This window comes from Aotus nancymaae, unplaced genomic scaffold (assembly GCF_030222135.1).
Source record: "Aotus nancymaae isolate 86718 unplaced genomic scaffold, 86718_ANA_hifiasm-v0.15.2.pri h1tg000058l, whole genome shotgun sequence".
Lineage (NCBI taxonomy): Eukaryota > Metazoa > Chordata > Mammalia > Primates > Aotidae > Aotus > Aotus nancymaae.
The window spans coordinates 5,761,752-5,877,055 of record NW_026988472.1 but is presented as its reverse complement, the minus strand read 5'-3'; the positions used below and the strand labels follow the sequence as shown (position 1 = coordinate 5,877,055).

Genomic DNA, 115,304 nt, shown 5'->3' with positions numbered 1-115,304 from the left:
TTTTCACGTTGTACTGGGCCTCACCAATTATGTAGCAGGGTCCCCCTGCTTGGTGGTAATTGTGAAGTGAACTGGGATTGCAGACACTCAAACAGTCTCACTACTCAAACCAAAATCCTCTCCACTGGGAGCTGGGGCAGGGGTAGTAGAAGCAGGATAGTAACACAGAAATATGGAGGTTGGTGTGGGTATTTATTTTCACCTGAATAGGATCATACTGTTCAATCATATTAGGTGACCACCTGCTTTCTTCAGTTGACAGTATGTGGCTGGGCACGGTGGCTCACGCCTGTAATCCCAGCACTTTGGGAGGCCAAGGTGGGCTGATCACCTGAGGTCGGGAGTTCAAGACCAGCCTGGCCAACATGGTGAAACCCCGTCTCTACCAAACAAACAACAAAAAAAGGCAGTGGCCGGGCGCGGTGGCTCACGCCTGTAATCCCAGCACTTTGGGAGGCCGAGGCGGGTGGATCACGAGGTCAAGAGATTGAGACCATCCTGGTCAACATGGTGAAACCCCGTCTCTACTAAAAATACAAAAAATTAGCTGGGCATGGTGGCGCTGCCTGTAGTCCCAGCTACTCAGGAGGCTGAGGCAGGAGAATTGCCTGAACCCAGGATGCGGAGGTTGCGGTGAGCCGAGATCGCGCCATTGCACTCCAGCCTGGGTAACAAGAGCGAAACTCCGTCTCAAAAAAAAAAAAAGACAGTGTGTCTTGAAGATCTTTCTACCAAAAAAAAAAAAAAAAGTCAACTTTTTTTTTTTTTTTTGAGACAGAGTCTTGCTCCAGCCAGGCTGGAGTACATTGAAGTGATCTCGACTCACTGCAACCTCTGCCTCCCAGGTTCAAGCAATTCTCTTGCCTCAGCCTCCCGAGTAGCTGGGACTACAGGTGCACGCACCACTATGCCCAGCTAATTTTTGTATTTTTAGTAGAGACGGGGGTGTCACTGTGTTGGCCAGGATGGTCTCGATCTCTTGACCTCATGATCCACCCACCTCGGCCTCCCAAAGTCCTGGGATTACAGGCGTGAGCCACCTCACCTGGCCAACTTTCTTCTTTTAACTACTGCAGGGAATTCCATCACTGGGGAAGGAAGCATTCTTAATCAAGTCTCCTCTCCTTGATGGATATTTAAAGTGATCTTAATTTTTCACTATTACAGGGGTGCAGTGAACATCGCCATAGGGACCTCCTTGTACTCAGGCAGGTTTCTCTAGATAGATGCTCAAAAAAAGATTACCGAGTCATTTAGTATGGACATTTTCAATTTTAATACATACTGCCAAATTGCCCTTCGAAAGCACTATGCCCATTTTTCAATCCCATCAGCAGTGCATCTTCACATTTCCTAGGACCCTGGCATTTAGTTTGTTTTTGTTTGTTTGTTCTTTTTGAGAATGAGTTTTACTCTTTTCCCCCGTACTGGAGTGCAATAGCTCAATCTTGGCTCACTGCAACCTCCACCTCCCGGGTTCAAGCGATTCTCCTGCCTCAGCCTCCAGAGTAGCTGGAATTATGGGTGTGTGACACCACGCCCAGCTAATTTTTGTATTTTTAGTAGAGACGGGGTTTCAGCATGTTGGCCAGGCTGGTCTTGAACTGCTGACCTGATGCACCCGCCTCAGCCTCCCTAAGTGCTGGGATTACAGGCATGAGCCATCGTGCCCAGCCATTGTTTCTTTGTTTTGAATTTGCATTCCCCCATCACCAGTGAAGTCGAACATCTTTGCCTATGATGTTTATTACTGGCCCATCCTCTATGAACTATTTGTAACTTTTGCCTATTTTTTCTCACAGCATTATTTGTCTTTTCCATCTTGAGTTGTAGGAGTCATTTATATTTCTAGATTTAATCCTTCGTCTAAAATGTATGTTGCTAATATTTTCCCATAGTATGTAACTTGTTTATGGTTCGTGTTATCTTCCAGAAGTTTTCAGTATTTACATAGTTTATACTTACATCTGTCTTTTCTGGTACGGTTTTGCTGCTTTGTTTATTGTTTTAGAAGACCTTCCTTATCCAAGGTAACAACCATATTATCTTTTGTCTTATTCTGTTATGATATTTTCTATTTAGATATTTAATCTACCTTAAACTCATTTCCTCCTGAGAACCTTTGCACTTCTGCTATCTGGAACTTTCTTCCCCTACATCTTCCTATGGCTGACACCTTCAGACATCAACTCAAATATTGCTTCTTCAAAGAGGCCTTCCATGACCACTCAACCTAAATTAGCCACTCCCCTCTCCGCCAAGATATGCCCTATTTCATTATCTTGTTTATTTTCTTTAAAGGTCATCTCCCTCTGAAGTTATCTAATTTGTTTCTTTGTTCATGGTTATTCTCCTCTTAGACTGTAAGCTCCATGAGAATAACGACTGTCTTGTTCCCAGATTCTAGAATACTTTTAGAGTTAGTTAATTTGATATGATGGAGGGATATAACTTAATTTTTTCCAAAAGGATAGATAATTGTCTCAACACGAGAATTCCCTTTTTTAAAGGAGAATTTTTATTTCAGTTTCCTGTTTTTCTATCCTATTAAATACTGAGGCTGGGCGTGGTGGCTCACGCCTGTAATCCTAGCACTTTGGGATCCCGACTGAGGAGGGCTGATCACTTGAGGTCAGGAGCTCGAAACCAGCTGGCCAACATGGTGAAACCCAGTCTCTACTAAAAATACAACAAATTAGCTGGGTGTGGTGGCGGGCGCCTGTAATCCCAGCTACTTGGGAGGCTGAGGCAGAATTGCTTGAACCTGGGAGGTGGAGGTTGCAGTGAGCTGAGATGGCGCCACTACACTGCAGCCTGGGAGACAGAGCAAGAAAATAAATAAATAAATAAATAAATATTGAATGAGTCCAGGATGGTTACAATTATTACTCAGCCCAGTGTTTCTCAATACTGGTTGTATATCATAATCACACTTGGAGATTTTTTAAAAATTTAGATATAGCATATGTATTAGTTAATTAGGGCTGCCATAACAGAGTACCACAAACTGGGTGGCTTAGAGAAACAGAAATTTATTGTCTTACAGTTCTGGAGGCTGGAAGCCCAAAATCAAAATGTAGGCAAAGGCCAGGCACGGTGGCTCACGCCTGTAATCCCAGCGTTTTAGGAGGCTGACATGGGCGGATCACCTGAGGTCAAGAGTTTGACACCAGCCTGGCCAATGTGGTGAAACCCCTGTCTCTACTAAAAATACAAAAATTAGCTGGGCATGGTGGCTTGCGCCTGTAATTCCAGCTACTCAAGAGTCGGAGGCAGAAGAATCACTTGAACCTGGGAGGTGGAGGTTGCAGTGAGCCAAGATGGCACCATTGCACTCCAGCCTGGGCAACAAGAGTGAAACTCCATCTCAAATTTAAAAAAAAAGGAATTAGATCAATGGAACAAATAGATTCCATAGGTAGACTCAAGTACATTAAGAAAATAATTTATGATGAAGGCTGCAATTGAAATCAGTGGAAAAAATGGTGCTCAGATAACTGGCTATTTGGTAATGAGGGGGTGGGGGGAATTATCCTTATCTCACTCCTTATACCAAAATATAATTCCAGGTGTATCAGGAGTGAAAGTAAAAAAAAAAGCAAAAACATAATCATTTTGGAAGAAAATATTAATGTACTGATTTGTACTCTAGAAATGGGGAAGGCCTTTTTTTTCTTTGAGACAGAGTCTCACTCTGTTGCCCAGGCTGGAGTGCAGTGGCGTGATCTCGGCTCACTGCAACCTCCGCCTTTTGGGTTTAAGCGATTCTCCTGCTTCAGCCTCCCAAGGAGCTGGGATTACAGGCGTGTACCACCACGCACAGTTAATTTTTGTATTTTTAGTAGAGACAGAGTTTCATGATGTTGGCCAGGCTGGTCTCGAACTCCTGACCTCAAGTGATCCGCCCGCCTTGGCCTCTCAAAGTGCTAGGATTACAGGCCTGAGCAGCTACGCCCAGCCTAGGGCTAGTTTCTTAATTTATGAGGAGTTGAGAAAAATCTGTTAAGGCTGGCCATGGTGGTTCACACCTGTAACCCCAGCACTTTAGGAGGCCGAGGTAGGCGGATCCCTTGAGATCAGGAGTTCAAGACCAGCCTGGCCAACACAGTGAAACTTTGTCTCTACTAAAAATACAAAAAGTAGTCGGTCGTGGTGGTGGCTATTTGGGAGGCTGAGGCAGGAGAATCACTTGAGCCCAGGAAGCAGAGGTTGCTGTGAGCTAAGATCACACTACTGCACTCCAGCCTCAGTGACAGAGCCAAACTGTGTCTCAAAAAAAAAGAAAAATCTGTTTAAAAAGGCAAAACCCAACAGTAAATGAGCTAAAAAATAGGCAAGTAGTTACAGAGAAAGACCTACACACATCAACAGTGATTTGAAAAGATATTCACCCTCATCTATGATTAAAGAAATAGAAATCAAAACAATAAAATACCATCTTTTCTTTTTTTTTTTTTTTTTTTTTTTTTTTTTTTGAGACGGAGTTTCGCTCTTGATACCCAGGCTGGAGCGCAATGGCGCGATCTCGGCTCACCGCAATCTCCGCCTCCTGGGTTCAGGCAATTCTCCTGCCTCAGCCTCCTGAGTAGCTGGGATTACAGGCACGCGCCACTGTGCCCAGCTAATTTTTTGTATTAGTAGAGACGGGGTTTCACCATGTTGACCAGGATGGTCTCGATCTCTTGACCTCGTGATCCACCCGCCTCGGCCTCCCAAAGTGCTGGGATTACAGGCTTGAGCCACCGCGCCCGGCCAATACCATCTTTTCTTACTACATTGGGAAAATTTTTAAAGTCTGATTACATACACGGCTAGTGAGGGTATGAAGAAACAGATACTGTCATATGCTGCTACTGGGACTGTAAGCAAGTACAACCTTTTGAGGGTATAATTTGGAGGTATATATATATATGTTTATGTATATGTATATCACACTCATACTCCTTAACTAAATATTGTAGGCTTTGCTAGTACCTTCTCAGCAATCCTTCCCCACGTTTTACTTCCTAACAACTCCCAAATTGTTACTGTGTATCCATTCTTTCCACTTGTAGCCCATGTATTTTGGAGGAAATTGATCCTACTCCCACTTCTGGTCACAGACATTATTAGTTCCGGGGAAGACTTGTAACATAAACAAGCCAATTAGGGCAAGTCTTGGGAGTCCTGCTTGGAATGTTGGGTCAGAAGTTCTCTCTTTCCTGCTAGACTTAAAGGATGAAACTCACAGCCTCCATTGCCACTGGCAGCCATCTTAGGGTCACCTTGGCCAAAGCAAAGATTTTCAGCCTTAAGCATGCATCAGAATCACTTAGTTTGTTCAAACACAAATTGCTGGTCGCTACCCTCAACCCCTGCAAGTTTCAGATTCTGTAGGTTTGAGGTAGTGACTGATAATTTGCATTTTTTTAATTTAATTTTTTTTTGAGACGGAGTCTCACTCTATTGTCCAGGTTGGAATGCAGTGGTGCTATCTCAGCTCACTGCAACTTCTGCCTCCTGGGTTTAAGTGGTTCTCCTGCCTCAGCCTTCCCAGTAGCTGAGATTACAGGCACGTGCCAACATGTCCAGCTAACTGTTTTGTATTTTTAATGGAGACGGAGCTTCACCATTTTTAACAGAGACGGCAGATCACTTCAGGTCATTAGTTCACGATCAGCCTGGCCAACATGGTCTCGAACCCCTGACCTTAGGTGATCCGCCTGCCTTGGCCTCCGAAAGTGCTGGGATTACAGACATGAACCACCACACCCATGTGATAATTTGCATTTCTATGAAGTTCCCAGATGATAGTGATGCTGCTGGTCCAGGGATGAAGGGAGAGTGATGGGTCTATACATAGAAAACTACCTAGAAAAAGTATGGACTGCAAAGTGGAAAGACTGAAAGAAACTGGGTAGCTCTAGCTCACCCTACTGCTGTCTGGAATTGTGTTTTGTTACTCACAACCAAAAGCATCCTAGCCGATACACCCAGCAATCTTGCCATTATGAATTTACCCTATGGATATCCTTGCAGAAGTTCACCAAGATGTGTGTACAGGGATGATCACTGCAGCATTGTTTGTAATAGCTAAAACTGGAAACAAAACACTTATCAACAGGGAATTAGTTCATCTAACGGAATAGTATGTAGTGTTAAAAATTATTAAATATGGCCAGGCACAGTGGCTCACGCCTGTAATCCCAGCACTTTGGGAGGCCGAGGCGGGCAGATCATGAGGTCAAGAGAGCGAGACCATCCTGGCCAACATGGTGAAACTTCGTCTCTACTAAAACTAAAAAAATTAGCTGGGCGTGGTGGTGTGTGCCTGTAGTCCCAGCTACTCGGGAGGCTGAGGCAGAAGAATTGCTTGAACCCAGGAGGCGGAGGTTGCAGTAAGCGGAGATCTTGCCACTGCACTCCAGCCTGGCGCCTGGCAAGAGTGAGACTCTGTCTCAAAAAATACATATATATGGGCTGGGCGCGGTGTCTGACGACTGTAATCCCAGCACTTTGGGAGGCCGAGGCGGGTGGATCACGAGGTCAAGAGATCGAGACCATCCCGGTCAACATGGAGAAACCTCATCTCTACTAAAAGTACAAAAAATTAGCTGGGCATGGTGGCACGTGCCTGTGATCCCAGCTACTGAGGAGGCTGAGGCAGGAGAATTGCCTGAACCTAGGAGGCGGAGGTTGCGGTGAGCTGAGATTGCACCATTGCACTCCAGCCTGGGTAACAAGAGCGAAACTCCGTCTCAAAAAAAAAAATACATATATATATATATATTTTTTTGCTTGGGTGATGGGTGCACCGAATTCTCACAAATTACCACTAAATAACTTATGTAACCAAACACTGCCTGCTCCTCAATAACCTATGGAAATAAAAAAAATTTAAAAAAGAATGGTTTTGAGGAAAAAAAAAACTATTAAATATGGGTAGGGTGCGGTGGCTTATGCCTGTAATCCCAGAACTTTGGAAAACTGAGGTAGGAGGATCACTTGAGCCCAGGAGTTTGAGACCAGCCTGGTCAACATGGTGAGCCCTATCTCTAACAACAACAACAACAAAATTAAATAGTTTGCATATGCTGCTAGAGAAATATACCTAAGATATATTAATTTAAAATAATCATGATGCCTAAATTTTATGTTTTTAAATAAAAAGTAAATAAATATATGCAAGTTTTTGTTTTTTTTTAAAGATGGGATTTCACCACGTTGGCCAGGCTGGTCTTGAACTCCTGACATCAAGTGATCCACCCATCTCAGCCTCCCAAAGTGCTAGGATTACAGGTGTGAGCCATCTAGCCCGGCCGTGTTTTTTTTTTTTTTTTTTTTTTTTTTTGAGATAGAGTCTTGCTCTGTTGCCCAGGCTGGAGGGCAGTGGTGTGATCTCAGCTCACTGCAACCTCTACCTCCTGGGTTCAAACAATTCTTGTGCCTCAGCCTCCTGAGTAGCTGGGATTACAGGCACACACCACTATGCCCGGCAAACTTTTATTTATTTATTTTTTGAGATGAAGTTTCATTTTTGTTGCCCAGGCTGGAGTGCAGTGGTGCCATCTCAGCTCACTGCAACCTCCACCTCCTGGGTTTAAGTGATTCTCCTGCCTCAGCCTCCCAAGTAGCTGGGATTACAGGCATGCACCGTGACCACACTCAGCTAATTTTTGTATTTGGAGTAGAGATGGGGTTTCACCATGTGGACCAGGCTGATCTTGAACTCTTGACGGCAGGCGATCTGCCTACCTTGGCCTCCCAAAGTGCTGGGATGAACCACCACGCCGCCTCTTCTTTGTATTTCTATATTGAAAAACAACTAGTGCCGGGCACGGTGGCGCGTGCCTTTAGTCCCAGCTACTCGGGAGGCTGAGGTGGGAGGATCGCTTGAGCCCAGGAGTTCTGGGCTGTAGTGCGCTATGCCGATCGGGTGTCCGCACTAAGTTTGGCATCAATATGGTGACCTTCCGGGAGCGGGTGACCACCAGGTTGCCTAAAAGGGGTGAACCGGCCCAGGTTGGAAACGGAAGCAGGTGAAAACTCCCGTGCTGATCAGTAGTGTGAATAGCCACTGCACTCCAGCCTGGGCAACATAGCGAGTCCCGTCTCTAAAATAAATAAATAAATAAAAACAACTAGTGAATGTTATAACTCATTAAAAGATAAATGAATAAATTAGAGATTTCTGAGGTATTCTGATATGCAGCCAGGTTTGAGTGGCACTGACATGGGGCATAGTTATAAACTGGTGGACTTACAGCTATCCAGACTGAGACTCAACTAGGGTACTGCTGATTTTACTGTATTTGTTTATTTCAGAGACACAGTCTTGCTCAGTCACCCAGGCTGGAGTGCAATGGAGCTATCATGGCTCACTGCAGCCTTGACCTCCTGGGCTCAAGTGATCCTCCCACCTCAGCCTCTGGAGTAGAACTACAGGTGTGCACCACCACACCCAGCTTTTTTTTTTTTTTTTTTTTTTTTTTGGTAGAGGATGAGGTCTCACTATGTTGCCTGGGCAAGTCTTGAACTCCTGGCCTCAAGCAAGCCTCCTGCCTCAGCCTCCCAAAGTGCTGGGATTATAGGCATGAGCAACCATGACAGCCTGTTATACTTAAATGTGCATATGAATTATACGGGAATCTTGTTAAAATGCAGATTCTGACTGAGTAGATCTGAGGTGGGGCCCAACAGTCTGCATTTTTTTTTTTTTGAAATAGAATTTCACTCTGTTGCCCAGGCTAGAGTGCAGTGGCACGATCTCGGCTCAGTACAACCTCCCACTCCTGGGTTCATGTGTCACCCTCCTGAATAGCTGGGATTACAGGGGTGTGCCACCATGCCTTGCCAATTTTTTTGTATTTTTAGTAGAGACCGGGTTTTACCATGTTGGCCAGGTTGGTCTCAAACACTTGACCTCAAGTGATATGCCCTCTTTGGCCGCCCGAAGTGCTGGGATTACAGGTGTGAGCCACCGCTCCCGGCCAATAGTCTGCATTTCTATTAGGTTTCCAGGTGATGCTAATGTTGCTGAACCACTTATCATACTTGAATGGCAGGAAAAAAGAAGGAGGAGAAGAGGAAGAAGTAAGAAGGGGAGGCGCCATGAAAATGAGGGGACAGATATGAGACACTGCAGAAACAGAATGTTTGAGCTTGTGGGATGAGGAAAGAATCTGGGATGACTGAAGTTTGTGGCTTGGGTGACTAAGAGGATAATGGTGACGTTAATCAGAGATAAGGGAATCAATCTGGAGAAGGATGGGGTATAGGAAACAATGGGCTGGGCGTGGTGGCTCATGCCTGTAATCCCAGCATTTTAGGAGGCCAAGGTTGGCAGATCACTTGAGGTCATTAGTTCACGATCACAGCCTGGCCAACATGGTGAAACCTCGTCTCTGCTAAAAATATAAAATTAGCCAGGCATGGTGGCGGGCACCTGTAGTCCCAGCTACACGAGAGGCTGAGGCACGAGAATCACTTGAACCCAGGAGGCAGAGGTTTTAGTGAGCCCAGATCACGCCACTGCCTTACAGCCTGGGCAACAGAACAAGACTCTGTCTTAAAATAAAAATAAAATGAAATCAAGATACTGATTACCTCTGGGGAAGGTAGGGAGATGGGATCATTATTGGGTTGGGTGGTGGGTTTGAGTGTTCATTTTATTATTGAATTTCATAATGTATGTTACATATATCCTTTTTTATTTATCAAATATTACATTTATTTTTAGGTGGTGAAAAAGTTAAGAGAAACAAGAGGGAAGTGTCAGAGAAGTCCGAGTTTCAGTAAATGGGTTGTTTTACAGCATCATATTGGTATGGAAGACCTCAGTAAGATGAGGCCTGTAGAGAAACCCTGAACTTCATGACTGAGAGCACATGGGTCACCTTTGGAAGCAGCCACATTCAGATGGGGAGGGCTGATGCCAGATTATAGAATGGGAAGGAATGTGTTATGGAAGTCAGGACTGGAAGTGTACATAAGTCTTTCATCTACTACCATTTCTTCCCTAACCCACAACAGCTAACATTTATCTAGGCTGTAGTGTATGCCAGGCCCTTTGCATACACATTTAATCCTCACAACCACTTCACAGGGTGGGCTAGAGGGACTAAGCTTAGTGCTTGTATTACCACCAGATTATATTCACCTCCGACCACATGCAGGAAACTCCTACTGAAACACTGAACTGGGAATGAATGTTTCGCTATTACATTCCAAATTTTAGATTCAAGGTCTCAAATGGTTAAGTAATGGGTACAAACCAAAAGTGATGAATTAAGTCTACCCAGAAATGAACCATTTCTCCCTGTGATGCTGTCATTATGACTCACCAAACTTAACCAGTTTTATCCCCATTCAGGCACATAGTACAATTGTACTTTTCCACCTCTATAAAATTAGCTGCAACCACGTGGCTTGCTTTGGGCAACGAAAAGAGAGAAGTGATCTGTGACACTCTAAGCTTTAGGAGCCAAGGTATTATTTTGGTCATATGCCTTCCCCTGACTCAGTGATGGAACTTTTTAAATTTAACATATTGATACTCTACACATTCAGAGAAACTGCTGTAGTAATGAACTATGGAAATGATCCTTCAAAGTAGAGTCTTGGTGTCCAGGCGCGGTGGTTCGCGCCTGTAATCCTAGCACTTTGGGATGCTGAAGCTGGCAGATTACTTGAGGTCCAGGAGTTCCAGACCAGCCTGGTCAACATGGTGAAACCCCTCAGCCAGGCACAGTGGTTCACGCCTGTAATCCCAGCGCCTTGGGAGGCCAAGCCGGGTGGATCACGAGGTCAGGAGATTGAGAGTATCCTGACATGCCAACATGGTGAGACCCTGTCTCTACTAAAATACAAAAAAAAATTAGCTGGGTGTGGTGGCACGCACCTGTGATCCTAGCTACTCGGGAGGCTGAGGCAGAAGAATCACTTGAACCTGAGAGGTGGACTTGCAGTGAGCCAAGATCGTGCCACTGCACTGCAGACTGGTGACAGAGCAAGACTCCATCTCAAAAAAAAAAAAAAAAAAAAAAACACACAGAAACCCCATCTCTATTAAAAAATATAAAATTAGCCAAGCATGGTGGTGCATGCCTGTAATCCCAGCTGCTTGGGAGGCTAAGGCAGGAGAATCACTTGAACCCAGGAGGCAAAGGTTGCAGTGAGCCGAGATCATGCCATTGCATTGCACTGTACTCTGGGCAAAAAAAGAGCAAAACTGTCTCAAAAAAAAAAAAAAAGAAAAAGAAAGAAAGTAGAGTCTTGGTGATTAGTCTACTAGCATTCCCCAGTGACCATGCATGAACTGAGCTCTGCTGTCAGTCCCTGTTGGACATATGAGCAGTCAGTATGCTTTTGTGAAATTACTGAGATTTGGGGTTAGCCTTGCAGCAAAACCTAGCCTATCCTGATACATCCTCCTTTTCTCAAGTTAGAAATTATAAACACATAAGGACTGAATAATGAAATGAAAATGTAAATAAAGTGTCTAGAACTCTCTCCCTGGTACCTTGTAGGCCCTCAATAGATGCCTTTGTGTATCTGCTATTAAATTACAATAGAATTATCATATTTTTCACACATAATAAAGGCTAGTTGTAGAAGATGTAAACAGAAGGTAGTGTTCCAGGCTTACATTATTCCTAATGCTTGTAATCTTAAAAGAGGTTATTTTCATTGGATGGGCACCGGTGGTTCACGCATTATCCCAGCACTTTGGGAGGCCAAGGCAGGCGGATCACCTAAGGTCGAGAGTTCGAGACTAGCCTGAACAACATGAAGAAACCCCATCTCTACTAAAAATACAAAATTAGCCAGGCATGGTGGCACATGCCTGTAATCCCAGCTACTTGGGAGGCCAAGGCAGGAGAATCACTTGAACCTGGGAGGCGTAAGTTGTGGTGAGCCGAGATCGCGCCATTATACTAAAGCCTGGGCAACAACAGCGAAACTCCATCTCAAAAAAAAAAAAAGAGAGATTTTCATTCTTTGTAACTTTCTCCCTAAACTCTATGAAAAAGCACTACAATTGGCCCTTCTTGGGTCACCTACCCTCCATTCCTGTGCTGGGGTAGATGAAGCCATATGACTGATGGTCAACCCGACTTTAACCCAAGATAGATGGGCACTTCCCCCAAAGGAGAAAACTGGGCCTAATTGCCAGAATAAGGAAGGAATGCTGGGCAGGCAGAAATGAGTTATCTACTAAGTCAAAACAGACTTAGATTTAGAACCCTGGGTTTATTACTTATTAGTTGTGTGTGACTTGGGCACCACTCAGTCAGTTTGCTCATATGTAAAATAAGGATCGTACTTTGGAGAGTTAAAGATTAGAAATAATGTACAAGAGTTTAGTACTATGCCTGGTACCTAACAGGTCCGCAATAAACAGTCATTTAAAAAAGCCAGGCCAGGTGCAGTGGCTCACACCTGTAATCCCAGCACTTTGGGAGGCCGAGGCGGGTGGATCACCTGAGGTCAGGAGTTTGAGACCAGTCTGACCAACATGGCGAAACCCCATCTCTACTAAAAATACAAAAATTAGCTGGGCACATGGTGGCAGGTGCCTGTAATCCCACCTACTTGGGAGGCTGAGGCAGGAGAATTGCTTGAACCTGTGAGGCGGAGGTTGCAGTGAGCCGAGATCGCCCCATTGCACTCCAGCCTGGGCAACAAGAGCGCTCTGTCTCAAAAAAATAAAATAAGATAACCAAATAATAAAGATTTACTACTATTAAATTTTCGCAGTCCCAACACTCAAAGATCAAAGGCTAGGAAAAGACATCTGTAGCTATAAGGAACCTATATAAGACAAAAGATGTTATAATTTTTCATTTAAGGATAAAGTGTTTACAAGCTTCAGCTGGCCTCTAATGCTACCTTGAGGCTCAGCTGTTTCTTTTTATAATCTGTACACACAAGGCACAGAGCGGTTAGGGAGGCCAAGTGCAGCTAGAGTCATTCAGCAGAAACTAAGTAAAGAATGCCCTGGAGTCCTGGCTTCAGCCTCTGTTCAAAGCATCCCTCTATTGCTCAAAGGTGACTCAGAGCTCAATTTTAAAACACACTTAAGTGAATGCCATCGAGGGCTGAAACCTCATACTCAATCTTCCTGAGTTTTTGCCACCAAAGTATCCTGTGCCTTGAAAGTCTGAAATCTGCTTTGTACCAAAGGCCATTTTCAAAAGTGTTTTAGCTGTCCTTGACTTATTCATCAAACATTTACTAAGCGCGTGCTGTGCAGCAGGTGCCGAGAACACAGAGATGGTCAAGCACAGTCACTGCTCACAAGCGTAATCTAGAGGCAGAGATGCAGCAAAGCACTACAGAGGCTGGCTGTGATGAGTCTCTACTCATCATCAAGTTGGGGATCAGGAAAAGAATCATGAAGACATGAGCAGAATCTTGGGGGAATAAGTTGAGTCTGCACCAGAAACAAAGAGAGAAAGAAATTTTGGCAATGGCAGAAGCAAGTGAGAAGAAATGGATACTGACAGCTTAATATGTATGGGATGCATTTTATTATGGCTGGAGTCGGGTAGGGGAGGTAGGCAGTGAGCCGAGATGTGGTCAGGGGCCAGATCATGAAGGGATCATGGAGTCAGGAGAGCAGCATGTTAGAGGGACACTTTAGAAGCTGCTAAGCATGGTGGATTAAAGCAATGGTTCTTCACATCCTTTTGTGTCATAGATTCTTTTAAGAACCTGAAAAAAGGTCTGGGCCCTTTCACTGGAAAAAGGTACATACTCTTAGACACAAAATGTTGCTTAAAATTGCCTAGTTAAGGAGTGAGATGGGGAACAACTGCAATAGTCCAGGTAAGACATGATGAGGCCTCCACTAAGCCACAGGAGCCAGGACAGAGAAGAGGAAACAGATGTGAGAAACAGAAAGATGGTTGAGTGTTATCAACAGATGTTTTCATCAGTTGGATTCGAGAAGTGAGGGGCGAGTCTAAGACAGTTCACTCCCAGGTCGGTTTGTGGTTTAGGCAATTGAGTAGCAAGTAGTGTCACTGACAGAGGCGCAGGCTTCAGCACAAAGGATGGGTTCAGTTTCGGAAATGTCAAGACAAAGGTGCCTTTAGAACGTTCAAATAAAGAAGTTAACCAGGAGGCCAAATATGCTCTTCCTTTTGATGATTCTTGTACTTGGTCTCTTGCCCTGATACTATACAAATAGATTCCTAAATCTCTGTGCAACACTTCTGAATTGAGATAAGTGTATCCCCCATTTGCAGAAAGAGATCCAGAGATGGGAAAAGAAATCAAACTTCACACACCCAAAATTATTTCACAACTTTTTTTTACTAAAAGAATAGATTTTTATTAAGCGTTGTAAGTTTCTTTCCATCAGCATTAACAGAACAACAGACCAATTTCCATCACAGAACAACTCCTGAGACATTCTTATTCCTTTCTGAAACTCTTCCATTAACTCCTGCAGTTTCCCCAAAGAAGCATCCATTCAAACTTACAGTAATAAACTATGGAGCTTTTGTGGTGAGGTGGACCAAAAAGGCAGGGAATCTGGAATCTGGGAGTGGGAAAGAGAAATACATCCACTAAACACACTGTCAAGAGCACAGGAGAGAAGATAGTAATACAGGAAAAAAACAAGGAAGTAATTTTTTACTTCTGTCAATAACATCATTTATCAGGGAGCACTAAGTCACTGACTCCTTGCAGTTAAAGTTTCTTTATCTAGTGTGTTATTCTAAAAACAGAATAGAACAGATTAGGAATAGAATAGAATAGAATAGAATAGACTAGAAGGTAGGAGGGGAAGTGCCTTCTGGGAAGTAACTAAAATGAAGTCATCAGATTTGGCAGGGTTATGACAGATTACTGAAGTCTGAAATATTTATTTTGCTTAATTTACATGAAAATTCACTAGTCATTAGTTACTACCAACACGGACAAAAAGAGCATCTATTAAAGTACAGGGGCAACGTCGAAAGCTGAAATGGGCACCCTAGCACAGGGGATTTTGTATTTTGCTTTTAACTTGGAAAAGATGGATTTTGTAAAAAATGACTTTATTTTCTTAGAACATCAAAATAACCTCTGACAATATTGAAGATTAATTAGCGGTAACAGGGGAATAGGTGCACTGAGCTCTCTACCTGCACCAGCAGACTACTGCAATAAGCCAAGGGAAAAGAAAATAGAAAGTCGAATAAGATGCCAAAGTCACAGGATGGAGAAAAATACAAGATGACACGCAATCGAACAGTGAAAACTCAACCCCCCCCCCAAAACCCCAGGCATATTTAGGAAATATGCACCAGGAAGTGAACAAGTATGATTAAACCTTAGTAGAATTATACTAACTACTTTAAACTGTGGTCTACTTGTACTGACATTTTAAAGGTGTTTGGGCAGTAGAGGCTGTAATGGTTAACACTGACATGCCCAAAGGAGCCCTGTAAGGTTCCAAAGGACTGGATCGCCATAACCAAACAGCAACCCCCGCGTTCTTTCTACCCTACATAAGCATTCCTGCCCCCGACCCTCCACCTTAACTGCCCTCCGTAATATGCCTTGTTCGGCTGTTTTTCTCAGTGATCAAAAAAAGTTAACGTGACTTGGCCAACGGTATCAGAAATCAAGATGGAGACAAAAATCAAATGTCACTAGCCAAAACGAGTACCACTTCTTGGGCTTTAAAGTCTACCCAAAGTCCTACTGGCTCAGAATGAAAATGATGCAAGTGAGCATAAGTTTGTCAGGTCTGGTCCAGATCAGACTGAACTGGTCACTGACTGAATAAGGGTAGGAGTTATAAGCTGATCCCAAGACACACCAGCAGAAATATAAACAACTGCACGTCTTTGGGGATCAGTGACTATATACAACCAGGATGTTTTGCTTATGGTCCTACAATGTAAAGGGGTCATTTCTAGGGGTTCCCCTATGACTTTGTTCAAGAGAGGTCACATCACAGCCAGAAATGGAACCTCACGTGAAGGATGACAGTTCCTTCACGTGGTGCAGCAAAGACCAGACCCCATGTTCCACAATTTGTCTTCTAATTAGAAAAAGTTCATCTCTCAGTAATGAACCTTAGTTTTCCTGGCTTTTAAAGTTGTATATTTTGTCAGATAAATAAATCAGTCTAAGAATATGGCCATTTACGGTGCTTTCTTGTAACCTTCTGAACCCAAAATGCTGAATCCAAATAAAAATCAAGGTTGAGATGACCCACTTGTTTCACCCTGGGCTAGGGGAAATAGAGGTGTGTGGAAGGAAGAAAAGCCTTTTGGCAAACTGGAAGCATCCCTGCCAAAGCAGCAATTTTGCCTCTCACAGTGACTGCCTACAAAGTAAGAAATCTTAATGGTGTGAGAGTTAACAATACTGTCATCTGATTGTGTCAGATTCAAGATGCACAGAAACAGCAACTGCAAAAAATACTTGACCAATTTTAAGTCCAAGTGCTTCCTATTAGAAAACGGAGATATAGGTCTCACAGCTCGGTGATACTGGTTGCTTTTAGAACTCCAAAGGATTTATCGCTCTGCGGCTCCAGAAAGAAAATTCCAAGCCATGTAAATTTACTACTATCCCTTCCCTTGCTGGATATAGGAGTCCTACCCTTCAAGATGTTGTGAAAGCTTTGGCAGGTCCAACCGAAGAAGGGGGACCACATTAGGGGAGCTGATTGCAAAGAGGTTTCTGTATACTTTGTTTCTACTTCGGTCTAGCTAGATGCACACTCTCGTCATCTTTCTTTGGTTTATGTAAGAAGTATCTGGGCAGGGGTCAAGGCATTCCAGGGCTCCCTCCCCCTGAAAATCATGGATTCTCTTAATCTGGAACAGACTAGGACTACAGTCTGACGCTGTTTTCAATTTCCTATGATATGATCATTGTAAGCGGGTAGTGAGCAAATAGCCTTCTGGTTGTCTGGGCAAAAATCACCAAGGACCTTCTGTGGGTTAAGGTGCATGAGGCTTTTCAAAAAGAACCCTGCTAGAAGATTAGTCAGTTGTATTTCTGTAGAAACAGTACTTCTTGGGCAAGAATATCACAAAGCCCAAAAGGAGGTATGTGAGGCTGGAAGCCTCAATTCCTGAATAAAGACACAATGCTAATTTTTTGCAAGCCATGTTTCCATCCCTCATACTTAGGCTGCCCAAGGAGGGAAACTGGAAATGCAAGGTTGTCTCAATATTATCTCCAGCAAGGAGGAATAGCCTCTTTATCCTGGGCAGATCCCTCTTTTATAGAGTACATCTCAAGGCCCAGGCCAGAGTCCTCTAAAGTCTTCCTTGCAAAGCAAATGAAAAGATCCAGTAGTCAGGATGTCAATGAACAAATGAAACAATCTAGGCATTGAAAATCAAATAGTCAGTTTCCTCACACTTCCCTACCCTGTCTTTCCAAAGCTAGTCCTCTCTCCTTCAGGGATTCATATCAATCAATTCTAGCCTGAAACCAATTTGACCCTGGAGTTCCAGAAGAGATTTCCTCCAAATTGGCTGAAAGCCCTTTTAAATGGTAGTCACCTCCCATCCCCCCTTTCTCGCCAAACCTTCATAAGGAAATGCCCAACTCTTCCCAATCCCATTCCAACCTCCTGTTTTCACCAGATGGGATGTGAGGGCTCTGTTCAAGATTAAGCTTGTAACAATCCAAGTGTTTGTTGTTCTGAACAGGCAATTTCTGGAAAGCACTTTTTGTCTGATTTAGAGAAGCCCATCCAACTTCTCATAATTGTGATGGGCTATGACTTAGTTAAGAATTTCACATTTAAAGTGTGGTCTTTTGAAACCCTCCACTCCATAGCAGTGGAAGCATTTCTGGGAAATTCAGTAAATCCTCTGGGACATCACCATGTATGTATGTATGTATGTGTATATATATATACACACACATATATACACACATACACACACACACATATATAAAATATGTATAGATAAATAGATCTGTCTCTTTATATAAAGGGTATGTGTATGCATATAGATACACACATCATATATACACCACACACACACACACACACACACACACACACACACACACAATCTTTTCAGTACTCAAGTTCATTACACTGATTCCCACCCTTTCATGGTGTGGGCAGTAGGGAGTGAATGAACTGTGCCACATCTCCTATTTTACAAACAATGCACTGGTTGAGAGGCAGGAAAAATCTGCCCAGTACTTTCCTGATTCACTTGAATCCCCCAGTACAAAGGCCATTGATAGTTCTTTTGAAGTGTATAAAATAAAAAATAAAATAAAACAAAATAACCAATACTACCTTACTTTTCTGAAAACATCTACCTATCTGATTGTCAGGCCAAAGCTAGAGGTGGTGGTATGAAATCCAGGGGTAGGTAAGTTGGAAGAAGAAGTGAGGAAGAGGTGGATACCACTTCGCAGAGAAAATAGTAATAAAAAATAATAACAAACCTGTGAGGTTGTGGGGACGGCTGTCCCCACAACCTCACAGGTTTATCACATAAGTCTGTGATAATGAGTATCATTATAAATATTCAGAAAAAACAAATCTGGAACTTTTCTTTTCTTTTTTTTTTTTTTTGAGATGCAGTCTCGCTCTGTAGCCCAGGCTGGAGTGCAGTGGCACGATCTCAGCTCACTGCAGCCTCCACCTCCCAGGTCCCGGGTCAAGCAATTTTCCTACCCCAGCCTCCCAAGTAGCTGAGATTACAGGCACGAGCCACCATGCCCAGCTAACTTTTGTATTTTTTAGTAGAGATGGGGTTTCACCATGTTGGCCAGTCTGGTCTTGAACTCCTGATCTCGTGATCCGCCCACCTCGGCCTCCCAAAGTGCTGGGATTACAGGCGTGAGCCACCACGCCCAGCCCAAATCTGGAACTTTTCTATAGGACCTTATGTGATAACACCCAATTTCTGACAGGTACTGCCTTACTAGGCTCCCAGAGGAGATGAAGAAAATAATGGTGCTATATATTCAATTTGAGAATAGGAGCTAGTCTTACTGCCATTCATCTTTGACCAGAACTTATCCAGAAACAGACCACTGAATCTGGAGGCCCAGAAAAAGGCAGGGAAGGGAAAAAGACGGACACAATAGAACATCCCACCAAAATCCTGGAGAAATCTAGGGTAAGCATTTATATCCTCCTCTAGCTTGGGCCTCAAATCAGAAAAGTAAAAGTTTTCCCTCTTCCTGGTTTGGTGAAGCCATCTTCAGCTTGTCACTCCTCTTTCCGTTGTGCCACAGTTTCTAGCTTTTGCTCTTGTAAGTGGTTCTTCTCCCCATTCTTCACAGGGAGGTAGCGGTTACCATTACTACACTCGTTGCTGTCTCTGGATAAGGCACACTGTGATGGAGCTAGAAGATGATGATCACTCTTCTCTTCCTTGATCAATGTGCCACTGCTTCCATTTACCTGGGAGCGAGATCGACCCTGATGAAGCTCCAGGGATTTAGAAATTGCATCTGAAGAGCCCTGTTAAAAACAGAGATACTCAGTGGAAATGGGAATCCCAGACTGGCTGACCTTTCTTAAGCATATTCATAAGCTAGCCTGAGGAAATGGTTTCAGTTCTTCAAAAACACCAGAAGACCGCAAGCTGGTTGATATCTAGTATATTCTTTTCTTATTTTTTTGTGAGACAGTCTTGTTCTGTTGCCCAGGCTGGAGTGTAGTCTACAATCTGGGCTCACTGCAACCTCTGCCTCCAAGGTTCAAGCAATCCTCCCACCTCAACCTCCCGAGTAGCTGGGACTATAGGCGTCTGCCACCACACCTGGCTAATTTCTGTATTTTTAGCAGAGACGGGGTTTTCACCATGTTAGCCAGGCTGGTCTCCAGCTCCTGGCCTTAAGTGATCTGCTCGCCTTGGCCTCCCAAAGTGCTGAGATTAAAGGTGTCAGCCACCATGCCCAGCCCGATACCTAGTACATTCTAGTATTATCTTGAGAACTTAGGGTGACAGCATATAGACCCAACTGAAATCCAATGGCAATGATAACACAATAATGACACAGCTTTTTTTTTTTTTTTTTTTTTGATACAGGGTCTTGCTCTGTCACCCAGGGTGGAGTTCAGTGGTGCAATCCTGGCTCACCGTAGCCCCAACTTCCTGGGCTCAAGCCATCTTTCCACCTCAGCGCCCCAAGTAGCTGCGACTACAGGCATGCACCACCACATCCAGTTAATTTTTATCTTTCTTGTAGAGACAGGGTTTCACCATGTTGGCCACACTGGTCTCAAACTCCTGAGCTCAGGTTATCCGCCCGCCTCGGCCTTCCAACATGCTGAGATTATAGGCGTGAGCCACCGCGCCCGGCCCAATGCTGGCTCTTAATGAATGTTGCTGGGAATAATCGCAGCTTCTGATTACTCAGGGGTTGGACATGCCACATACTCTGTTGTTCCTTTTATAGATAAGAAAATTGAAGCTCCTAGGAGGTCAAGGCAGGCAGACTGTTTGAACTCAGGAGTCTGAGACCAGCCTGGGCAACATTGCGAAACCCTATCTCTAAAAAAATTACAAAAATTAGCTGGGCATGGTGGCATGCACCTGTGGTCAAGCTACCCAGGAGGCTGAGGTGGGGAGGATTGCTTGAGCTTGGGAGGTCCATGCTGCAGTGAGTCATGACTGCGCCACTGCATTCCAGCCTGGGTGACAGAATGAGATCCTGTCTCAAAAAAAAAAAAAAAAGAAGAAGAAAAAGGAAAACAGCCTGAAAAAAAGTAAAAAGACTTTAATTTAGTCTTCGTGTAACAACTCTGCAACACAGATACCAATTTCTCCAAGTTTATAGAGGGGAAAACTAGGGCAAAGAGGCTAAGTAACTTGTCTAAGGTCACAGAACTAGTGAGTAGCAGAGCCAGATTCAAAGCTAGATCATTTGGTTCCAAAGTCTGTACAATATGAGGCTTACTATGAAGTACTGTCCAACAACCTGGATAGTAACAGCCATAAAAATGGATGAATTAGCCACCTGAAGGAGTCAATAAAGAAATCACAACATTACAAGTAAGTGACTTAAGAATTTAAGAACAGGCCAGGCGTGGTGGCTCAAACCTGTAATCCCAGCACTTTGAGAGGCTGAGGCAGGCAGAATAACTGAGGTCAGGAGTTCAAGACCAGCCAGGCCAATATGGTAAAATCCCGCCTCCACTAAAAATACAAAAATTCACTGGGTGTGGTGGTGCACTCCTGTAATCCCAGCTACTTGGGAGGCTGAGGCAGGACAATTGCTTGAACCCAGGAGGCAGAGGTTGCAGTGAGCCGAGATCGTGCCACTGCACTCCAGCCTGGGTGATGGAGCAAGACTGTGTCACAAAAAAGGAAAAATACAAAAAAAAAAAAAATTAGGAACATACAAAACTTTTGTGGCCTAGGAATAACTTCAGGAAGACAGGATTATAGGGTAACCAGATGTAATAAGGTGGAACATTTTATTAAATATCTCATATTCTTCTTTTTTCTGTTCCAACTGAAAAATCATCTCAGGAAGACAGGATTAGAGTGTAACCAGATTTAATAAGCTGGAACATTTTATTAATTATCTCATACTCTTTTTTTTTCTGTTCCAACTGAAACAGAAAAAGAAGAGTCAAAAAGGAAGTCAGCAGTAGCTCTGTCCAGAAAAGATGGCTTGCTATAAACAAAGTCTCAATGAGGATTTCCTTGGCTAGGTGACGTCTAGAGTAGATAACAGTGTCCGCAGCCCTCTTAGCTAAGAGAAACTTAAGATCACCTACCATCCCTTGTTTTCTCTCACTTTCCACATCTGTAAAATAGATAGAATAAGTATCTATTTCGTAGGTTCCTATACGGATTCAATGAGACACTACATATAAAGCCCTCAGAACATGCTGTCTTTAGCACAGTGTAAGAACTCAATAAATGCTCACTAAGGCTGGACGCAGTGGCTCACGCCTGTAATCCCAGCACTTTGGGAGGCCGAGGCAGGTGGATCACCTGAGCTCAGGAGTTCGAGATCAGTCTGGCCAACATGGCGAAACCCTGTCTCTACAAAAAATATAAAAATTAGCTAGGCATGGTCGTGTGCACCTGTACTCGCACCTACTTACTTGAAGGTGGGAGGATCACTTGAGCCTAGGGGTTTGAGGCTGCAGTAAATTATGATTGCAACACTGCACTCTAGCCTGGGTGACTCATAAAAAAAAGCTAGCTAATAACATTGTTCTGATTCCATGCCCCCAAGCCAACTTCTGATACCTCGGCCTCTCTTGTAACTTGCCCTTAGAGAAAGAAAGCTCTAGTAGTAATGGTTAAAGGCATGCATAGCTAGAGTCAGCCACACCTGAGTCTGATGCTTGTCTCTAACAACTGGAGCTGTTATACTATATTGGAATTAGCATAGCACAGGGCTTTGGAATCAGTTAGCTCAGGCTGTAATGTCAATTCTGATATATGGACTTGATGGATAATTTGGGGAAAGATATTTCATTCTTCTGAGTCTCAATTTCTTCCTGTTTAAAATGGGGAACAGGCCAGGCATGGTGGCTCAATCCTTTAATCCCAGTACTTTGGGAGGCCGAGCTTGAGGTCAGGAGTTTGATACCAGCCTGGGCAACGTGGCAAAATGCCGTCTCTACAAAAAATACTTTAAAATTAGCTGGGTGTGGTGGCTCACATCTGTAGTCTCAGCTACTCCGTAGGGTGAGGTGGGAGGATTGCTTGAGCCTGGGAGTTGAGGCTGCAGTGCTCTGCATTCTAGCCTGGGTGAAAGAGAGACCCTGTCTCAAAAAAATAGTAATAATAAAATGGAGAATAATAAATACTTCACAGGGCATTTATGTGGTTTCAGTGACCTCACTCACATATTTGTAAGAGTGACTAAAAAAGAGTAAATGTGTAATACACTGTGACAACTATTTCTGATCATAAATCAGTTCTTTATCTCAGCCCCTTCTTCCCCCACCCCTTAGCCATATCCACACAGCTTTCTTTCTTTTTTTTTTTTTTTTGAGACAGAGTCTCGCTGTGTTACCCAGGCTAGAGTGTATTGGCTTGATATCAGCTGACTGCAACCTCCACCTCCCAGGTTCAAGTGATTCTTCTGCCTCAGTCTCCCAAGCAGCTGGGACTACAGGTGCGTGCCACCATGCCTGGCTAATTTTTGTATCTTCAGTAGAGACAGCGTTTCACCATATTGGCCAGGCTGGTTTCGAACTCCTGACCTCGTGATCTGCCCGCCTCGGCCTCCCAAAGTGCTGGGATTACAGGCGTGAGCCACCGCACCTAGCCCCACGCAGCTATTTCTATGATCTTGGTTAGTGTGAGTCAACCAGAGAGATGAATCTATTCTTTTTTTTTGAGATGGAGTTTCGCTCTTGTTACCCAGGCTGGAGTGCAATGGCGCGATCTTGGCTCACTGCAACCTCCGCCTCCTGGGTTCAGGCAATTCTTCCTGCCTCAGCCTCCTGAGTAGCTGGGATTACAGGCATGCGCCACCGTGCCCAGCTAATTTTTCATATTTTTAGTAGAGATGGGGTTTCACCATGTTGACGAGGATGGTCTCGATCTCTTGACCTCGTGATCCACCCACCTCGGCCTCCCAAAGTGCTGGGATTACAGGCGTGAGCCACCGCGCCCGGCCATGAATCTATTCTTATACCAAAAGTATCAGGCTTTTCTGACTGTATGCCTGATGACCAGACCCTGAATCCCGGTGAACTCACTAAGGCTGTACCATCTTATGAGAGCCTATTTGGTGATTAGCTTTCCTTCTAGGTGCATCCTTTTTACCTTACTGAGCAGCTTCAGGAAAAAGCTGAGAAGCTTTGGAAAAATCACCAAAGTCACTGTTCTGTAGCTTTGGAGTGCATTATAAAATGCTTTCCGTGGGAGACCTACTATCTAGTTCCATTTTTGGCTCAAAATCACATTAAAGCAAATTTATCTTCTTTGAGGAAACATTAGATGATGGGGATTAACGTGGACGAAGTGAGGGCTGGCTGTATACAGAACAGATTTAGGATAGAGAACTGATGACAAAATTGTCCCAGATGAAAGACTCCATGTAGAATGTCTAGAGGGGACTTGGTAGAAAGTAGGTATTCAAGAAATGGGAGCTGTGATGCTACAAGAAGCCCAGCAGTTTGAGTCTACTACAATATTTTGGATCACTGCAAGAACTCCTAGTTTGCATCTGGGCGGGGTGGAGGTGGGGTGGGGCATACCTAATGAGGACCAGTGGGAACTGTGATATAATTCAAGGTATGGATTAGAAGGAAGTTTGAAGGCTGGGCACAGTGGCTCAGGCCTGTAATCCCAGCACTTTAAGAGGCTGGAGGATCACTTGAGCCCAGGACTTTGAGATCAGCCTGGGGCAACGAAGTAAGACTCTGTCTACATAAAAAATAGAAAAACATAGCAGGGTGCGGTGGTGCACAACTGTAGTCCCAGCTACTTGAGAGACTGAGCTGAGAGGATTGCATAAGCCAAGGAGGTAGAGGCTGCAGTGAGCCGTGATTGTGCCACTGCACTCCAGCCTGCCTGGGTGACAGTGAGACCCTGTCTCAAAAGAGAGAGAGAGAGAGACAGAGAAAGTTCAAGACATTTCTGAATTATTAAGAATAAGCAGGGCAGGGCGCGGTGGCTCACGCCTGTAATCCCAGCACTTTGGGAGGCCGAGGCGGGTGGATCACGAGATCAAGAGATCGAGACCATCCTGGTCAACATGGTGAAACCCCGTCTCTACTAAAAATACAAAAAACGAGCCGGGCATAGTGGCGCGTATCCCAGCTACTCAGGAGGCTGAGGCAGGAGAATTGCCTGAACCCAGGAGGCGGAGGTTGCGGTGAGCCGAGATCGCGCCATTGCACTCCAGCCTGGGTAACAAGAGCGAAACTCCGTCTCAAAAAAAAAAAAAAAAAAAAAGAATAAGCAGAATGGTAATGCCCCCACCTATATTCAGCAAAGGCAAAAAAAGTCCAGTTTTCTAAGCATACCTGATGGCCTCTCAGAAGCTCAGGCAGGCTATGGGCAGTCTCACTGTTAGCATCACTCTGGCCCCTTTCTCGCTGCACGCAGCACATAGTATACTAGGCGCAGGTCTTTAGGACATAGTACCTGGCTTCTATCTTGTGGTCTCACGTGGAAAAGGGGAAGACTGCAGCCCTGTGAGAACAGCTCGAGGCAGGCTAACCCTCACTATACCACTAGAGAGCAGGGGAATGCCATCGAACGCCCGGAGGAGTTGCGAAGCTCCCCTGAGCAGTTCAGGTTTCCATGCCTGATCTGATCTTTTGTAGTTTAGCTGAAAAGGCAAAAGGCATCAAACAGAAGCTAAATAATCTAAAAAAAAAATTAAAAAAAGTACTTACTTGCTTATTTCCTTTTCTGTGTCCCTTGGATCCTCTACCAGTCTGTTCTTTTCCATGCCTTTAGCAAGTGAGAAAAAGTGATCGTGAGAAACATAAAGCCCACACCCCCCTTTCCCTTGGTTAACTATTCGTCTCCTCTTGGAAGTTTGACCCTCTTAAGTTAGATGCCCCTCCCTTAGTGTTACTCCTATAAACATCTCAGTCATTTCTATATTCTACTAAACTGAATTGTTCTATATCCCATGTCCTCCTCTAGGGTAAAAACTCTTTAATCAAGGCAGGGCAATTTATTTTATATTTGCTGAACTAAACTGAAAACTGACTTTAAAAATGGAAAGTTGGGCTGGGCGCAGTGGTTCATGCCTGTAATCCCAGCACTTTGGGAGGCCAAGGCGGGTGGATCACCTGAGGTCAGGAGTTCGAGAACAGCCTGGCCAACACAGAGAAAGCCCATCTCTACTAAAAATACAAAAACTAGCCAGGCGTGGTAGTCGGCCCTTGTGATTCCAGCTACTTGGGAGGTTGAGGCAGGAGAATCACTTGGACCCAGGAGGTGGAGACTACAGTTAGCGGAGACCATGCCATTGCACTCCAGCCTGGGAAACAAGAGGAAAACTCTGTCTCAAAAAATAAAAATAAAAAAAGGCCGGGCGCAGTGGCTAATGCCTGTAATCCCAGCACTTTGGGGGGCCGAGGTGGGCGGATCATGAGGTCAAGAGATCGAGACCATCCTGGCCAACATGGTGAAACCCTGTCTCTACTAAAAATACAAAAATTTGCCGGGTATGGTGGCATGCACCTGTAGTCCCAGCTACTCGGGAGGCTGAGGCAGGAGAATTGCTTGAACCTGGGAGGCGGAGGTTGTGGTGAACTGAGATCGTGCCACTGCACTCCAGCCAGGCACCTGGTGACAGAGAGAGACTCTGTCCAAAAAAAAAAGAAAATTGGTCAGGCATGGTGGCTCATACTTGTAATCCCAGCACTTTGGAAAGCCAGGACGGGAGGATTGCTTGAGCTCAGGAGTTTGAGACCAGCCTGGGCAACATGGCGAAACCACAGCTCTACCAAAAGTATGCAAAATTAGCTGGGCATGGTGATGCACACCTACCCCAGCTACTCGGGAGGCTGAGGCAAGAGGAGCATTTGAACCCAGAAGGCAGAGGAGGTTGCAGTACAGAGTGGCAGAGATCATGCCACTGCACTCCAGCCTGGGCAACAAAGTGAGACCCTGCCTCAAAAGAAAAAAAAAAGGAAAGTTAGTTAGTACTTCTTGCCTTAATAGAAGGATTTAATACCTACGCATTTTCCCAGGGGGACCTTAACTGACACCAGCTCATACCAGCCTATTTGGATACATACCCCTTTCCTGGCCCACCGACAGAAACCACTTGCATGCCGAAGGATCCTAGGCCCCTGGAGGATCTGCTGCCAGCCCACTGGCCCACAACCATCCCAGCAATCTCCAGTTTTCCTCCTTGGGGTGGTATTGGATGGAGACCTGGCAAGACAGAAAGAATGATGGTAATGGACCAGGCGTGGCGGCTCACGCCTGTAATCCCAAAACTTTGGAAGGCTGAGTCAGGCAGATCACTTGAGGTCAGGAGTTCCAGACCAGCCTGGCCAACGTGGTGAAACTCTGTCTCTACTAAAAATACAAACAATTAGCCAGGCATCATGGTGTTCACCTGTAATCCTAGCCACTGAACCCAGGAGGTGGAGGTTGCAGTGAGCCGAGATTGCACCACTGCACTCTAGTGTGGGCGACAGAGTGAGATTCTGTTGAAAGAAAGAAAAAAAGAAAAGACAAGGAAGGGAAGGAAGGAAGGAAGAGAAAGAGAGAGAGAGAGAGAGAGAAAGAGAGAACAAAAAAATGAACGGAGATAAAGAAAGGAAAGAAAAGAGAAAGAAAGAAAAGAAGAAAGGAAGAAAGAAAGAAAAACGATCGTAAGTACAAGGCAGGAGAAGAGGAGGGACAAAAGATCCTACAACCCACCACCTACTCTTCTTATTTCCATTTCTCTCTGATAAAAAGACTCTGGCAGGGCGTGGTGGCTCACGCCTGTAATCCCAGCACTTTGAGAGGCCAGGGCAGGCGAATCACCTGAGGTCAGGAGTTGGGGACCAGCCTGGCCAACATGGGGAAATCCCGTCTCTACTAAAAATACAAAAATTAGCCGGGTGTGGTGGCATGTGCCTGTAGTCCCAGCTACTTGGGGAGGCTGAGGCAGAAGAATCGTTTGAACCTGGGAGGTGGAGGTTGCAGTGAGCTAGATCATGCCACTGCACTCCAGCCTGGACAACAGAGTGAGACTCCATCTCAAAAAAAAAAAAAAAGAATCTGTGATAACAGCAAAGGTGTCATGATGGAAGCAAATTTAGTGGGGAGGGCTGAAAATCTGTACGCATCCACTTTAGCAAGTAACATGCAGGTGATTTATGTTTTAACCACAGTGCCTAGCATATTTGTTGAGAGAGATATTTGTTGAGAGAATAAATGTCTTATTATCTAGTTATTAGAAAATTACAAACCTAAACTACTTTTTCTTTTTCTTTTTTTTTGAGACAGAGTCTTGCTGTGACACTCAGGCTGAAGCGCAATGGTGTGATCTCGGCTCACTGCAACCTCCACTTCCCAGATTCAAGTGAGTCTCCTGCCTCAGCCTCCTGAGTAGCTGGGACTACAGGCACGTGCCACCATGGCGAGCTAAATTTTGTATTTTTAGTAGAGACAGGATTTTACCATACTGGCCAGACTGGTCTCAAACTCCTAACCTCAAGTGATCCGCCCACCTAGGCTCCCAAACTGCTGGGATTACTGGCATGAGCCACTGTGCCCCGTCCTAAACTACTTTCGATACAAATACATATCATTACACATTGTAGGATTAGCCAAATAACCAAACTAAACTGAAAATAATGAAACTAAACTAATAGTAACTTATAATTAAAAAGCAAGAATAGGCCGGGTGCAGTGGTTCACACCTGTAATCCCAGCACTTTGGGAGGCTGAGGCAAGTGGATCATTTGAAGTTGAGACCAGCCTGACCAACATGGTGAAACCCCATCTCTGCCAAAAATACAAAAAAATTAGCCAGGCATGGTGGCACATGCCTGTAGTCCCAGCTACTCAGGATGCCAAAGCTGGAGAATTGATTGAACCTAGGAGGTGGAGGTTGCAGTGAGTGGAGATTGCATCACTGCACTCCAACCTGGGTGATAGAGTGAGACTCTGTCTCAAAAAAAAAAAAAAAAAAAAAGCAAGAATAGCAACAATTGAAAACCAGAACTAACTCATGACAAGATGGCATAATATCTCCTTAAAACAGAGAAAATTCTAACTCTGTGTGAGCTCACAAGCATACCGAGTTTTGTAATTTAGTACAAAAATAAGCATTCATAGAATATGGAGTTCTACTAGGCCTTCATTTTAGTTTATAAAAAGAAAACAAATGAATCCTTAACTCATTTAGCAGGTTGTTAGTAAAGAGTCCTTCATTTAGGGCACGCATGGTGGCTCACACCTGTAATCCCAATACTTTGGGAGGCCAAGGCAGGGAGGATCGCTTGAGCCCAGGAGTTCAAGACCAGCCAGGACAACATAGCAAGACCTCACGTCTACAAAAAAATACAAAATATTAGCCAGGCATGTTGGTGCGTGCTTGTAGCTCCAGCTATTCGGGGGGCTGAGGTGAGAGAATCACTTGAGCCCAGGAAGTCGAGGCTTCGATGAGCCGTGATTACACCACTGCACTCCAGCCTGGGCAACAGAGTGAGACCCTGTCTCAAAAAAAAAAAAAAGTCCTTCATTTATATAAAACTTGAGAGTTCAAGGAACTAGAGTGCTAGTTTCCTTTTTTTTTTGAGACAGAGTCTCACCATGTCTCCCTGGCTGGAATGCAGTGGTGTGATCTTGGCTCACTGCTATCTCTGTCTCCCGGGTTCAAGCAATTCTTGTGTCTCAGCCTCCGGAGTAGCTAGGATTACAGACAGGTGCCTGCCTGTCTGTAATATTTTTTGTAGAGACAGGGTTTCACCATGTTGACCAGGCTGGTCTGTAACTCCTGACCTCAAGTGATCTGCCCATCTCAGCCTCCCAATGTGCTGGGATTACAGTCATGAGCCACTGTGCCTGGCCTAGAGTGCTAGTTACTTCTAAGAGGGACAAGAAAGACTTGCATTTGAGGCTCCTACTGTGGGGTTTCAGGAGGCAACAGGCTCCTTGTGAACCACCAGTAAGACTAAGCATCACTGGTAGCTAGGGCAGTGGTGATCTTCTGAGAACCTGGCTTTAATTAAGGCTGTCTTTTGAGACTTACAAAATAAAATCAACACACAAAGAACCAGAGAATGGATCTGTAAAGCCATCTGAAAGGGATGGACTGGCTGGCTTCCTGGTTTTTAAAACTTGATCACCATCTGACTGAACAGGGAGTTACCAGAGCAGACTTTCACACTGTTCATCTAAGCCCAGCCTTGAGCTAACCACTCATACTGCATTTTGTCACCCTAGAAAACTAACTTCAACTTCCAGTTTTCTTTCTTTTAAAGGGAGGAGCAATAGATAACAAACACCTTCAACCACAGCAATGACACTCTGACCCAATCACAGAATCTTGCTATTTTATGTTAAAATGTCTCCACTAAAATATCCTGTTTCACTGCCGGGCGCTGTGCCTCACACCTGTAATCCCAGCATTTTAAGAGGCCAAGGTGGGCAGATCACCTGAGGATGGGAGTTCGAGACCAGACTGACAAATATGATGAAACCCCATCTCTACTAAAAATATAAAAATTAGCCAGGCTGTGGACAGAAAAAGATCCTGTCTCAAAAACAAAACATACAAACAAAAAATCTTGTTTCATCAGGGGACAGGTTGTTTGAATGATCAGGATCAGTATCTGAGCAATCTAGGCATGATTGTCTACTCATAGTTAAGTTGTAGCTCAAGTGCCACCATAATTTATGCATATGTTTGTGTGTACATATGAGTGTGCATGTGTGTTTTCCTCACTAAACTGCAATCCTCTGGTGGCATGGATGGTGACATATTTATCTCCATGTTTCTGGAGCTGAAGGAAGGGAAATGTGTCAAGTCTATTCGCAGAGTGGAAATGTTGTCATCAAGCTATTGTTATCTACCAGCACTGGCCATTTACTCCCACTGATCTTCCTGCAAGCTCCTGTGTGCATTGCCTATAGGGAAGGAATGAATGAACAGCAACCATGAAGATCCAGTCCATATGACTTGCAGTTCTCAAAAGTAATAAAGTGGCTTCTGGTTTCCACATTAGTTCATGAGTTTGGTTGGTGAGAGTCAAATCCCTGGGGACCAGCTACCTCTATAGAGTGGTCTTAGAAGTGTAAATGGACATAAACTGCTCTTCAAACTACACAGCACAGAAACTAAGTAAGATGAGGCCGGGCACTGTGGCTCACGCCTGTAATCCCAGCACTTCAGGAGGCCAAGGCGGATGGATCACGTGAGGTCAAGAGTTCGAGACCATCCCGGTCAACGTGGTGAAACACAGTCTCTACTAAAAATACAAAATGAGCCGGGTGTGCTGGCACATGCCTGTAATCCCAGCTACTCAAGAGGCTGAGGCGGGAGAATCACTTGAACCCGGGAGGCGGAGGTTGCAGTGAGCCAAGATCACACCACTGCACTCCAGCCTGGGTGACAAAAGTAAAACTCTGTCTCAAAAAAAAAAAAAAAGTCAGTGAGATGAGATATATGTGAAACTGTTGATTCTGTTACTGACAATAATGACTGGATAGATTATTATTACATAAATTGAGGATGACAAATACCTCATTTTTAGGTACTGACCTGCAAATCCCCGGCTCCTTCCTTGAGGTGGAAGTGGCATGGAGCCCACACCTCGGGAATACAGTGAAACAGGGTAGAGAGAGGGCACCACGGGAGGCACAAAAGTAGGTGACGGAAGTAGAGCAGAAGGCGGTGGATGATTCATGTTGACTCCTTCAAGGATGCTCTGTCTCATCTTTTCCACTTTGGTTGCCAGGTCAGCCTTCAAATGAGGAACAGAGTAATAATAGCAGCTGCCACTTTTCGAACTTGTCCCATGTTTTAGGCCCAGTATGGACCAGTCTAGGTACAGTCTCACAATTCTATTCCCGCTAAGTGAACTGAGGCCTGTCATTAAAGGGCTCAAAGCTACACACTCAGGAAGCCTGTCTGGCACCAAAGTCCCCACTCTTTACATGACATCATGCTACCATCATATTAGTTCTAAATCAGGGCTTGTGATGTACATTGACTAGATCAAGGAAGACAAATTTAACAATAAGGATTACTGATGGTCTATTACATGGCTGGCATTGGGCTGGGTCACTTTCTAAGGAAGATGTAATAGAATTAGATAAAAGAGAAATAAAACACTGACAAATAAAAAGCCTTTTGCTGGGCACAGTGGCTCACGCTTGTAATCCCAGCACTTTGAGAGGCCAAGGTGGGCAGATCACGAGGTCAGGAGATTGAGACCATCCTGGCTAACACAGTGAAACCCTGTCTCTACTAAAAATACAAAAAATTAGCCGGCGTGGTGGCATATGCCTGTAGCCCCGGCTACTCGGTAGGCTGAGGCAGGAGAATTGCTTGAACCTGGGAGGCAGAAGTTGGCAGTGAGCTGAGATCGCGCCACTGCACCCCAACCTGGGTGACAAAGCGAGACACCATCTCAAAAGAAAAAAAATAAGTAAATAAAAAACAAAAAGCCTTTTAAGTTTCTCCCTCATACCCAGAATTGGAAATCCTGATACCTCTAGTCCAGAGGTCTGCAAACTTCATCTGTAAAGGGTCAGATAGTAAATATTTTAAGCTTTGTAGGCCATATTGTCTCTGTCACAATTATTCCACTCTGCTATTACAACATGTAAGCAGTCATAGGCCAGGTATGGTGGCTCACGCCTGTAATCCCAACACTTTGGGAGGCCGAGGCAGGTGGATCACCTGAGGTCAGGAGTTCGAGACCAGCCTGAACAATGTGCTAAAACCCCGTCTCTACTAAAAATATAAAAAAATTAGCCAGGCGTGGTGGCATGCGCCTATAGTCACAGCTACTCAGGAGGCTGAGACGGGAGAATCGCTTGAACCTGGGAGGTGGAGGTTTCAGTGAGCCGACATTGTGCCACTGCATTCCAGCCTGGACAACAGAATGAGACTCTCTCTTGAAAAAAAAAAAAAGAAAAGAAAAGAAAAATGAAAGCCGTCATAGATGGTATGTAGACGAACGAATGTGGCTGTGTCCAATAAAATTTTTTTTTAAAAAACGGGGTGGTCTACATTACAAAAAACAGGTGGTTTGTAGCACTATGGATAGTTCATTGGACTTCCAGTTATGAAAAACAGGAGGTGTGCTGGGTAGTCTGCCAATCCCTGCTCTAGTCCTTCAGCTCTTTCCCCACCGAAATGGATAAAGGAGTTAAGTAAGGTTTCCTTTCCCTTGCCTCCCCTCACCCTTCCCAATGTTTCGTTTTTAAAAATCCTCTGCAGCTACTCAGGAGGCTGAGGCAGGAGAATTGCCTGAACCTAGGAGTCGGAGGTTGCGGTGAGCCGAGATCGCGCCATTGCACTCCAGCCTGGGTAACGAGCGAAACTCCGTCTCAAAAAAAAAATCCTCTGCTTCTACTCTGTCGTCAGCTTTACTACCCTCTTCTGTTTCCAAACACAGTTCCTTCACAAAAAAATCATCACTTGCAAAAGAGACAGACAGTTTTTGTAAATAAGAGAAATGAAATTCTAAGAGTTGGAGGGAAGGTATATAGTATATCTGAATATTCCATGGAAAAGAAATACTCAGAGTAAGAAAAGGGATATGAAAACTTTAAGTTCATTAAAAAATACTTTCCAACACAAAATTTTACAACATGTAAGATGTAAGTATCAGACTACACGCTTTTGGGACCACTGTTGACTAAGTCAGGTTAAAGTGAGACACATTCTCCTGCTTCTGTCCTATTCCTCTCCAATGTCTCTGCTCTTTTCCCCTCCCTGCCCATTCATCCCCACAGGAGATCAGAGCTAGTCCTTAGCAGCCCGACATGCTGATACCTGGCCATCACAGAGCTCTATCAGAGATACTCGGTCTCGGCCTGCTTTAATTAGCTTGCTCTGGAACAGCTTGCCATCGAAGTAAATCCAGGGGCAGCAATGCTCCCAAGGGACTGGCTGGCCACAGGCATCATTAGCAAACAGAGCTGTGTCGACTCCACTCATGAAGAGGGCAGCAAGCTGGATCCCTCGAGCATCCAGTTTCTCAATCTGAAACCACCACAGATGAAATATTACTATTAAGAAACTACTGTTCTTGATAACATTTATTCTTATTCCTGTCATGCTGATTCTTCCGGTTAAATGTGAACACGTTGCCATCTAATGTAGACATCTCAGTGCATAAGCTGCTTCTACCGATGTCTTTCCCTGAGATGATTTGAAAGGTACTCATTACAACATTAAAGATACCAACCTGAGACAGTTTTTTCACCTGTAAAATTAGAAAAATAATTAGAAAGTAAAGGCTAAAAGAACACTTAATGCTGCTCTGCTGCTGCTGCTGATGCAGTGAAATTAAATGGGCACTCACATAAAGCTGGTAAGAAATGTGTATTACATAGTCAGGCACGGTGGCTCATGCCTGTAATCCCAGCACTTCAGGAGGCCGAGGCAGGCACATCACCTGCGGCCAGGAGTTCGAGACCAGCCTGACCAACATGGTGAAACCACATCTCTACTAAAAATACAAAAATTAGCCAGGTGTGGTGGTGGGCGTCTGTAGTTCCAGCTACTCAGGAGGATGAGGTGGGAGCATTGCTTGAACCTGGGAGATGGAGGTTGCAGTGAGCCGAGATTGCGCCACTGAACTCCAGCCTGGGAACAGAGCAAGATTCCACTTAAAAAAAAAAAAAGTATACTACAATTAAGCAGTATGCGTGAAGAACTGTGAAAATGTTCACATTTGTTGACTCAGAAATTCACCTTGCAGATACCAGCACCATGTTTCTTGTATAGCCTGAAGAAGCATGAACCAAAGAAAATTATTTTCTTGGCCAGGTGCAGTGGCTCATGCCTATAATCCCAGTATTTTGGGAGGCTGAGGTTGGCAGATCGCTTGAGACCAGGAGTTTGAGACCAGCCTAGCCAACATGGCAAAAAGCCATTTCTACTAAAAATACAAAATACAAAATTTCTAATAAAAATACAAAAATTAGGTGGGCATGGTGGCACGTAATCCCAGCTACCCAAGAGGCTGAGGCAGGAGAATCGCTTGAACCTGGGAGGTGGAGGTTGCAGTGAGCCGAGACTGTGCCACTGCATTCCCGCCTGGGTGACAGAGTGAGACTCTGTCTCAAAAAACAAAAAACAAAAAACCTCTTTACTTTATCAATTACCCAGCTTCAGATAGTCCTTTATAGCAACTCTAAATGGACTAAGACAACACATAATAGAGGGAAACTGAAAAGAACCTAAGTCACCAATATGAGAACAATTAAATGATACATCCATATAAAATATTATTTATTAACATTTTTAAGACAGAAAATATGCGCTACATGAAATGGAAAGAACTCACAACATACAATACATAAATACTACCTCAACTATGTAAAAAGTGCATGACAGGAGATTGGGAAAAACCTCAATTCCCACAGTGGTTATGTCAAGTCAGTGTGTTAGAAGACAGCTTCAACAGGAAAAGGAAAGTGTTTGCAGGTCCCCTCCTAGGTGTGGTTTAGCAGGAGCAGTTGCTCTAGGACAAGCAATACAACATTTACTGCAAAAAGCAACCACTCACTGGTTGTCTGAGTCTGTCACATCTTAGTTGATCTCACTTAAGATTTTGCAAGTCTTATTGAACTTCATCTTCTAGTTTACCTTGGGGCCTCAAAGTAACAAGGTTACTAAGGTCAAGGAAGGGATGTTCTGCATTAATGGCTACATTTTATTGAGTATTATATACTTAAAATATATGAGACACTGGCCGGGCGTGGTGGCTCATGCCTGTAATCCCAGCACTTGGTGAGGCCAAGGTGGACAGATCACCTGAGGTCGGGAGTTCAAGACCAGCCTGACCAACATGGAGAAACACCATCTCTACTAAAAATACAAAATAAGCCAGGCATGGTGGTACATGCCTGTAATCTCAGCTACTTGGGAGGCTCTGACGCAGGAGAATTGCTTGAACCTTGAAGGTGGAGGTTGCAGCGAGCTGAGATTGCGCCATTGCACTCCAGCCTGGGCAATAAGAGCAAAACTCCATCTCAAAAAACAAACAAACAAACAAACAAACAAACAAACAAACAAGGGAGACATCTCAAGGACCTAGAAATAGAAATTCTATTTGACCCAGCAATCCCATTACTGGGTATATACCCAAAGGATTATAAATCATTCTATTATAAAGACACATGCACACGTATGTTCATAGCAGCACTGTTTACAATAGCAAAGACCTGGAATCAACCCAAATGCCCATCGACGATAGACTGGACAAGGAAAATGTGGCACATATACACCATGGAATACTATGCAGCTATAAGAAACGATGAGTTCGTGTCCTTTGTAAGGACATGGATGAATCTGGAAACCATCATTCTCAGCAAACTGACACAAGAACAGAAAATCAAACACCACATGTTCTCACTCATAGGTGGGTGTTGAACAATGAGAACACATGGACAGGGAGGGGAGCATCACATACTGGGGTCCGTTGGGGGTGGGGCAAGAGAGGGACAGCAGGGGGGGTGGGGAGGTCGGGGAGTGATAACATGGGGAGAGATGCCAGATATAGGTGACAGGGGGATGGAGGCAGCAAACCACACTGCCATGTAGGTACCCATGCAACAATCCTGCATGATCTGCACATGTACCCCAGAACCTAAAGTACAATTTTAAAAAAAGGGAGACACTGTTCTAGGGGTTTTCCATGGATTATTTTACATAGTATCCTCACAAACTGACATAGTTGGCTATGTAACCCCTCCAAATTGCATATTGAAATGTGATCCCCAATGTTGGCAGTGGAACCTAGTGGGAGGTGTCTGGGTCATGGGGGCAGATCCCTCAGGAATGGCTTGGTGCCCTCCCTGTGGTGATGAGTGAGTTCTCACTCTATTAGTTCATCCAAGAACTGATTGTTAGAAAAGAGTCTAGCACCTTGCCCTTCTCTCTTATGTGACCTCTCTCTCCAGGTGACACGCTGGCTCCTCTTGTCTTATTCCCCTCACCTTCTACCATGAGTAAAAGCTTCCTGAGGCCCTGATCAGAAGCTGAGTAGATTCTGGCACCATGTGTTTTGTACTGACTTCAGAACAACGGGCTCAATAAACCGCTTTCCTTTATAAATTATCTAGTCTCAGGTATTCTTTTATAGCAATACAAAATGGACTAATATACAATCTACAAGTAAGGAAACTGCAGCTAGAGAGGTTAAGTAACCTGCCCAAGGTCACACAGCTAGGAGGTAATGAAGCCAGGATTCAAACCCAAGGCAGCCTGCCTTCAGAGCCTCACCTCTATACTCCATGCTCTACTGCCTTCAGCGGGTGGGTTTACTTCCTTCCTTATGGTTTTCTGTACTTCTACTTAACACTCAATACATATCACTAAAAGGAGGGGTGGACACTTACTCAGACGCAAGCAGGGGACGGACATCAGGATAAGTTTCCTATAGTGTATCTTGTAAGAGCCAGAAACCTTGCATGGTCTATGGACCATGATTTATTTTGTTGCATAATATCCATCTTTTCTGTCCATTCTCATTTATCAGTATGAGAGTAGTGTAGCAGGCACCTCTTGGCTTTATTAATAGACACAAATATTTGGCTAAAGTAAATCAAACAGTTACCTGCAGAACTTACTCCTCAGCTCCAAGAAAAAAAAAAAAAAAGACCTAAAGTAGTGCCATAAGCTCATAAAAGGAAGAACTTAAATGAGGGTACAAGAAATCACCTTGAGTTCTTGGAGCTGATCCGGTTCATAAAGCTGGGTAGACACTGCCTGTGCAAGGAAGGTGTCTAGCTCATGGCGATGCAGGACTCGGCCACCAGGCCACTGAACCATGTACCTAGAAGATAAAAGCACTGTTATTAGGCCACAAAAGCTCACTTATTCATGTCACAATAACTTATTAAGCTAAGAACTTATCATGAGCCAGTATTTGGCTAGGTTTTGGCAATGCTAACTGAATGAAGGAAAAAGAATCTTTGCTTTCCTACTTCCAGTCTGGGAGACAGAGGAAAGAGTCATGTACATGGACAATGACAGGACAGTGTGTTAAGTACCAAGATGGAAGAATGCACAGGGTGCTTGCTACGAGAGCACCGAAAACTGTAACGGTGAGAGACAGCATGCTGGGAAAAGTCAGCAAGAGCTCAGTTTCAAAGGGCCTGTAGGATTTAGTGAGACAAAAACGCAGGGAAAGGGTGTTCCAGGCTGAGCAAATAGTATGATGTGTGAAAGCATGAAGGCGTGGTTCAGCACAATGCATCACGTTTCATATTGCTGCAGCTAAGCATGTTTGGAGTGACCAGAGGCGACATTAGTAAGTAGGCCAGACTGACAGCAGCCTGAGGAACACTGAGGGCTTCAGGTGGTGGAAACTGCAATCATGAACCATATCATGGTACCCAAGACGTGGTCCAGGCTAAGTGAAGTTGACATAAAAGGCCAGAGTGTTTTAATGGAAAGAGCATGCATTCTGAAGAGAGAAGATCTGAATTTGAGTGTTGGTCTCCCCAGCTAACAGTTGATGGCTATGGACAAACTATTTAACCTTTCTGAGCCTTGGCTTTCCTCATCTACCAAATAGGGATAATAAAATTTGCCCTGCTCATTTCATAGGGAGGTTGTGAGGATTAAATAAAAGATTGTTCTGGGGCCGAGCACGGTGGCTCACGCCTGTAATCCCAGCACTTTGGGAAGTCGAGGCGGGCAGATCATGAGGTCAAGAGATTGAGACCATCCTGGCCAACATAGTGAAACTGCATCTCTACTAAAAATGCAAAAATTAGCTGGGCGTGGTGGTGGGCGCCTGTAGTCCCTGCTACTTGGGAGGCTGAGTCAGGAGAATTGCTTGAACCAGGGAGTCAGAGATTGCAGTGAGCTCAGATTGTGCCACTGCATTCTAGCCTGGTGACAGAACAAGACTCTGTCTCAAAAAAAATAAAAATAAAAATAAATAAAGGTTGTTATGTTAATAGCATTGATAAAGGAAAAAAAATGAAAAAAGGCTGGGTGCGGTGACTCACGCCTGTAATCCTAGCACTTTGTGAGGCTGAGGCAGGCAGATCACTTGAAGCCAGGAGTTTGAGACCAGCCTGGCCAAAGTGGCAAAACCCTCTCTCTACTAAAAATATAAAAATTAGCTGGGTGTGGTGGCGTGCGCCTGTAATCCCAGCTACTCAGGAGGCTGAGGCAGGAGAACCACTTGAACCTGGGAGGCGGGGGTTGCCGTGAGCCGAGATCACGCCACTGCACTCCACCCTGGGGGACAAAGGGAAAATAGATAGATAGATAGATAGATAGATAGATAGACGGACAGACGGACAGACGGACGGATGGATGTGTGTGTGGGGGAGGGGTGGGGGGAAGAAAGTAGACCAGAGAACAAACAGTCTCAAAAACAGGATTTAGGAATTTGGATCTTCATCCTGAAATTGCAGGAAGACACTGCAGGATTGTCAGAAGGCCTAATTTGATAATGACTAGCTCAGGTTATTAATATTTTTTTTTATTTATAGTTCCTTGATTTACCTTTGCCCATTCTTTCATTTTTAACCTTTCCATCTGATTTCATTGGCAAAATGTAAAGCAAAAATAGAAGAAAATGAATGCAAATGCAATTACAGTGGGAAACTTTAATATACCACTATTAAGCTATAATATGTAAAAATATACCTAAAATTCATTTAAATTCACAGAAGATTTGAATAGTATAATAAATAAGGTTTAAATACTTGACTGATTTAATACAAAGAAAACACATTCTTAAAAGAGAAAATTAACAAATTAAAAAAAAAAAAGAAAACATTCTTTTCTTTTCTTTTCTTTTTTTTTTCAGACGGAGTTTCGCTCTTGTTACCCAGGCTGGAGTGCAATGGTGTGATCTCGGCTCACCGCAACCTCCGCCTCCTGGGTTCAGGCAATTCTCCTGCCTGAGCCTCCTGAGTAGCTGGGATTACAGGCACGCGCCACCACGCCCAGCTAATTTTTTGTATTTTTAGTATAGACAGGGTTTCACCATGTTGACCAGGATGGTCTCGATCTCTTGACCTCGTGATCCACCCGCCTCGGCCTCCCAAAGTGCTGGGATTACAGGCGTGAGCCACCGTGCCCGGCGAAAACATTCAAGTGCCCATGTGAGCACCCATGAGGTCTAGGACCTTGCCTGTTTGCCTTTGCTTGTCTGTTTATTATCCCTTATTTATTATTAACTATCTAGCCGAGTACATGGCATACAATAGGTATTGATAAATATTTATTGGAAGAAAGACTGGATGCATTAATCAGGTCATGCCAAGCCAAAAACAAAACAAGACAAAATTCAACAAAAATCCTTCGGCCGGGCGCGGTGGCTCATGCCTATAATCCCAGCACTTTGGGAGGCTGAGGCGGGTGGATCACGAGGTCAAGAGATCGAGACTATTCTGGCCAAGATGGTGAAACCCCGTCTCTACTAAAAATACAAAAATTAGCTGGGCATGGTGGCGCTCGCCTGTAGTCCCAGCTATTCGGGAGGCTGAGGCAGGAGAATTGCTTGAACCCAGGAGACGGAGGTTGCGGTGAGCTGAGATCGTGCCACTGCACTCCAGCCCGGGTAACAAGAGCGAAACTCCGTCTCAAAAAAAAAAAAAAAAAAAAAAAAAAAAATCCTTCAAAGCAGAATTGTACCAGTCATATCCTGACCACTCTGCGAGAAAAACTGACCTAAAGGAGTCAAGTGTGGGAAAAAAAAAAGATCAATACAACGCAAGGGGTGTGATTTTAGAAGCTGAACAGATTGTTCTGGGTGCTCTGAGTCAGTGACTAAATTTACCTCAGAGAATCTACAGAAGGCTCCACAGAGGAGAGAACATTTAATTTCCTGGGGACTGGAGCTTTTTGTTTGGTTTGGTTTATACTTTAATGTTAATTTGCAATTTTAAATGTCTCTCTAACCTTAATAGAGTACATGGAGAGTGGATGCTTAATAGATGTTTGCTGAAAAAAATGCGTCAATGTCAGGATATTTATAAGGAAATGCTGGCTCCATCTTTGGGCCAGCACTGCTATTCAACCAGTCTTGAATGAATTATGAGACAGAATAAAGGGTTTAATGAGTCAGAGCAGTGAGAGGCTCAGAAATGGGATAGCAGGAAATAATAATTATTAAATCAACCAATATTTATTGATGCTTCATCATGTGTGATTTTTGGAATTACATGATTGCACTGGGGATTTTCTGGAAAAAAGTTTTACTTATTCCCAAGGAATTTCCTCAATCTTAATGATAATTTGACAGCTTTATTATTGCTGTTATTCATTATTGCTTAATGATAATATGGCAGCTTTATATTGCTGTTTATTATTACTATAAGTATTATATACAAGCTTTAATATATGCAGCAAACTCTAATTTATACCTAAGAATTATATTTACTAAATGCCTCTGATATACCTTGCTAAGAACTTAAGCTACGAAGTATGTAGTGGCAGGCTAGGTGCAGTGGCTCACGCCTGTAATCCCAGCACTTTGGGAGGCCAAGGTGTGTGGATCACCTGAGGTCAGGAGTTTGAGACCAGTCTGGCTAACATGGTGAAACCCTGTCTCTACTAAAAATACAAAAAATTAGCTGTCTGTGGTGGCGGGTGCCTGTAATCTCAGCCACTCAGAAGGCTGAGGCAGAAGAATCATTCGAACCTGGGAGGCGGAGGTTGCAGTGAGCCAAGATCACACCATTGTACTCCAGCCTGGGTGGCAAAAGTGAAAGTCCGTCTCAAAAACAAACAAACAAAGTATGTACTGGGCAAAGAATACAAACTTGGAGACTAACATCCTTGGTTCTAATCTAGGTTCCACTACTCCTTTTCTATGTGACTCTGGACAACTAAATCCCTGGACCTCTAGGAGATTTAGTTTGCTAATCTCTAGAATGAGGATGGTACCACCTACATCTCAAAAGGCTATAATAAGCAAAGGAGAAAAAGCACATAAAAGCACTAAGACTAGCCTGGGCAATGTAGGGAGACCGTCATCTCTACAAAAAATTATTAAAAATTAGTCGTGGCTCATGCCTGTGTTCCCAGCTACTCAGAAGGCTGAGACGGGAGAGAGAATTGCTTGAGCCCAGGAGGTCGAGGCTACAGTGAGCAGATTACACCACTGCACTCCAGCCTGGGCGACAGAGCAAGAACTTATCTCAAAAACAAAACAAAAAAAGCCACAAAACAGCACTCAGCACAGTGCCTGGTACAGCAGGTGCTCTTAGTTACCATTTGTAACGGAACTAATTATGGTATAATCCTTCCTGTACAATTTGGTGAAGGAATTTGTAATTTTGTCATATATTACATTCTCATACATACAAAAATCTGTTTCTATCCTATTTATTCTATGTCTATTTCTCACGCCAGCAGCATACTGACTTAAATTTTAAATGTGCTTTAATACTTGGTAGTTCCCCATTCACTCCACATCTTTTTTTTTTTTTTGGAGACAGGCTGGAGGGCAGTGGTGCAATCACTGCTCACTGCAGTCTCAATCTCCCAGGCCCAGGTGATCCTCCCACTTCAGACGTCTGAGCAGCTGGGACTACAGGCTCATGTCACCACACCTGGCTATTTTTTTTTAGACGGTGTCTCACTCTGTCGCCCAGGCTACAGTGCAGTGGCATGTTCTCGGCTCACCGCAACCTCCACCTCCTGGGTTCAAGCGATTCTCCTACCTCAGCCTCCCAAGTAGCTGAGATTACAGGTGTGCGCCACTACGCCTGGCTAATCTTTGTATTTTTAATTAGAGACAGGGTTTCACCATGTTGACCAGGATGGTCTCGATTTCTTTTTTTTTTTAATTTATCTTTTGCCCACCTGCAACTGTCTTGATTGAGTTATAGGTCTCGATTTCTTGAGCTGATGATCTGCCCACCTCGGTCTCCCAAAGTGCTGGGATTACAGACGTGAGCCACCGCGCCCAGCCCACTGACAGCTATTTGGACAAGGAGTGGACACCTGATCCAAGTCAAATCAACTCATGGCTTGCCAATCAGAATCTTGAGAATTTGAGCTAAGTGATGCAGTGAACTTATAAAACACATGCAGAAAGAACAGCTACTTATGCAGGCCCATGAGACAGTGGGAAGTCTCTGTTCCTGCCTTTCCAGGATCATTCCCTGCGTATGCTACTTTTCTTGTCCTTGGATGACTAGGAGACTACCTGTTATACCTTTACAGTAAGATAGCTAGAGTGGGCTGGGCATGGTGGTTCATGCCTATAATCTCAATACTTAGTGAGGTGGAGGCCAGGAGTAGCAAGACCCCATCTCTCCCAAAAAATAAAAAGAATAAAAAGAGAGGAAAAGCGAGAGAGCTAGAAAAGCTTCTGTTTCTTCTAAGCAAGTGAGTCTGAAGAGACTGTCATTTACCCATCTGTGCTATCTTAGATACCTATTCTGGTATCTAAGCCTTTATATATTGTGAATAAAAACACAGTGTCCTAACTGTTGCAAATATTTCCCCACTTAGTCTTTTTAATTTCATGTATTTTGGCATATAGATACAGTCATAGTTACTGATCTGCTTTTTATATCTTCTTTTTTGAGAAAGGGACTCAATCTTTTTATATATATATTACTTTTTGTTTTTTGAGATGGAGCTTTGCTCTTGTTGCCTAGGCTGGAGCGCAGTGATGTGATCTCGGCTCACTGCAACCTCCGCCTCCCGGGTTCAAGCGATTCTCCTGCCTCAGCCTCCCAAGTAGCTGGGATTACAGGCATGCGCCACCATGCCTGGCTAATTCTGTATTTTTAGTACAGACAGAGTTTCACCATGTTGGCCACGCTGGTCTTGAACTGACCTCAGATGATCTGCCTGCCTTGGCCTCCCAAAGTGCTGGGATTACAAAGTAAGCTGCCGCGCCTGGCATATTGTGAATAATTCTACACGAACATTTGTGAACATGTTTTTCTGTGGACGTGTGTCTTCATTTTATGTTCCCATCAGCAATGTACGAGGGTTCCAACTTCTCCACATCCTTTTCAACACTTACTGTATGTCTCCTTTTTAAATCTCCCATCCCTGCTCCCTTGTCTTTTTGATTAATGGGTGTTAACTGGTTTCTTATTGTCCCTATCATTTGCATTTCCCTGATAATCATCTTTTCATGTGCTTACTGGATATTTGCATATGTTCTTTGGAGAAATGTCTATTCAAATCTTTTACTAATTTAAAAATCTGATTTATTTGGCCAGGTAGTGGCTCACGCCTGTAATCCCAGCACTTTGTGTGGCTGAAGCGGGCGGATCACAAGGACAGAAGTTCGAGACCAGCCTGACCAACATGGTGAAACCCCGTCTCTACTAAAGATACATAAAAAAAATCAGCCGGGTGTGGTGGCAGGCGCCTGTAGTCTCAGCTGCTTGGGAGGCTGAAGCAAGAGAATCGCTTGAATCTGGGAGACGGAGGTTGCAGTGAGCTGAGATTGCACCACTGCAATCCAGCCTGGGCGACAGACCAAGACTCTGTCTCAAAAAAAAAAAAAGATTTATTAATCATTTATTGGTTTACTTGTAGGAATTCTTTTTTTTTTTTTTTTTTTGGAGACAGGGTGTTGCTCTGTTGTCTAGGCTGGAGTGCAGTGGCACAATCATGGCTCACAACAGCCTCTACACCTCCCGGGCGTAAGCAATACTCCCACCACAGCCTCTGGAGTAGTTGGGACCACAGGGGCAAAGCCACGCCCAGGTGCTTTTCAAAGAGTTTTTGTAGAGGTGGGGTCTTGCTATGTTGCCCAGATTGCCCTCAAACTCTTGGATTCAAGTGATTTTTCACACTTCAGTGACCTAAGTTGTTGGGATTACAGACATGAAGCAGGGTGCTGGGATTATAGACATGAGCCAGTGTGCCCAGCCAATTGTTTGAGTTGTAAGAATTTCTTTATATATGATGGATACTGGGCCCTTATCAGATACATGGTTTGCAAATATTTTCTCTCATTCTGCGGGTTGCATTTTTACTTTATCTGTAGTCTTGTTTCTAGCACACAAATTTTAAATTTTGATCCAGTCTAACCTACCTATTTTTCCTTTTGTTAATTATGCTTCTGGCATCATATCAAAGAAACCACTACCTAATCTGAGGTCATGAAGAATTATACCTCTTGTCTTCTTAGAATTTTATAGTTTTTGCTGTGACATTTAAGTCCATGATATATTTTGAGTTAATTTGTGTGTATAGTGTGAAGTAGAGGTCTAAGTCTTCTTTTGCATGTTAATATCCAGTTGTCCCAGAACCACCTGTTGTAAAGCCTATCTTTCCCCCACTGAATTATCTTGGCAGCCTTGTCAAAAATCAATTGACCACAAATAGCAGAATTTATTTCTGGACACTCAAATGTAATATGGAATTCCAGTATACCACTGTTTTTGATTACTCTACTTATATAGTTATTTTTGAAACTGGACAGTGTCTGTCCTTTTTTCAACATTATTTTGGCTATGCTGAGTTTATATTATTAGCCCATTTTCTGTTGCTTATAACAGAATACCTGACACTGTGTTATACATAAAGAAAATGAATTTATCTCAAAAGTACAAAGTCTAATCTGTGAGCCTGTGAAATCTAAACAAGTTATCTACTTCCAAGATCTCAGAATTGGCCTGTAATCCCAGCATTTTAGAATGCTGAGGCAGGAGGATCGATTGAGTCCAGGAGTTTTGAGACCAGCCTAGGCAAAGCAGTAAGACTTTATCACTATAAAAGATTTAAAAATTAGTTGGCCATGGTGGTAAGTGCCTGTGGTCCCAGCTACTCGGGAGGCTGAGGTGGGAGGATCGCTTGAGCCCAGGAGTTCAAGGCTCCAGTGATCTGTGATCACACCACTGCACTCCAATCTGTGTGTTAGAGACTCTGTCTTACACACACACACACACACACACATGCACACACACACACACACAAATAAATAAAAGATCTTAGAGTTGTAGAATAATCTTTTTTGACCCCATGTGGGCCTCCTGGACACACTGTGGTGGGGGCCCAACCCACAAGGCCTTAGGCAGCCCTGCCTGCATGGGTGCAGAGTACAGGCCATATGGTTGCTCAAACTCATTGGAGTCCAGTGCCTGAAGCTTTCCCAGGTGGGCAATGCATGCTGCTAGTGACCCCACAGTTCTGGGGACCCAGTGGCAGTCCCGTTCCCATGGCTCCACTACGCATTGCCTTGGTTGAAGACTCTGTGGCAGCTCCAACCTTATGTTCCCACTGGGCACTGCTACAGTAGGGGATCTCTGTGGTGGCTTTGGCTTGACAAGAAGTCTCTACCTGGGCTCCCAGGCTTTCAATGAGATCCATTCAATGGGCAGAGGTTGCTAAGCCGCCACAGCTCTTAGTTTTTGTGAGCCTGCAGAATTATTACCATGTGAATGCCACCAAGGTTTTACAACTTGTACGTCCCTGAGCTGCTACCTTCCTCAACTGAGGCATGAGCCACACCTGGGCCCACTTGAGACATGGCTGCTCCAGCTGGAGGGGCTGAGATGTGGGAAGTAGCTTTCCCGAGGTGGCACAGGGCAGGTCTGTCCCAGGCCTCCTGACTCCCAAACAATTCTGTTCTCCTAGGGCTCTGGGCCTCTGAAGGGAGGGGCTGCCTCAAAGATCTCTGAAGTGATGTTAGAGCCTTTTCCTCACTGTCTTGACTATTAGCACCTGGCTCCCTTTTAGGCATAAAGTGGTGGCTTCCCTGCACCCTTGGATCCACTCCTGCAAACTCTTTTTCATTCTCTACCACATGGCGAGGCTGTGAATTTTCCAAATGTTTCTGCTGTTTCCCTTTTCTCTAGCAGTTCACTGTAAAGTTAGAAGTAACCACGCAGCAGCCTGAGCATTTTGCTGCTTAGAAATTTCTTCAGCCAGGTACCTGAATTCATCATTCTCAAGTCTGGCCTACAACAAAGCCCTTGGGCATGGACACCATTAAGCCAAGGTCTTGGCCAATTTATAACAAGGATGGCCTTTACTTCCATTTCCAATACCTCACTCCTCAGTTCCATCTGAAACCTTATCAGAATGGCCTTTACTGTCCATATTTCTATCAGCATTCTGGTTGTAACCATTTAACCAATCTCTAAAGAATTATAAACGCTCCCTAAGTCTTCTTGTGTTCTAAGCCTTCACTAGAATGTTGGTGTTTTGTATGTAGCCTGCTCCTCCAAATTCTTCCAGCTTCTGCTTATTACCCAGTTCCAAAGCTGCTTCCACATTTTCAGGTATTTGTTATCAGAAACAGCTGCACTTCTCTGTACCAGTTCTCTTTGTTTTCTTTTAGTTTTGTATTTTTTTTTAGAGATAGGGTCTCACTCTGTCACCCAGGCTGGAGTGCAGTGGCGTGATCATGGGTCACTGCAGCCTCCACCTCTTAGGCTAAAGTCATCCTCCCACCTCGGCTTCCCAAGTAGCTGAGACTATAGGTTCATGCCACTACGCCTGGCTTTTTTGTTGTTGTTTTTTGTAGAGATGGGGTCTATGTTGCCCAAGCTGGTCTCGAACTCCTAGGCTCAAGTGATCCTCCCACCTTGGCCTCTCAAAGTGCTGGGATTACAGGCATGAGTCACTGTACCCCACCTCTTAAGCCCATTTTCTGTTGCTTATGGCAGAATGCCTGAAACTGGGTAATTTATAAAGAAAAGGAATTTATTTCTTACAGTTATGGAGTAAGTTGGAGGCTTGCATTTAGTGAGAACTTTCTTGCTGGTCATATGGTAAGAGGGCTGATCACATTTATGTGCTATATCAGGTCTCTCTTCCTGTTCTTAGAAAGCTACCAGTTCCCCTCCCATGAGAACCCATTCATCCATTAACCCATTAACCCATGAAAGGATTAGCCAATTTGTGAGAGCAGAGCCCTCATGATCAAATCACATCTTAAAGGCCCTACCACTCAATACTGCCACACTGTGGATTAAGTTTCAATATGAATTTTGGAGGGGACATTCAACCACAGCAGGGTCCCTTGCATTTACATATTAATTTTAGCATTAGTTTGTTAATTTCTGCAAAGAAGAAGGCTGGAAATTTGGATTCCACTGCATATGTAGATCAATTTGGGGAGTACTGTCATCTTAACAATATTTTATCTTCTTTATTTCTAGTTAGAAATCCACAAGAAGGATTTTATCTTATCTATGAACATGGGGTATCTTTCTGTTTACTTAAATCTTTTATAATTTCTTTTAACAGTGTTTTGTAGTTTTCAGTTTGCCTGTATCTCAGGCAACTGAATTATCTGCCTTTCCTGTCACCAAGATTGTTATTGTCTCTGACAATACCCTGGGCTTAAGGCTTGTATATTCTCATTTAAAAAATTCCTTTCCTAGAAGAAATAGAATAAAGAAAAAATCCCTTTCCTGTCTCAAGGTCAGTAAATCACTGCTTAGTTTTTATTCTGCCTTTTATCTTTTTTTACATGTATCTTTATAATTAATTCATCTGAAATTTATGTGAGGTATGGCTCTAAGTGGATATTTTCTCCCCAAATACAAATCCAATTCTCATCTCTTCCTCATTGATTTGTGATGCTTCCTTTAGCATATTTTAAGTTCTAATGTGTTTAGGGTCTTATGCAGTATTATCTGCTCTAAAACAACGAACTGTCAATTTTTGTGACAGTATTACATTATTTTGGTATGAGTTTATAATACATTTTGGCACGTAATAGGGCCAAGACACCTCTTTTTTTTTTTCCCAATAACAGTCCTACTGCAGGACCAAGATATATCTTATTTTTTTTAACATTTTCTAAGCTATTCTTATTCATTTCCCTTTCCTGATGGACTTTAGAATTATTCTGTCAAATGAATAAACTCTAGTTCTTAAGTATCTTTATTCTTTATATAACAGATGGCACATGGTTAATCCAAATACCCTGTTATAGCGGAGAGTGAATCCATTGCTTCTTAACAGACTTGTTTCTCAAGAGAGATTCCTCAACTTTACCCATAAACAAAGAGGAGAAACCTTGTCCAATTTCATGTTCCATCTCTGGGAAACTGTCGATATTTGAATGAATTTTTGCTAGAAATGATAAAGCCTTGATGCATGCCTTTCCCATTCAGCAGGGCTGCACCTCCCCTCCAGAAGCCTGACAGAGTTCTTTAGTATCCCTTCCTCCTAAGTGATGACTATCGTATGCGCAAAAGGTTCTGCCTTCCTCAAACTGTATCAACCTTTCCTAGAAAACTCCTTTTCTCTAGGCCATCTAGGAATTTTTTACCTATAGTTTGCATAATTGAGCGTAGGCTCCTAGCACTCAGGCTATAGTTCAGTGTTCCTACCCAGTGTTTACTTGATATTGCTGGACAATGCAGTATTAAGGATAAGTTAATCTTCATTTAAAATTTAAATTTCCAACCAGATTTTATGCTAATCATTAAAACTACATTTTTTTCCCCTACAATTCTGTCTTCTTAAAAATATAGGAGGCCAGGTGCATGCTCCCGCCTGTAATCCCAACACTCTGGGAGGCCGAGGTAGGTGGATCATGTGAGGTCAGGAGTTCAAGACCAGCCTGGCTAACATGGTGAAACCCCTTCTCTACTAAAAATACAAAAATTAGCAGTTGGGCACCGTGGCTCACACCTGTAATCCCAGCACTTTGGGAGGCCGAGGGGTGGCGGATCATGAGGTTAAGAGATGGAGACCATCATGGCCAACTGGTGAAACCTCGGCTCTACTAAAAATACAAAAATCAGCTGAGCGTGGTGGTACCCGCCTATAGTCTCAGCTATTCGGGAGGCTGAGGCAGGAGAACTGCTTGAACCCAGAAGGTGGAGGTTGCAGTGAGCTGAGATCGCGCCACTGTACTCCAGCCTGGTGACAGAGTGAGACTCTGTCTCAAAAAACAAGAAAATTAGTTGGGCGTGGTGGCGGGCACCTGTAATCCCAGCTACTCAGGAGGTTGAGGCAGGAGAATTGCTTGAATCTGGGAGGCGGAGGTTGCAGTGAGCTGAGATTGTTCCACTGCACTCCAGCCTGGGCAACAGAGAGAAACTCTGTCTCAAAAAACAAACAAACAAGCAAAAAAAGAAAGAAGGATGTTGTCAAAATCTGCCTTTAAAACTTGAAAAACAAAAAAGAAAAAGGAGAAGAAAATTTAAAGAAAAAAGGAAAAACATAGGAATTGGAAGTTAGACTTAGTGACCTTCTCCCTACTCCTTACTAGCTATGTAATCTTTGTAAATCACTGCTCTTTGAGTCTGAGATAAATAACACCTATTTTTCAGCACTATTATGAAGATCTGAAGCATTGTACACAAAGGGCTGATTTAGCACACTGCCAGTTACATATATGTACTCATCCCTACCTCTTCTTAAGGGTTTTATAAACATTGGGTTATTAATTTTCTTTAGTTTCCCAATTTTTAAATTTCTTTTTAGTTGTGGTAGGTACATAGTAGGTATTTATATTTATGGGGTATGAGATATTTTAGTATAGGAATGCAATGTGTAATAATCATATCATGGACAATGGGGTATCCATCCCCTCAAACATTTATCCTTTGTGTTACAAACAACCCAATTACACTCTTTTAGTTCTTTTAAAATGTACAATTAACTTTACTACAGTCCTCCTGTTGTGCTATCAAATACTAGGTCTCATTCATTCCTTCTAACTATTGGGTTTTTAATTTTACAGGGCAATTTCACTCAATACTAAATGAGTCCAGATATTGCCTCTTCTTTTTGAGTCTTTAAAAAAAAAGAATCTTTCTATCTTTTCCTCTACCTTTAGGCAGTAGGCTACCTACTGCTGTCACTGGGGCTGGAGCTAAGAGTAGATCCTACTCCCTTTCTCACTTCCCTTATAATGTGCTGCTCTGACCTGTTGTACACTGGAAAATCAGATAATCAAACTGTAAGAAATGTGTCTAAATCAAGAATAAGTAGGTTGGGCTGGGTAGGTGGTTCATGCCTGCAATCCCAGCACTTTGGGTGCCCGAGGCAAGTGGATCAACTGAGGTCAGAAGTTTGAGACCAGCCTGGCCAACATGGTGAAACCCTGTCTCTATTAAAAATACAAAAACTAGGCCAGGCACAGTGGCTCATGCCTGTAATCCCAGCACGTTGGGAGGCGGAGGCGGGTGTATCAAGAGGTCAAGAGATTGAGACCAGCCTGGCCAACATGGTGAAACCCCGTCTCTACTAAAAATACAAAAACTAGCTGGGCACGGTGGTGCGTGCCCGTAGTCCCAGTTACTTAGGAGGCTGAGGCAGGAGAATTGCTTGAACCTGGGAGGTGGAGGCTGCAGTGAGCCAAGATCATGCCACTGCACTCCAGCCTGGTGACAGAGTGAGACTCCATCTCAAAAAAATATATACATACATATATATAAACTAGCTGGGCAAGATGGCAGGCTAAAGAAAAAATAATAATAAGTAGGTTAAACACAAGGCTAAGGCACTTTCTTCAGTGGAAGTATACAGAATCTATTAGAACACAGTCTTTTTTTTTTTTTTTAAACAATGTCTCACTGTTGCCCAGGATGAAGTGCAGTGCTACCATCTCAGCTCACTGCAGCCCTCTTCCATGTGGGTTTAAGTGATCCTCTCACTTCAGCCTGCTGAGTAGCAGAGACTACAGGTGCACACCACCACGTCCAGCTAAGCTTTTAAAAATTTTTTGGAGAGGTAGGGTTTTGCCACGTTGCCCAGGCTGGTCTGAAACTCCTGAGGCTCAAGTGATCCACCTGCCTTGGCCTCTCAAAGTGCTGGGATTACAGGCATAAGCCACCAAGCCCAGCCAGAACACAATCTTTATAATGGCTATTAGAGCTGTTCATAAGCTATAAAAAGTTGCTTTTATGTTCCTGGATCTATTCCATATAATGTAGAGAGCCAAATAAATGGGAAAATGAGCAATTACTATATATATATATATATATATATATATATATATATATATATATATATATTTTATTTATTTTTTTTTTTTTGAGACAGAGTCTTGCTCTGTCACCCAGTCTGAAGTACAGTGGTGCGATCTTGGCTCATTGCAACCTCCGCCTCCCAGGTTCAAGTGATTCTTGTACCTCAGTCTCCCAAGTAGCTGGGACTAGAGGTGCGTATCATCATGCCTGGCTAATTTTTGTGTTTTTAGTAGAGATGGGGTGTTACCATGTTAGCCAAGGCTGGTCTCGAATTCCTGACCTCAGGTGATCTACCCACCTCTGCCTCACAAAGTGCTGAGATTATAGGCGTGAGCCAATGTGCTGGCCTACTATATATTTTAGAAAGAAGATAAATGAAATGTACAATTCCAGAGTTAATATGGGACAATGTAGGACTGTGGCCCAGGAATATGTTAGGAAGTAGAAGAATAAATCTTTATCACTATTCACTATTCTTTTTTTTAAAAAAAAAAGACGGGGTTTCATCATGTTGGTCAGGCTGCTCTTGAACTCCCAACCTCAGGTGATCCGCCCGCCTTGGCCTCCGAAGTGCTTGGATTACAGCTGTGAGCCACCACGCCCGGCCTCTTTTTTTTTTTTTTTAAGTTTTTTTCTGAGACAGCGTGTGACTCTGTCACCCAGGCTGGAGTGCAGTAACACAATCTTGGCTCACTGCAACCTCCATCTCCTGGGTTCAAGTGATTCTCCTGCCTCAGCCTCCCAAGTAGCTGGGATTACAGGCATGTGCCACTACTGCCCAGCTTATTTTTGTATTTTTAGTAGAGACGGGGTTTCACCATGTTGGCCAGGCTGGTCTTGAACTCCTGACCTCAAATCATCTACCTGCTTCGGCCTCCCAAAGTCCTGGGATTACAGGTGTGATCCACTATGCTCGGCCTCATTATTCTTACTGGGAAAACTTTGTAAGTCACTAATCTTATTATTAAGGCGGTTAGGAAATTAGCATATATTGGGCATCTAGTATGTGATAGGGTCCCTGCACGCATTATCTCAATGCTCAAACAGCTCTGAGAAGTAAAAATTATACCCATTTATAGTGAGGAAAGACATGCTCAGAAAGGCTAAAGTGACATCCAAGATGAAAAATGGCAGAACCAGCATTCAAAGTAAAGTCTACTCACTTTGAAAGCTAAGTGCTCTATAGTTCTCTGGTAACTTGTAGGGCATGATCTCGCCTTTGCACAAAAGTTTATTTCCTCTACATCAGCAAATCAACAATGAGAAAGTATAACAGAAACTAAAATATCACACATAATCCTGATGATATATATGAAGTACTGAGGAATTAATTTAGAATGTAGGAGATCTGAATGGAAAAAAATTACCTCTACTAAGACATAAAGGAAGAAACCTGGATAAACGGGAGAGGTAAACTATTATCTTTGGATGGAGGACTTAATATTATAAAGATGTCAATGCTCCCCAAATTAACCTATAAATTGAATTCAATGACAAAAAAACCTCAACAAGATTTTCGTGGAAACTAGACTGATAACAAACTATACATGGAAGAATAAGAGCTCTTAAGGTCCAAGGATAGCTAGTATAATTCTCGAAAAAGAAAAGCAAAGAGTGGAGATTTGTGCTACCTGATATTAAGGCATATTGCAAACCCTTAATAACTGAAACAATGTAATATTGATAAGGACTCAAATGGGCAATGGAACAAAATAGAATCCATGAATGAACTTATACAGATATAAAAACTTGGTACATAATGGCCAGGCGAGGTGGCTCATGCCTGTAATCCCAGCATTTTGGGAGGCCGAGGTGGGCAGATCACTTGAGGTCAGGAGTTCGAGACCAGCCTGGACAACATGGTGAAACCCTGTCTCTACAAAAATTATCTGGGTATGGTGGTGCTCACCTGTAATCCCAGCTACGGGAGGCTGAGGCAGGAGAATTGCTTGAACCCGGGAGTTGGAGGTTGCAGCGAGCCGAGATTACGCCACTGCACTCCAGCCTGGGTGACAGAGCGAGACTCCATCTCCAAAAAAAAAAAAAAGCAAAAAACAAAAAACTTGGTACATAAGAGAAGTAGGGGAAAGGAAGGATCATTCAATACATCAAGCTAGGGAACTGTCATATTATGTAGAGTAAAGTTAGATCCTTTCTCAAAGCATGTACAAAATAAATATCTACTGTATCAAGGACCTGACATGGACGACATTATTAAAGTATAAGAAAGTGTCGTGGCTCACGCCTGTAATCCCAGCACTTTGGGAGGCCGAGGCGGGTGGATCACGAGGTCAAGAGATCAAGACCATCCTGGTCAACATGGTGAAACTCCATCTCTACTAAAAATACAAAAAATTAGCTGGGCACAGTGGTGCGTGCCTGTAATCCCAGCTACTCAGGAGGCTGAGGCAGGAGAATTGCCTGAACCCAGGAGGCAGAGGTCGTGGTGAGCCGAGATCGTGCCATTGCACTCCAGCCTGGGTAACAAGAGCGAAACTCCATCTCAAAAAAAAAAAAAAAAAAAAAAGAAAATCTAGAAAAATATCTTTATGATTTAGGGGTAGGGGAGAATTTATTAAATAAGACACAAAAGCATATACCATAAAGATACAAAATCATGGGCTGGACAGAACCAAAATAAATACTTCTCAGTAAAGGAAGAAGTATACTGATATCTGCAATTTATTCAGAAATGCAGTAAAAAGGATGGAAAAATGGATGCCCAGAGATGAACAAATCGATAGTTATAGGAAGTAAATCAAATATGCTAAATATTAATTATAGAATCTAGGTGGTGATTATATGAGTGTTCATTGTACTATTATTCTAATTTTTCTATGTATATAAAATTATAATACTAAAAGGTTGGCAAAAATTTGCCCACTTTCTGGCTGGCCATGGTGGCTCCTGTCTGTAATCCTAGCACTTTGGGTGGCCACGATGGGAGGACTGGTTGAACTCAGGAGTTCATGACCAGTCTGGGCAACATAGTGAGAGCCTGTCTCTAAAAAAAAAAAACTTTAAAAAATTAGCTGGGTGGCTGGGCATGGTGGCCCATTCCTGTAATCCCAGCACTTTGGGAGGCTGAGGTGGGTGGATCACGAGGTCATGAGTTCAGGGCCAGCCTGGTCAAGATGGTGAACCTTCGTCTCTACTAAAAATACAAAAATTAGCCGGGTATGGTGGCAGGTGCCTGTAATCCCAGGTACTTGCAAGCTGAGGCAGAGAACTGCTTGAACCCGGGAAGGAGAGGTTGCAGTGAGCCAAGATAGCACCACTGCACTCCAGCATGGGTGACGAAGTGAGACTCCGTCTCAAAAAAAAAAAATTAGCTGGGCATGGCTGGGCATGGTGGCTCACGCCTGTAGTCCCAGCACTTTGGGAGGCTGAGGCGGGCAGATCACTTGAGGTCAGGAGTTTGAGACCAGTCTGGCAAGCAAGGCGAAACCCCTTCTCTACTAAAAATACAAAAATTAGCCGGGTGTGATGGCCCACTATTGCACTCCAGCCTGCGTGACAGAGCAAGATTCCATCTAAAAAAAAAAAAAAAACACCACAAAAATCAACTCAACTAGGAAACTGGAATCACATACCGTTCAAAGCAATCTACAGATTAAGTGTAATTCTTATCTCAATACCAACATCATTTTTCACAGAATAAAAAAAAATCCTAAAATTCATATGGAGCCAAAAAAGAGCTCAAATAGCCAAAGCAATACTAAGCAAAAAGAACCGGAGGCATCACATTACCTGACTTCAAACTATACTATAAGGCTGTAGTAACTAAGACAGCATGGTACTGGTAAAAAACAGACACCATACATCAACGGAACAGAATACAGAACCCAGAAATACCACATACCTAGAGCCAACTGATCTTTGATAAAGTTGACAAAACATACACTGGGAAAACAATACTATTTAATGGTACTGGGATAGCTGCTTAGCTACATGCAGAAGAATGAAACTGGACCCCTATTTCTCGCCACATACAAAAATCAATTCAAGATGGGCTGGGTATGGTGGCTTATGCCTGTAATCCTAGTACTATGGGAAGTTGAGGCAGGTGGATCACCTGAGGTCAGGAGTTGGAGAGTAGCCTGGCCAACGTGATGAAACCCTGTCTCAACTAAAAATACAAAACTTAGTGGGGCTTGGTAGTATACACTTGTAATCCTAGCTACTTGGGAGGCTGAGGCAGAAGAATCGCTTGAACTCAGAGGCAGAGGCTGCAGTGAGCCGAGATCGTGACACTGCACTCTAGCCTGGTGACAGAGCAAGACTCCATCTCAGAAAAACAAAAAACAGGCCGGGTGCAGTGGCTCAAGCCTGTAATCCCAACACTTTGAGAGGTGGAGATGGGCGGATCACCTGAGGTTGGGAGTTCGAGACCAGCCTGACCAACATGGAGAAACCCTATCTCTACTAAAAATACAAAATTAGCTGGGCGTGGTGGCACATGTCTGTAATCCCAGCTACTCAGGAGACTGAGGCAGGAGAATTGCTTGAATCCCGGAGGTGGAGGCTGCAGTGAGCTGAGACCGCGCCATTGTACTCCAGCCTGGGCAACAAGAGTGAAACCCCATCTCAAAAAACAAAACAAAACCAAAAAACAAACACACACACCCCAACTCAAGATGGACTAAAGACTGAAACGTAAGACCTGAGCTATAAAAATCCTAGACGAAAAAACCTAGGAAAAACTCTTGAGTACATTGGCCTAGGTAAAGAATTCACGATTAATACCTCAAAAGTAGCTGGGTGCGGTGGCTCATGCCTGTAATCCCAGCACTATGGGAGGCCAAGGTGGGTGGATCACCTGAGGTCAGGAGTTCAAGATCAGCTTGGCCAACATGGTAAACTCCATCTCTACTAAAATACAAAAATTAGCCAGGTGTCGTGGCATGCACCTATAATCCCAACTACTTGGGAGGCTGAGGCAGGAGAACTGCTTGAACCTGGGAGCCTGAGGTTGCAGTAAGCTGAGATCGTGCCACTGCACTCCAGCCTGGGTGACAGAGCAAGACTCTGTCTCAAAAAAAAAAGAAAAAAAGAAAACCTCGAAAGCAAATGCAACAAGAGCAAAATTAGACAAATAGGCATGAAGGAAAAAGCTCCTGAATAGCAAAAGAAATAACAGAGTAAAGAAACAACCTGCAGAATCAGAGAAAATACTTGCACACTATGCATCCAACAACAAAAATGCCTGCACCTATATATTTATTTCAATACTATCTGCAATAGCAAAGGTATGGAATCAACCTAAATGTTCATCAATCAATGAATGACTGGATAAAGTATGATTTTATATATATATGTGTGTGTGTGTATATATATATACACACATATACACACACACATATACACATACATATTGGAGTACTATTCAGCCATAAAAAAGAATGAAATCATGTCTTTTACAGCAACAGGGATGGAAGAGGCCATTTATCTTAAGTAAAATAACTCAAACAGTCAAGTACAACAACATGCTCTCACTTATAAGTGGGAGGTAAATAATGTGTACACACGGATATAGACAGTGGAGTAACACAGACTGGGGACTCAGAAGGATGGGAGGGGGTGAGGGATTAAAAATTACTTAATGGGTACAATGTACGCTATTTGAGTTATGGCTATCTGAAGAGCCCAGACTATACCACTACGTAATATATCCATGTAACAAAACGACACCTGTACCCTTTAAATCTATAAAAGTAAAGGGTTTCTTTCCCCCCGGTTTTTTTTAATTGAGACAGAGTCTTGTCCTATCACTCAGGCTGGAGTGCAGTGACACAATCTCAGCTCACTGTAACCTCCACTTCGGGGTTCAAGTGATCCTCCGTCCTCAGCCTCCCAAGTAGCTAGGAACACAGGCTTGCACCACCACGTCCAGCTAATTTTTGTATTTTTAGTAGAGATAGGGTTTTGCCATGTTGGCCAGGCTGGTCTTGAACTCCTGGCCTCAGCCTCCCAAACTGATAACAGGTGTGAGCAACCGCACTCAGCCTAATTTTGTTTGTTTTTTTGAGACAGAGTCAGTTGCACTGTTGCCCAGGCTGGAGTGCAGTGGGACAATCTCAGATCACTGCAACCTCTGCCTCCTGGGTTCAAGTGATTCTCCTGCTTCAGCCTACTGAGAAGCTGGGATTACAAGCATCCGCCACCATGCCTGGCTAATTTTGTATATATATATATTTTGTATAGATGGGGTTTTACCATGCTGTCCAGGCTGGTCTTGAACTCCTGGCCTCAAGTGATCTGCCCACCTTGGCCTCCCAAAGTGCTGGGATTACAGGCGTGAGCCACCACGCACAGCCAAGAGTTAAATTTTTTAAAGGCTAGTAAAAACTAAATACTTCTGGTAAACAAAAAATACCACACATGAAGTTTAAACAAATTGTGACTGACTGGAAAAGATATTTGATATACATGCACAGACACAAGCACGCACACTCAAATATAGAAAAGTATTTGCTATATGTGTGTCTGAGTGTACACACACACACACGTCTGACAAAGAACTTCTGTAATCAGCAAAATAAGACAAGTAACCTAATAAAAAATTTGCAAGACAAATAAAGCAGCACTTCAGAGAATGAGAAAACTCAAATGGCTAATAAGCATAAAAATAGAAGATCAACCTCCTTGTAGTCAAATGCAAATTAAAATTAAAGATACTACTTGAAAACATTAGATTGGCAAAAATTAAGAAGTTTTATGATATTAGTACTGGCAATAATATGAGGAAATAGAAATACTTATGTATTGTTCACAGGAATATAAATTGGTACAACTATAATCTAGAGCAATTTGGCAATATTTAGTGAAAGGCTACATGCATATTTTACAGGATCCAGAAATTCTGCTTCTCAGTATATACTTTAAACTGACTGAGGAACGCAAAGAGACACAGACATCTATGAAGAAATCCCCTGCAGCACTATTTGTAATACCAAAGAACTGAAAACAATTATCTATCATTCAATAAATAAAATGCTGTGATATTAGTATTTGATAAAACATAACCCAACAGTGGAGAAGACTGATTGATATATGAATATGGACAGACCTCAAAAATAATATTAAGTGAAAAAAAGAAACAGGCCGAGTGCAGTGGCTCATGCCTGTAATCCCAGTAATTTGGGAGGCCGAGGTGGGCGGATAACCTGAGGTCAGGCATTCGAGATCAGCTGGGCCAACACAGTGAAACCCGTCTCTACTAAAAATACAAAAATTTGCTGGGCGTGGTAGCTGGTGCTTGTAATCCCAGCTACTTGGGAGGCTGAGGTAGGAGAATCACTTGAACGTGGGAGGTAAAGTTTGCAGTGAGCTGAGATTGCACCACTGCACTCCAGCCTAGGCAACAAGAGTGAAACTCTGTCTCAATAAAAAAAGGAAAAAAAAAAAGAAACAATGAGATGCACAGCACAACACCTTTCGTGCCAAAAAAGGAAAAAATTTTACCCATACAAAAATACCATAGACTGTGCATGAATACATGTATGTCTAAATAAATATATGGAAGATGGCTTGGAAGGACACACTTCAAATACCCAAGAGTGGATGACTATGGGTGAATAAAAGAAGGAAATTAGATCAAAGATGAGGACTGAACAAGACAAAAACTAAACTAAAACTGAATAGAAAAGAGGAGTCATGTATGGACTCATAGGACCAAGGATCATAAACTGAGAATACTGTCCGAACAATCATTTTTGATGTTTCTGGAGTATATGCCAAACATAAAATAAACATAAAAGCCAAACATAAAATTGGTTCGATTTCCCTACCCCCCAAATATCATAAAAGCAGGTGCTTAAAGGAAATATCAAAAAAGTAAAAGAAAAAGAACTGGCTGCCTGCCTGTCAGATAGCTTACCGGAGAACACAGCACATGAGCAGCAGATGGGTGGGGACGTTAGCTGGATTTAGCATACTGGGTGTGTCTGACTTCATACAGGCCAGGAAGGCCCGCATCCTTCTATTCTTGTCTTCGACTGCTTTGCCTAGCCAGAGCTTCTTGAGGTTTGGGCAAGTCCATTCCCGAAAGGTCAGTGCAGACACCAGCTCAGGGGTTTGAGGTGACTTCCCTTTATAGGCAGACCACTCTTTAAGGATCACTGAAGGAACTGGAAAACAGAAATTGAGAGAAAAAAAGCTCTAGAGAATCTCTTAGCATTTCTGCAGCTAGCCACAGTATCCACTGACAGGGTCCATCACATTTCAACTCTTAATTTTTTGTCACAATAATTTTTATTTTTAGCATCAGGAATGGTACACATTTATTAAGGGCTTCATATGCAAGTACTTTACATATATTATTTCATTTAATCCTCACAAAAATCCTGAGAGGGAAGTATTATGATACATTATCACAAAACATAATGCTCATTTTGCAGATAAAGAAATCAAGGGGCTGGGTGTGGTGGTTCACATGTCTAATCCCAGCAATGTGGGAGGCTGAGGCAGGAGGATTCCTTGAGCCCAGGAGTTCAAGACCAGCCTAGGCAAGATGGAGAGTTCCTACCTCCACAGAAAATTTAAAAATTAGCTGGGTGTGGTGGCACGTGCCTGTAGTCCCAGCTACTTGGGAGGCTGAGGCAGGAGGATCCCTTGAACCTAGGAGTTTGAGGCAGCAGTGAGATATCTTGCCACTGTACTCCAGTCTGGGTGACAGAGCTAAATCCTGTCTCTAAAAAAAAAAATAAATAAGGCTAGGCATGGTGGCTCACACTTGTAATCCCAGCACTTCAGGAGGCCGAGGTGGGAGGATCACTTGAGGTCAGGAATTCAAGACCAGCCTGGCCAACAGGGTGAAATCTCGTCTCCACAAAAAAAAAAAAAATATATATATATATATATATATATTTAGACAGGCATAGTCACAGGTGCCTGTAATCCCAGCTACTCTGGAGGCAGGGGCAGGAGAATCACTTGAACCCGGGAGGCAGAGGTTGCAGTGAGCTCAGATCGAGCCAGTACACTCCAGCCTGGGCAACAGAGAGAGACTTTGTCTGAAAAAATAAATAAATAAATAGTAACTTGGAGAAAGAAATCAAGGTCTAATGTCACACATTTCTTTTCTTTTCTTTCTTTTTTTCTTTGAGACAGAATCTCACTCTGTCACCCAGGCTTGGAGTGCGGTGGTTCGATCTCGGCTCACTGCAACCTTTGCCTCCTGGGTTCAAGTGATTCTTCTGCCTCAGTCTCCTGAGTAGCTGGGACAACAAGCACCTGCCACCACGCCCAGCTAATTTCTATATTTTTAGTAGAGATGGGGTTTCACCATATTGGCCAGGCTGGTCTCAAACTCCTGACCTTGTGATCTACCTGCCTTGGCCTCCCAAAGTGCTGGGATTACAGGCGTGAGCCATCGTGCCCGGCTAAGTCTTGCTGATTCTACCTCCTTATCATCCCTTCTATCTGTCCCATTTTTTCTATCACAACAAATATTGTGGTGGTTCAAATATTATCTTTGATCTGACAAGAGTCTCAAGACTGTTCCTATCTTTATTCTATTTGGTCTCCCTCATACCCATGCTCCACAACCATTAGAATGTTATTATTTTAAAAATTCTTTTAGTTTGAAATAATTATAGATTCATAGGGACTTGCAAAGATAGTACAGATAGGTCCTGTGTACCTTTCACTCAGTTTCTCCAATGGTGTTACAGCTTAAATAATTATAATACAGCATCGAAGCCAGCAAAGTGACATTAGTACAATGTATATAGATTTGTGTAACCACCACTGCAGTCAAGATACAGAACAAATCCATAACCACAAAGATTTCCATTGTGCCAACCCTGTATAGTCACAAACGCCGCCTTCTAGCACCATCCCTAACTCACAGAAAACACTAATCCATTCTCCATCTACAATTTTGTCATTTTGAGGACATCATGTAAGTGGAATTATACAGTATATGATCTTTTGAAACTGGCATTTTTCACTCAGCATATGCCCTTAAGATCCATCCATGTTGCTGCATGTATCAATAGTTCTTTCTTTTTTTTTTTTTTGGGTGAGTAGTATTCCATGGTATAGATGTACCACTGTGTAATCATTCACCCACTCAATCATATCTGGGTTGCTTCCAGTTTGGGGCTACCATGCTGTCTTGTGAATATGTTCCTGCATGAAAATAAGTCTTTATTTCTCGGATATAAATGCCAAAGAATGTAAGTGCTGGGTTGTATAAGTCTATTTTTAGTTCTGAAAGAAACTGACAAATTATTTTCCACAGTGGCAGTACCATTCTACATTCCCACCAGCATTTATGAGTGATCCAGCTTCTCTGAATCCTCTCCGGGATAATGGTATTATCACTATTATTCACCTTTGCCATTTTGGTAAGTGTGTAGTGACGTTTCATTGTGGTTTTAATTTGTATTTTTCTTTTTTTTTCTTCTTGAGACGGAGTCTTGCTCTGTCACCAGGCTGGAGTGCAGTGGTGCGATCTTGGCTCACTGCAACCTCCACCTCCCGGGTTCAAGTGAGTCTCCTGCCTCAGCCTCCTGAGTAGCTGGGACTACAGGTGCACGCATGCCACCATGCCCAGATAATTATTGTATTTTTAGTAGAGATGAGGTTTCACCATGTTGGCCAGGATGGTCTTGATCTCTTGACCTTGTGATCCACCCACCTTGGCCTCCCAAAGTGCTGGGATTACAGGCGTGAGCCACCGCACGTGGCCTTAATTTGTATTTTTCTAATGGCTCCTGATGTTGAACATCTTTTCATGTCTTTATTTGCTATATGTAGATCTTTTTCAGTGAAATGTCTGTGCATATCTTTTGCCAACTTTCTAATTTGATTTTTTTGTTATGTTCAGTTTTGAGAGTTCTTTATATATTTTAGATACTAGTATAGATATGTGGTACTTGTTCAACTGTGGATGTCCAGTTGATCTAACATCATTTATTTAAAAAAACCATCTTTCCTCCAACGAAGTGCCTTTGTAGCTTTGTCAAAAATCAGTTTGCTGGCCAGGCGCAGTAGCTAACACATCTCAGCTGAGGCTGAGGCAGAAGAATTGCTTGAGCCTGGGAGGCAGAGGTTGCAGTGAGTGGAGATCGTGCCACTGTGCTCCAGCCTCAGCAACAGAGCAAGACTCTGTCTCAAAAAAAAAAAAAAAATCAGTTTGCTATACTTATATGGGACTATTTCTGGATGCCCTGTTGTATTCCACCGATCTACATGTTAATACTTCTGCCTATAGTCTTTGAGATAGGGTTTCTCTCTGACACCCAGACTGCAGTGCAGTGGCATCATCTCAGCTCACTGCAACCTCCACCCCCCGGGGTCAAGTGATCATCTCACCTCAGCCTCCTGAGGAGCTGGGACCACAGGTGCACACCAACACATCCGGCTATTTTTTTTTTTTTTTTTCCAGTAGAGATGGGGTCTCCCCATGTTTCCCAGGCTGGTCTTGAATTCCTGAGCTCAACGGATCCACCCACCTTGCCCTCCTAAAGTGCTGGAATTACAAGCGTGAGCCACCATGCCTGGCCTACAATCTTAAGTACTGTAGTTACCCAGTAAGTCTTACAATCAGGTTCAACAACTGCTTCCAACTTATTCTTCCTTTTCAAAAATCATTTTAGCTCGTTTAATTCCTTTGTCTTTCCATATAAACATTAGAATTATCTTGTCTATATCTACAAAGAATCTTGCTGGGATTTGGACAGGAATTGCATCAAACCTGTATTATCAAGTTGGGGAGAACTGACATCTTTACTATGTTGAGTTCTCTAATCCATGAACATCTATATCTCTCCATTTATTTAGATCTTTTATTTGTTTCATCAGTGTTTTGTGACTTTCAGCATACAGATTTTAATACCTTTTATTAAATGTTTATTTCATTTTCTCTGGAAGGACTGTAAACGGTCTTGCATTTTTTTTGTTTCAGTTCCACATATTCATTGTCAGTATATAGAAAGGTAATCAATTTTTATGTTTATTTTGTATCCTGCAACCTTAACAAACGCACTTATTAGTTGCAGGAGTTTTGTTGTAGATTCCTTGTGATTTTCAACATAGACTAACTATATGTCATCTGCAATTACAGTTTTATTTCTTCTTTACTGATGTCTATGCCTTCTACTATTTCATTTTCTTGCCTTACTGCACTGGCTAAAACTTCTAGTACTATGTTGAAGAGCAGTGGAAAGAGCAGACATCCTAGCCTTGTTCCTGATTTTAGGGGAAAAACATTATCTTTCACCACTAGGTATAGTTGATCCTTGAATACAACTTTGAACTACACAGGTCCACTTTCACAAATTTTTTTCAACCAAACACATATAGAAAACACAGAATTCACATGATGCGAAACCTACGTATATAGAGGGCCAACTTTTGGTATAGACAGGTTCTGCAGGGCCTACTGTGGGACTTGATTATGAGTGAATTTTAGTATATGTGGGAGTCCTGGAACCAACCCCCACATATGACAAGGAATGACAGTATGTTAGCTGTAGGTTCTTTGTAGATATTCTTTATCTTGAGGAAGTTCCCCTCTATTCTTGTAGTTTCCTGATAGTTCTTATCATGAATGAGTGTTGAATTTTGTCAAATGCTTTCTCTGTATCCATTGATATAATCACGATTTTTTTTCTTTAGCCTGTTTATTTGGTGGATTATATTTATTGATTTTTCAAATATTGAACAAGGCTTATAACAATGGAATAAATGCTACTTGGCCATGGCATGTTAATTCTTTGTATATATTGCTGAATTCCCCTGGCTAATATTTCGTTAAGAATTTTTGCATCCATATTGTCTTAGTCAATTTGGCTGCTATAAGAAAGTACCATAGACTGGGAGGCTTATAAATAACAGAAATTGATTTCTTATGATTGTTGAGGCTGGAAGTCTAAGATCAAGATATTGGCAGACACATCCGGTGAGGACCTGCTTCGTGGTTTGCAGATGGCTGTCTTCTCATTGTATCCTCATATGGTGGAGAGTAGAAAGAGCTATCTGGGGTTCCTTTTATAAGGGCACTGATCTCATTCATGAAGATTCCACACTCATGACCTATTACCTCCCAAAGGCCCCATATCCTAATACCATCACATTGTGGGTCAGGATTTCAACATATGAATTGGGGAGGGGGGCAGAAACACTCAATCCATAACATACATTGATGAAGGATACTGGTCTGAAGTGTTGAATTTATGTACTGCGTTTTCTTTTTAAGAGATGAGGTCTTACTCTGTTATCCAGACTGGAGTGCAATGGAGCTATCATAGCCCACTGCAGCCTCAAACTCCTGGGTGCAAGCAATCCTGCAGAATAGCTGGGACTACAGGTGTGCACCATGTTCAGCTATATTAAAAAAAATTTTTTTTTGTAGTGATGGGGTCTCACTATGCTGCCTAGGCTGGTGTCAAACTCCTGGTCTCAAGCATCTTGCCACCTGGGGCTCCCTAAGTATTGAGATTATAGGTGTGAGCCACCATGCTTGGCCCAGGTATCTTTTTTGATATAATAATTTTTTTCCCTTTGAATGTATACCCAGTAGTGGGATTGCTAGATCGACTGGTAGTTCATTTTTAGTTCTTTGAGAAATCTCTGTATTATTTTCTATAAAGGTTGCACTAATTTACATTCCTACCAAGAGTATATAAGCATTCCCTTTTCTCTGCATCCTTGCCAACATCTGTTGGTTTTAGGCTTGGTTCGCTGCAACCTCCACCTCCCAGGCTCATGCAATTCTCGTGCCTCAGCCCTGCTCTCCTTTCCACCCCCTTCCCACCCGCTCGAGTAGAAGGGATTACAGGTGCATGCCACCGTGCCCAGTTAATTTTTTGTATTTTTAGTAGAGACGGGGTTTCTTCATGGTGGCCAGGCTGGTTTCAAACTCCTGGCCTCATGTGATCTGCCCACCTCAGCCTCCCAAAGTGCTGGGATTACAGGCATGAGCCACTGCACCCAGCTCATTGTGGTTTTAATACGCATTTCTCTGATGACTAGTGATGCTGAGTATTTTTTCATATATTTGTTGGCGACTTGTACGTCTTCTTTTGTAAAATGTCTGCTCTTGTCCCTTGCCTACTTTTTAATGGGACTGTTTCCTTTTTTCTTGAGTTGTTTTTTTTCCTTGTAGATTCTGAGTATTAGCCCTCTGTCCAATGTAGTTTGCAAATATTTTTTCCCATTCTGTAGGCTATTCACTCTGTTGTTTCTTTTGCTATGCAAACATCAAACCCATTTATAATTGTTTACCAAAGCATTTTTATGGTGGCTGTTTTGAAATCCTTGTGAGATAATTCAAACTTCTGTCATCTCTATGTTCATTTTCTCTTTCTTTCTTTTTTTTTTCTTGAGACAGAGTCTCACCCCGTCACCCAGACTGGAGTGCAATGGCACGATCTCGGCTCACCGCAACCTCCGCCTCCCGGGTTCAAGCAATTATCCATCCTCAGCCTGTCAAGTAGCTAGGATTACAGGCACGCGCCACCACAACTGGCTAATTTTTTGTATCTTCAGAAGAGACAGGGTTTCATCATGCTGGCCAGGCTGGTCTCGAACTCCTGACCTTGTGATCTGCCTGCGTCAGCCTCTCAAAGTGCTGGGATTACAGGCATGAGCCACTGCACCCGGCCTCTATGTTCATTTCCTTTTCTTATCTTGAGGTCTGCATTTGAAATCTTTCTGGTTCTAGGTATGATGGGGGATTTTCAATTGAAAACTGGACATTTTGGGTATCATTTTAAAAGACTCTGGATCTTAACTTAAACCTTGTGTTTCAGTAGGTCTGTTTTGACCTTACTCTGGTGGGTAAAGGGGGACACTGTGTCATTATTGTCAGGTGGAAGTGGAAGTCCTGGCTCCCCACTTGACCTTGCCTGACACCTCCCCAGGAGAGCAGGTGGGACACCTCACTACAGCCTGGGTAAGTATGGAAGTCTAGGCTCTTCATTTGGCCTTTGCTGGTAGGGGTGGGGGTAGACCATAGTTTTTCTGTGGTATCTGGCTAGAGTACAGAGGTTATTATGTAAAAATCTTTGTGTTCCTAGGTTGTTTCTTTCTGGTCTTTTGGCCGGAGAAAGTAGGTTTTGGGAGGGCTTATACTGGTCTGCAGCTGTTCACATTTCTGGGCTGCCAGTTTGCCCCACACCCAGTCTGGGATATGTGAGGCAAAAAGAAAATTCAGGGAACTCAGTACTGCACCACTGTGTCATTCCTTGAGCCCCAGGATCTCTACTTTCTAGAATGTCTTGTGCTTGTTTTATGGATAATGTCCTGGGCTTTTAGTTGTACTTAGCATGAGGACTAAGGAAAACTAAATCTGATCTACTCTAGCTTCCCAGGAACAGAGAAATGGTCTTTTGAACATACTAATTTGACTATGGCACTCTGTAGTTTAAAATACCGCAATGTCTCCAACTACGTACAGGTTCAAATCCCAAAACAAAAAATTCATGGAAGAGAAAGACTGCTAGATACAGCTCTATGTTCCCAAAATTCAGTATGGTTCTTTCTTTTTTTGTGTGTGAGACAGGGTCACCCAGGTTGGAGTGCAGTGGCACAATCATAGCTCACTGCAGCCTCCACCTCCCAGGATCAAATGATCTTCCTGTCTCAGTCCCACAAGTAGCTGGTACTAAAAGCATGTGCCATCATGCTCAGCCAACTTTTTTTGAGACAGGGTCTCACTCTGTCACCCAGGTTGGAGTACAGTAACATGATCAGGGCTCACTGTAGCCTTCACCTCCCAGACTCAATCAGTTCTCCCATCTCAGCCCCTCAAGTAGCTGAGACTACAGCTGCGCACAACCTTGCTTGACTAATTTTTTCTCTTTTTAGTAGAGGCAGTTTCTCCATGTTGCCCAGGCTGGTCTTGAGCTCCTGGACTCAAGAGATCCATCTGCCTCCACCTCACAGAGTGCTGGGATTACAGGCATGAGGCACCCTGCCTGGCATTTTTTATAGTGATGGAGTCTTGCCATGATGCCCAGGCAGGTCTAGAACTCCTGAGCTTAAGTGATTCGCCTGTGTTGGCCTTCCAAAGTGCTGGAATTACAGGTATGAGCTGCCATGCCTGGCCGAGCATGGTTCTTATAAATAGTAGTCACTCTAAATGCTTGATAATTGCAGAATTGGGGCTTAAGTTAATGTATATCCAATATCAATATGTATTCTGTTGAATGTTGCATTTTCTTAAATAGGTACCCAATGTGCCTGCACAGACATATTTGCTCTGTCAAGTGCTGAGAGAACTGTCATAGCTAGAACTACACTTACCTTCCACAGGCAGCCGCCGTCGCATGGCCAAACGTTCCATTTTCCTCTGTGTCTCTGCCAGACTAAAAAGAACTCCATATACATATTGACGAGCTGACCGGAATAAGAGAGCAGCTGGAGGCAGCTCCATGTTACACTCATCCTCAATACACACGGGGATCTTAATTTCACCCTAACAAGAGAAAGGTCCAGGGAAAAGAAAAAATGAGTTACCTTAAGTTTAGAACTGAGCTGAGAAGAACCAATGATAAACTGTAGCCTCTGTGGCTTATCCACTAAATTTTTTATTTGTATTTAGACAGCGTTTCTCATCCTAAAAAGAATCTGTAACAAGCTTAGCTCATCGTAGTCAACTTATAAGCTATATTTCATTTTTATTTTTTATTTTTATTTTTTGAGACGAAGTCTTGCTCCATCGCCCAACTAGAGTGCAGTAGTGCAATCTCGGCTCACTGCAAACTCCGCCTCCTGGTTCAAGTTAATTCTCCTGCCTCAGACTCCTGAGTAGCTGGGATTACGGGTACATACCATGACACCTGGCTAACTTTCGTATTTTTAGTAGAGATGGGGTTTCACTATGTTGGTGAGACTAGTCTCGAACTCCTAACCTCGTGATCCGCCCACCTCGACCTCCCAAAGTGATGGGATTACAGGCGTGAGCCACCGCGCCCGACTCTATATTTCATTTTTGAAGTCTCAACAGCCAGGCGCAGTGGCTGACGCCTGTAATCTCAGCACTTTGGGAGGCTGAGGTGGGTGGATCACCTTAGGTCAGGAGCTCGAGACCAGCCTGGCCAACATGGTGAAATCCTGTTTGTACTAAAAATTCAAAAGTTAGCCAGGCATGGTGGCACATGCCTATAATCCCAGCTACTCAGGAGGCTGAGGCAGGAGAATTGATTGAACCTGGGAGGCGGAGGTTGCAGTGAGCCAAGATTGTGCCCTTGCACTCCAGTTGGGGAATAGAACGAAACTCTGTCTCAAAAAATAAAATAAAATAAATAAAGTCTCAACAATAACTGACTATAGCTAACTAATGGGGAAAGTCCACCTTAGCCATCTTGCTGGGGGATGGGTATGTATAAGACTGGAGGAGGGGAACAGCTTTGCACAAGTAGAGAAAGAGATAAGTAAAAGGGCATAATGCTTCTTAGACTGTGTCCATCCCTCGATCCAGAGTCCACCAACTTGGTGCATTATCTACTTCAAAATCTCACAATTACACTTTTCTTCTAGGGGCCTCATTTACCACACAGTCCCAACTCCTGCTAGTCTGGCCTCACCTAAGGCCTTAGTATGATGAGAGGCCCACCGTATGTAGTCTCCTTTTTCTGACTTCATATACCAATGATCAGAATGTTCTCTGGTAACTTACGGTCCTAGGAAGTAGGAAGTACAGTGTTAAGAGCAGGGATGTAGGTGTGGATGTGCTGCCTCACCTTAGTGAGGACGTGGTAGATATATGGGTACATAAGACCCCTCCGGTGTCTGTGTTCAGCAACTCTCAAGACTTCTGGAGCTACTGGAGGTAAGGGTGGAATGGTGATATCCATGTGGTTCCTTGTAGACATAGACAGCAGAGATGGGATGTGGGGCTCGCCATCACCTAGGCTCGCTTCTGAAACTCCAGTATCAACACGCTGTGGCCAGGACCTTCTGTTACGATTAGGATTTTCCCACTCCGGGTGGTGCGGCAGTGATTCTGTGATACGACTAAAAAATTTAGAAAGACAGTGTCAAACAGAAAAGGGAGACTGATAAAAATATTCCTACTCAAGATGCCTGTTCTGGACCCAAGGAGTCTGACAAACCCTTTGGAGGTCAGGACACTGGGTTAGCACTGGACTGATAACTTTCCTTTCAATGGCCATTACTGACTTCTTGGCTTCTTTCATCTGACCCCAACCAAAGCGATCAAGTCATTGGAATCACTCTGGACCCTTTATATCTTGTAAGATGCCATATTTAGAGTTTTTTTTTTTTTTTTTTCCGAGACAGAGTTTTGCTCTTGTTGCCCAGGATGGAGTGCAGTGGTGCGATCTCAGCTCACCGCACCCTCTGCCTCCTGGGTTCAAGCGATTCTCCTGCCTCAGCCTCCCGTATAGCTGGGATTATAGGCATGCGCCACCACACCCAGCTTATTTTGTATATTTTAGTAGAGACAGGGTTTCTCCATGTTGGTCAGGTTGGTCTTGAACTCCTGACCTCAGGTGATCTGCCCACCACAGTCTCCCAAAGTGCTGGGATAATAGGCATGAGCCACTGTGCCCAGCGAGTTTGCTTATGTTTTAAGAAAATAATCACAATTACAACCTCAAAGCAGCTCTGTTTCCCAGCAATAATCTGCTTAGAGGAATAATCTATGAACAAATGAGCTAGCGCAAATCCCACTCTTTTAATCCTCAGAACCCTGTCTTAGTAAGCAATATAATTGCTTACTCAACTATTCCACTATTTCTGCTCTATAAATGCTTTTCTGTCTTTTTTTTTGACATTTAATCTACCCTTCTCACAAATTAAGAAATGATAGCCACACTATCCACACCAAGGCTTCCTTAACCAGCTACTATCCTGCCTTTTACCTCAGTGGCCTGGGTGTTTGAGAATTACCATCTGCACAGGGCCAAATAAGCATGAAGTGGGCAAGCAGAGAAAAAGTTTTCCTACTTTGCTTTCCTAAGAGCAAAACACTAGAGGAAAGCCAGGAAAGCCAGGAATTATACTTCTCCACACCCTTTACCCATCTAACAAGTAAAATAATACAGATGCCTCAAGTATCTATTTCCCTAAGCGTCTATAGAGATACTTACTCAGTGCTAGCTCCATTTGGCTCATCACCATCAGTGGAAGAGGACTGGGAAGAGTCTGGTCCCAAAGTAGGTGATGCTTTAGAAGGCAGGTAATTGGGAAACTGGGATGCAGAAGAGTCATAAGAGACAGCCCAATTGGCAAAGGGGCTGTTCTGCAGCATAGGATCCTCAGAAAAAGCATGGGATTCCCCCAAAGTATGGGAGGAGAAGAGAAGAGATGAGTTGGGTCCCACTGGGAATGGTGATGGATATTTCACTTTCTGGGGCACTTGGTGAGAAAACTAAAGGATAAAACAGACAGAAAAGCAACATTTTACAAGGCTCCAAGATGGCTCCCTCTGAAGTTGTGAGTGACACAGTGGATGATGCCAGTAGCAGAGATTGTTGAGATACAAAGTACCTAGTGAGAATAATGAGAAATGATTCTAACAGTGACGTATGAACAGAAGGCTCCACAGGCAGGACAATGAACAGTTGAGGACTCCTAGAACTATTCTGATATTAGCTAATCTACTTTCACAACGACTAGTGGTACTGATTTGGATGCTTTTTTTGCATAGTCTTCCAGCCTTAAGTTGAGAAGGTAATATAGGTATATATGGCCTTGACAGTCTAGTAACACTGAATCACCCTAACTCCTCAGATTATAAAAATCAGGAAGCAACCTGAGTCTAATGCTAATAAATGGTCTCAGGCTAAAGGATGCTTACCATTGGCTTTCCAGTAGAAATGGCGCCCACCTGATTGTGTGGAGGGGGAGGATTTCCAGGCCTATTATTCCGAAAACCTGAAGCCAAGAGAAAGAGATATACTTCAGTCAATTCCAATAATTCTTAAGTCAATTCTAATAATTCTACCATGTTATATTCTGCTCACCCTATATCACCTGAAAAATTGTTATTAATAAGTTACAATTCATTGAACAGCTACTATATGCCATGCTGTAAACCTGACATAAATTATTTCATCTGGTAAGAATCTTATAAAGTAGGTATCATGAGCCACATTTCATACAAATGTGACTTGCCAAGGTTCATTTGCTAGTAATTAGCAAAGATGGAATTCCAACTTAGGCCAGACCCCAAAGACAGGGCTATTTTACATATACCAGGCCAGAATGGGGGTTGGCATCAGAAGCCGCCCAAGCTAAGGAAATGGCATTGCACCCCATCTATAAACTTGAAAAAGCAGCCTCCCCGCTTTTTTTTTTTTTGACGAAGCTTCACTGTTGTTGCCCAGGCTGGAGTGTAATGGCATGATCTCAGCTCCGTGCAACCTCCGCCTCCTGGGTTCAAGCAATTCTCCTGCCTCAGCCTCCCGAGTAGCTGGGATTATAGGCACCTGCCACCAGGCTTGGCTAATTTTTCGTATTTTTAGTACAGACAGGGTCTCCCCATGTTGGCCAGGCTGGACATGAACTCCTGACCTCAGGTGATCTGCCCACCTTGGCCTCCCTAAGTGCCAGGATTACAGGTGTGAGCCACCACACCTGGCCAGGGCTCTTCTTACGTTATGTCTCTTATGACATAGAAATCAAAAGGAGAAAGCCTACCAAACAGGGATAAGGGATGACTTGGAGGAGGATACAACACCGACGAGTGATTCCACTCTGGCTCTGGAGTTCCTGAGGGACCAACTCAGTTTCCCCTATGAACAGAGCAGCTTAGGGTCAGATGGAAGCCTTACCTAGAAAGGAGGGACCCACTGGCAGCGAAGAGAGTTTGGTTGTGACCGAATAGTACTCAACTGCTTTCTTGAATCGCTCTATTTTATCTTCTGTCCTGGACTGGATGTTGGAACATCAGATTTTCAGAAGAAGAAACAACATGAGAGTGTTTTTTAAATATAATTTATAATTTGGGAGTTAAAATAGTGATCAGAAATCAAATATTTAAAGAAACCTAAGATAGCAAATTTTCGCTTGGCAGAAAATATTAGGCAGGGAAAAAGCATTATGAAACATAAAATATGGAATACTTAAAAAAAGCTTACTTATATTTTGTGCTATTCTAAAATGATGACATGATTATTACAAAAAACACATTAGGATAAGAGGGAAAAATCACATAGTATGACCATCCAAAGATATTTTGGTATCTTCCCTTACAGTATGTTTTAATTTTATTATTTTATTATTATTATTTTTTTTTGAGACAGAGTCTCGCTCTGTCACCCAGGCTGGAGTTCAATGGTGCCATCTCGGCTCACTGCAACCTCTACCTCCTGGGTTCAAGCGATTCTCCTGCCTCAGCCTCCCAAGTAGCTGGGATTACAGTGTGTGCCACCACTCCCGGCTAATTTTTGTATTTTTAGTAAAGACAGGGTTTCACCACATTGGCCAAGGCTGGTCCTTTAACTCCTGACCTCAGGTGATCCACCCGCCTTGGCTTCCCAAAGTGCTGGGATTACAGGCATGAGCCACCGTGCCCAGCCAATCTTTTTATTTTTGCTCAGGCTGGTTTCAAACTCTTGGCTTCAAGCAATCCTCCAAACTCAGCTTCCCAAAGTCCTGGGATAACAGGCATAAACCACTGTGCCTGGTTTACAGTATTATTTTATATAATTTTTTTTGTTGTTGATGTATAGCTGGTCTATTATGTACAATTTTGTATCTTGCTTTTATTATAATAATCATCTAATCTAAGTAATTTCGAATGGCTGCATATTTTGTCATTATGAATGTGTCATAAATTATGTAACTTCTTCCCTAATATCCAACAGTTAGGTAATTTTTCACATTTGGCTTTTATAATATATACAGCAAAGAGTATATATTGTCTATATAATTTTTTTTCTGGATTTCAGATTATGCTCTTAGGAAAATATCCTAAAAATAAAATTGATTCAAAAGTTATGAACATTAAAACCAAAGGCACTTAAACATATATAAAACAACAATATGATACCACTACACATCCACCAGAATGACTAAAATAAAGGACTATCAATATCAAGCACTGGCAAGGATATGAAATAATTGAACTCCAGTACATTGATGGTGGGAGCATACATTGGTACAGTTTGGAAAACAATTTGGCAGTTTCTAATACAATTAAATTATATTTACCATATGATACAGCAATCCTACTTCTAAGTATTTATCCAAGAGAAATGAGTACATATATCCACCAAAAGACATGAACAAGAATGTTAACTGCTTTATCCATAATAGCCCCAAACTGGAAACAACTCTCTCTAAATATCAATAGAAGAATAAATAAATTGTGGTATATTCATACAATGGAATACTATACAGTAATAAAAAAACAAAGTATTGATATACACAATAATATGTGTAAGTCTCAAAGATATTATACTGACTGAAGAAGGGAGACACAAAAGAGTACGTATCAGCTGGGTGTGGTGGCTCACACCTGTAATCCCAGCACTTTGGGAGGCTGAGGCAGGCAGATCACTTCCACCCAGGACTTCAGAGCACCTTGGGTAACAAGGCAGAGCCCCATCTCTCCAAAAAATACAAAAATTAGCTGGGTGTGGTGGCGTGTGCCTGTAGTTCCAGGTACTTGGGAGGCTGAGGTGGGAGGACTGCTTGAGCCTGGGAGGTCAAGGCTGCAGTGAGCTGAAATTGTGCCACCGCACTCCAGCCTGGGCAATAGAGTGAAACCTGAATGAAAGAAAGAAAGAGAAAGAAAGAAAGAAAGAGGTGGGGGAGGGAGGGAGGGAGGGAGAAAGAAAGTAAGGAAGGAAGAGAGAGAGAGGAAGGAAGGAAGGAAGAAAGGAAGGAAGGACGGAAGGAAGGAAGGAAGGAAGGACAAGCAAAGAAAAAAAAAGGAGTACATATAAAGTTCAGGTAAAGGAGGGTCGGGCACAGTGGCTCACACCTGTAATGTCAGCACTCCAGGAGGCTGAGGTGGGGTTCACATGAGGCCAGAAGTTCAAGACCAGCCTGGCCAACATGCTGAAACCCTGTCTCTACTAAAAATACAAAAATTCCCGTAATCCCAGCACTTTGGGAGGCCGAGGCGGGTGGATCACGAGGTCAAGAGATCGAGACCATCCTGGTCAACATGGTGAAACCCTGTCTCTACCAAAAATACAAAAAATTAGCTGGGCATGGTGGCGTGTGCCTGTAATCCCAGCTACTCAGGAGGCTGAGGCAGAATTGCCTGAACCCAGGAGGCGGAGGTCGCGGTTAGCCGAGATCACGCCAATTGCACTCCAGCCTGGGTAACAAGAGCAAAACTCCATCTCAAAAAAAAAAAAAAGAAAAAGAGACGGGATTTCCCCATGTTGACCAGGCTGGTCTCCAACTCCTGACCTCAAGTGATCCACCCACCTGGGCCTCCCAAAGTGCTGGGATTACAGGCGTGAGCCACTGCGCCCGGCCTCTCTAGTCCTCTTTATTTGCATGCATGCATGTACACAAACACAAGAGTCGAGGTCTCCAGGTCCTCCAGCCTAATTTAAAAACAAAATGGGGCCGAGCGCGGTGGCTCAAGCCTGTAACCTCAGCACTTTGGGAGGCCGAGGAGGGCGGATCACGAGATGAAGAGATCGAGACCATCCTGGCCAACATGGTGAAACCCTGTGTCTACTAAAAATACAAAAATTAGCTGGGCGTGGTGGCATGCACCTGTAGTCCCAGCTACTCGGGAGGCTGAGGCAGGAGAATTGCTTGAACCCGGGAGGCGGAGGTTGCAGTGAGCCGAGATTGCGCCACTGCACTCCAGCCTGGCGCTTGGCAACAGATTGAGACTCTGTCTCAAAAAAAAAAAAAAAAAAGAAAAAGGGCTCTGCTTTGTCCAGAAAGCTGAATTTTATATAACTGTTTGAAAGAAGGGTTACTGGCTGGCCCTGGTGGCTACCGTTTGTAATCCCAGCATTTTGGGAGGCTGAGGGAGGCAGATCACTTGAGGTAAGGAGTTCAAGACTAGCCCTGGCCAACATGGTAAAACCTCGTCTCTACTAAAAATACAAAAAATTAGCGGGGTGTGGTGGCGTGCATCTGTAGTCCCAGCTACTCAGTAGGCTGAGGCACAAGAATCGCTTGAACCTGGGAGGTGGAGGTTGCAGTGGGCTGGGATCATGCCACTGCACTCCAGCCTGAACAACAGAGTGAGACTCAGCCTCCAAAAAAAAAAAAAAAAAGAAAGAAAGAAAGGGTTCTCGGGGGCAGGAGTGAAAGAAAAAGAAAAAGAAAAAAGGATGCGAAAAACACAAACCATATGTAGAGTCCTGTCAGTAGCTCTACCTCTCCACCCACTCCCTTCTCCAGAAGTGAATACTGTTACCAGTTTGGTAGATATACTTTCAGCAATGTTATGTTTATGCACACGCATATATGGACACCAATATGGCTTTGTTTTTTCCATAAGTGAAACACTATCATCATGTTATTTTCATCTTCCTTTTTGTACTTAACAACATGTCTTAGACTATTCAATGTCAATATGTAGAGATCTGTGACCCTATCCCCTGATATCCTGAATTACATGTACTTCCCTTAATGTACGACTATGCCCTGTGCCCTGACAGGCAAATACATACTCTTCCTTCAAGGGGTATCACTTCTATGAAAGCTTTCTGGATTACCCTCTCCTCCTCTGTGTTTTCTCTTTACTGTACTTACTTATTCGCTTCTGCCTCCTCATTTAACTTTAAGTTCTGTGAGGACACAGAATCGTTTCCTCACATTTATATCCTAGTGCCTACCACAGGACCTTACACACAAAAGAACTTTCTCAGTATTTGCTGCTCCATCATGATATATAATCAAGTCTTATCCCCTTTATTTTTGAGACAGAGTTTCACTCGTCGCCCAGACTGGAATGCAATGGCGCGATCTCTGCTCACTGCAACCTCCGCCTTCCAGGTTCAAGTGATTCTCCTACCTCAACCTCCTGAGTAGCTGGGATTACAGGGATGAACCACCACACCCGGCTAATTTTGTATTTTTAGTAGAGATGGGGTTTCACCATGTTGGCCAGGCTTGTCTCGAACTCCTGACCTCAGGTGATCTGCCTGCCCTGGCCTCCCAAAGTGCTGGGATTATAGGTGAGCCACCGTGCCTGGCAAGTCATACCCTTTCTTTTAGAGATCCACAGAGGCACAGGTAGCAAGGTAGAATCCCTAACCTTGACATTATTATCTAAGAGTTCTTATATGTTTGTTTAGGAGAGCTCTCCTCATAATTCTGTGCCTATCAAAAATGATTGGTAAAAATTATACAGCAACAATGAAAAATGGTGCTCTATACATATACTTCTTTTTATTTTTAGATGGAGTTTTGCTCTTGTTGCCCAGGCTGGAGTGCAATGGTGCAACCTCAGCTCACTGCAACCGCTGCCTCCTCGGTTCAAGCAATTCTCCTGCCTCAGCCTCCCGAGTAGCTGGGATTACAGGCAAATGCCACCATGCCTGGCTAATTTTGTATTTTTAGTAGAGACAGGGTTTCTCCATGTTGGTCAGGCTGATCTTGAACTCCTGACCTCAGGTGAGCCGCCCACCTCGGCCTTCCAAAGTACTAGGATTACAGGCGTAAGCCACTGTGCCTGGCTAAGATACATTATTAAGTGAATAAAGGTTAAATTTTTTTAGAGAGATAGCTACCTTATCAAAACATACATATAAAGAAGACTAGAGTGGAATTAGAATTGACATCTCTATTTTCCAATTTTTGGGGTCTTTTTAGTTAAAAGGGGTGTCCTCATAATTAAGAATAATCATTATCCAAATACCAAAATTTATGACGCTGTAAGCTAAAAATATTCACTACTTACACAGCATGACTTGCTAACATCTCTACTAACATCTCTCCCTACCAAAGAAATTACCACAAGAAAGTTATTTCTTTGTGGGTCAGTCCCTTCCTAACAGTCTGATGCAAACAGTTGAAAGGATAATGCAAATCAAAGTAAATTAGCAAATCTGTCATAAGGGTCAGAATTTTCTGAAGTCAAGGAAAATGATGGAGGACTGCTTACTTCATGCTAGAAGCCACAGACAAATGAGGATCTGGTACCGTTGTAACAGTACAAAAGAGAATTACAAAAGATAATGGCAAGAAAGGCATTTGAAAAGAGAATGATTTGAATATCAAAAGAATGTAATCCCTTGGAAAAAATACAGTCTAAGTATACTTTTCTAAAAAAAAAAACAACAAAAAAAACCCCTCTTTATGATTGTGCTAGCAAGTTATATGTGAAATAACAGATGTTAGATTGCACTATCGCAATGTTTTTTTGAGACAGAGTCTCACTCTGTCACCCAGGCTGGAGTACAATGGCACGATCTCAGCTCACTGTAACCTCTGTCTCTCGGGTTCAAGGAATTCTCCTGCCTCAGCCTCCTGAGTAGCGGGGACTACAGGTGCCTGCCACTACACCTGGCTAATTTTGCATTTTTGGTAAAGACGGGGTTTCACCATGTTGGCCAGGCTATTCTCAAACTCCTGACCTCAAGTGATCTGCCTGCCTCAGCCTCCCAAAGTGCTGGGATTGTAAACATGACTCACTGTGCCCTGCCCCATCACAAAATTTTGTTGGAAAATTATGCCCCCAAATCAAATACTTGATTTTACTCTTTATTCATTTAAAAAATTCATAAAAGGGGCCGGGCGCGGTGGCTCATGCCTGTAATCCCAGCACTTTGGGAGGCCGAGGCGGGTGGATCACGAGGTCAAGAGATCAAGACCATTCTGGTCAACATGGTGAAACCCCCTCTCTACTAAAAATATAAAAAATTAGCTGGGCACGGTGGCGCGTGCCTGTAATCCCAGCTACTCAGGAGGCTGAGGCAGGAGAATTGCCTGAACCCAGGAGGCGGAGGTTGCGGTGAGCCGAGATTGCGCCATTGCACTCCAGCCTGGGTAACAAGAGCGAAACTCCGTCTCATAAAAAAAAAAAAAAAAAAAAAAAAAAAATTCATAAAGGCTTCAGTTCTGGATAAAATGAAGTAAGCACACTCTACCAGGGATAGAACCAATTACTAAAGGTAATCCTAAAAACCAGGGATAGCTATTTCAGGACTCTAAAAAATAACCAGTACCAGGCAGATTAGGGAAGAAGACCAGGATTCGAAGGACCACTGAACTAATAGTGAGTTCAGCATTTCTTTTTCTTCTTGTATCCCCTAGAGTGGTCACATGTAGCCTAAAATCCACAAGTGTCCACTGATATGGACAGAGAGAGCTCCAGGAGAAACCAGTTTTGTTCTGGTCTGAGGAGTAGGAGAGAGGTCTCCAAAAACTCAGAGTATACAGAAATCTCCCACTTTCCTTCCTTTTTTTTTTTTCTGTTTTCTTACATGCCAGCTGAAAGCAAACTTTTAGTGGCGGCAGTGGCAATGGGAAAATAGCAGGAAACCGAAACTGTGAATGACAGGAACCTTCCTCTTCAATCAGAGGAGCAGTAGTCTCAAGAGGGTGTGGTTAGTCGCCAATGCTTTTTTTCTCTCTCTGTTCTCCTACTGCTTAGTGCTAGCCTTGGGCTCAGTCACAAAAAGTACATAGCGGAGTTGGACAATTAAAACCCTGACTCTGACAGAGCGCGGTGGCTCACACCTGTAATCCCAGCACTTTGGGAGGCCAAGGCAGGTGGATCGCTTGAGCCAGGAGTTTGAGACCAGCTTGGCCAACATGGCGAAACCCCGTCTCTACTAAAAATACAAAAATTAGCCAGGCATGGTGATGCGTGCCTGTAGTCCCAGCGACTCTGGAGGCTGAGGCAGGAGAATTGCTTGCCACCAGGAGTTTTGGGCTGTAGTGTGCTATGCCTACAGGGTGTCCACACTAAGCTCGGCATCAATATGGTCACTTCCAGGAAGCGAGGGACCACCAGGTTGCCTAAGGAGGGATGAACCGGCCGAGGTCGCAAACAGAGCAGGTCAAAATTCCTGTGCTAATCAGTAGTGGGACCGCACCTGTGAATAGCCACTGCACTCTGCCTGAGCAACAGAGCGAGACCCTATCTCTTAAAAATAAAAATTAAAAAAAGAAAGAAAGAAAACCCTGACTTTAGGGCAGAAGGACTGAAAAGGGGGTGGTCCAATAAACCAGAAGTACTGAAGAGATCACAGAGAGGGAGTAGTTCAAGAAGTGACCCTATAGAGTTGTTTATGAACGCTTGTGCTCACCCATGAGCTACACATGCATAGATCTGATACTAAACAGCAGCCTACAGAACCTGAGATCTGAATTAAGAGATAACCATGGCCCAAGTGTAAGACTGGCCACTAAGTGGTATATATACAGGATGGATCCAAATAAATTCTGACATTGAAACTACAGCTCACAGAAAAATGGTGAGAACTGGTGGCCTAAACCTAAATGGGTTGATGGCCTCCTAAAAACTAAACTACAGGTTGAATTTTCCTAATCTGAAAACCTGAAAACCAAAGTGCTCCAAAATCCAAAACTTTTCAAGCACCAACGTGATGCTCAAAAGAAATGCCCAATGGAGTATTTTGGATTTCAGATTTGGGGATTAGGAATGTTCAACCAATAAGGACAAGACAAATATTCCAAAATTTAAAAAACAAAAATCCAAAATACTTTTGGTCCCAAGCATTTTGGATAATGGATGCTGAACCTGTATCAATATTCCCCATAATACTGAAAGAAGAGCAAGGGTCTCAGAAAATAATAATCCAAATGTCCAAGATATAATCCAAAAATACTTGATATAGGCAGAACCAGCAAAAATTTAATGTTTTAAGGAAAAAGACAATCAACAGATGCCAATACCTATATGACATCTATGTTGAAATTATCTAACAAAGACTTTAAATAAGCTATTATAAAAATGGTTGAAAGTAATCATAACACTTTTGCAAAAACAAGATACAAAGTCTCAGCAGGCTGCCCAGTGGCTCTTGCCTTTGGGAGGCCATGGCGGGTGGATCACTTGACGTCAGGAGTTTGAGACCAACCTGGCCAACATAACACAACCCTGTCTTTACTAAAAATACCAAAAAAAATAAGTCGGGCATGGTGGCACACACCTGTAGCTCCAGCTACTTGGGAGGCTGAGGCATGAGGATCACTTGAAACTGGGAGGTGGAGGTTGCAGTGAGTCAAGATCACACCACTGCACTCTAGCCTGGGCAAGACAGCAAATGGAAATTTTAGAATTTCCATTGGAAATGGCTCACACTTATAATTACAGCACTTTGGGAGGCCATAGCAGGAGGAGTGCTTGAGGCCAAGACTTTGAGACCAAGCCTGGGCAACATAGTGAGACCCAGTATCTACAAAAAAAGATTTTTAAAAATATAGAACTTATAATTACAATAACAAAAATTGAAAAAAAAAATCAGTGGATTGACACTTCGGAGAATAGAGATGACAGAGGAATGACACAGAGAAGCTGATGACAGATTAGTAGAAATTATCCAGGGAGAAAAATAATTAACAAAAAAAGAACAGTCTCAGGGATATATGGGATAACACCAAAAGGCCTAACGATGGTGTCATTGAAGTCATGTAAGGAAAGGAGAAAGATGTAGAGCAGAAAATCAATTTTAAGAAATAATAGCCGGGCGTGGTTGCTCACGCCTGCAATCCCAGCACTTTGGGAGGCCGAGGTGGGTAGATCACAAAGTCAGGAGTTCAAGACCAGCCTGACCAACATGGTGAAACCCCGTCTCTACTAAAAATACAAAAATTAGCTGGGCATGATGGCGTGCGCCTGTAATCCCAGCTACTCGGGAGGCTGAGGCAGGAGAATCACTTGAACCTGGGAGGCAGAGGTTGCAGTGAGCTGAGACCACTGCACTCCAGCCTAGGCAACAGAGCAAGACTCCACCTCAAAAAAAAAAAAGAAAGAAAGAAATAATAGAAGCTGGGCATGGTGGCTCACACTTGCAATCCCAGCACTGAGGTCAGGAGTTCGAGACCAGCTGGTCAATATGGTGATACCCTTCTCTATTAAAAATACAAAAAATTAGCCAGGTGTGGTGGCAGGTGCCTATAATCCCAGCTACTCGGGAGGCTGAGGCAGGAGAATCCCTTGAACCTGGGAGGCAGAGGTTGTAGTGAGCTGAGATCACGCCGTTGCACTCTGGCTTGGGCAATAAGAGTGAAATTACATCTTAAAAAAAGAAAAGAGGGCCGGGCGCGGTGGCTCACGCCTGTAATCCCAGCACTTTGGGAGGCCAAGGCGGGTGGATTACGAGGTCAAGAGATCGAGATCATCCTGGTCAACATGGTGAAACCCTGTCTCTACTAAAAATACAAAAAAAAATTAGCTGGGCACGGTGGCGCATGCCTGTAATCCCAGCTACTCAGGAGGCTGAGGCAGGAGAATTGCCTGAACCCAGGAGGCGGAGGTTGCGGTGAGCCGAGATCGCACCATTGCACTCCAGCCTGGGTAACAAGAGAGAAACTCCGTCTCAAAAAAAAAAAAAAAGAAAGAAAGAAAAGGAAGAAAAAGGAAGGGAGGGAGGAAGGGAGGGAGGGAGGAAAGAAGGAAGGAAAGAGAAAGAGAGAGAGAGAGAGAGATAAGCTGGCCAGGCTCAGTGGCTCATGCTTATAATCCCAGCACTTTGGGAGGCCGAGGCAGGCAGATCACTTAAGATCAGCCTGGCCAACATGATGAAACCGTGTCTATCAAAAATAAAAAAATTAGCCAGGTGTGGTGGCAGGTGCCTGTAGTCCCAGCTACTTGGGAGGCTGAGGCAGGAGAATCCCTTGATACCAAGAGGCAGAGGTTGCAGTGAGCTGCGATTGTGTCACTGCACTCCAGCCTCGGTGACAGAGTGAGACTACATCTCAAATAAATAAATAAATAAAAAGAAATAATAGCTAAAAACTCCCCAAATTTAGTGAAAGACAAACAGAGATGCAAGAAGCTTTAAACATGATAAATTCAAAGAAATCCATGCCAGACACATCACTGGCAAATTCTACAAAACAATTAAAGAAATAACACCAAGAAATAACACCAAGAGATTTCTACAAAATCACTTCCAAAAATAGAAGAGGAAAGAGCTCTTGCCAACTCATTTAATTAAGTCTGCCATTACCTTGATAATAAAACCAGATCAAGGACAGCACAAAAAAATTATAGAGCAGTATCTCTCGTGAAAATAAATGTAAAAATACTCAGTGAAGTACCAGCAATTCAAATCCAGTAACACAAAAAGGGACTAATATACTACAGTCACATCCTAGGAACATAAGGATGATTCAATATTCAAAAATCAATCCAAAATATTAATGGACTAAAGAAGAAATACAACATGATCGTATCAATATATGTGGAAAAATGCAATTTGCAAAATACACCATCCATTCATTATAAAACATCCAGGAAACTAGGAATAGAAGATAACTTCCTCAACCTGATAACATGCACAAAAACTACAGCTAATATCCTACTTAATGAAGACTGAATCCTTTCTCTAAAGATCAAGAACAAGATAAGAATACATATTCTTAGCATTTGTATTCAAATCATTTGGAAATCAGAGACAGTGCAGCAAGTCAAGAAAAAAAGGCATACAGATAGGAAAATAAAATAAAACGGTCACTATTCATAGACAATATGATCACCTACACAGAAAATCCCAAGAAATCTACTAAATAACTCCTAGAACTAACAAGTGAGTTTAGAAGAATCATAGAATACAAGGTCAACACACAAAAATCAACTGCGTTTCTATATTAGCAATGAACAATTCGAAATTTAAAAAACAAAATATCGGCCGGGCGCGCTGGCTCACGAAGTCAAGAGATGGAGACCATCTTGGTCTACATGGTGAAACCCCGCCTCTGAAAATACAAAAAAATTAGCTGGGTGCGATGGTGCATGCCTGTAGTCCCAGCTACTTGGGAGGCTGAGGCAGGAGAATTGCTTGAACCCAGGAGGCGGAGGTTGCGGTGAGCCGAGATTGCGCCATTGCACTCCAGCCTGGGTAACAAGAGTGAAACTCCGTCTCAAAAAAGAAAAAATATCCTTTATAATAGGTGTCTCAAATATAAAATACTTAAGTATAAATATATATATATATTTTTTTGAGACAGAGTCTTACTCTGTCGCCGAGGCTGGAGTATAGTGGACCAATCTCGGCTCACTGCAACCTCTGCCTCCTGGGTTCAAGCGATTCTCCTGCCTCAGCCTCCTGAGTAGCTGGGATTACAGGTATGTGCTACCACGCCTGGGTAATTTTTGTATTTTTAGTAGAGACGGCGTTTCACCATGTTGGCCAGGCTGGTCTCGAACTGCTGACCTTGTGATCCGCTGGCCTCGGCCTCCCAAAGTGCTGGGATTACAGGTGTGAGCCACTGCACCCGGCCATATAAATATTTTTATATGTACAGAAGTTGTATGTTAAAAACTATAATACTTGTTTTTTTTTTTTTTTTTTTTTTTTTTTGAGACGGAGTCTTGCTCTGTTACCAGGCTGGAGTGCAGTGGCACAATCTCGGCTCACTGCAACCTCCGCCTCCTGGGTTGAAGCGATTCTTCCGCCTCAGCCTCCCGAGTAGCTGGGACTACAGGCACATGCCACCACACCTGGCTAATTTTTGTATTTTTAGTAGAGATGGCGTTTCATCATGGCCAGAATGGTCTCGATCTCTTGACCTCGTGATCCACCGACCTCAGCCTCCCAAAAGTGCTGGGATTACAGGCGTGAGCCACCACGCCCGGCCAAAAACTATAAAACTTATAGCTGATGAAAAAAAATCAAAGAAGACCTAAATAAATAGGCAAATAATATTCATAGGTTCAAAGGCTCACCAAATTCATCGATATACTTAATGCAATTCCAATAAAAATCACAGCAGGATTTCTGGCCTGGGTAACATAGTGGGACCCTATCTCTACAAAGTATTTGAAAATTAGCCAGGCATGGTGACACACACCTGTAGTACTAGCTACTTGGGAGGCTGAAGCAGCAGGATAACTTTAGCCCAGGAAGTTGAGGCTACAGTGAGCCATGTTTGTGCCACTGCACTCCAGCCTGGGCAACAGAGTGACACTCTGTCTCTAAATAAATAAATAAATAAATGTGGTGGAATCACTACCCAATTTTAAGACTTATTATAAAGTTACAGTAATCAAGATAGTGTATTACTGGTAAAAGGATAGACACATAGATCAACTGAACAGAACAGTGTCCAGAAATAGACCCACACCAACATGGTCAATTGATTTTTAACAAAAGTGCAAAGGCGATTCAATGAGGGAAAGATAGTCTTTTCAGCAAACTGTGCTGAAACAATTTGACATCCGTTGACATCCGTATGAAAAACAAACAAAACCTCTCATACTTTATACAGAAAATATGGATGATTTGTTCTAAAACGTGAAGTGTAGAACTATGTAATTAAAAAGAAAAACAGGTCAGGTGTGGTGGCTCGCACCTGTAATCCTAGCACTTTGGGATGCCAAGGTAGGCGGATCACCTGAGGTCAGGAGTTTGAGACTACCCTTGCCAACAGTGGTAAAACCCTGTGTCTATGAAAAATTAAAAAAATCAGTTGGGTGTGGTGGCACACGCCTGTAATCCTAGCTACTCAGGAGGCTGAGGCACGAGAATCACTTGAACCTGGGAGTTGAAGGTTACAGTGACTCGGGCCGGGCGTGGTGGCTCACGCCTATAATCCCAGCACTTTGGGAGGCCGAGGCGGGTGGATCACGAGGTCAAGAGATCGAGACCATCCTGGTCAACAAGGTGAAACCCCACCTCTACTAAAAATACAAAAATCAGCTGGGCACGGTGGTGCGTGCCTGTAATCCCAGCTACTCGGGAGGCTCAGGCAGGAGAATTCCTTGAACCCAGGAGGTGGAGGTTGCAGTGAGCCGAGATTGCGCCATTGCACTCCAGTCTGGGTAACGACAGCGAAACTCCGTCTCAAAAAAAAAAAAAAAAAGAAAGACTCTGTCTCAAAACAAACAAGCAAACAAACAAACAAACAAAAAAGAAGGTTACAGTGAGCCGAGACAGTGCCACTGCACTCCAGCCTGGGTGACAGAGTGAGACCTCATCTCAAAATAAGTAAATGAATAAGAAAAACAGAAAGTAGAAGTGAGGTGACGAAGGGAAGCCTCGCATTAAGAAGTACACGCTATGTCGTTACCCTTCCAAGATAAAACAAAGTATAACTGGAGTGCTAAGGCTAAAAGACAAAATACCACCAGAATTGATGTAATGTACCTAAAAATTGTATACTGTGAACTCAGGCATGGACTCTGTGAAGGAATAACACCTAAACCCAAAAGGGCAGCTGTCATTGCATCCAGTTCATTTTAAGAATTTCAATGGTTGGTCATGCAATAAATGTTCTGGGCTTTTTTTTTTTTGAGACGAAGTTTTGCTCTTGTTACCCAGGCTGGAGTACAATGGCACGATCTGGGCTCCTTGTGACCTCCGTCTCTCAGGTTCAAGCGATTCTCCTGCCTCAGCCTCCCGAATAGCGGGGATTACAGGCATCTGCCACAGGAGGTAGAGGCTACAGTAAGCCGAGATTGCACCATTGTACTCCACCCTGAGCGACAAGAGCGAAACTCTGTCTCAAAAAAATAAAATAAAACTTATTTTCATAATTTTTAGTTTCATTTTGTAGAACAAAATCCAAGTTGAGCTATTTTTCCATTAACAATGAAATTTTCATTGTTTTATGTGGACTCACTTTAGTAGTCTTTTTTCTTTGCCCATTATCTTCCAATGAGCAAGAACTCCTTTATGTTAAGATACACAGATGCTCCTTGACTTATGACGGGGTTATGTCCCAATAAACCCATCACAAGTTGAAAATACAGGTAAAAAATCCATTTAATACACCTAGCCTACTGAACATCATAGCTTAGCCTAGCCCACCTTAAATGTGCTCAGAATGTCTTACATTAGCATACACTTGGGCAAAATCATCTAACACAAAGCCTATTTTATAATGAAGTATTGAACATCTCATGTAACGTACTGAATACTATAATGAAAGTGAAAAACAGAATGGGTATATGGGTACTCGAAAGACAGTTTCTACTGAAAGCATATTGCTTTTGCACTAATGGAAAGCAGAAAAATGTTAAGTTGAACAAATATTAACTCAGGGATGACGTGTACATTTTTAAAAATTTATTTCCAAAATTTTGAGGTGGGAGACAAGGTCTTGCTATGTTGCCCAGGCTAGTCTCAAACTAAGCTCAAGTAATCTTCCTGCCTTGGTCTCCCAAAGGGCTGGTGTGAGTCACCATGTATACACTGAAACAAAAAAAGACTAGAAGGATGTATGTCAGAGTGATAACTATAGCACGTTGTTTCTGAGTAATGAGATTTTATGTGATTTGTTTCCGTTTTCTAAATTTTCTAGAATGGGCTTATATTACTTTATTGATTTTATTTTTTTAAGACAGAGTTTCACTCTGTCACCCAGGTTGGAGTGCAGTGGTACAATCTCGGCTCACTGCAACTTCCACCTCCCGGGTTCTCCTCCCCAAGTCTCCTAAGCAGCTGGGATTACAGGCACCCACCACCACACGCAGCTAATTTTTGTATTTCTAGTAGAGATGGGATTTCACCATGTTGTCAGGCTGGTCTCAAACTCCTGACCTCAAGTGATCCAGCCACCTTGGTCTCCCAAAGTGCTGGGATTACAGGCGTGAGGCACCATGCTTGGCCTACAATGGGCTTATATTACTTTGTCATCATTAGAAAAAAAAGGTAACGAACACTTTCAGTCCAGGCTGTATAATGTATTTTTAAAGGAAATTTTGGAGCTCTGGTTTGTAAGCATGGAGAAAGCAAGCAGCTAGGAAAACAGGTGTCACAGAAAAGATCAGGGACCTGCTGGTGTTGCTGAAGAAGGTAAGAAAATTGGGGACTCTTAGGAAGGGGAATGCTAACTTACCTGAGACTGTTTGAAAACATCCTTCCCGACTACATCCAGGTTTGAGGGATCTTTGATGGAACTGACATACTCAGAAACAGCCTTGATCACCACGTCACAGGGAGGAAGAACCAGCTGATGAGCTCGTACCTAGAAAAGGCAAAATAAGCAAGGGATGCTGACATCAAAGATGGATCACTAAGAAAAAGGGTGAAGTCGGCTGGGCGCGGTGGCTCACGCCTGTAATCCTAGCACTTTGGGAGGCCGAGGCGGGTGGATCACGAGGTCAAGAGATCGAGACCATCCCGGTCAACATGGAGAAACCCCATCTCTACTAAAAATACAAAAAATTAGCTGGGCACGGTGGCCCGTGCCTGTAATCCCAGCTACTCAGGAGGCTGAGGCAGGAGAATTGCCTGAACCCAGGAGGCGGGGGTTGCGGTGAGCCGAGATCGTGCCATTGCACTCCAGCCTGGGTAACAAGAGCGAAACTCCGTCTCAAATAAAAAAAAAATATATTTTCTTTAAAAATAGTTTCACCCCCTCATTCTCAGTACAGAACACTCTGAAAACATGGAAAATTATAAAGCAATAAAAGCATATCATCCATCTTCCTACAGAGATAACTACTGTTTATGACGCTGTCACAATTCATCAGGCTTCCTTTCATGAGATACTTTAGCTTTTTTGCTATTAAATGTAATATTATAATGAGATGACAATGTTTGGATTCTGATTTGAACTAATCACAAGAGGCCATTTTAAGATAATCAGGAACATCTGAAAATGGACTGGATATTAAGATGATGCCAAGAAATCAGCATTAATTTTGTCAGGAGTAATAATGGCATTATGCTTATGTAAGAAAACGCCCAAGTATTTTAAGAGATGTATACTGAAGAATGTGAAAGGGATTTGCTTTAAAAAACATTAGCAATAACAACAAAACCCAGAATGTATGGCAAAATATTGGTAACTGCTGGATCTGGAAGATGTTACAATGGTGATTTAATATATATTATTTTTTGTGTTTTTGTGATGCTTACATATAGATATTTGGAGACACAGTCTCCCTCTGTCATCCAGGCTGGAGTGTAGGGGTACAATCTCAGCTCAATGCAACCTCTGCCTCCTGGGTTCAAGAGATTCTCCTGTCTCAGCCTCCCAAGTAGCTGGGATTACAGGCACCCACCACCATGCCTGGCTAATGTTGGTATTTTTAGTAGACACAGGGTTTCACCATGTTGGCCAGGCTGGTCTTGAACTACTGACCTAAAGCGATCTGCCTGCCTTGGCCTCCCAAAGTGCTGGGATTATACACATGACCCACTGCGCCTGGCCTTTAAAAATTTTTTAAAGAAAACGTTTTTGTTTTTTTTTTAAGACGGGGTTTCACCATGTTGGTCAGGCTGGTCTTGAACTCCCAACCTCAGTTGATCCGCCCACCTCGGCCTCCCAGAGTGCTGGGATTACAGGCTTGAGCCACCGGACCCGGCCTAGAAAACATTTTTAATGCTATCATAAACTATAGGTATGATTGATGTCTTGCCAATTATTTAATTACAAGCTTTCTCAAACCGCAATTACTGAGGCAGAGGGGATAAACTTCCTAAAGGCTTTGATTTTTTTTTTTTAGAAAGAGTTTTGCCGCTTGTTTCCCAGGCTAGAGTGCAATGGCATGATCTGGGCTCACCGCAACCTCCGCCTCCCAGGTTCAAGCGATTCTCCTACCTCAGCCTCCCGAGTAGCTGGGGTTGCAGGCATGTGCCACCATGCCCGGCTAATTTTGTATTTTTAGTAGCAACGGGGTTTCTCCATGTTGGTCAGGCTGGTCTTGAACTCCTGACCTCAGTTGATCCACCTGTCTCGGCCTCCCAAAGTGTTGGGATTACAGGCATGAGCCACCATGCCCGGCCAGGCTTTGAATTTTTATAAATTGTTTTGCCAAAAGGCTTTATTATTCATTCCTTAAACATTTACTGCCTACTATGTGCCAAGCACTGTCCTAGGCACCAGGGACACAGCAATGAACAAGACAGACAAAAATCTCTGTCTTCATGGGTGCTTAAATTCTAGCATAAGTGTTTTGGGATAGGGTAAGAGGAGTTAAACAAACTAAATAAGTAAAAGGTATAGTTTAAGCTGGGCGCGGTGGCTCATGCCTGTAATCCCAACACTTTGGGAGGCCGAGACAGGTGGATCAACTGAGGTCAGGAGTTCGAGACCAGCTTGGCCAACATGGTGAAACCCCGTAGCTACTAAAAATATAAAAATTAACCAGGCCTGGTGGTGGGCACCTGTAATCTCAGCGACTCGGGAGGCTGAGGCAGAAGAATTGCTTGAACCTGAGAGGTGGAGGTTTCAGTGAGTTGAGATCATACCACTGCACTCCAGCCTGGGCAACAAGAGCAAAACTCCATCTCAAAAAAAAAAAAAAAAAGTATAGTGCACTAGATGTAGATAAGTACTGTGGAGAAAAGAGTAAAGAAGCAGCTTAGGGAATGCAAGTATGTGTGTGCACATGATTTTTTTCTAGACAATTCCTACTGCAGAAGTGTGTGCATATGATTTTTTATAGGGTGATCAGGAAAAGCCTCATTGAGAATGAAATTTTAGAAAACCTTCAGGAGTGAAGAAATAGCTCTGAGAGAAGAAAAAGTATTCCAAGTAGAGAGAATGATAAGTGCAAAGGTTCTAAGAGCAACAGAAAGAAAGAGATCAGAGATATGAGAGGGGGCCTGACAGTATAGGGCTTTGTAGGCCATGGTAAGGATTGGAGAGTGACATGAAGAGCCATTGGAGGAATTTTTTTTTGAGATGGAGTCTTGCTCTGCCCCCCAGGAGGGAGTACAGTGGCATGATCTCGGCTCACTGCAACCTCTGCCTCCCAGCTTCAAGCGATTCTCCTGCCTCAGCCTCCCAAATCTCTGGGGTTACAGGCATGCACCACCACATCTGGCTATTTTTTTAAAAACATTTAGTAGAGACAAGGTTTCACCATGCTGGCTAGTCTGGTCTCGAACTCCTGACCTGAAGTGATCCGCCCGCCTTGGCCTCCCAAAGTGCTGGGATTACAGGTGTGAGCCACCGTGTCCAGCCAAGGATTCTGAATAGAGAAGTGACAGGATCTCAGTTAGTTTTTTTTTTTTTTTAAAGAATCACTCTGCTGTTATATTGAGAATAAAATGGAGGTAGAGGGAAGAGTGTAAGCAGAAGACCAACAATTAGTAAGCTATTATAATAATCCAGGCAAGAAATAGTGTTGTCTTGGCCAGGGTAGTAGCAGCGCAAATGGTAAGAAGTGGGTATATTCTGAAGGGAGAGCTGATGGCATCTGCCGACAAATAAGGTGTGGGATATGGTAGAGAGAGGGGACGTCAGGATGACCCCCAAGGATTTTAGCCTGAGAAAATGGAAGGATGGGCCGAGTGCAGTGGCTCACACCTGTATTTCCAGCACTTTGGGAGGCCAAGGCACGTGGATCCCTTGAGCTCAAGAGTTTGAGACCAGCCTGGCCAACATGGTGAAACCCTGTCTCTACTAAAAATACAAAAATTAATTGGATGTGGTGGCACACGCCTGTAGTCCCAGCTACTCGGGAGGCTGAGGTAGGAGAATCGCTTGAATCTGGAAGGTGGAGGTTGGAGTGAGCTGAGATTGTGCCACTGAATTCCAACCTGGGCAACAGAGCGAGACTCTATCAAGAAAAGAAACAAAACAAAAAGAAAGGGAGAAAGAGAGAGAGTAAGAGAGGGAGGGAGAAAGAAAGAAAGAGAGAGCAAGAGCGAGCGAGTGAGCGAGGGAGGGAGGGAAAGAGAAAATGGAAGGACAAAGTTGCCTTCAACAAAAATGAGGAAGGCTGTGGGAGGGACAGGTTTAGGGAGATGATCAGGAATTTCCACTTGAACATATAACTTTGAGATGCCTATTGGATATGTAAATGAAGATATTGAGTAGGCAGAGATTAGAATCTGGAGTTCAAGGGAGAGGTCAGAGCTGAAGACATAAAACTTAGGAGTCATCAATGGACAGATGGTATTTAAAGTCATAAGACTATATGAAATCAATCATATGTAGAGACAGAAAAGAGAAGAAGCTGGGCATGGTAGCTCACGACTATAATTCCAACGCTTTGGGAGGCTGAGGTGGGAGGATCGCTTGAGCCCAGGAGATTAAGACCACTCTGGGCAACATGGTAAGATCCCATCTCTACAAAAAATACAGAAAAAATTAGCTGGTCGTGATGGCATGTGCCTGTAGTCCAGCTACTCAAGAAGCTGATGCAGGAGGACCAACTGAGTCCAGGAGTTCGAGGCTGTAGTAAGCCATGATCACTCCACTGCACTCCAGCCTGGGCAACATAATGAGACCCTTACTCAAAAACAAACGAACAAACAAACAAATAAAACAAACCAGAAAAGAAAAGAGAAGGGAACCAGAACGGAACTCTGGGCTATTCCACAGAAGAAAAAAAGAATTTCTATTTCTTCTTTTCTATAAGAAGAAATATAGAGCAGTAGCTTGGGTGAGCAGAGTGAGGTCAAGAGGGATTTTTTTTTTAATAAAGTTTTATTTTTAAACTTCATAAATGCAGACTTATCCAATTGGGAAAGAGCTAAAAAAAAAAAAGAGGAAAATTGAGGATGTAGGAGAAAAAGGGGGAGAATTGCTCAACTGATGCTCTTAAGTTGGCCAAAGGAGATGGGAGCTGTGCCTGATAGTCCCAGGTACTTAGGAGGTTTAGGCAGGAGAATTGATCACTTGAGCTATGATTGCACCACTGCACTCCAGCCTGGGGAGCATAGCAAGACCCTGTCTTTAAAAAAATAATTTTTTTTTTGAGACAGAGGTTTGCTCTTGTCGCCAGAGTGCAGTGGCGTGATCTCGGCACACTGCAACCTCTGCCTCCTGGGTTCAAGCGAGTCTCATGGCTCAGCCTCCCGAGTAGCTGGGATTACAGGCAACCGGCACCACGCCCAGCTAATTTTCATATTTTTGGTAGAGACAGGGTTTCACCATGTCGGCTAGGCTGGTCTCAAAACTCCTGACCTCAGGTGATCCATCCACCTCAGCCTCCCAAAGTGCTGGGATTACAGGCATAAGCCACCACACCCAGTCAAAAAAAAATTTTTGAATAAATAAAAAGAGATGGTATCTAGTATAAGTAGAGGGATTGGGCTTAGGGATATGGACAGGTCACGCACAATTAATAGGAGGCAGGCAGAACATGTGGGCACAGAGTGGGTAACACCCTTCATGTAGGTGAGGTGAAGAGCAGGTAAGAACTTGTCGAAGTTTTCTTCCCATTGCTTCCATTTTGTCAGTAAAATAGGAAGTGAGGTCATGAACTGACAGTGAGCAAATGAGGAGAACGTATTAGAGGCCTGAAGACAGAGTAGGTATGAAACATTCATTTAGGATCACGAAAGAATGAGGGAAATAGAATACAGGCACCAACTTATACTACCACCAAAAGTGTATGTGGGTATCACAACAGTCTTTTTTTTTTCTTGAGTCGGAGTCTCACTGTGTCACCCAGGCCAGAGTGTAGTAGTGCAATCTCGGCTAACTGCAACCTCCACCTCCCGGGTTCAAGCAATTCTCCTGCCTCAGCTTCCTGAGTAGCTGAGACTACAGGCATGTACCATCACACTCAGCTAAGTTTTGTATTTTTGAAGTTTCACCATGTTGACCAGGCTGGTCTCAAACTCCTGACCTCAGGTGATTCACCAACCTCGGCCTCCCAAAGTGCTGGGATTACAGGTATGAGCCACCGCGCCCGGCCACAACAGTTTTGATAACAGTAAGTAAACTACTTTTTCAATATTTGTTAAACTGTTAAGTTCAAAAAAAATCACACTGGCCGGGTGCGGTGACTCATACCTGTAATCCCAGCACTTTGGGAGGCCAAGGTGGGCAGATCACTTGAGGTCAGGAGTTCAAGATCAGCCTGGCCAAAAACAGTGAAACCCTGTCTCTACTAAAAATACAAAAATTAGCTGGGCGTGGTGGTGCATGCCTGTAATCCCGGCTACTCAGGAGGCTGAGGCAGCAGAATCGCCTGAACCTGGGAGGCAGAGGTTGCAGTGAACTGAGATTGCAACACTACACTCCAGCCTGAGTGACAGAGTAAGACTCTGTCTCAAAAAAAAAAAAAAAAAAAGTTAGCCAGGTTTGATGGCATATGCCTGTAATCCCAGCTACTTGGGTGGCTGAGGCATGAGAATCGCTTGAACCCAGGAGGTGGAGGTTGCAGTGAGCTGAGATCATGCCACTGCATTCCAACCTGGGCCAAAGAGTGAGAATCTATCTCAAAAAAAACAAAAAAACAAAAAACCGACTGTCATGACACCATAAAAAAAAGAAAAAAAAAAATCACATTTAATTTACATGTCTGATCATTAGTGAGGTTGAACATCTAGTCATTGTATTTTCTCTATTGCAAATGTTCTGCTTCTGTCCTTTGTTCATTACTTCATTATTGGGATATTAGTATATTTCTTTATAGATTTATATGAATTCTTGAGATATTAACGGTATTGATCATAACCAGTATTTTTTGTCTTTTTTTTTTTTTTAGATGGAGTCTCGCTTTGTTGCCCAGGCTGGGGTGCAGTGGCATATCTTGGCTCACTGCAACCTCCGCCACCTGGGATCAAGCAATTCTCCTGCCTCAGCCTCCTGAGTAGCTGGGACTCCATGTGCCTGCCACCATGTTCGGCTAATTTTTGTATTTTTAGTAGAAATGGGGTTTTACCATGTTGTCCAGACTATTCCTGAACTCTTGACCTGATGTGATCCACCCACCTCCGCCTCACAAAGTGCTGGGATTACAGGCATGAGCCACTGCACCTGGCCATAATCAATTTTTTTCTTCTGTGTGTATGTGAAATATTTTAAATCTAATGTAAGATAATTATTCCATCAAAACTCCAATCAAAACCTCATATCCCCTATTCTGTATAGGCAAGAAATAGGGAACATTACCTTAAGTGATGCAAGAGGATGTTCTGGTCCCAAAAGGCTCCAGTGAAAAGCAGCCAGGTCCTCATCTGGGAGGATGTGGTTACCTATAAAGAACATTTGTCATTTATTGACTGCACAAATGTTTTCTTAGAACCTCCAGGCCATGAAAGGGGTCCTGGAAGAGAAAATGATCAAATAATTCACATAGGTCTATATTCTTAATGTAATACAGTAGCTCTGTGTTGGTTACCTAATATGTTTCATGTGTATTATATGTATCATCTTTATAATGACTATGTATGGTAATATCATTTCCATTTTACAGATAAGGAAACTGAGATTCGGACAAGTTTGGTGACTTGGCCCAATGTGGTGTGGCCAATAGGTACACACACCAAGATAAAAAGCTAGGAATCTAACTCCAAAGCCCATGCTATGACTTATCCCCTAAGTCATGTTGCCTTCTATAATAGCAGCCACCAATTACTAACTGCCTAATGAGTGCTGGGCATTTTGTACAGCTTATTTCATTTCACTTTACGAGTAACACCATGGGGTATTATTATCCGCATTTCACAGATGAGGAAACTGAAATCAGGGAGATGTCACTTCAGTGATTTGCCGATGGCCTAATTCCAAAACTTGTGCTGACTCCATGGTATTATCCAAACTCATGTCCTTTGAGATTATAGAGCAAAGGTCATATCTGAGACAGGTATTAACCTTCATGTGCTAAGTACTTGAAAAACAAATTCAAAACATAATCAACTCTCTGCAATTTACTTTAAAATACATCTTTAAAGAGATAGATTGGGCTGGACACAGTGGCTTCACGCCTGTATTCTCTGCACTTTGGGAGGCCGAGGTGGGTGGACTGCTTGAGGTCAGAAATTCAAGACCAGCCGGACCAACATGGTGAAACCCCATCTCTACTAAAAATGTAAAAATAAGCTGGGCATGGTGGTGGGTGCCTGTAATCCCAGCTCCTCGGGAGGCTGAGGCAGAAGAATCGCTTGATCCCAGAAGGTGAAAGTTGCAGTGAGCTGAGATCATGCCACTGTACTCTAGCCTGGGCAACAGAGCAAGATTCTGTCTCGAAAATAAAGTAAAATAAAATAAAATAGGCTGGGTGCGGTGGCTCACGCCTGTAATCCCAGCACTTTGGGAAGCCGAGGTGGGCAGATCACAAGGTCAGGAGTTCTAGACCAGCCTGGCCAATATGATGAAACCCCGTCTCTACTAAAAATACAAAAGTTAGCTGGGCGTGGTGTCAAGTGCTTGTAGTCCTAGCTACTCGGGAAGCTGGGTCGGAGAATCGCTTGAACCCGGGAGACGGAGATTGTAGTGAGCCGAGATCGCACCACTGCACTCCAGGCTGGGTGACAGAGCAAGACTCTGTCTCAAAAAAACTAAATAGATAAATAAATAAAATAAGAGATAAGACTGATGGATGGGTAGAGGAATGGACAGATACATGATACGGCAATTATAGTAAAATGTTAACGGCAGAATGTAATTGGTGGATATAGGGTTCTTACTGCAAAACTCGTTTTTCAATTTTGCTGTATATTTGGAAATTTTCATAAAATATTAGCACAAAAGAAACAAAGAGAAAAACATAATCAACAATTTGTCTTTCTGATCTCAATTTAGATACTGGGGAAGAAATGCTGATGCTCTGTGTGGGGAACCAAAGTTGTCTAGGGTTAATAAAACATTTGGCTTGAGAATACTCAGCATAAAAGAGTTATAAAATGTAGTAAAATAAGGTTTACAGGAATCTAAATAATGTTCTGGAATAACCTGTAGCAATCCACAAACCAAACATGCTGAGTTTTAGTGTGGTCTACCAAGAAACCCAAAACCATGCTGACTTCTCCCTAGCACAGGGTTTAGCATGAGGATTTTAAGACAAATTTAATGATGACAGGCTAAATCACTTTACTCCTCATCTCTTACCCCCGGAAAAGGAAATTACCAATCACTGCATTCTCTTCTGTGGATGACCTACCTAGCAGTGCGGCAAATATGGGGAAATTCACCCTCTTCAGGCCCAGCTGCTTGGCCACTTCTTGCATCAGGAACTGGTTGGTAGTGAGGTTCTTCCCATTCCAGCTCAATTTCAGAGCATGGGAACTGTAGTAAGAGGGAATATTGTAGAGAGCATACTCGGAGTCATGGGCAAGAAGGCCATGAAAGCCATTTTCCCTGAAAAACGCCACCACTTCCAAATGGTGATCTTCAAGGCTCTGAAAGACCTAGGAGGGAAGAAGAGAACGTGTCATGCCACAGAAGCTGATTTGTATTGTTAGAAGTCAGGAGGTTTAGCAACTAAATTTTATAGTTTGGTGAAATTTGAGATTACATGTGACAGAACAGAACATTCTTTAAAAATTTTTACTTTAAAAAAAATACAGACATGAGATCTCAGTTTGTTGCCCAGGCTGTTCTCAAACTCCTAAGAGTTCAAGTGATCCTCCCGTCTCAGCCTCTGAAAGTGCTAGGATTACAGGCACGAACCACTGCGCCCAACCAGAACAGACTACTCTTTAAAAACAAAACAAGGCTGGGCGCAGTGGCTCACACCTGTAATCCCAGCACTTTGGTAGGCCGAGGTGGGTGGATCACAAGGTCAAGAAATCGAGACCATCCTGGTCAACATGGTGAAACCCTGTCTCTACTAAAAATACAAAAAATTAGCTGAGCATGGTGGCACATGCCTGTAGTCCCAGCTGCTTGGGAGGCCGAGGCAAGAGAATCGCCTGAACCCGGGAGGTGGAGGTTGCAGTGAGCCGAGATCACACCACTGCACTCCACCCCAGGCAACAGAGCAAGATTTCATCTCAAAAAAACAAAAATTGAAGTAATACTGAAACATGGTATTTCATCTACAAGATTAGCAAATAATGTATTGGTGAAGGAAAAAGGCACTTGCAAACATTCTTGGTAAGGGTATAAATGGTAGGATCTCTGGGGAGAGCAATTTGGCAAGACCTTTCAAAATTACAACTGTGTATACCCTTTGCCCCAGCAATTCCGCTTTCAGGGATTTATCTTTTACACACGTAAAGCTCTTGGAACAACAATGAAAGTGCCTAAGTGTGAGCAACTCCTTTGCAAACACAAAATATTTACTGCAGCATTATTTGTAATACGTGAAGACTGGAAACAACCTAACTAATTGCCCATCAATAAGGGACTAGTTAAATAAATCATAATGTATACGTACAATGGAATAGTGTAAAACCATAAAAAATAATGACAAAACTCTATACACATAGAAAAAAATCACCAATATATATGGTAAATGATAAGTGCAAGGTACAGAACATTATGCATAGTATGCTGTTTTTAAAAGGTATTTTTCATGTACAATATGTATATATGTAAAACGTGTACATATATATAAAATGTCTAACTATATATATTTGTTTTTATATACATAGTATCTCTGAAAGAATACACAGCGAACTGATAATATTGGTCCCCTCCGGGGAGGAGAACCTAGTGGCTGGGAAAGGGGTGGAATATATTTTATCATATATCCTTTTGTAACTTTTGAAGTTTTGTACCATGAATTATAAGTTATTCAAAAGATAAAATTACAGCTGAATAAAAGCAGAATATATTCAGGGCAAAAAAAATGGCAGCACATACAATGAAAAGTAATAGTCCTTTTATCCTCATTTCTTGGAAATAATCACTGTTCCAAGCCTCTCCCCTGAGTAGCCTGATTCAGTAAGTCTAGGGTCAGGCTGGGAATCTGTTTTTAACAAGAACCCCAGATGATTTTCGTGATGAAGCAAGTTTAAGAAACACTTATCTAGTCAGCTCACACAACATGGCAATTTATTCCCAATCTGCATTCAATCCTGACAGGGCAAAGAGCAACAATTACCATCAGAACAGTGAGCACTCTGGCTCCATTTACACATTTATCATCATTGCTACCACCTGTAAGCGCCTGGCCCAAATTGGTCCAGTTTAGTCGTTAACCTTGCAATTTTCCAGGAGAGTAAAACGATTTAGGAGAGATTCAGCTATAACATACTCAAACGACCGATCAGAAAAAATACCACATTTGAGTTTTAAAGAAAGCGAGAGCTGAGATTCTGAACAAGCATCTACAGCTTTTAATTGCTGGTTCAACGTTCAGTTCAGTGAATAGGAGTTGAGAGCCTACTAAGTGCCAGGATGCAGACAGCACGAAGCACGATACTTACAATATGTGTGCAAAGTTACGGAGCACAGGTACCATGGGAATACAGTGGAAAGGCACCTAAACAGTCAGTGGGGTGATACTTTTTGAGAGGAAGTGACACCTATTTATAAAACTCAGGGGAAAACAGCTCTCTGAGAAGACATGTCTCATTTCCAACCACAGGTAGTGTAAAGCAGTGGCTTTCATACTGTCCTTCCCCAAACCAGAATTTGGTGGGTGGAGACTGGACCAAATAACCAGAGAGGATTGGTGTTTCTACTTGTTAAAATTTTTAGTTTTTTGAGGCAGGGTATCATTTTGGCACCAAGGCTGGAATGCAGTGGCAGGATCATGGCTCACTGCAGCCTTGACTCAAGCAACCCTGCCACTGCAGCCTCCCTAATAGCTGGGACTAGAGGTATGCACCGCCATGCCTGGTTAAATTTTGATTTTGTGCAGAGAAAGGGTCTTGCTATGTTGCCCAGGCTGGTCTCAAACTCCTGGACACAAGCAATCTTCTTACCTTGGCTTCCCAAAGTGCTGGGATTACACGCATGAGCCACCGCACCTGGCCTGGTGTTCCTACTTTCTCTTCAACCGGAGCTCACAGTCCCCATTTTATGTATTTTATATTATGGCTCTTGTAGAAATATCTGAAGAGTATTTGGTATTAAAAACAACCAGAAGTAGTAACCACTAGAATGTAAGCTTCAAGAAGACTAAGATTTTAAAAATCTGTTTTGTTCACTGCTGGTATTTCCAGAATATAGAACACTTGCACAGAATAGGCAACCAATGAACTGTTTCAACTTTCAACCAATATGTACTAAGCCAGGCATTGACATATGCCAGGAACCAATCTAGGTATGGAGACAGATAAGTTAACAAGAGCCAAGTATAATTGACCTCATGGAACTGACTGTAGTGATTAATATTTCAAGACAGATGCTGGATTAGGTATATTTCATTTATCTTTCTAACTCTGTGAAATGAGTATTAAATCATTCATCCCCCTCCGTCTCCTTTATTTAAACAAGAGAAAACAGAAGCTTGGAAAACTTAAATAACTTGCCCCAAGTCACACAGCAATATGGCAGTACTTGGATTTGAACCAACTAGGTCTGACTTCAAAATAATGCTCGTTCAGGGCTGGGCATGGTGGCTCATGCCTGTAATCCCAGCACTTTGGGAGGTAGAAGCACAGGCAGAGGCAGAGGCAGGAGGATCGCCTGAGCCAAGGATTCCAGCCTGGGCAACACAGTGAGATACCATCTTACCAAACATTGTCTAAAAAATTAGCCAGGGATGATGGCACGTCTGTGGTCTCAGCTACTCAGGAGGCTGAGGTGGGAGGATCGTTTGAGCCCAGGAGGTTGAGGCTGTAGTGAGCCAAGATCATGCACTGCACACAATCTGAGCAAGAGTGAGACCCTGTCTCTAAAAAAAAAAAAATTAATAATGCTCTTTCCATGAAGTACATTGTTTATCAAATAAAGGGAACTGGAAAACCAGGCATAAAGTAACCTGAGATCAACTCGCAAGTCATACAATAAACACAAGGGCATAAAAAAGTAACTAGATTGTAAGCCCATTAGTGGCAGGCAGAATTATGTCAGCACTCTGCCTGGACTGTAAAAAGAGGATAATAAATGCTTGTTAAAGTAACTTCAAACTAGAGGCAATACTGCTTTCTGACCTCTGTAGTACTTGACTTCCTCCAGCTTTTCCCATATTCCCTCAAGTCCCTCTACCATGTTAAATACACCAAACTAGTGACTGACGTGGGCAGAGTTCTGTGGACTATCCTCTCTACCTGTTCTCACCAAGGCAAAAAGAAATCAGAGATAACAAGGAAGCATCACCTTATAAGAAGATAAGAGGGTGGGATGGATTATGCGTTAAGTCTGGTTCAGCAACAGAAGTATGAATGACTTTCAACTGGAAGGCCATGTACCTTGAAGTCTAACTACTAAATAAGTACAGACTGAAACTACTGTTGATGCAAATATGCATCACTACATTGTGGAGTTCAACAACCAACCATAAGAGACCAGACTGAATAATCACAAAGCTAAAGAATAATATATATATAAAAAAATAGCAGCTATCAGGAACCCCAGCGAATTCCAGGAAACACTGATAAAGTGGTCTTCCCTCTCAACTGTAGGAATTTCAATTATTTACACGCACATACATGGTAGTCTTTGCCACGGAATACGGCAGTCAAGCTAGAAGTAGTGGAATACTGATCCAGCATTCAGTATACACTATTAAGGTACTAATTTTGTTGAGTACCCAATTTTAGTACTTGTTCTTTTTTGTTCTGAAATGGAGTGTTGCTTGTTACCCAGGCTGTAGTATAATGGTGTAGTCTCGGCTCACTGCAACCTCTGCCTCCCGGGTTCAAGCAATTGTCCTGCCTCAGCCTCCCTAGTAGCTGGGATTACAGGCGCCCACCACCACGCCTGGCTAATTTTTGCATTTCTAGTAGAGAGAGGGTTTCACCATATTGGCCAAGCTGCTCTCGAACTCCTGACCTCAGGTGATCCATCCACCTCGGCCTCCCAAAGTGCTAGGATTACAGGTGTGAGCTACTGCGCCTGGCCCAATTTTAGTATTCTTACTCTTTGGCTGCCAGAAGCCAGCCGATTTCTGCAGATGAAACTTTCCATTACATTTAAGAACAACCTGTTGTGTCAACTACAGGCTGGAAACTGTACTTTGGTATTTGTTATCAGTGTACACAGCAGGAGCTTTGGCATCCAGTGAACCTATGGTCAGAGTTTGTTGGGACAAGTAATGGGCAAGTCACTTAGCTTCTTCATCTGTAAAATGGATTTAGCTAATTCCTACCCAAGTCTAAGACCTAGAATTTATGATAAAATATCTGGCACAGACTCTGAAAAAGTAGTTATGAAAGTCTGTTCTGCAGAGATGAAGTTTGTGGTATGCACTATTGTCTGAAGCTCCTCAGAAATAAAAATTTGATACAAGTAGACACCAAAATAGGCACTTGTTCAGCCCAAAGTGAATCTACACGATTGAAAAGTCAGAGGTCACATGAAAAGTATCCTCGGCCGGGCGCCTTGGCTCCTGCTATAATCCCAGCACTTTGGGAGGCCGAGGCGGGTGAATCACGAGGTCAAGAGATCGAGACCATCCTGGTCAACATGGTGAAACCCCGTCTCTACTAAAAATACAAAAAATTAGCTGGGCATGGTGGCGCGTGCCTGTAGTCCCAGCTACTCAGAAGGCTGAGGCAGGAGAATTGCCTGAACCGAAGAGGCAGAGGTTGCGGTGAGCCGAGGTCGCGCCATTGCACTCCAGCCTGGGTAACAAGAGCGAAACCCCGTTTCAAAAAAAAAAAAAAAAAAAAAAAAAGAGTATCCTCAGGAGTAAGAGAGCGAGAATCCAAGGGAGTCTCTGGGTTACCTCAGAAAGGAGGACATGAAACGCAAAGACAATGATCACAAGAAATTTCTAAGAGTCCTCGGAATAGGGGCTGTAAATGCTTACAGGGATGGGCAGCTAACATGAATGAAGGGGCTGAGTAAATAAAAATTAACTTCCAGAAATGTAATTTTTGGCGAGGCATGTTGGGTGATCCCAGCACTTCACGAGGCTGAGGCAGGAGGATTGCTTGAGAGGCCAGGATTTTGAAATTAGCCTGAGTAACTCAGCAAGACCCTGTCTCTAAAACAAACAAACAAACAAACAAACAAACAAAACTTAAAAAGTTAGCTGGATGTGGTAGCACATGCCAATAGTCCTAGCTACTGGGGAGGCTGAGGTGGAAGGATTGTTTGAGTCTAGGAGTTCAAGGTTATAGTTAGCCATGTTCACACCACTGCACTCCAACCTGGACAACAGAGCAAGACCTTGTGTTTAAAAATAAAACACACACACACAGATACGTAATTTTTATTTAAGCTATGGGTGTTAATATATACATGCAAAATACTGGAGTTTACATTTCAAATTAAAAACATAAGTGAAAAATTACAAAATTTATCATTACACTTTTTTTGTAGTTTATTCTCCTTTGACTTGTAACTGGAGGCCTGACACATTTACGTGCCAAGAGGTCAATGTTAGGTCTCGTATTTTTGTGTTACAACATGCAGTACAGAATTGAGCCTTGAATGCTTTTACTTCAAGTGACTAATGTGATCCTATTTCATAATGAAAACAGCTATTTAGAAATGTAGGCATTTCCAAACACAGACGTTTGGCATAGTATTTTTTATATTTCGGTAACTACTTCCAAGATATTTGTAGAATTCAGCATTTCGATGACATCATGCTTCATTTTCAGTACCAAGGCACAGTAATTCAGAATCTCCATTGCAGTTCTTCTTTCATACGCTAAACACTGAGAAAGGCTAATTGAACAATATTAGTTCATTTTCACCAAATGTCAGAGAACCTTTTCTGGAATTCAACAGACAACTCCACAACTGTGGGAATGTAATTCAGGCCATCACTTTCAATTCTTGGAAACCAATTTCAGCAAAGGAAAGTCAGCCAGTTTATCTCTTGCCAAATGAGTTTCCCAAAGGAATAAAATTATGCCTTTGCTAGGAAGCAAGCACAACCATACATTTGTGAAGGTATTTCTGAACAACACTGTTTTCATTCATAGTGTCTAGATGAGTTGTAAAATCAACCAAACAAGCCAAATATTTTATTTCAATCTTTGCGGGTGTGGTGAATGCCCTTTGGATGCCAAGTCATTTTTTTCAGTATCTTGAGTACCATGCCTCAACTAAGCCAATCAACCTCCATGTAATAGGGCAGATTTCTATAACATGCACTTAATAATTCACCAAGCAAAGTATTCAATTGTGGTGCAAACCACAATGTTAATTACTAGTTCCTGATCTGACTGATGCTTTTTAAATTTTTTAGCAGAAATGGCTTTAAGTTTAGGTCCCTGGAAAGTTTCTGCTTCAAATTTCTTGGGTCCGATAGTTTTTAATACTATTGCAGAAGCACAATCTGTAGTCATACTTACTAATTTTGACCAATTGATATTAAAAATCTCAAGACTTTTTCCATCACACAAAATCCAGGTATTTCCAGATGTACCTGTGATGAGTCCAAGAGTTAGGTTACATCAAATTCTTAACACATGAATCATGCCTAAGTGCAGTGGCTCTCAAACTTTAACATGTATCAGAATCAGCTGGAGGGCTTGTTGAAATGGATCCACAAGCTCCCCTACGTTTCCCTCCAGTTTCCGATTCTGTAGGTCTGATGGGGTAGGGGCCTCAGAATGTGTATTTCCAACATGTTTCCAGGTAGTACAGTGCTGTTGGTCCAGGATCATACTTTGAGAACCACTGGCTAGGTATACAGCTAAATGTATAGCTAAGTGGATGGAGTTTTTAAATGCTGTAACAAGCTATCTAAATCTCTGAAAATAATTTACCTTTTTGACTAAATCTGTCCCAAGAACGTTTAAGCCATCGATATTTGACATCCTGAGCAAAAGTATTTCCTACCTGTGCAAATGCTTGTTTATAACAATTTCTGCTGTACTCAACACTTTTATAAAACTACTGCATAAAAAGGCTTTCAAGCACTGGCAATTATTTCATTTAATACATAATTGCCTTTTGTGGCATCGCTTATTTTATCTGTATCCAGAAATATAGCCTGTTGAAATTCCAAGTACATTTTAAAGTTCTTTTCATTTCAGCACTCATCATTTTTGTATACTGGTATTTCTTTCCTTTTGTTTTTTAAGACAGAATTTCACTCTTGTTGCCCAGGCTGGAGTGATCTCAGCTCACCACAGCCTCCACCTCCTGGGTTCAAGTGATTCTCCTGCCTCAGCCTCCCGAGTAGTTGGAATATAGGTATGCGCCACAACGCGTGGCTAATTTTGTATTTTTAGTAGAGACAGGGTTTCTCCATGTTGGTCAGGCTGGTCTCGAACTCCCAACCTCAGGTGATCCACTCGCCTCGGCCTCCCAAGGTGTTGGGATTATAGGCGTTAGCCACCATGCCTGGCCATATACTGATATTTCTTACCATGGTTTACTTTTAAATGGTATCTTAAATTGCAGTCTTTCAACAGACATTTTATTTAGATGTATATGAAAATTCATCAATTCCACATAGAAACAGGCTCTCTCCTATTCTTTAAATATGTGAACGTCTTTCATAAAAAAGATTATTTTCACTTTGCACAGATGTGGGTATGAGAAATATTTCACGTTCATCAAAAATGTTATTTAAAAAGAACAAGCACAACAATCAATGATGTTTCAGTTATCTATTTCTGTGTAACAAATTAGCCCCCAAACTTAGTGGCTTAAAACAACATTTATTATCTCATAGTATCTGCAGGCATGGCTTAGCTGGGTCCTCTGGTTCAAAGTCTCTTACAGGCTTCAATCAAGGTGCCAGCCAGGGCTGCAGTCATCTCAAGGCTCGCCTGGGGAAGGATCTGCTTCCAAGCTCACTCACGTACGTGGTTGTTGGCAGCAATTCAGTTCCTTGTGGGCTGTAGTTGGACTGAGGGCCTCAGTTCCTCACTGAGTGTTGGTTGGAAGATTCCCTCAGTTTCTTGTCCTGTGGGCCTCTCCATAGGGCAGCTCACAACATGGCAGCTTGCTTCATCAGAGTGATCAAGCAAGAAGAGCCAAAGAGAAAGAGAGAGAGAGTGCAAACAAGATGGAAGTCACCGTTTTTTATAACCTTATCTTGGAAGTGACATCCCATCACTTTTCTTGTAGTCCGCCCATCAGAAGCAAGTCACTAGGTCCAGCCCACAAACAGAGAGGCGAGAGGAGATTACAAAAGGGTGTGAATACCAGGAGGTGGGAATCATTGGGAGCCAATGTAGAAGGTATCTACCATAAGTGACAAGTGGCACGTCATCACTGTGGCAGGGAGACACTTGGTGCTGTAGAGACCAATAAATGAAGACCATGTGGTTCACCAAAAGGGGTCAACCAGTATTGCCAGAGGATCTGATATTTCAGGAGTAGTTGGAAAGAGACTTTTTTGCAACATTTCACAATTTTTAAAAGTTGGCAACAAATTCAAACTTGTTAAAAAAGAAGTGTACTCATATAATGCAAGTTAAATGACAGCAGGAAATGATAATCATTCAATTCATTCAACCAGATGATGCCTTAATATTCAGTCCAAGTGCATTATTTGATTTCAGATCCTGGTGAACACTATTGATCAATGAAAATAAATGAAGTTCTTTCAAAAAGAAAAGGAAAAAAATGTGAGGGCCAATGCAAAAATAGATTCATGAGCCACATCTGGCCTATGGGCTGCCAGGTTGCCATCTTTGCCATAACCTTTGTAATTTCCTCATGTAATACAGATGAATGGGCAAGGGTTTTGTTTCTGGTATGCAAATCCTACTTTCTGCCACTTCTATTGGTTATGTACTTGGGCCTAATGATAAGGGCCAGAGAAATGATCCTGGGGACTTTACTAGAGATCCTGGAAGGGTAGAGTTCCATGTTTTGTACCCCTGACTTCAACACTCCTTATCTCATTTCCCTACTTCATTTTCTCCACAGCATTTCCTATGTCACAAAACATATTTCCCCATTTATCTTGTTTGTTGTCTATCTTCTCCATTAGAATATAAGTTTCATGAGGTCAGAAATCTGTTTTATTCACTGCTGTATCCTCACAATCTTGAACTTTGCCTGGCACACAGTAGGAGTCCAATAAATATTGGCTGAGTAAATGAATTCCGCTGTTCGTAGTACTTAGTACAGTATCTGGCAGAGAGCAGATGCTCAAAAATGTTAATTGAACTGAAAAGCATTGTCCTGATAAGAAAAATGGGGTGAAATGAGGCTAGATAATGGTAGGCAGATCATGAAGGCATGCCATGGCATGCCATGCTAAGCTTAACATGAGATGATCAATGTCCAACCTACTAGGCACACGGGATATTTTATAATTTCTTTTGTAGGGTCTTACTCTGTCGCCCAGGCTGCAGTACAGTAGTGCAATCTCGGCTCACTGCAACCTCAACCTCCCAGGCTCAAGCAATCCTCTTGCCTCAGCCTCCCGAGTAGCTGGGACTACAGGCGTGCTCCACCATGCCCTGCTACAAGATATTTTAGTCAATATAACAGTAGCTGGCAGCTATATGGTATTTACTACATGCCATATAACGTTCTAAGCGTATTACTTATGTTAAATCACTTAACACTCAAAACAAAATTTGTGACGTAGGTATTACTGTTAAACTGAGGCACAAAGCGAGTAACTTGCCTAAGCTTCCATAACGAGTACTTAGAAGAATAGGGATCTAAACCCAGGCAGTATGGCTCCGAGGCCTGTGTTGTCAGCCATTATGCTACACAAATGAAATATAAGAAAAAGTGTTCTGGAAAAAGTTATTAAAATGTAACAATAAAAATGCAACTATACTGTTTCGAGATATGTTGAAGATGAAGGATTTTGGTGTCAAATATCTTTAGGTCCAAATCTGGGTCCAACCACGTTATAGCAGTGCAACCTGGGGCCGCCAGTGACTACACTAAGCCTGTTTTTTGTTTTTTTGTTTTTTTTTTTTGCTATAAAAAAATAGAGATTTAGTCCAGGCGTGGTGGCTCACGCCTGTAATCCCAGCACTTTGGGAGGCTGAGGCGAGAAGATCACCTGAGGTCAGGAGTTCGAGACCAGCCTGGCCAACATGGTGAAACCCAGTCTCTAACAAAAATACAAAAATTAGCTGGGCATGGTGGTGTGCACCTCAGTAGTCCCAGCTACTCAGGAGGCTGAGGCAGGAGAATCGCTTGAACCCAGGAGGTGGAGGTTGTAGTGAGCTGATCACGCCACTGTACTACAGATTGGGCTACAAAGCAATACTCTGTCTCAAAAAAAAAAAAAGACATTTAATCTGTCATAGGAGTAGAGGAAAAAATAGAGATTAATACCTCTCCTGATGGGTGGTTGTGAGGATTAAATAACATGATGAATATAGGTGAGGTACCTAGTCCATGTGGTAGCTATTATTACTACCATCAAAGGGGAATATATTCTATCAATGCATTGTTAAGCAGCTACAAAACTTCTAGGTAACAGGAGTTTGGCAATTCAGTTTGCAATCTGAGTTCATTTAGATGGAATTAACACATAACATTGTATAGCACTGATTCTAAATTCTTCCTTATCTGACCCGTAAAGGCAAATCAACCAATCTCTCTCTCTCAGCAAACATCATTTTATGCACGTCAAGTCCTAGAGCAAATCTCTGCCCTTTTGGAACTCATTTAAAAGAGAATTATGTGATGTGAAAATACTATGAAAGAGAAAAAAATATGAGAGCGGTAAGAACAGAGTACTCTGGTAGTAAAGGGAAGGCATCATTTACGCTGGCTAGGAAAGATTCTATAGTGATAACTTTTGAGCAGGAATAAGGAGGAATTTGCTATGCAAAGGTCAAGATAAACACAAGAAAAATACTATGAGACAGGACACGGTATGTCTAGAAAACTAAGAAAATACAGAACGGCTGGAACAGGGGTGGGCAGAGGTTAGCACCAGGTGTAAGTCTGAAGAGCGTTTGGCATCAGATTGTGAAGGGCACCATCTGCCATGCTGAGAAGTTTGGACTTGGTAGGATAGGCAAATACATCTTTGGGCATATAACAGTGTCAACTTTTGTTTTCAGAATGGTGTCTCTGGCAGCAATATGGCAGATGGAGTCCAGAGAGTGTTATGGTAAAGGAACAAGTTGACACTGTCTTCTTGGTTCAGATAAGAAATTTTGGCAGCCTGAACTAAAGCAGTCGGGGTGGAAACAGACAGAAGTAGCTGGACTCAGGAGACATTTCTGACGTAGAGCTCAAAGGATCCGATGACCAAGTAAATTGGCAAGTGACAGGACAGTGAAGAATTGAGGACTCCACGGCTTCTGGTTTGAATCTGATGAAAGACACCATTCATAGAAAAAGAGAATACCAGAAGTAGAACAAGTTTTGGGGAAACATAATGAGTTCCATTTTGGGTATATTTTAGTTTAAGTGACCTAAAAGATGTCAAGTAATAGAGAGCTGAAAAGATGTGCTGAAATTTCACGAGGTGAAGGGTAGAGAGAGAGCAATAGGAATCATCAGAATTTAATTAGTACTTAAAGCCACAACGATGGATGAGATTGCTCAGGAAACAAAAGTAGAAGAATATGACTAGGACAGAAGCCTCAAGGGCACCAACATTTAAAGAAGCAGGCAGAGGAGGAATAAGGAAAAGACAAGAAAGCACTGGAGGGTTACAAGGAGAATCAGAAGTGAGTTGGATTATGAAATCCAAGGAGGATAGTTCAAGAATAGGATAGTTTGATGATATTAATTATCTTAAAGAGGACCTAGAAAGGCTAAGAATGGAGACGCACGCAGCAGCTTCAGAGTGGTGACATCAGATATAAAGTGGCACTAGGCTAGGAAATGGGAATTAATACAATCTTCATTTTCAAGAATGGTGAATAGGGAAGAAAGGAGATAAAGATAATGGCTTGAAGGAATTAGAAAATAAAGGGGAAGTTTTTGTTTTTCAAAGATTATTTGTGCATGCTATAAGTGAAAGAAACCAGAGAGGCAGAGACTCAAACTGTAGAAAGGACAGGGTTTGCTACTTTTGAATTCCTATAACAACACGGTATGACTCACTTGGCACTTAGCTTACACATTTGCCTTGTATTGGCAGTTATTGTACATTTAGCAATGCCGGCACAAACTAAGTGCTTAAAAAAATCTACTTATGATTGTTTTTCTTCAATGTTATGTATGTATTTATGCATAGTATCTAGCCAATAAGAGTGTACAATCTTACCCAAGAATGTACAAAACGAAGGAAACAGGATGGTGGGATTGTGGAAGCTTTGAGCAATATAAACCTAGAACAAGAATGTTTATCCACCACTCACTAGTACTTACAACAAAGAAAAATTATTTTACCTCTTGGTATCTCAGTTACTCAACCGTAAAATGGGGAGATTACCATGCACCTTACCAGCTCTTGAGGATTAAACGAGACTTTTTTTTTTTTCCAGATGGAGTCTCCCTCTGTCTCCCAGCTGGAGTGCAGTGGGGCGATCTCGGCTCACTGCAACCTCCACCTCCCAGGTTCAAGCGATTCTCCTGCCTTAGCCTCCTGAGTAGCTGGGATTACAGGCGCATGCCAACACACCCAGCTAATTTTTGTATTTTTAGTAGAGACGGGGGTTTCCCCACGTTGGTCAGGCTGCTCTCAAACTCCTGACCTAGTGATCCACCCGCCTCAGCCTCCCAAAGTGCTGGGATTACAGGCGTGACCCACCACGCCCAGCCTAAACGAGATTTTTTTTTTCTTGCAACTCTATCCCAGGAAATAAATGAGATATTTTAAAAGCATTTAATATACAGCTTGTTGCCTAAGAAGTAATTACTATTTTGATTATTTTCCAACCATTAGAGCATCTGGAAAAGTCATTGACTTTTCAGAATGTCTACGACTAAGGGTAACTAAACAATCAGGAAGCATAGCAGCCATTGCTTTACCGTATTCTAGAGAGCCAAAGCACAAAATAGTATCTGTTCTCAAAGTCTAGTTATTCATATGCCACCAACATGATTTCTGCCATATCCAAGTACCACAACTTAATATCTTTCTTTAAATCAACTCATTTTATGTAATCATACCCATTCTAAAAAGGTACAGCTGTGAAATGGAGGGTTTGATGTGATGATCGTTTTTTTCTAATTACACAGTAACCATTAAAACAAAGCATTCATTCCCTTAATTACCCTAAATCATCTCTTGAATCACAATCTAAAACTGCTTTAGGTTGCTCTGTTTCTGAGACCCTTAGGAAGCAATCAGGAAGCAATTTGTGGGTTTACTTAATTTTCCTTCTACCGATTATCATTTACAAAGGTTTGAAGAGCATATAATGAAACCAGCCAAATGATAAAATTCATCCCAACAATATACACTGGATCTTTTCATGGTTAAGTCCAAAGTTGTCTAAAGCTAAACAGACAACCCAGCAACTTATCTATTATTTCATCCTTCTACCTCTACTTTCTGTATCACAAATGAAAATGAGACTGGGAATAAAGGCCCATCTTGTGGTCTAGCCTGAAGAACAGAAACCAAAGAGGAGAGAGATACAGTAGTGGGTTTTGTTCTGAGACACTGACATTCAGTCAAAAAAAATACTAGGCATGCAGATCATTCAAGTGAAAAATTCCCACCTTCAACACAGTAGAACACTCCTCTGAAAAGGGAAACCACAATCTGTTATTAATCAATACCTTTCCAGTCTATGACATAATCCAGGGAGTTCTTCATCACTCCAACAACAACAAAAAACTCACTGACCAGAACCAGGAGAGAAGTTCACTCATTGATAACATCGATAGACACTTTAGATATGCAATTCTGGAGGTGGTCTTAAATCCATTATATCAAGAGCCACACTATCCTCTTTTAAAAAGTCATTCCTACAATCATTCTCTTAGGATCATTGACCTATTGATTATGGAAAAAAAAACAATGTACCCTGCACTCAAAGTACTGAGGACATTATGGAAAATACGAAAAGATCAGAGTCTGTTTATAATCTAGCACAGGAAGTAAGATTTATATATTCCTCAAGGGTGGTTCTAAGGACTGAAGAGGACTGCTGGGAATTTTCCCCCAACATTTTATCATGAAAAACTTCAAACATATGGCAAATTGAAATAATTTTACAGTGAACATCTGAATACCCATGACTGAGATTCTACCATTTTTACTATACCATATTTATCACATATCTATCTATTCAATCCATCTTTTTTATTAACTGCTAGGATTTTAAAAATGAGACTGTGTGGCGAAGTATGTAAAAAATATACTAAGGGCTGCTTCTCAAAAGATCTTGCCTGATGGAGTATATAAACAATAAACTTTGGAAACCGCAAACCCATACTCAGTGTTCAACCCTCCCGCCAACCTCCAATCAAAATCTATTCGGAGCTCACAACTGGCTATTTGGGTATCCACACCCTTGTCCACTATCTGAACTATCTTCAGCCCTCTTCGTGGCTTAGCACCAATCGGTGAAGCCTTCCCCAACTTTCACTCCCTTGCTCAGAATTAACCATGCCCCCAAGGGGACACATTTTTCATCATTTGCAATTAGCCCATCATACCTGCAATTTATTATCTCTTCTTTCACTAAACCTTGTCCTCCTTGAGGACAGGATACCCTTATTTACCTCTGTCTTCAGCAAGCAACTAGTACTTAGCCTACAGCAAGCACTCAATAAAAGAATAACTGAATGACCTGAACCATCTTTACCCAGGAGCCAAGGAAGAGTTTGGCTGAGTGTGGAAATGATCTAATCAGAGTGGCACTTTAGAATGATTCATTTTAGAGCAGCACTGTCGTTTAGAGTATGAGCTCTGGAGGAAAACCACATAGCCACAAATCTCAGTCCTGCCACTTATCTCTGGGTGACTTTGGGCAAGCTCCTAAGCCCATGCCTCAGTTTCCTCATTTGGAAAACGGATAATACTGCTTCATAGGTTATTGTGAGGATCAAATGAGTTAATTTTTTTAAAGAAGCACATAGTACCTGACACATAGTAAATATTCCATCAATGTGGTCACTATCGCCAGCAACCAAGTTAACAACAACAATGAGGTAAAAAGTCCTTAAAAGCCTGGGTGGCAGCTGTGAAAACAGAGTGGAAAGAAGAGCCATGAACAAAGAATCTACCTTAAAATGTTCAGTCAGAAGAGCAAGCAAAAGGGTCTATTTTTCTTTTCTTTTTACCTTATATGTTTGAGATAGCTCACAATTGGATTTGTTTAAATTAAAACAACTATAATCTAGCCACTCTAGGCAGATTTGATGCTGAAAACGAGACTAGCATGACTGGACTCCAGCCACAAGCTCTATAACCACTGCAAGCTTCTCTAGTCTTTTAGTCTCTGAGCTAAAATTTCTTTCATCACTCCAGCCGACACCACTTCTTTACTGATTCCCACAATCCCCTGTTCTGTCTAACTGTAAGGACAACACCCAAGAACCCTGGTTGGGGAAATAGGTTTGCGGTTTCATTCTACCCAACCCTGTACTACTTTTCTTTTTCTTCTTCCTGCTCACCTCCTTTACTTCTCAAGCCTTGCTATTCTCTACACGTAGGAACTTGAAACCTAAGAGTATGGGAAAGCAACAGAGCAACAGCAGTGGTGCCAAGAACTGGGGATGCTGCCAAGCTGTTCCCCAGGCCCCATATGCAGTGACCCAACTACATGCAGATTGGACTTGACTGCCTATGGGGCTTTGCACACTTGATATTCCTTTTTGCTTCTGCTCATTTTCTTCCTCCCACTTAAAGCAACCTCCTCCCAAGTTTGTGACTCATTCAAATCCAATCCATCTTTGAAGACACAGGTGAGGTCCGACTTCTTCAGGGAAGCCTCCCCTGGCCACTTTAGTCCAAAGATATCCCACCACCCCCAAATACAGAAAACAGGAACTGTACTTACTGTCTGGACCATAAGGCATAATCACATACACATTGATACAATTAAATGTTTCATGTGTATACATCTGACTTTCCCAGGGTATGACCAGTGTCTCACATAACTTTAAAACCCTTACACTCAGTGCATTAATACTTGTTGAACAGTGACTGAATCAGTGGGTTTTTGTTTATGTGTTTAGGCTAAGGCAGGAGGAAGAAGACGCATGTTGAAATGAAAAAGGCTGAATGGACAGATGGGTTAAAAAACAGCAGTGGGTGAAGATGGAAACAATACGAAAGAAAGGTGTTCAGTGCACACCTGCTTAAGTGATTTGCTGCTAGGCTGGAAAGAGATACAGGGGAGAGATGTCAACAGGGAAAAAGCAGGGTAAAGACATTTCAGCTTGAGGCAGAAAACAGCAGGAGAAAGGTGAGGCTACAAAAAAAATTACGCCTAGATTCTGCTCAAACCTAGAGGTAGGCCAATTGGTTAAGGGAAGCTAAGGCGAGCTACTGGGATGATATGAGTAGAGATATGGCCATGTAGGTGAGTGAATCCGTAGGGGGTGGCATGAAGGGGGAGGTAAATGGATAAAATGGTAGAGGGTAGTTAGGCAGGTAGGTTAGCTGCTGGGCGGGTGGGTACGGGTAGACGGGAGGCAGGATAGCGGGTAAGTGGGTAGGTGGTTAGGTGTTTAGTTGGGAGGGAATAGGTGTGGGGCGTGTTATTTAGGATCCGGCCCCTCCCTCACCTTGACCCGGAAGCGGATGAGTGCTAGCCTCACGCAGTGGCTCAGGCAGGCCGGTGGCAGGAACCAGGCCCGCGGTGGAGGGGTGCCCTTGTTGCCCACGTGTCCCACGATCAGTTGCGCTGTCTGCCGCTCGGCCTGGCACCGACGGCCCCACTCGGCCAGCCGGTCCTTGCCCAGGCCCCCGGGGAACATGACCACGAGCTCCAGGCCGTCGCCGCCAGGATAGGCACAAGCCTGGCACAGCGCTGACAAGTAGCCCAGCATGGCGTTCCATTGGCCGCCACACACCCAATCCGTCTGGTAGCCGCCATAAAGCCGCGGCAGCGCCGAGCCGGCGTCCACCAGCACCCGGGCCCCGGGCAGCGGAGGGGGCGGCGGCGGCAGCGGAGGGTGCAGCCCTGGCTGCGCCTGGCCGTGGTGGTGGAAGTGGTGAGCGGGGTGCTGGTGCCGAGTCGGCCCCGCGCCCCCGGAGTAGGCACCCAAGGCAGGCGGGAGCGGCGGCTGCAGAGGCGCGGAGCCCCTGGCGGCGCGTGGAGCCCCGGGTGCCAGGGCTGCCGTCGGTGGCAGCTGGCGGTGCAGGTGCTGCTGCTGCTGCTGCTGTTGCTGCTGCTGGCGCGAGACCGTGCGCGCGAGTTTGAGGAGGTCCACGGGCACCACGGCCCCGGGACAGCGCTTCTCCAGGAACTCTTGGAAGCCCTGGACACCCATGCTTCGTCGGTGGGCAGATGAGATAGCAGCTGCGCGAGCAGGCTAGGCGAAGATATGGGCGCGAAGCTGGGGGCGGGCGCGTGCGCACTCCGCGGGGGGCGAAGGGGGGACGGGAAAAGGATTCCCGAGGGGAGGGGTGAGGAAGCGAGGGAATGAGGGCGGGGAGGGGAGGAAACCACAAATTGGATTTGGGTGCAGAGAAGGGGAGAGGCAGACTGGACTTGGGAGAGGCTGGGAGGATAAAAGCGAGGATGGGTTCTAGTCACTTCTCTCTTTTCTCCTCTCCGGCCGCTCTTCCTCCAGCTTCAGAAGGGGTGAAGCCTCTTTCTTCCACCTCCGGGAGCCATGTTGCGTCGTCTTCTCGGTGGTACACGCTTTCTAGCTGGAGGAAGGGGAGCGAGGAGGAGCGGGGCGGGGCGGGGAGAGGGGCATCCTGGTAGTTGTAGTCTTTTCTATGGCTTTGGTATGTAGTCGAGGAACCAGACTACCACCCTTCTCAGCCCTTGCGCTCACAGGGTCACAGGAGGCGAGGCGTGATCGATCAGTGTTTAGGATTTTCACTCCAACTCGTTGTATCCTACTGAGTTGCTTAGGTTATTTACTGTTTTTTCCAGGAAGAAGAGTTTTGGGGGAAGGATTGATGCATCATGGGAATGGAAGTTAGAGTGGATTGACTAAATTAAGCTAAAGTGAGCTAAAACTCCCCGTGAGGGAGGGTTTTCCCCTTAGTGGAAAAGATACTATTTAAAAAGCTGTTGCTCCCAATTAAGAATGATAGAACTGGGCTGGGCGCAGTGGCTCACGCTTGTAATCCCAGCACTTTGGGAGTCCGAGGTGGGTGGATCACGAGGTCAGGAGTTCGAGACCAGCCTAGCCAATATGATGAAACCCCGT

The 115,304-nt window shown here is 43.1% G+C and overlaps 1 protein-coding gene across 4 annotated transcripts; it reads right to left on the bottom strand.

The window, feature by feature from the left end:
* Positions 1-14,279: 14,279 nt before the first annotated feature.
* FAM120C (family with sequence similarity 120 member C) lies at positions 14,280-114,772 on the bottom strand. 4 transcript variants are annotated; one of them, XM_064364325.1, is made up of 17 exons: positions 114,677-114,772; positions 113,703-114,452; positions 96,271-96,517; positions 94,281-94,363; positions 87,315-87,443; positions 72,188-72,287; positions 71,212-71,288; positions 70,502-70,782; positions 69,131-69,404; positions 67,692-67,863; positions 59,314-59,563; positions 37,270-37,384; positions 33,373-33,582; positions 31,129-31,330; positions 26,660-26,798; positions 25,301-25,358; positions 14,280-19,438 (listed from the first exon to the last, which is right to left on the bottom strand). In XM_064364325.1, exons 2-17 carry the CDS (start codon positions 114,408-114,410, stop codon positions 19,184-19,186), a joined length of 3,300 nt encoding a protein of 1,099 aa, XP_064220395.1. In that variant the 5' UTR covers positions 114,411-114,452; positions 114,677-114,772; the 3' UTR covers positions 14,280-19,183. The 4 variants fall into 4 exon arrangements, with proteins under 4 accessions (XP_064220395.1, XP_064220394.1, XP_064220396.1 ...); XM_064364324.1 differs by having other exon boundaries at positions 113,703-114,772; XM_064364326.1 differs by lacking the exons at positions 113,703-114,452; positions 114,677-114,772 and adding an exon at positions 112,053-113,671.
* Between the last annotated feature and the right edge of the window lie 532 nt (positions 114,773-115,304).

Coding starts and splice junctions, on each gene's coding strand:
- FAM120C (XM_064364324.1), bottom strand. CDS start 114,410: ATGGGTGTCCAGGGCTTCCAAGAGTTCCTGGAGAAGCGCTGTCCCGGG. Junction 96,518..113,702: donor TCATCCGCTTCCGGGTCAAG/GTGAGGGAGGGG, acceptor CTTCCCTCCTAG/GTCTTTCAGAGCCTTGAAGA. Junction 71,289..72,187: donor AGTGGGTCCCTCCTTTCTAG/GTAAGGCTTCCA, acceptor TCTTGGCTTCAG/GTTTTCGGAATAATAGGCCT.